Genomic DNA, 144,179 nt, shown 5'->3' on the forward strand with positions numbered 1-144,179 from the left:
ACTTGTTTTAGTTGCAAAAGGCTGCCCAGCACCAGAGATGGTTCTCAACAGTATGAAGCTCTCGTGAGGATTGTCCCTTATCTGCAAGCAAAGTTGAGTGAGGTTCATGATAAAGTCCTGATGCTGGGCTTGCAAGGGTACGTATGAGATATAATCCTGGACCAGATAATATCTCTTTGCCCCAACAAGATTTTTCTGTATATTGGGGTAGATTTCATGGACATATGGAACACCATGATTTTCATTATGATTTTCAAAATAATGCTGGCATTCTATGATGTTAGGGACATATTGGGTTATACAGTCCTAACTTTTTTTATATTAATCTATTACTTGAGTGACGCACGGTCAGAGGTAACCTCACTCATGTGGATTAATATAACAACTTGTTGACAGAATTCCAGTGGTAAACAAACAGATAATCAAAAGATATCTTGCCACATCCCATTGATGAAATATGCGAAACAGGAAGAAGAGCAAAAAGCATCAGACAAAAGGATACAACCGTCTCCGGATGTACTAGTGAGCCAAAGAAAAACCACTAGCAAGACAAGGATGGTGACAGGGACAATTTTGGTTTTTTTGCTGCTTGTTTTGTTGATTCTCTTCTTCTTGAAACAACTTTGGTTCCGAAGACATTTGCCTCCTGGTCCTTTGGCTCTTCCTCTCCTTGGAACCTTTCTGACAGCTGGGCTTTGGCTCCGTGACGATTATTTCCTTAAGGTATTTAATTCTGACCAGTAATATGCAAGATAAACTTCTATTGTTTTCAATACCAAAATTATGGACAAATGTGTCAACCTAGTAAATGATTCTCAGACAAGGAGGAATACATTTCTTCAAGTACTAGTGTTGACACTTGATTAGTTATTTTTCTCCTCATGCCAGAATATTCAGTTAAGACTTCCTTATGGCTGCTTCACAATGTGAAATAATGGGGCTGAATTTTTAGAAGGCAGATTCTAGTTCTGTCCTACCAAGAAATGTTTGATCATGGAACCAATTCTTCAGAGAGAGGGTGGGTTCCCTTTCACTCTACTCAGATGGAGGCTAGACTTTCTTCTGTTGAAGATGCTTTATTCTATATTCCTTTTTTTTTGCAAAAAAATTTATTAATTTTTTTCATACAATTCAATAGTACTTGCTCAACAACGTATTGTCTGAGTTTTCACTCACGAATACAAATTTAATTCCTAATCTTTTATTCTTTTCTCCAGCCATTGATAAAATAAATCTGATAATATTCTGTTGCTTCTTTTTCTTTCAACCTCATAGTAAGTCTGTCCATTTCTGCACATTCTAATGTTTTTTTAATTATTTCTTCCTCTGATGGTATTTCTTCATTTTTCCAGTATTGTGCAAATATGATTCTTGCTGCTGTTATCACATATAAAATCAAATATATGCTTTCTTTATCAGTCTTTTCTGGCATAATACCTAATAAAAAAAGTTCAGGTTTAAAATCTACATGTTTTCCCAACATCTTTTCTAGCCAAGTATGTATTTTTGTCCAGTACCTCTTTGCTTTAACACATGTCCACCTCCTGTTGAGGTTAGATTTCTCGGTCCTACTCCCCCACCGCAGGGAGACAGAACCTATTAGGTGGTTCCGCCCCAGGTGTTGAATGGACCCAGAGGGGTTCCAAATAGCGCTTGGGGTTTTTCCTGATTCCCTCCTCCACGAACCGGCTGAGTCCTTGGTTGCTGCTTGGAATAAGGCGGCATCAGGGGCGTTAGACCGGATCGTGCCTTTGCGACCTCTCCATGATTGTGGATCCCGGAGGGCACCTTGGTTTACCGAGGAGCTACGGGAGATGAAGTGTCAGAAGAGACGTCTAGAGTGACGCTGGAGGGCTAGTAACTCCGAATCTGACCGGACACTTCTAAGAGCCTATATTAGGACTTATTTAGTGGCGATACGAGCTGCAAAATGTTCGCATTTTTCCGTACTTATTGCGTCTGCAGAATCTCACCCCGCCACCCTGTTTAGGGTGACCCGTTCCCTACTTAATGTTCGGGAAGCTGGGGAGCCCTTACAGGGTAGAGTGGAGGAATTTGTGCAATTCCTATCAGACAAAATCGCTCGGATTTGGACAGACCTAGACTCCGATTGGGCAGGGCCTTCTGAGATGACTGGGGCAGAGCTCAGTTTTATGGGATGAATTTGAGTCTGTGACCGCTGAGGATGTTGACAGAGCGGTGGGAGCAATGAGCGCCTCCACTTGTTTATTGGACCCGTGTCCTTCCTGGTTGGTCTCACTGCCAAGGAGGTGACATGAGACTGGCTCCAGGTGTTGATCAACGCTTCATTGAGGGAGGGATCTTTCCCACAATCCCTGAAGGAGGCGGTTGTGAGGCCCCTGCTCAAGAAGCCTACCCTGGACCCGGCTGATTTAAATAACTTCCATCCAGTCTCCAATTTCCCCTTTGTGGGGAAGGTTGTAGAGAGAGTGGTGGTGCTCCAGCTCTGACGGTCTCTGGATGAAGCTGATTATCTAGACCCTTTTTAATCTGGTTTCAGGCCCAGCTTCAGCACAGAAACCGCTTTGGTCGCGCTGATGGATGATCTCTGGCGGACCCGAGACAGGGGTTATTCCTCTGTCTTGGTGCTACTCGACCTCTTAGCGGCTTTTGATACCATCGGTCATGGTATCCTTTTGCGACGACTCGAAGGGGTGGGAGTGGGAGGCACCGTTTTCTCCTCCTACCTCTCTGGCCGGTCGCAATTGGTATTAGTGGGAGGGCAGAGGTCAACCCCGAGGCCCCTTGAATGTGGCGTGCCACAGAGGTCAGTCCTCTCTCCCCTCCTATTTAGCATCTATATGAAGCCACTTGGTGAGATCATCAGACAGCACGGGGTGAGGTTTCATCAGTATGCTGATGATACCCAGTTATATATCTCCTCCCCGAGCTCTCTCAGTGAAGCAGCCGATGTGATGGGCCATTGCCTCGAAGCCATGAGGGTCTGGATGGGGGTTAACAGACTCAGGCTCAATCCTGACAAGACCGAGTGGCTTTGGATGTTGCCTCCCAAGGATCATGTCAACTGTCCAGTGTTGACTCTTGCGGGGGAAAATATACCCCCTTTGGAGCGGGTTCGCAACTTGGGTGTCCTCCTTGATCCACAGCTGAATTTGGAATATCAATTGACGGCTGTGGCTGGGAGGACCTTTGCACAAGTTCGCCTGTTGCACCAGTTGCGACCCTACCTGGACCGGGAGGCTCTCCTTACAGTCACTCATGCCCTTGTCACCTCACGTCTGGACTACTGCAATGCACTCTACATGGGGCTACCCTTGAAAAGTATTCGGAGACTACAGTTGGTCCAGAATGCAGCCGCGCGAGTGATAGTGGGTGCTCCTCGATACACCCACGTTACACCTATCATCCGTGAGCTGCACTGGTTACCTATTGGTCTCCAGGTCCAATTCAAGGTGTTGGTCATTACCTTTAAAGCCCTATATGGCTCAGGGCCAGGCTATTTGCAAGACCGCCTACTACCTCATAGTTCCCTACGTCCGGTTAGATCCCACAGGCTGGGCCTCCTTCAGACCCCGTCGGCCAAGCAGTGCCATTTGGCGGGGCCGCGGAGGAGGGCCTTCTCTGTGATGGCGCCCACTCTTTGGAACCAGCTCCCGCCGGAGATTAGGACCGCTCCCACCCTGTTGGTCTTCCGTAAGCTACTTAAGACCTGGCTTTTCCGGCAGGCCTGGGGTTTATAAAACCTGACCCCTGGATGACTGTCTTTGTACTGTTTGTTTGTTATGTTTTATGTGTTTTTTATTGTTAGCCGCCCAGAGACTTTCGGGAGTGGGGCGACTTATAAATTTTAAAAATAAAATAAATAAAAATATGCTAATAAGTACCTGACTTATGTTTACATTTCCAACATCTATCTGACATATTTTTAAACATTTTTGCTCATCTTGCTGGTGGCAAGTGCCATCTATAAAACATTTTATATAAATTTTTTTATAAGAAGTTGACATTGTCAGTTTATAATTTCTTTCCCACAAGTTTTGCCATTTTTCTAATTCTATGTTAAATCTGAAGTTTTTTGCCCATGTTATCATTGTTTCTTTAACTTGTTCATCTTCCATTTTTAAATGCAATAAAAATTTATAGATTTTCTTAATTAGTTTTTCATCAGAGGTTAATAATGTCTGCTCAAACAAGGTCTGCTCTTTATAAAATCTATGCAGTTTAACATCTTTATTATATCTAACTTGCATTAATAAGTATGCCCACCATGATAGATCTACACCCTGATTTTCCATCTCTTGCTTAGATTTTAAATTCCCTTCAGAATTTAGAATATATCTATATGTCCATATTTTCTAAAAGTTAACTAAATTTGGATATATAAATGCTTCCATTGTTGAAAGCCATCCTGGAATTTTCAAATATATTTTACATTTTATTTTTTCCCATGTTAATAATAATGTGTTTCTTATATAGTGGTTTGGAAAATACTTATGCACTTTATTTTCCCCGTATCATAAGAAAGCATGCCAACCAAGTTGTAAATCATGTCCCTTCAAATAGAACAACCTTTTGTTTCTGAGAGTTAGCTATTCTTTTACCCATGTTAATACAGATGCTTGATAATATAAAACCCACTCTGGCAAGGCAAAACCTCCATTTTCCTTAGCTTCTTGTAGCACTTTCAGTTTAATTCTAGCTTTCTTTCCTTGCCAAATAAATTTCAAAATTAATGAATTTAAATCTTCAAAAAAAATTCTCTAGTTTTATAGGTATCATTTGAAATAGAAACAGTATTTTTGGTAATATATTCATTTTCACCATGGCAATTCTTTCTAACATTGACAATTACAAGTTTTTCCATTTTTTTCAGGTCCAATCTTATTTGGTTCAATAATTTTATATAGTTATCTTGTTTTATCATTGAACATCTTGCTGTTTCCAAATAGTTTCTGTTGTAGTTATGTCCAGTGTCAGAAAATATGATTGTAGAGAGTCTTTTCTAACATAGGGTCATGTAAAGCTTTTTGTTTACATCAGGTGTTGTTTCAAGGTCATAAGCTTCTCAAGTTCTTTTGATATTTTGGTATTGTTGTAATATCTCCTTTCACCACTAGATGTCATTTACTGTATTGTCTATATCCAGATTTAGAAAGTTTTTTTTTTAAAAAAGTTTTTTTTAAAAGTTCTTTTAAAGTTATTTCTCCTAGAAATTGATTATGAAAAGATTTTCCACACTGTAAGGGTTAACTAAGTTTTCTTTAAATCAGTCCTAATTCCATTTTTGTATATTCTTTTGTATTCCTTAATTTCCTTCCCCTATTTGTAATTTCTCGCTGCTTTTAACTCCCTTCTTCACTGATCTTTCTGGGGTCTTTGCTTTGGATTTTTTTTTTCCAATCAGGGGATCTCTATTTCCAAGTCCATAAGAAAGAGGAATAAAACCATCTTACTCAGTTTTCAGCATGTTGTTGATAATCAGCTTTTCCGCAGCTTGCCCCTCGCTTTTTTCCCGGCTGAGACTGCCTGTGCCTACAGGCAGCCTTTTTTCCATCCGTTTGAAGAGGTTCCTCGGTTTGTTTAGACTCACCGCCATCTGGTCCAGACTCCCAAAGCTTCCTTTCTTCTTCATTGCCTCTCCAGGGCAACTTTCCAACCCCTTGAGATTGCCCGGCAGAATGAAATCAGGCTAAGAAGCTCCGGTTTCTCCCACCCGTCTAGTCATGGCATCATGGCATTTATTCTATATTCCTGCAGTGGAAAATAGGTGGAACTTGATCACCTAAATCAGGGGTTCTCAACCTTGGCAACTTTAAGACTGGTGGACTTCAACTCTTAGAATTCCTCAGCCAGAAAGCTGGCTGAGAAATTCTGGGAGTTGAAGTCCACAAGTCTTAAAGTTGCCAGGGTTGAGAACCCCTGACCTAAATGGTCCCTTCTAACTCTGCAATTGTATAATAATTTCAAAAATGATCTGGGGCGGAGTTCTGAAAAGTAGTTTCTGTTTTAGACAATGACTCATACGTAGCTGGTTGGAGAAGAAAGATATATAGAACAGATACTTATATCTGCTTTGTATGTGGTATGGTATGACCTAGATCAGGGGTAGGCAACCTTGGCTCTTTTATGACTTGTGGACTTCAACTCCCAGAATTCCTGAGCCAGCATGGCTGGCTCAGGAATTCTGGGAGTTGAAGTCCACAAGTCATAAAAGAGCCAAGTTTGCCTACCTCTGACCTAGATATTAATGCTTATAAAATCCAATTTAACTGCATCTCCACTTCTGCCATGGTGCATTGGTTAAAAGGAGAGAAAGGGTAAAAATCTGTGATACAAAGCAGAACAAAAATGAAACTAATGAGTTTATGAGTTGGAAATATTGTTCATGACTATCTTCCAAACAAAATGTGGAAGTCACTTAGGTGAGATTGGGATGTAGAAATTTAATAAGTAAATAAAATAGGCAAAACAAAAATTAAAAAAGAAAAGGATGTCAGAGGTTCTTGGCAAGAACCTTAGAGAGGGAAAAAAGAATTCTAAAGAGTAGAATTCAGCATTTAGGAACACCTGTAGATGGCATACAGTATTAAATGGGAATCATCTGTGTATTTGATTGTAACATTTCTCATCTTTGATTCACTTGACAGCCTGTAAAACGATATGGAAATATATACAGCTTATGGTTTGGGCAACAGCTTATGATAGTGCTGTCTGGATTCAAAGCGGTGAAAGAAGGAATGACCAGCTTCCCAAAATAATTCTCGTACCGAGCAGAGGATGCTTTCTTGAACAATTTAGGGAAAGGAAGGGGTAAGTGCAAACTGTAAGATCTTAATAACCATCAAATTTTTCCAATTTGTGGTAACATTATGCATAGCACAGAAAAAAAAGAGAGTAAGATATAGTAAACAGGCATTAAGCAGAAATATTGCTTAATCCACTTTACATCAAAATATTATATACATTCATAGCTTTCTATCTGTACTATTACATTCCTATATTGGTTTGGACATTGCCTTTTTCATTAAACTTCTACCTCTGATTTTTGAGGATCTCATCAACTTCATCCAACTACATGTTTCTCCATCTTCCCCTTCCTTTGGATCCCTTTCCTATTCCATCATATATCTGTTTTTGCAAATTGGATTTTTACCTTTTCTCTCTTTTTAATCAACGCACCTAAAAAAACCCAATTTCATATTGACTGGCCACACAAACATATATATTCAATATATCTTCATGGATCACGTATCCATTAAAGAATTTGAGAAGTGCTCCGATGCAGAATGGAAAATATTTATTTTTGTTACATAGCATACTTCAAACAAATATGATTCTAAGATATAAGCTTTCAGTACTTCCCATATATAAGAAATAGGTATACTGGGAATCTTTTCCAATCTGCTAAAAGATCTAAAATTTGAATAACGTATGCAACTTTAATCATGTTATCCAAAACCAAAGTAAAATGTTATTCAGATCATCTGTATGATATAACTATTAAATGCATAGTAAGATCATAATCGTTGATGGAATTTGTTAAAATACACAATCCCCAATATTTTAAAATCACTTATTTCTTATTCCATCACAGATTCTGAGCACTGAATGAATGAATATTTCTCTACAAATATTTTAAAACCACTTATTTCTTATTCCATCACAGATTCTGAGCAATGAATGAATGAATATTTCTCTACAAAATTTGAATTTCCAGTTTTCTATTCTTTCACAAGGAAGAAGTTCTTTCTCACAAGAAAAAAAATATTTTTGTGGCTGTTGATCATTCGTATAATTTGCTATTGGGCTGGAGTACAGCAACCTTCTCTTGATTTTAGTATAATAATATTTGATTGAAATTGATGAGGTGAGGTGTACACAAACAGCAGAGGGCAGTATCATGATCAGAGCTGTCCATGCCAGAATAACTTACCAGCAGCTGGTACTTCCCATTTTCTGGATGAATATTTCATGAGGTCTTAGAGCAGTGATGGCGAACCTTTTAGAGACCAAGTGCCCAAACTGCAACCCAAAACCCACTTATTTATCACCCCGTGCCAGGTGGGCGTGGCCCACTGGATGGGCATGGCTCTTGTCATGGCAGACTGGGTGGGTGTGGCCAAGATGGGCGTGGTCACTTCAATTTGCTCACGGGGAGGGATGCCTGTGGGGGCTGGGCAGGGTTGGGGGAGATCCAGGGGGTCTCTGGCAGGTGGGCGGTGGGCAGGAAGCTCATCCTGAGGGGTGAGGAGAGGTAAGGCGAGGCAGGGCAGGGGTGCCATTGTTGCAGGGCAAGGCGAGGCAGGGGCTGAGGCAGCTGCTGCCTGACATCATTGGTCCCTGCAAATAGAGGCCAGTGAGCGCATGGGGGCCGACAGTGTCCGTCAGCAGCCACAGTCTGCTGGCCTGTCAACTGGCGCACTCTGAGGCTCCGCAGCCCGCCCCCAGCAGTTCAGAGAAGCTGCCTCTGAGCTGGAAGGCCAGCCGATAGCTGAGGAGGCGATACAGTGGGTCATGCCCGGGAAAAGGAGAGCATGTGAGGGAGGGATGGGAGGGGGGAGGGAAACCAGCCATGCTGGGATGCATCCGGCCACGTGGGACCTCAGTGAGTTAGCAGGTGGCTGGTTGAAGAGGGACAATTGCCATCTCCAGGGCATGGTGCGCATGCCCACAGAGAGGGCTCTGAGTGCCACTTCTGGCACACGTGCCATAGGTTCGCCATCATTGTCTTAGAGATTGGATTGCTAGTAGTCTTGCTCTCAGGCTCTTGGCAGCAATAATTCCTGGCAGATATTAGGTTCACCTGGAAAAAGATGTCATCCAGACTTGATATCACAGAAGATGAATAAACTATCTGAGCACTTTTTACTGGGGAACGTAAGGGTTAATTTTTATAGTTTTCAACTACAAAAATCTGCAGATGGGTCCAACATTGCTTGGGAATTATGATCCTTATGGCAACCATGAGCTTCCCCTGGTTATCTCAGACCCAACTCATATTGGCAATTACACAATAGACTTAATGTTCACTTCAGAAGAAATGGTGCATGATCTGGAAATGGAGGACATTGTCATCAGGGTTTTTTTTTCTCAACAAACAGGCCCATAAAAACAATTTAATTTTTTTTAGTTAATCTTTGGCACATAAATGCAATAGGAACATGATGAAACTTGATGAATAAAAAAGCCATTTGCCTATTTTGCTGGTTGGTTTCAATGTTGTGGGAAGAAAGTGCAGATAGAATCTGCCAGCACTGAGAATATCCTGTCTTTTGTGTCTATAACGTAAGTTCTTGTACATGAACAATTACACCATCTTAGAAGGTTTTGATGTCCATCATATATGATAGAGGTTGACAAGCACTGCACCTGTGGTCACCACATCACGTATGTCTCCCAGTGCCCACGTGAATCCCAAAATGAATAAATATTGTGTAAAGAAAAAATAACATGCCCAGAATTTTACAAAAATGGCAACATGTCACAAGGATTTGGTATTCCCACCTGAAATTCAGAGAGATGTTTGGCAAGAACTGGACCTAAACATATTTTTTTAACAAAAATGTAATCAGGAATCATTTATCATTGTCTGCTGATGCCTTCAGGAATTATTATTTCCAATGGCCACACCTGGAAACAGCAGCGGCACATTGGCATCACTTCTCTGCGGAAACTGGGCTTGGGGAAGAAAAGCATTGAGCATCAAATAGAAGACATTGCTCAGACATTGGTGGACATCTTTAGACAAACGGTATGCAGTTTGGGGTAATGACTCAAGTCCCCCTCTGCCAAAATCTTTTCCGTTCTGAGTATTTTAAATAAAAATAGATGTATTCAATTTGTATTTTCTTTCTTTCTTTCTCTCTCTCTCTCTCTCCCTTCCTTCCTTCCTTCCTTCCTTCCTTCCTTCCTTCCTTCCTTCCTTCCTTCCCTCTCTCTCTCTCTCTCTCTCTCTCTCTCTCTCTCTCTCTCTCTCTCTCTTTCTTTCTTTTTAAAAAGACAGTTTCCACTTATCTTCCTTTACTCCCTGTCAGTCTTCCAAGTTGATTAGACAGGGGACATGACAGGGTGAGCTAATTCTACTTTATTGTAAGGTTGCATTAACAGAGTCTTTCTTGCAAGTTTGAAAGTACAAATCCCCCTGCGGTTTCTTTTAATTGTCTGATAAGTTAGGTGGCATCCTTTTGAAATTTCTTTTTCTGCTCATTATTGATTACTCAGTTTGCACTCCTCCCCCTTTTTTCTAACCATATCCTACGCTGCATCTCTTTGCCTATCAGTTTCCCAAGGTTATTCTCACATTCCATTACATCACCTTAGAAGTCCTATTCTTTATCTAGGTGTAGATTTAGTAGCTGTCCTAAATCTCATATATGAGCCAGCAGTGTGCTGCAGCTGGCAGAAAGGCCAATACAATCCTAGACTGCATCAACAGAGGGATAGCATCAAGACAATGAGAAGTGAAAAAAGGGCTTTACACCACACTTGAGACCACACTTGGAATACTGCATCCAGTATTGGTCACCGTGATACAAAAAGTATGTTGAGACCCTGGAAAGTGTGCAGAGAAGAGCAACAAAGGTGATAAAGCATCTGGAGGTTACATCATATGACCAATGTTTGAGGGACCTAGGTCTTACTATTCTGACTCAAATCTAAAGTGTCTTCTTTTAAATCCAGTCAGATTTAAACTCAAAAGAAACGATCTTATAATAAACAAAATATATTTTAATGAGAAAGATTACTTGCATTCACGCTGTGATTGGTGCTCCTGGAAATACATCTTTGTCCATCTTTTAGATCATCCCTTTAGGTAAGAAAATATTGCTCTTCATACCATCTTTATAGTGAATCAGGCTCATTGAGTGACTTTCCATGGCCCATGCTTCTTACAGACAAAGAGATTCCCATATGGCTTGTGTCCAGGAAGTCTCCCAATGACCTTTGGAACTCCTCCCACTGACCCATCAACATAAGTAGCATTTAACCCAATAACTGCCAGACACTCCAACATAGAGCTATATGGTGCATAGAGCTATATGGGCAGAATACCAGTGTTTCTCAACCTCGACAATTTTAAGGCATGTGGACTTCAACTCCCAGAATTCCACAGCCAGCATTGCTATCCCTCTGTTGATGCAGTCTAGGATTTTATTGGCCTTTCTGCCAGCTGCAGCACGCTGCTGGCTCATATGTGAGATTTAGGACAGCTACTAAATCTACACCTAGATAAAGAATAAAAAAAATTGTCAAGATTGAGAAACACTGGGCTAGCCTATAAAAGAGAAGGATCAGCAGGGACATGATAACTGTCTTCCAATAGTTGAGGGGCTGTCACAAACAAGAGGCAATTGACTTATTCTTTAGAGCGCCAGAGGGCAGGACAAAAAGTAATGGGTAGAAGCGTGTTAAAGAAAGACCCAACATAGAAGTAAGGAGAAATTTTCTCACAGGGAGAACAATTAATCAAGAGAATAGCTTGCCTCCAGGGTTGTGGGTGCTCCAACCCTGGAGATGTTCAAAAGAGACCATTTGTCTGGGATGGTATAAAACTCCTGCCTTGAGAAGGGGATTGGATTAGAAGACGTCCGAAATCTCTTTCAGCCGCATGATTCTGATTCTAGTCCAAACAAATTAACTGGAGAGGCTGGATTCATTATAAAATATCTTCCTTTTCAGGGCAGCCATTTGACCCTTCATTTTCAGTACTAAATGCAGTTTCTAATGTCATATGTGCTTTGAGTTTTGGGCATCAGTTTTCTGCAGAAGATGAAGAATTCCAGGAGCTGGTTCAAGCTCTTCAAATCATTTTGAAATTTATTGGTGACTCTTTTCATGCGGTGAGTCATGTTTTGTACTAAGGCACAGGTCGGCAACCTGCGGCTCCGGAGCCGCATGCGGCTCTTTGAGCCTTCCCCTGTGGCTCCCAGCCTCCTCTGCCTTTGCAGAGAGAGACAGAGACAGAGAGAGGCAATTGCGCTTCCCTGCTTCTCTCTCTCTCTCTCTGTGTGTGTGTGTGTCTGTGTGTGTGTGTGTGTGTGTGTGTATGTGTAAAAGAGAGTGCACTCACAGTATTCTCCGAGGAGCTGAAAAGCTTACTGGGCGGAGCTCCTCCCTTTGCTGCGTCTCTGAAGCAGGAAGCAGGAACTAGGAAGGGCAGGAGAGAGCTAGCTAGCCCAGCTAGGCTGACTCAGGAATTCTGGGAGTTGAAGTCCATGAGTCATAAAAGAGATGAGGTTGCCTACCCTGGATGTTGTTTGACAACAGCTTGAAGCTTGCCAGGTGAGCAGCAGATAGGAGGGGGGGGAGAAAGAGAGAGAGAGAGAGAGAGAGGGAGAGAGAGAGAGTGGGGGAAGAGGAGTGGCAGACCAAGGGCAGATAGAGAGGGAGGGAGAGAGAGACCCTTTTGACATCTAAAATGAAGATAACACTGCATATATCCTTTTTTTACCTCTGTGTGTATGTAATTTTATTCTCTTAAAGCATTCTCTTGGTGATCATTGTTTTAATAGTATGGATATTCCCAAGAGTCATATTTTTACTTTTATTTTTAATGTGTGTGTGTGTGTGTGTGTGTATACATATATATATATATACACACACACATACACATACACATACACACACACACACACACATACACACACACTATAATAAAGGTAAAAAAGGATATATGCAGTGTTATCTTCATTTTAGATATCACAAGGGTTTTGCGGCTCCCAGTGTTTTGTTTTTGGTGGGAAACGGGTCCAAGTGGCTCTTTGAGTGTTTTGGGTTGCCTACCCCTGTACTAAGGAAACAAAGCCCCCACAAACAAACTATGTTTCCACCAGTATTTTCATGAAATTATAGAATGGATGGCAGAGAGGAAGTTTTGGAAATCATCTATTGTTCTCTTTCCTCCAGTCTCTCTCTCTCTCCCTCTCCCTCCCTCTCTCTCTCTCTCTCTCTCTCTCTCTCTCTCCCCCTCCCTCCCTCCCCCCTCTCTCTGTGTGTCCTAGAGTGAGTCTTGACTCTTGGTGAGAGCCTGGACAAGTCTTTGCAGATTTCTTATCAAGATTTTGGCAATTATTTAGCACTGCCCACTTCCTAAGGACTGACTCAAGGTCAATCAGCTGACTTAGTGCCTGATTAAGACCAGAACCTACTGCCTCCCAATTTCTAGGCTGGTGTCTTTACCACTGTACCAAAGTGGCTATCTCCATGGTGGAATCCATCATTTCAGTATCAGCAGCCATCCACCCAATGTCTAAACACCTCTAGCAAAGGGTCAGTACATCATTGAACAATTCTTGTTATTTCTTTTCCCTGACACACAACCAACAGCTACTCTCTTATTATTTAAGCCCATTATTTCTGTCAAGTCTTCTGGAATAATTCTGAACTATCCAACCTCTCCTGTAAGTGGCACTCCTCCAAATACATAAGGGCATGTATTTGTCCCCTTACGGTCATCTTTTTCTCCCTGTTGAACATACCTACTGCTTCCAATTGTTCCTTTTAAGTTTTCCCTTCCTGGTGCCTTTGTCAGCCTGGCCCTCATCGCTTTCCTTCAACCTTGCTGCCAGCTGCCAGAGAAATGGAGGGAGGGAGGGACTAATGGGTATTTGGGAGGGGAAGCGTGCAGGTTATTGTGTAGTGGGTTTTGGGAGGCATTAACCAGACCGGGTTAATACAACAAGATTTATTGCAACTGAAACAGAACTGTCTTAACCGGCAGAATGACGGCTATTTATACTTGCCTCCTCTAGGCAGCGACCAATCAATTCAAACGGTGTTTTCCTGCTCCAACATGAACTTAACTTTCCCCTCCAAAACAGTTGGAGACACGTTTAAACTAAAACACATTAACTCTTGATATCGATACATAACACAGGTGATGTGAGACTGGAATTGCTGAGAAGTGTTGGGGAGGCCTGGACTCAGAGAGACCAGCTTGGGTTGTTTAACATCTTCAAGGCCAACCATCCTGGGAATGGCCTGCACGAAGGCGGCGTGGAGCATCTGGACCAGAGACCTTCCCAAAATACCATTTCTCTGAATCTATGCAGTCAAGGATTTTCTTTCCTAGGGATTGATCGAAGGCAGCACTGAGACCCTTATCATGTCAGCTCTTCCTTCCCAAATAAACTTCAATTTGTAAGGTTGTTTCTAAAGCACAATGTGGGGATCTAGAAAGTGTCTGAACAATGAAAAATATAGAGGAATTTCTCTGTATCCAGATACTAGATTTCTGCTGAAACTACAGATAGTATTTGACTTACAATTGAGCCTGGAATTTTGATTGTAAGTCATTGTGGTGGTAAGTTGAGCCATCATGGGACTGGACCTGATATTACAACTATTTTTACAATGGCTCTTTAGCAAATCAGCATAGTTGTTAAGCAAATCACATGTTTGTAAGTCTGAATCCAGCTTATCTGATGGATGTTTTTTGCTGAAAAAAGGCAAAGTTGTAAAGTTTGCTTGTTTATTTATTTAGCATATGGCAAGTTGTAAAGTGAAATAATGTGAGTGCAGGAGGCTTCAAGCAGTCATAAATGGAAGCCAGTTGCCAAGCACCCAAAATGTAGTAATGTGACCATGGGATGGTGCAGCAGTCATATCTTTGAGGAAAGGCCATGAATATCCTTTTTGAAGTCCATCACATTGTTGGCTTATGGTCAGCTAATGATCCAACAAGACAGCTAGATCATTTTCACATGTACCACCTCCCATTAATACATTCATATCCCTTTGATTTTTCCTATCCATATGTAAGATTTTGCATGTGCTTCTTTCAAGATTTTCCTGTTCTCTAAAATGTTTTGTTATCCTTGTGGCCACCCATGCATTTTTGTCATTTAATTAAGCCAGAATGATCTTAAATACAAAGTCTAGAATGTAGCTTTGTGTTATATATATTTCAAAATCTCATTATAACCTGAAGCAGAGCAAGTAACAAGTCCTAATTGGATACTATTGTTCAGTCACCTCTGTCCGAATGTTCAACCCATAGTTCACCATCATCTCCATTACAATCTCATTGAAAGAGAGAGAGAGAGTGAGAGAGAGAGAGAGAGAGAGAGAGGAGGGAGGGAAGGAAGGAGGAAAGGAGGGAGGGAAGGAAGGAAGGATGAGGGAGGGAGAGAGTTTTCCATTTACACAACTCTGTGTGTCTGCATTTGGATTGTCCTTGAATACAGTATCTTAGAATAGCATTAAACCAGTGGTTCTCAACCTGTGGGTCGGGACCCCGTTTGGGGTCGAACGACCATTTCACGGGGGTCGCCAAATAAGTCTGTCCGCCATTTTTTTCTCCTTTTCTTTGGCCACGTCCCTGACACCCGGTGATGTATAAGTGGTTGGGGGTCACCACAACATGGGGAACTGTATTATGGGGTCGCGGCATTAGAAAGGTTGAGAACCACTGCATTAAACAGTCCTTTTTCTCACAAATCTATAACTTGACTATTTCAGTCAATCTAATAGCTTTGATTATCCCTCTCAAGGTTCCAACAGTTGAAGCCCATAAACCATCCCTATCCTCCTGTCAAGCTCTGGAGAAACCAGGAGATTCAGGGAGTTCAAATGAGTGTAAAGATTTATTGCAAGCATTAGCTCTCTACCAGAATTTACGCTACTAAATGGTCGAGGGAAATTCACCGGAGTTAAGAAAGGCATTTAAGGTGGGTGGGACTTAGATCTCTTGTGGGCACTTCTGATGTGTTTGGGCCTTCCTTCCTTGGTGGGAAATAAATAACTTTTCCTTCTCTTTTTCTGTTAGGTGTATGATTTGTTCCCCAAATTAATGAAATACCTCCCAGGCCCTCACAAGAAAGCCCTGGCTTCAGTGGATATTATCCTTGCGTTTGCAAAGCAGGAAATAGAGAAACACAAGGAATCTCACTCTCTCCATGAGCCTCAAGATTTCATTGATTACTATCTTTTTCAGATGGAGAAGGTTTGGGTTTATTGTGGTTCAATACATGGGCAAGACATTTCTCGCTGTAAATAAACAGGCAGAGCTACTGATCACGTGGTCCTTCATCTCGGATTTTTTTTCTTTTTTATTCTGCTCCCATTGGGAATATAGCCCATGCTTTGAAATAAGAACTGTATTGTACTTCTGCTCTTGTTAGACATGGAAGGTGTGTGTGTGTGTGTGTGTGGGGGGGGGAAACAGAACTCAATGGCTTCTATTTGTCAGCCTCTCATGTTCACCTGCCACTCCTTTTTCTAAAAAAGTTCCATTAAGAAGGAAATGTTTCTTTTCAAGTCTCACCAGCTCAAGGTTGACTCAGCCTTCCGTCCTTCCAAGGTTGGTAAAATGAGGACCCAGATTGTTTGGGGTAAATATGCTGACTCTGTAAACCGCTTAGAGAGGGCTTTAAAGGACGTGAAGTGATATATAAGTCTAAGGGCTATGGCTATTGTTAAAAGAATGAACAGGGTAGGGATTTTGATTAATTCATACTTAATCCCTGAAATGATTGGAAAAGGACAGATACTTCGATAGCCTTGACCATAAGTAAAAATGTAAAATAATTGGAAACAAGGAAAAAAATGTCGTCCTTTCCAATGTTTGGGGGAAAAGACCCAGAATGACTTTTTTAGAAGTAACTTATCGATTTGAAGTGCCTTAGAGCTGAGCTCCCCATTTCATATAGTTTTAGTGTCTCTATAGTCACAAGGCACAGTAATTCAGTAGGGCATCACAAGTTGCACAGAGGCTCACTTAGCTATGGCTGCCACCGGTTCTTTGAGCAGGAGTTGTGTGCAGGAGAACGCCGAGAACCCCAGAAACAAAAACAAACACAGGAAAGCTGCCTAGAATTCATTGTAATTTTCATTTCCTATTTTAAACATCAGAGCAGGAATGACCTCAAGTCTACCTACAATGAAGAGAACCTGGCTCAGTGTATTTTTGATTTTTTTTCTGCTGGGACAGACACAACCTTTGCTACTCTGAAGTGGGCACTGCTCCTCTTGACCAATCATCCCGACATCCAAGGTGAGAGAAATCTGGGCTGTGGGAACAAGGTGCGTCTCAGGTTCTAGAACACAGAAAGTATTTGAAATACAAAGGTCTGTATGATGAACTGAATCTATTCTTCATAACAATTTTCCTATGTGGATTCCTGAATTATGAACATGAGCTTAGCAGTATTAAAGGATAGCATAGAAGGTACATGTCCTCAATGAAGTATTGAGTGAGGAACTAAAAACTGGAAATCAGTAAAAAAAAATTGAGCACATTTTAAATGCATACATCTACTCCAGAAGACAGGTTTAAGATATAGGAGGATCTGGACAGACTTGGACACTGGGTGCTATCTAACAAAATGAAATTCAATGATGAAAAAAGCAAGGCTCTACATTTAGGCAAGAAAAACCAAATGCACAGGTATAGTATAGGGGATACCTTGCTCAATAGTAGTAACTGTGAGAGGGACCTCGGAGTCCTAGTGGACAATCACCTAAATATGAGCCAGCAGTGTGCTGCAGCTGCCAAAAAGGCCAACACAGTGCTGGGCTGCATTAACAGAGGGATAGAATCAAGATCACATGAAGTATTAATATCACTCTTCAATGCCTTGGTAAGGCCACACTTGGAATACTGCATCCAATTTTGGTCACCGCGATGTAAAAAAGATGTTGAGACTCTAGAAAGAGTATAGAGAAGAGCAACAAACATGATTAGGGGACTGGAGGCTAAAGCATATAAGGAACGGCTGCTGGAATTGGGTATGTCTAGTTTAACGAAGAGAAGGACAAGGGGGGACATGATAGCAGTATTCCAATATCTCAGGGGCTGCCATAAAGAAGAGGGAATCAAGCTATTTTCCAAAGCACCTGAAGGCAGGACAAGAAGCAAGGGTGGAAACTAATCAAGGAGAGAAGCAACCTAGAACTAAGGAGAAACTTCCTGACAGTTAGAACAATTAACCAGTGGAACAACCTGCCTCCAGAAGCGGTGAATGCTCCAACACTGGAAGTTTTTAAGAAGACTGGACAGCCATTTGTCTGAAATGGTATAAGGTTTCCTGCCTGAGCAAGGGGTTGGACTAGGTGACCTCCAAGGTCCCTTCCAACTTTACCATTATTATTATTATTATTATTATTATTATTATTATTATTATTATTATTATTATTATTATTATTATAGTTTTCAGATTTGTTTTTTTTTTCAGCCTAAGTTGTGCATACCTGACCTTTGAAAAAAATTGATCCAGATTATTTTCAAAACAATGATTGCATTTTAAAAAATTAACCAAATTTCCAAACTGGTTGAAATTAAAAACCTGGAGATTGACTTGTCTGAGGAGAGTCCTTGGAATCTTTGAGTTAAATCATCAATTTACACCAATGTTCTGACTGGATCTAGTCATATCTCAGGAATTTAACATCTGCACTCCTCAAAAGGAGGATGGGGTACACTTAATGCTCTGAAGGCTAGTCTAAATCCTAAAGTTCGACTAAGAATTAAAATTGGAAAATAAATAAATAAGTGAAAAACAATACTGAAAACCAACTTTGCACCAGGATCCAATCTGGGTTGGTCACTTGGACCAGATTTTTAGTCTTACGAGCTTTCGGACTTGTGCTGGAGTCATCCTCAGGGAAGGATGCCCCCTAGCGTCAGACATGACTGGACAGGAGAAACCTTGATCTTTACACTTTATGACAGTGGTTCTCAATCTTTTTAATGCCGCGACCCCCAACCGGTCGTAAGTCGAGGACTACTCAACCAGTCGTAAGTCGAGGATTACTCAACTGGTGCAGCAATGTTTGCAGAATGGGACTTTTGGCGGACTCAGCAGGGCAGAGACAGCCTGGACAATTCCTATTGGCTTTTGAAAGCCAATAGAATTAGACTCTATTCAAGAGAGTCTATTCTATTGGCTTTCAAAAGCCAATAAAATAAAAGGGAGTAGCACAGCTAAGGAAAAGGGGGGAAAATGGCAGACTGTGTTGTTTGGCGACCCCCATGAAATGCTCGTTTGACCCCAAATGGGGTCCCGACCCACAGGTTGAGAAACACTGCTTTATGAGCTGATATTATGAAGGATCTATGACAATTCACTATGGCCAACTCACCATGGCCATCTCGCCATGGCAAACTTGCTCCAGTCAACTTGCTCTGGGACAGCTTGCCATGGCCAGCTCATGGGGGGAGGGGCAACTTTTCAACAGTTTCTCAAGGACAAGGACTGTTCCTTAGCAATGATAATTGGGGTATGACAATTAGCTACAGCCCACTCACCACAGACAACGCGCTATGGGCAACTTGCGGCGGTCAATTTCATATTAGTAAAGTTGGAAGGGACCTTGGAGGTCATCTAGTCCAACCCCCTGCTCGGGCAGGAAACCCTACACCATTTCGGACAAGTGGCTGTTCAGTCTCTTCTTAAAAACTTCCAGTGTTGGAGCATTTACTGCTTCTGGAGGCAAGCTGTTCCACTGATTAATTGTTCTCACTGTCAGGAAGTTTCTCCTTAGTTCTAGGTTGCTTCTCTCCTTGATTAGTTTCCACCCGTTGCTTCTTGTCCTGCCTTCAGGTGCTTTGGAAAATAGCTAATTCCCTCTTCTTTATGGCAGCCCCTGAGATATTGGAATACTGCTATCATGTCCCCCCTTGTCCTTCTCTTCGTTAAACTAGACATACCCAATTCTAGCAACCGTTCCTTATATGTTTTAGCCTCCAGTCCCCTAATCATCTTTGTTGCTCTTCTCTGTACTCTTTCTAGAGTCTCAACATCTTTTTTGCATCGTGGTGACCAAAACTGGATGCAGTATTCCAAATGTGGCCTTGCCATGACCCAACTCACCACAGGACAAGAGTTACATTAATATCACAGAAATGGTGGAACCGAATGATTAAAAGAATGGAGGCAAAAGGAGGGGAGGGACAAAATGAAATCTGAATGACAAAAATTAAAATATTTTTTTTTACTTATTTTGTAAACTTAAATTGAATTGTTAAATTGTCCTGCAGTGAATTGTCAAGCAAGCAAGTTGGCCATGATGAATTTTCCCACAGGGAGTTGGCCATGGTGAGTTGGCTGTGGAGCAGTGGTGGGATTCAGCTGGTTCGCACCAACAGCTAAATTTACCTGAATTTGGAGAACCAGCTGGCTTCTGGAAGTCCAGTCTAGGCCTCGGAGGCCTCCCAGGCCTAGAACTGCCTACTGGAAGTGCATGGATACCACTTCTGGAAATATGTTCTAGGCCTTGGAGACCTGGAGGAGGAGGCCTCCCAGGTTTAGAACAGCCCACCGGAAGTGCGTTGATGCCACTTCTGGAAGTCTGTTCTAGGCATCGGAGGCCCAGGCCTGCATCACATAATAGAACCAGTTTTTTCAGGTGTTTGAATCCCACCACTACTATGGAGAGTTGTCCTGTTCCGTGTGGACAAGGGCCCATTGAAACTACAGCTCATGTCTTGTTTTATTATTACCTATATAAGATTCATGCACTCATTTTATAACTCCTTACCTGGTAAAATATTCTGGGAAATTCTCATCTCTTTTATGTACAGGTGTTGGATAGTATGACATAGTTTCTTTGAATGTAGCTAAATTCCTCTTTACCATCTCTAAAATTATGGTGATGATCTCACCATAAGCTGTAATATACTATTATGTCCTTTTCTTTTAATTTTTTTAAAAAAGTTTTAATGTTTAACTCTGATCTGTGACTATAATAATGGATTGATTGATACTTGTGAGGATTAAAATTAGGAAATGAACAAAGGAATGACTAAAGGAATAAAAACACAATACTGAAAATGAAGCTTCCGTTTCCATCATTTTTTTTTTCTCTAGAGAAAATGCAGAAAGAGATTGAAAATGCCTTTGGTTCCTCGGGGTCAATTTTCTATCAGGATTGGAAGAAGCTGCCCTACACCAATGCCGTGATTCATGAAATGCAGCGTGTAAAATGTATCTTGCTATATGGGCTTCCCAGGCAAAGCACAAAGGACGTGGAGATGAGGGGTTACCACATCCCAAAGGTGAGAATTATGTTCAGGCTGCATTCCAGTAATCCATCACGGAAGGAAAAAGAGAATAGGGCACTTGGGAGGACTCTATTCAGCAACAGCCAATTAATCATGCAAAGACTAGTGGTGCTATGGTAGCAGTACAATATCTAAAGCAGTGTTTCTCAACCTTGACCATTTTAAGGCATATGGACTTCAACTCCCAGAATTCCACAGCCAGCTGTGGAATTCTGGGAGTTGAAGTCCACATGCCTTAAAATGGTCAAGGTTGAGAAATACTGATCTAAAGGGTTGCCCCAAAGAAGAGGGGATCAACCTATTCTCAAAAGCCCCTTAAGACAAGACAAGAAGCAATGGATGGAAACTAATCAAGGAGTGAATCAAGCTAGAACTAAGGAGAAATTTCCTGACAGGGAGAACAATTAACCAGTGGAATGGCTTTCCTCCAGATGTTGTGGGTGCTCCACCACTGGAGATTTTAAAGAAGAGATAGGCCAGCCATTGTCTGAAATGATATAGAGTCTCTTGATTGAACTGGGGATTAGCCTAGAAGACTTCCAAGGTCCCTTCCAACTCTGTTATTCTGTTATGAAAATCTAGCAGACTGAAAATCCAACCCATGTAGTTAATTCATTATTTAGCCTGCCATGTGTTGAAAGAAAAGTCTTCATCAGGGTCCAGTCCAAGCCGGGAATAAACAAAATGGAGACTGCTTTAGAAAGAAGGTTGTAGTTTCAATCCAAACACCTCAGATTTTAAAGCTAGAACCTTAAACATTTTATATTTATTCGAGGAAGACGATAAGAGTTTAAGGGCCGAACTTAAGATCAGAATTGTAATCATGTTTCTTGCCAATCAAATCACCAAGAATAGCAAGCTTTTTTGAGGGGTGGATTATGGGTTTACATCCAAACCCCACTCAGCGTTTAAAACTAGAACCTTACACATTTTATATTTATCCTAGGAAGACAATAAGAGTTTAAGGGCTGAATTTAAGAACAGAATTGTAGTCCTGTATAGCCATGTTTCTTTGTCCCTTTCTTTAAGAGACAAAGTGACTTCAGTTAAGAGAAAGGAAGTTAAGCTGTTGAGCAGCCAAACATGGATCCATAAAGACAAGCTATGAGCAAGGATTTCATCAATATTGTGTGAACATTTTTGCTTATTTCCTTTACGAAACTGCTCTCTTTTGTCATCTCTCTCTCTCTCTCTCTCTCTCTCTCTCTCTTTCTCTCTTTTAACAGGGGACCTTTATCATCCCAGACCTGCGCTCTGTTCTTCTTGACCCTGAACAATGGGAGACACCTGAAAAATTCAATCCAAATCACTTTTTAGACAAGGATGGGAAGTTCATGGAACGGGAAGAGTTTCTACTGTTTGGAATAGGTAAGCACAAAGTGGCTTACTTAATTAACACAAAGCAGCTTACTTAATTAACTAGCTAACTAACTAATTAACTGTATATTCCACCCATCTCATTAGCAAGTGATTCTGGCCATCTTACAGATTTCCACCACCGCCCCTGAGTTGTTCTGAGGTCATCATGCTCTAAATAGCAAATCAAGGATTCCTAATTTCTTCTAGTACAGTGGTTCTCAACCTTTTTAATGCCGCGACCCCCAACCGGTCGTAAGTCAAGGACTACTCAACGGGTCGTAAGTCGAGGACTACTCAACTGGTGCAACACCGTTTGCAGAATGGGAGTTTTGGCGGGCTCAGCAGGGCAGAGACAGCCTGGACAATTCCTATTGGCTTTTGAAAGCCAATAGAATTAGACTCTATTCAAGAGAATCTATTCTATTGGCTTTCAAAAGCCAATAGAATAAAAGGGAGTAGCACAGCTAAGGAAAAGGGGGAAAAAATGGTGGACTGCGTTGTTTGGCGACCCCCGTGAAGTGGTCGTTCGACCCCAAATGGGGTCCCAACCCACAGGTTGAGAACCACTGTTCTAGTAGCTGGGGCAGATCCACAGCAAACGTGACATCCTGAACCCTTCCTGAACTGACAATATGAGCATGAATATTTAAATCCTTGGCCAAAAAATAAGTCAAAAGTGGCCCAATGCTAGAGTAGCAATTACTCTGAGGAGGACAGGAAGAAGGGCCTGTTTTGCAGACTGTTAATCCCACATTTGTCCAGGCAGCTGGATGCAGCAAGCAAAGACTAACAAGAATAGGTGTGTGGTCAGTGAAAGGGAATTCCTATGGATTAAGTCCATTCCATCTCCCTCTAATCCAGCTGTAGCCAGATGCACCGTAAAATAAGTTGGTGGACAGAGCAGTGAGAAAGTTACTTCCCTCTTGTAGGCAAATCTCTGGAAAAATATGCCAGATCAGGTTTTTTCATGGGTCCATAGCTTTCCCTTTGAAATGATGCACCGTCTAGTACAACCCAAGTTAAGTCATCCCCTTGATGGGTGTCAACAAACAGAGTTAAATGGGAGAAAGCATCTCTGAGAATCAAGTCTGTGGGAAGATACTAGGATTCAGCATAGAAATCTATTTTGACTGTTTCAAATTTACTTGCCGATAGGTTATACTCTGGAGAATACAATTATTATGACTCCCTTTATGCATGCTTTGTCTCATCTACAGGTCTGCGTGCATGTGTGGGAGAGCAGCTGGCAAGAATTGAGATCTTCATCTTTCTGTCCACCCTGTTGAGGGCCTTTAGCTTCCGGTTGCCTGCAGGAGTAAAAGAACTCAATGAAGCATCTATTGCAAAGATGATAATGCATCCACACCCTTACAAATTGTGTGCTATTCCCACGCAGGCTTAAACTTTTAAAAACACCATAAAAAGCGTAAATTTCCTGTATGCCCGTTTACTTTATTTGATCTTTTTGATTTCTTGTACATTAAAACATTTTCAGCCTCTTGCTGGCTTCACAAACATACCTAACCAAGTCAATCCGGAGGTCGTGTGTGAACAATATGCTAAGTAAGTTTGTTACGTGTTATCTTAGTTTCCTTTTGGGTGCCAATAAGCATATCACTTTCCATTTAGCCCTAGAATCTTTTTTTTTTTTTCATTTTTAATAAAATGAAATCGGCTTCATGGTCTCCAGCCAGAGCAAACCTCAGAGACTTCTTCAGTGCATGCCTTCAGGTAGACTTCTGTGTTCTCTTTCCCAGGACGAGAAGGCTCACCTTAAAGAAGGTTGCTGGCTGATTATCTGCTGGTGCAATTAGTGAGAATTAGTATTTGCACTTCAGTGCTTGAATTGCCACAAATTAGCTTTAATAGCAGCTCTTACCCATGTTTGATCGAGTTTGTTCTTTGTCTTCCGCCAACCATGCTCTAGACATTTCTTCATTCATTTCACCCCTGGAGGTTTTTCTGTGTCGTCAGGGTCACCTGAGTGTGCAAATGAGTGTGGAGCCTTCTTGGAACTGTTGAAAGGACTGTATTGTAGACTGGAGATAGATGATATTATATCTCTCCCCCTCTGTTGAGAGACGGCCGTTCAGTTTGGACATAGATGGCTAACACAGTCCTTTCAACAGTTCCAAGAAGGCTCCACAGCCATTTGCACTCCTCAGGGGACCTTGATGACACAAATAAACTTCCAGGTGGCCTCAATGACTCTCTAGAAGAATGCAAATGACCAGCTATCCTTCCATTCCCCAATATCCAGTCAGAGCTGGAGAAGCTTCTTGGATGAGAAGTGAAATGTCTTCAAAGAAAAACAAAGCCCAGTTGCCTTGTGAAAAATCATCTTTGGGACAACTATGACCTGGATGATTGAGAATCTCCATAGACATGAGACCAGTACTAAATACTGAGGTCACATTCCCCATGAGTGGCCCCACTCTTTACCTCTTGCCATATTTACAATGATCAGACACTACAGAAATATACTGTCCTGTCCTGGCTTCCATGCCAGACATTTCAGCCCTACTATTATTGATCTAAAAGAGCCAGTTTAATCTAGCGGTTAAGGCACCAGACTAGAAAGCAAGTGTCATGTAGGTCACATATGCAGATTCTGGCAGCAATAAAGTCTGTTATTGTACTACTATACCACAACCGATGACCCTACAATGGCTGGTAAAGCTCCACCCCAAAATTCCCAAAGGCAGCCACCCACAGTCAGTGCAACCTGGTCCTACAAACTAGACCCAACAGTCACTAGAGCTGATTCACAAAGCAAGGAGGAAGTCCGTAGTCCACCAACAATGTAATAATAATAATAATAGTAGTAGTAGTAGTAATAGTAGTAGTAGTAGTAGTAGTAGTAGTAGCAGCAGCAGTAGTATTAAAGTTGGAAGGGACCTTGGAGGTCATCTAGTCCAACCCCCTGCTCAGGCAGGAAACCCTGTACCATTTTGGACAAATGGCTGTCCAGTCTCTTCTTTAAAACTTCCAGTGTTGGAACATTCACAGCTTCTGGAGGCAGGTTGTTCCACTGATTATTTGTTCTAACTGTCAGGAAATTTCTCCTTAGTTCTAGGTTGCTTCTCTCCTTGATTAGTTTCCACCCATTGCTTCTTGTTCTGCCTTCAGGCGCTTTGGAAAATAGCTTGACTCCCTCTTCTTTGTGGCAGCCCCTGAGATATTGGAACACTGCTATCATGTCCCTCCTCATCCTTCTCTTCATTAGACTAGACATACCAATTCCAGCAGCCGTTCCTTATATGCTTTAGCCTCCAGTCCCCTAATCATCTTTGTTGTTCTTCTCTGTACTCTTTCTAGAGTCTCAACATCTTTTTTACATCGCTGTGACCAAAACTGAATGCAATATTCCAAGTGAGGCCTTACCAAGGCCTTTTAAAGTGGTATTAACACTTCACATGATCTTGATTCTATCCCTCTGTTAATGCAGCCCAGCACTGTGTTGGCTTTTTTGGCAGCTGCAGCACACTGCTGGCTCATATTTAGGTGATTGTCCACCGGGACTCCAAGGTCCCTCTCACAGTTATTACTATTGAGCAAGGTACCCCCTATTCTATACCTGTACATTTGGTTTTTCTTGCCTAAATGTAGAACCTTACTTTTTTCACCATTGAATTTCATTTTTTTAGATAGTGCCCAGTGTTCAAGTCTGTCCAGATCCTTCTGTATCTTAAGACTGTCTTCTGGAGTGTTGGCTATTCCTGCCAGCTTGGTGTCTTCTGCAAATTTGATGAGTTCCTCATCTATCCCCTCATCCAAATCGTTGATGAAGATGTTGAAGAGTACTGGGCCCAGAACAGAGCCCTGGGGCACCCCACTACACACTTCCCTCCATGTAGATGCAGTTCCATTGAGGACCACAGTATAGAAACCACAGGGTTTCTACATTGTGGTCCTCAACCCTGAACCCTATGGTCCTCAACTCTGAACCCTGTGGTTCAGAGACCACAGGGAGGAACATGATCCAAAGTCAAAGAAGCAGAGTTCACGAAGGCCAGGGAAGTGTGTGCCGAAACAAACAATTATTCCTAATGAAGGCATCCTCCTCTGGCCTCTGGTTAAATCAGCCCGAGCCAGGTGTTCCTTATGAGGAGGAACAAGTCAGCCTCCTCAACAGCAGCCTCACAAACCTCCTCTGAGCTTCCCTCTGCTCCACTGTCCATGCCCTGGGATCAGATGGTGGAAGCAGCTATTCCTCATCAGAGGGGATCTGTTGCATCTCATCACTACTGGCTATCTGCAGCAGATCCTTGTCTGTGTCTGTGAAGGCAGGCAGCTCCCTGTCCAGTCAACCAGTTCCCCCAATGTCAGAGGGGCCTTGGATAGCATTGTCCTCAGCCTCTGGACTCTCCAGACATTCCAGGGGAAATGGGTCATCCCTGTCAGATGGTTCCAGTTCCAACTCTTCTTCTTTCTCCAAACCAGAATCCAATGGGGACATGACACCCAGGGATGGTGAGTTCAAGTCCTGCCTTAGCCATGAAAGCAGCTGGATGACCTTGGGTCAGTCACTGTCTCTCAGCCCAACACTTCACTGAGTTGTTGTGGAGAAAATAGGAGAAGGAAGCTGTGTTAGATACATTCACCACTTTGAGTTATTTATGGAAATAATAAAGACAGGATATAAATAAATAAATAAATGAACAAATAAACGATCTTATTCCAACTAATAAAAAGTCAGTGATAAGGTGAGTCCAACGTGCACTATAGCACTTGCTCTCAGCACCTTCAAGCAACAACCCTTTTCCTCACTGCTACAAAGAAGTCACATCCAACTCTGCCCTTATCCCGCAATACACTCACTCTGAATGTGACAACTCACTATGGCCAACTTGCCATGTTGAATTGTGGGTTTCTTGGTGCTCCCTCAGCTTGGTGGTTTCCATGTACACATTTCATTACCAAACTAAGTAGCAACATCAGTGCTGGAAAGGAGTGGTGTTTGCTGTTATTTTTTTTATTAGATTGTAGGTCCCATGTTAATGTCTGCTCATATGCATGTTGATTGCTGGTGAGAAGGAGCTTTGATCTTTTTGTTTCCTTTCAGGTTATTTGAGAGGTATGTAGATGTTGGTCATCTGTATGTACCGTATTTTCTGGTGTATAAGACGACTTTCTAAACTCTGAAAATCTTCTCAGAAGTCAGGGGTTGTCTTATACGCAGGAATATATGGGTAGCTGTTCTCTGAATTTAAAACCAATCTGCCCCCTAGTGGCCAGCCCTATTTTTTTTACAGAAATAAGCACTAACAGGACAAAGCTTTCTAGCAGAAAAGGAGCTCCTATAGTGCTCATCTATAAACAGAAATTCAATATTGTACTGTATTTTCTGGCGTATAAGATGACTTTCTAAACCCTGAAAATCTTCTCAAAAGTTGGGGGTCATCTTATATGCCCAGTCGCCTTATACGCTGGAATATACGGTACCTATTAATAGACAATTTGTTTGAGTGTCGAGCAATACATCAAATACATCTCAGAAACCACCAATAGACTTTTACCACCACATGGATTGCTGTAGCTCTGCTCTTAAAATTGTGTATTCCTCATCATGCGAGAATATTTTACTAGAAAATAACAAAAGCGTTATCGATTTAGTCATCTAACCCTATCAAAAAATAAAATATTTTCTAGTTGAATGCTTTAATTACTAAATGGCTTTATATAAGGGATATACCAATTAGATCCTTATTGCTGGAAGTGGGGTAGAGTTATCCACTCCCAGGATACATTTCAGAAAATAGATTGCATCATTTCCATTAAAAAGGCATTTGTATATTCCCACAGTTCTGTTTCATTTGTGATCATTGGGACTATTTTGCTGTTATAGATCTTTATGATAGGAAGTAAAGAAACCAAGTAACTATAGTAGTTGATGAACTGCCCTATGGCATTGGCAGAGGCTGTAGCCCTTCTCTTAAATGTGGGAGTCAGAAACCTTGTTTTCTGTGAAACCCAGTCCTGCGTATAGGTAGGACGTAACTTGAGGTGTACATTCCCTATCCAAGTTCCAACTATACATACTCCACCTCTTTCTGAAAATAATTACTTTAGGTTTGAATTTATTGATCTTCAGGTCATTGAGCGCACAATATGAATGATCCCTACCTGGATACATGACATCAATACTACCTCATCTGCATAGAGCACAATGTTTACGTGTTTAATTCTGGGGATATGCATATTAGTTAAATGGAGGGACCTTGGGATTTCATTCATTCAGCTAGTTCATTGCTAAGCACAATAGTTTTTAAGTAAATTTTGCCCCAGTTTATGATCTTTCTTGCCATTGTTGTTAAATGAATCAGTGCAGTTATTAAATTAGTTACACAATTGTTAAGTAAATCTGGCTTCCCTATTGATTTTGCTTGTCAGAAGGTTGCAAAAGATGATCACATGATCTATAAATAGATGTCAGTTGGCAAGCACCCAAATTTTGATCACATGAGCATAAGGTTGCTGCAATGGTTGTAAATGTGGAAACAGTCGTTAAGTCTCTTTTTCAGTGCCATTGTAACTTTCAATAGTTACTAAATGAATGGTTGTAAATCAAAGATTACCTGTATCCAGATTAGAGAAAATGGGAGCCGGTATACATCCTTGACTGAGTCCCTTATTGGTACTAAGTACTACGCATTCCTGTCTGTGTGTACCTTAGGCATAAATTTGTGTATAATGCCTTGAATAAAGAGAGGAGTGTAGGATCCATGCTTGGCTCCATAGGTTTCTTCCACAGGTGGTCCCTGTTTATTAAATCAAATGTTGCACTGAGGTCTATAAAATTGTAAACATCTGTCTTCCCTTAATGGTATACATTTCTATTAGATGACATAAAACGAAACCATTATCAATGGTGAGGTGATCAGACCTAAAACCAGTTTACTCTTTGGGTAGAAATCCCTTTTCAATTACCCAGTCCTCATTTGGCCTATGATTTGGCTATGATGTCAATGAGATTAATTAGTCTGTAACTGAAGGATCATCCTTATTACACTTTTGCTAAATGGGGACTACAATAGAAATTTTGACAGGAATTATTTATATGGGTAAATAAACGTGCAGATAAAGGAGCTCACCAATCAAAGTGACATTTCAATAATTTAGAACAGCTTTCAATGGCTACATAGTTTTTGTACAAACAAGGGTGAAACCCAGACTGAAAGTCCCCCACCCCCAAGGTTACAAAGTAAAAAATTGAACTCTCCACCTCTTCAGTATGTCATAAATCATAATCCCCAATTAACTACTTTCGCGGGCCTTTTAACGGAAACTTCATCCTACCAAAACTTAGGTAACTTGACCTTGGTTCCTATTCTGACACAAACTTAAAGTGATCTCTTTTAAATCCTGTCAGATAGTTAACTCAAAAGAAACAATCTTATAATAAACAAAATATATTTTAATGAGAAAGATTACTTGCGTTCACGTTGAGATTGGTGCTGCTGGAAATACATGTTTGTTCATCTTTTAGATCCTTCCTTTAGGTAAGAAGATATTGCTCTTCACACCATCTTTATGTTTATAGGGAGACCTTCCATGGCCCATGCTTCTTACAGACAAAGAGATTCCCATGTGGCTTGTGTCCAGGAAGTCTCCCAAAGACCTTTGGAACTCCTCCCACTGACCCATCCACATACCTAGCATTTAACCCAATAACTGCCAGACCTTCCAACATAGAGCTGGGCCATAGAGCTATATGGGCCATAGAGCTATATGGGCTAGAACACTCCCCACTTGGAAATTTATATTTCCACTACTAAAATAGTAAAAACGTAGCATCAAGGCATGCAATACTCATTGTGGTTAACTTGTGACTAAATAGGTAAAAACTTGGTATCAAACATGCATAACTATAAGGTAAACATAAAACATGCACAATTATGAAAAAAGGCAAGTGTTACATCAAACAATGCATAAGACAATACATAATTTGAGGTTTAATCTTCTGGTTCAGTCTTCATCAGCGATGGACCAAATCAGTGATCAGCCTGGTACAAGTGTCTTTGAGTCACGACCTGACTCACGTGGCTTCATGATCTGGATCTCAGCTGGGTAAATTAGTTCATCAAGTGCGTGGGCCCGGTGCGCAGGAACTGTGGGCCAATAGTTCTGGTATGCAGTCTTGTCTCCCAATGAGACAAGGCCTTCTTCCTGTGAAGGAGACTGGAACCAAATCTGGAACAGAAAAAACTGGAACCCAAGCTTCTTGGGAATGAGGGGAACTGGATTCACAGGATACTCAGGAACTGAAAAACCTGGAAAGACATAAACAGCTGGATCTGGAAACTCAGGAACAGCTGGGGCTGAAGAATCAAGGTCAGGAACATCAGGAAACTCAGGAACAGCTGGAGCTGGAAACTCAGGATCAGGAACATCTGGAAACTCAGGAACAGCCGGAGCTGAAGAATCAGGAACAACAGCTGGGACTGAAGGGTCAGGAACAGCAGCTGGAAGTGAAGAATCAGGAACGACAGCTTGAGCAGAAGACTCAGGATACTCAAGAACCGAAGGGTCTGGAGCCACCGGTGGAGTACTGAAGAGGACTGCTACTGTTGTCGTCAGGGTGAGGACTTCATGTGTGGGTGTCAGTGTATTTAATGACATGGAGTCCATGAAAGGCAGTAAGTCCTTGCAGGCTTCTACAAGGCTAATTCTTGGGGTGCTGAGACAAGTGATCAAGACAATCAAAACTATGCCTAACTTCAGTTGTCTCCGCTTAGACAGGGTTTTGAAGCGGATTGGTTGACGTTTACCGGGTGTCTGAGGTTGAAGGTTGGCACTTTGATCTGAAGCTGGAAGTGCATAACGTTTTGGTCTGTGTGGCATCTGTCTATTTGGACAGGCCAAGAGCTGAAGACTTTCTAGCCAGATCAGTTCTGTTATCTATGTGGCAAGGTTGGGCCACTTTACTTGGTTGACAAAGTTCTTATTTGTTGGCACATGTTGCCATTGTTCAGGGCTTAAGGATGTTTCAATCCTTTTCTCTCTGTTGCTTACATGGACGTAGAAGTGTCCACTTTGTTTGCAGATGTAGCTTGACATCACCTTGCTGTCAGCGTAGAAGGTGGTGGACTGTAGTTCAAGGCACCACGTCTTTGCTGTCAAGTTGGTCAGCTTTACAGCTAAAGTGGTGCCATATAGCTGTAACCTTGGTACGGTGTGGCCTTGTTGCATTGTTAGTTTTGCTTTTCCAAAGAAGACACCAAGACTGCAGCACTCCCCGCTGTAGACTCTGATGCATCTTATGGTCACAAACAAGATAACGTAAGTGTGGCTCTCCCCGCTGTAGAGTGAGACGTATCTTAAGGCTGCAGACACCTTCGTAGGCACATCTAAGGAAGCGTACAACTCTTTCTTCTGCATTGGGGCAGGTGAGCTGGAGACATACATGCGCTGCACTTGCATGCTTTGGAGACATTTTGGGAGTATGCTCCATGACTCCCAGTCTTGGGGGCATTGTTTGTCTTGTTTGTCCTTTATGGACAAAGCTAAATTGTAGTAAGTCTTGCTTGTCTGGAACACGGTTGCTTCCAAAACAGGTTTGGTTGTTACAAACGTGCGATGCTCTAGGTGCGGTTGGAGCACTGTTGCTACCAAAACAGGTTTGGTTGTCACAAGCATGCAGTGTTGTTCTAGGCGCGGTTGGAACACTGTTGCTACCAAAACAGGTTTGGTTGTCACAAGCATGCAGTATTGTAGGTGTGGTTTTATGGGGTTCAATGGGGTAATAACGGTGGCAAGATCTTGTGGCACTCCCCACTGTGCAGTTGTTGCCGTTGCTGGGGTAATAATGGTGGCAAGATCTTGTGGCACTCCCCGCTGTGCAGTTGTTGCCATCAGGTTCAATGTGGCAGCAACGGCAGGAGGATCTCGTGACCTAGGTGTCGTGTCATCAACTCTGTGGTTGACCAGCGAATCAGGTTGTTGAGATTTCTCTGTTTGTCTACTCGGTCTTGGGGGGCTTGTGGCTGGCTGAGGTGCTCTCATCTGTGCATTCTGGAGTGCGCTTTGGTTGTCCACATAGGCCTGTACACGGCTGTGAGAACTTTCCCTTCCTAGACTTTCCAAATTGGGCGTTGATATGGCATCTTCTAACTCTCTCTGCAGGATCACTTCTATTGCGGCTGCCTCTTTTGCTCTCTGTTGTCGCTGGAAAATCTCAAAGTTGGCCTGAGCTTTGGCCAAGTCTTCTCTATGTAGCTTGTCGTCTACTGCTGCTTCTGCAGCAACGTTGGCCATTGCGGTATTGATCCGTGCTTCCCTGAGACGGGCGGCAATACTCTCTGCTCCTGAGGCTCGAGATGCATGGCTCTGGCGAGAAGATACCTTTGAATGGTGGGAGGGTCCTGTGATATGCGATTGTTGGGACATGCTGGAATGTGTCTTGGATATGTGGCGGAAAGATGAGGCTGTTCCAGACACGTGGGATGGATCTGCGTGCGACCGTTGGGATGGTGCATATGAATAGCAGGAGACTTCGGACTTGGCCCTGTCGACCAGTCTGCTTTTCTGACGAGGCTTGGGCTGTGGGGAACCCTGTGAGCTCTCTAGAAACGTCTTGCGTTCCTTGTTTAGTACCTTGAGGTTGTGCATCTTGCTATCGATTCTTGAGTCTCTTAATTGTTCTTGAATGTCCTTGAGTTGCCGTTCAGAGTCCATCCATTGCACGTAGGCGTCTTCCTTATCTCCTTCCACTGCATGTGCCCGTTCTGGGGAGAGTTCCTCCTTCTGTTCATGGTAGAGTTTGTATAATCTCTCCCAACTTCGTTCATGGCGTCTGTGGATGATGTGCCATTTCTCCATCAGATGTGAATGCATGGCGTCTGTGGGATGGTTGATGTATCTCAACTAGGCTGATAGGTTGAACCCCTTCTGCTAGACCAGTAGGATGCTTAGCTATGGCTAGGATAGGTTCAGTGTCCTTCTCAGCTATTTTGAAGAGAATTTGAAGAACTTCTCTCTTTGACCACTACGGGTCGCTACTTGTAGATCAGCTTCTGAGGTGCTGTCTGTGGGTGGAGATGCCACTGGGTGCGTTCTCCTGTGTTTGTGGGTACTTCAGTGCAGTTCATCCCTTCACCACTAGGGGTCACTTGCTGTGGGTCAGCTACCAGGGTGCTCTGGCTTCGAGGTTCACCCTTTGTCCACTAGAGGGGCTTCTCTGGGTGCAGTTAAAGGCTTGCATGTAGAGCTTCCTTTAACCACTAGGGGGCGTCTGGAGAAAGGCTAGCCAAATTCTTCCTATTGCCACGTTACTGCTAGTGAGCCACTGAGAGAATGTAGAGGTACAAACTCCCACCTGGTCAGTTGCAGGCTGGAACTCCGGGTCATTAGCTGTGATAATAGGCGAAGGCAATTGGCTCTTGCTTCCTGTCTCTCAAGCTGGAACAGCTTAACTTTCAGCTTGAGTGAGTGAGTGAGTACTTTTGGTAAGTTCACTCTGTGCCCTCTAGGGGGTGTTAAAAAGGCTAGCCAAATTCTTCCTATTACCACGTTACTGCTAGTGAGCCACTGAAAGAATGTAGAGGTACAAACTCCCACCTGGTCAGTTGCAGGCTGGAACTCCGGGTCATCAGCTGTGATAATAAGCAAAGAGACTTGGCTTTGATTTCGTGCTCAGCTTGGGTGAGTGAGTGAATGCTTCAGGTAAGATCACTCTGTGCCCTCTGGGGGGTGTTGGTAGCTGGGGATAACTTTAAGTAGCTTGCACTTTAACTAACAGATTTGCTCTGTTGTGTGCTGAATTAATTGTGGCTGTTGTTACTCAGCTAGAAAAAAAATTGCATGACCACCAGGGGGTGCTTCTGCGATGATTCCTCCTTATAACATTGGCTGAAATTCCGAGCATATCTAGGGCTGTCACTATGGCAACAGATGAGTTTATTGAAAGGCAATAAACCTTGCTTTTTTCTGAACTTTAGAGGCAGTCATTAAACAGTTCTTTGTTTCAGGCTGCATGATTCACTGGCAAAGAGGGGAGGGGGAAAGGCCCAAGCTCCTTTTGGTGTTAAAATTCAAACTTTTCATGCAAGGAACAAAAGTGTAGATTTTTGTTTTCCTTTCTCCCCGCTATAAACATTAATTTGAGAACAGGTCCAAGGTACTTTTTACTTTGAAGGTTAGCTAGTAAGCGAATTAGCATAACAAAACCTCTGAATCACTCCTTGAAAGCTGTTTTTTACACAGACACGCTGGCTTTGCTTTGCAGGCTTTTAAAGGCATCAAGAGAATCTTTACTTCCTTGAAGGTTTATTATAAAAATAAAGTTTATTATGCAGAGAAAGGGCTAACCAATTTGATTCTCTTTCTTCAAACTGTTGCAGCTTTGAGGGGAGAATTAATCTTTGCCAATTTACTATTTGCTTTCAAAGGATGGCACAAATTATGAGTATATCTTCTTACTATTCTGACACAAACTTAAAATGATCTCTTTTAAATCCTGTCAGATAGTTAACTCAAAAGAAACGATCTTATAATAAACAAAATATATTTTAATGAGAAAGATTACTTGCGTTCACGTTGAGATTGGTGCTGCTGGAAATACATGTTTGTTCATCTTTTAGATCCTTCCTTTAGGTAAGAAGATATTGCTCTTCACACCATCTTTATGTTTATAGGGAGACCTTCCATGGCCCATGCTTCTTACAGACAAAGAGATTCCCATGTGGCTTGTGTCCAGGAAGTCTCCCAAAGACCTTTGGAACTCCTCCCACTGACCCATCCACATACCTAGCATTTAACCCAATAACTGCCAGACCTTCCAACATAGAGCTGGGCCATAGAGCTATATGGGCCATAGAGCTATATGGGCCAGAACAGTTCCTACAGAATAGTTATTGTTGTGTCTAAACTAAGAGAATACATCTCCCTCCTCCCATCACCGTGGCAACTGAAAATGAAGTGAAGATGGCTGCAGCCAAATTCGTTTCAAGGTTGACATCATGTTTTTCACTGCTGTTGAAACTTTGAACGATCACCAAACGAACAGTTGTAAATTGAGGACTACCTGTACTCTGAAAAATGCATGAATTGTCATGGTGTGTCAGAGTAGCCACAAAAGCTGGTAGTAAGATCGGTCATGTACATCACCTTTGGGCATAACTTTAAATTAGAATGCATGCAGATACTCCTGCTTGTGATGTTTTGTGATTCACTCTAGTAGCATATTAATCACCATTTCACATGCAAGTATTTACTGAGGCAACCAACCATAAAATAAAAGGAGATGAATTCAAGTTCTTCCAAAGCCAAATCTCCCTTTGATCTTGGCTACTTCAATATAGTGTCTTACTCAGTGTGAACATAACACTTTAATTCTTACTCTCATGCATTGATTTTCCAATATACCGTAACTACCAGGATTATATTTATTCTCATGATTTGCAACACAGAGACAAAAATAACTATAAAAAACTTGCATAGAGTTCATTGTAATTTTTATTTTCCATTTTAAACATCAGAGCAGGAATGATCCCAACTCTACCTACAATGAAGAGAACCTGGTTCAGTGTATTGTTGATTTTTTTGGTGCTGGGACAGAGACAACCATGGCTACTCTGATGTGGGCACTGCTCCTCTTGACCAATCATCCCGACATCCAAGGTGAGAGAAATCTGGGCTGTGGGAGCAAGGGCCAGTCTCAGGTTCTATAATATACAGAAATTATTTGAAATTCTAAGCTATTGAATGAGCAACTGAATCTATTCTTCATAATAATTTTCCTATGTAGACTCTTGACCCTATAAGCAGGGGCATGAACTTAGCAGGATTAAAGGAAAGCCAGGAATGTACAGAGAGCCTTCTTTGAATTTTCAATAAAATGATGAGAGAGGAACTAAAAACTGGAATCAGTATAAATCTAAAACATTTAACACGTTCAAAGTAGAAATATACCCTGGTTTTCAGATTTGCTACTTGTTTCTGGCCTAAATTGCAGAAATCCCCTTTTTAGTGAAGGGGAAAGTAGTGGAAAAAATGGTTGCACTATGGGTCCTGGATGAAATGGATTATCTGGACCCCCTTCAGCCAGGTTTCAGGCCTGGTTATGGGACAGAGACAGCATTAACCATACTTGTGGACAGGGCTTTTTTTCTCATAGAATGCCCAGAACGGAGTTCTGGCACCTTTTTTGGATGGAACCTTGTAGGGTAGGCAAGGCGGGTTGTATCATGTATGTGAGTTCCAGCACTTTTTTTTTTTTAAGAAAAAAAGCACTGCTTGTGGATGATGTCTGGAGGGAGTGGAATGGGGATAGCACGTCTATCATTGCTCTTCTTTTCCCCTCTGTGGCTTTTGATACCATCAACCGTGGTATCCTTTTCAGCTGGCTGTGGGAATCGGGACTGGATGGTGCAGTGTTGCGCCAGTTCATCTCTTTTCTTCAAGGCCAGTCCCAATTGGTGGTGATAGGGAGTGAGAGGTCCAGTCCAAAGCTTCTCATTTGTGGCATGGTGCAGAGCTCCGTCCTGTCTCTGTTCCTTTAAAAGTCTTTATGAATCTGCATGGTGAGATCATCCAATACCATGGGGTGAGGTATCAACAATTTTTCCAGAATAGTCAACTTTGCACCTCCAGCCCAGTGACCTAAATGATGCTGTAGTTACCCTCTTGTAATGCCTGGACACAGTGGGTATCTGCATGGGGGACAACAGGCTTTAGCTTAACCCCTTATTCTGGAATGTAGGCGGTTGCTCTAGCCACTATCCAGATAGAATAACTCCATGGAATGGTAACATGCAGAATATTTATTGATCAGGAATTCGTAAGCATTAACTCACAGTTATGTAGATATATCTGTCACATGATTCATATTCTGTCCATTCATGCAGGTAAAAAGAGAATAATTTTCCTCCATCTTCATAAAGATCACATGCTGCTCTGGAGCTCCCAGCCGCATTGCTAGGATTCATGGAGAAAGATAATAAACCTGCCACGAAACAGGATGTCCCATAATAAAGACACAAGACCCTCCCAGTGGCTAATTAGAACACAGATATAACCATGTAACAACTAAACTACATTTCCCAGAAGGCCACCCTTCAGAGGGCAGCAATTTAACCCTTAAAATGCTACTTGGTCTACACACAATTTCCTAAGCTAGCTGTATTCTGGACCAGATGGCTACATACTGGGCCAGGACAACCCTGGTAGAACATAGTATAATAGAATTGGAAGAAACCTTCCTCAAGCCAGATGACCAATACTATTCCAGGAAAGTGGCTGTCCACTCTCTTCTCAAAAGCCTCCAGTGATGGAGCACCCACAACTTCAAAAGACAAGTTGTTCCATTGGCTGATTACTCTTATCGTTAGGAAATTTCTTCTTAGTTCTAGGTTGCTTCTCTCCTTGGTTAATTTCCAATCATCATTTCTTGTCTTGCCTTTTGGTCCTTTGAAAAATAGTTTGCCCCCCCATCTTTAAAGACACCCCTGAAATATTAGAACACTGCTATCATGTCACCCCGACACCTTATTTTGGTAAGATGGAGTCACTGAGGGATCAAAGGGACTCCAGGATCTTGGGGTTTATCATCTTTAGTTCTGAGTGGACTGCATTTTGCCAGACAGATCCTGTGTGCAATTTGTGGGTTCTTCCAGACTCATGACTCCAACTGAAAGAACAGGTGGCAGTCGAGGCTAGGAGACCCTTTGTGTAATTTCATGTTATTTGCTAATTGTACCCTTTCATGGATTGTGAGGATATGTGCAGCATCTCTCATGCCCTTGTAATCTCTCAGTTGGATTACTGCAATGTGCTCTACTTGGGCTACCCTTGAAGAGTATTTGTAAGTTACAGCTGGTAGCAAATCCAGTGGTGCAGCTACTTCTAGAGATCCCTTGGGTGGCATATATAACACCACTATTATATGTGCTGCACTGGTTGCTAGTTTGTTTCTGGGTCCAATTCAAGGTAAATTTAAAGCTATTTATGGAGTGGGTGTAGGGCAGGAGTCTCCCAAATTTCTGGGTTGGTGGCCCAGTGGGAAAGGGAGGGGGAGGCACCTTTGTGCATGCATGCATACACGTTCTATGTCCTAAAGTTCTGTTAAGGATTAAAATTTGGAAACAAGTAAATGAAACATAATAATGAAAATGAGGCTTCTATTTCTATTATTTTTTTCTAGAGAAAGTCCAGAAGGAGATTGAAGATGCCTTTAATTCCTCGATCTCAATTTCCTATCAGGATCGGAAGAAGCTGCCCTACACCAATGCCGTGATTCATGAAATGCAGCGTTTAAAAAATGTCTTGCTAGTTGGGCTTCCCAGGCAAAGTACAAAAGATGTGATGATGAAGAGTTACCACATTCCAAAGGTGAGAAATGCTAAGAATAGCCACTGCTCCCAGAAACTGCTTTGGAAATGAACAAATATGGGTCTATCAAGACAAGCTAAAACCAAACATGTCATTAATATTGTTTGAATATTTTTTGCAGAGGACCATAATTTTGTCAGACCTGCGTTCTGTTCTTCTTGACCCTGAATAATGGGAGACACCTGAAGAATTCAACCCAAATCACTTTTTAGATAAGGATGGGAAGTTCACTGAACGAGGAGAGTTTCTGCCCTTCGGAATAGGTACATCCATGAGCCCAAACCAGATTATCACTTATAGATTTCTGTCACCCCCATCACTGTGTTATTCTAAATTCATCATGAACTGAATAGAAAATCCATGAATCTCTATTTCTTCTACTTTCAAAACCATGAGAGTCTGAAATTCCTCTTAGGCTGCAAAGTTTAAACTATAAAGAAATACTAATTACATTTAGGTTGTAATCGGTAGAGCTTTGCACAATTATCTCTGTTTGGGGGAGAATTATTAACTAAATCCAAAGAAAACAAACCTACTTTCAGCTTCTTAATGAGGGATCTGCATCACAGAGTTTTGGTCCTAGATGCATTAAGCTCAGTCTTTTTAATGGCTGCAGAGCCCCCCCTACAACAGAGTTTTCATCCTGTCTGGCACTGCTTGTACACCAATGAATCTTTCTCTATTGCTGGTGCTGATAACAAAGGGCATAAAAGGCACAGCTTCGGTTATGATAGATATGGAAAAACTATTGTTGTCCTCCAAAACTCATGTCCTCCTACCTAAACATACAGGCCCAATGAACTACACCAGTCAGGTGGAAAGGAAAAAAAACACCCTTTTATGTCTAAATAAAAGGTCTACCCAGAAACAAGTTCTGAATGGGCACATCTATGCTTGGAGTGGACCTCCTTTGATGCAATTTTGAAAAGTACACATTGTCATAATGCCAAGCATAGAAATACATATCATTACAAAATAATTATTAAAAGCAGCATACATCTTGCTTACATCTTCAGGTCATAGCAAGACAATTTTAATTAATATGTCATCCACCTTATAGTAAAATGAGTTTGGGTTGCTTAGTTCAGCTAAAGCTTGAACTGCCCACAGCCAGCTGTTCGATCCTGACCGGCTCAAATTTGACTCAGCCTTCCATCCTTCTGAGGTCAGTAAAATGAGAACCCTGATGGTTGGGGCCAATATGCTGACATTGTAAATCACTCCCAGAGTGTGTTAAAGCCCAGTGGAGTGGTATACATCTTTGATCGCTATTGCTCTTGCTATTACTAAAGGTTACAAGTTAAAGGTTACAAGGGAGGGTAAGATGTTATCAATATTACTAATATTAGTCTTCCTTACTATAAACCTTCCTATGCAATTTGGTATCCTGGTCCTGCCCATCACCTATTTGGTCAGGGATTCCTTAGCAAGAAACAGATGGTCTGCTCAAATTGGCATTATTTCTGTTTAGCAATAGCAAGCATTTAGCACTTAGACTTATATACCACTTATATACCAGCCAAAGAAAAAATAAGGCATTGCATTTCTAGCCAGCATAGCCACAAGATGATGGGAACTGTGGTTCATGACACCCAAAATATATTAGTTTGGGTAAGGCTGGATTAAATTATAAAAGAGCCGATGAAGGGAAGTATTTTTGTGTCCGACAAAATAATTTGGGAGGGGGGGGATTTGACTTGGCCTTTTAATTTCAACTCACACCAATTCCTAACTTCCCATTCAATCCAGAGAGTTTTATTATTGCCTGGATTTTAGGGAGGGGAGGAGGCAAGAACAGACCACAAAGCTAATCTGCAAGTTTGCTCTCTAGCCGCCTGCACACCACCTTCCCGTGTGTGTGTGTGTGTGTGTGTGTGTGTGTGTGTGTGTATGTGTGTATGAGAGACAGAGAGAGAGATCCCCTTTTTGTAAGTTTGCTTACTCTGCAACTCCCTGCTCTCTCTCTCTCTCTCTCTCTCTCTCTCACACACACACACACACAAACACAGGTTAATAAAAAAGAGGAGGGGGGAGAAAGGTGGAAGCTCTCCTTTTTTGTAACACCTCGGCTTCCTCCTCCCCTCCTGGCTCTCTCTGTGTCTCTGTCTCTCTTACACACACACACACACACACACACACACACACACCCTCTTCCTGTTTTCTCATCCTTTCCCCCCAACGGAGTGGGAGGAAGTTAAAAAGAAAAGAGAGAAGGGGTGGAAGAATGGGGAAAGCTCTCCTTTTTTGTAACACCTCAGATTCCTCCGCCTCCTCCTCTTCCACTCCTGACTGGGCCTGATGGTTAAGCAGGGAGGGGAAGGGCGGGCTAAAGCAAATGAGCTGCTGCTGCTGCAGGCCACCAGCCCTGAGTGCTCTTGCTGTTTCGGCTCGCTGTTTCCTGCATGTGCTCCAAGGCACCATGCTGGGTTGCAATGGGCCAGGGCTGGGGCAGCAGGGGCTGGTCCCTTGCCATTTCTGGGACAGCCCCGGGGGGGGGGGACCAAATCTGGGCCCTCCCTAGGCCGCATCCGGCCCGTCGGCCTTGTGTTTGACATGTCTGATCTATTACAACAGCTCTTTTTATTAGTATGATGATTACACTTAATTTAGTTGCAAAAGGCTGCACCAGAGATGGTCCTCAACTGTATGAAGCCTTTATGAAGACAGTCTCTTGTTTGTAAGTAAAATTGAGTGAGTTTTATTTTCATGATAATGTCCTAAATTGGAATTGCAAGGATATGTATGAGATATAATGCTGGATTAGATATTATCTGTTTGGCGCAACAAGATTCTCCTTTATATTCAGATAGATTCTTTAGGCATGAGGAATAAGCATTATTTGTGTGGCATGTGGTTAAAGGCAACCTCATTAACCTGAATTAATGTAATAGTATCTTCCAGCACAAATGAGGCAGAGCATCAGCATCATGTGATTATTTGTTTCCCATCAACGGAGTATATAAAACAGGAAGAAAAAACAAAGCATCAGACAAAAGGCTACAACCATCTTCAGATCCACTAGTGAGAACCAAAGAAAAAATAACCCACGATCATGATGGTGATGGGAACATTTTTGTTTGTTTTGCTGCTTGCTCTGCTGATTCTCCTCTTCCTGAGGCAACTCTGGTCCCGAAGACATTTGCCTCCTGGTCCTTTGGCTCTACCTCTCGTTGGGACCTTGTGGGCTTACGGGATTTCATTTCGTGAAGATTATTTTCGTAAGGTATTTCATTCTAAATAATTTAACAAATAATATAAAATCATTCTCAATTATTTTCTCTGTAACATAACTGTAGAAAAATATATTAACCTAGTAAAATATTCTTGCATGATGAGGAATTTAATTAATCAAATGATAGTGATGACCTTAATAATGATAGTTCATTATTAAGTGCAATTATAGCTCTGGGATAAAAACTATTCAGAAAATGTGTAGTCCGAGTTTTAAATGTTCTATATCTTCTGCCAGAAGGCAACAGTTCAAAGAGATTGTAAGCAGGATGGGAAGAGTCTCTGAGAATGTTATGCAACTTCCTCAAACAGCGAGATTCGAAGATGTTGTCCAGGGCTGGTAGCTGGAGTCCGATAATATTCTGGGCAGTTTTAACAATACTCTGTAGAGCTTTTTTGTCCACTACAGAGCTGCTCCCATACCATGCAAGAATGCCATATCTCCCTGTAACGATGCTAAGAAAAAGACTCAGGCATGTCTTGAGCACAGGTTTGAAGCTGCATGACACAGCTTCACACAGCTTGACAAAACTCTGAGTTTATTGTTTCTTATATACTTTTTACATACATAGGCTTTACCATTAACTGCTGACATTTTACATTTAGAAGTTTAACCTTTAGTTGTTGACATAAAGTAATTGAAAAATTCCTTCATATAAGCAATTATTTTCTAGTAACACATTAACTGTTGAGAGCAGGTAAAACAAATACAGGTAAATTAGAAAAGGAGAAAGAACTGATAAAGACAAGAAGAGATAAAGACAGGAAGAGATAAGGGGGAACTTAAAGCATATTATTTATTTAGGTAGGTAAGCTATTAAATCAAAAGGGGGTGATCTTTTGGCTGCTTCCTTGGGACAAAGGGTATCAAAAGGTTATGAGGTTTGTGGGGGGCAATGCATGGCAGTTTGCTGCATGTGCAAATTCCTCCATATCTCACTTTTTTCTATTTTATTAATGAAGACATTCCAAGCAGGAGTAGTTAGTGGGTCTTAGCTTAGTATGGAAGAGTGCAAGACATCTTATTAAGTAAAGAAAAAAGACATTGAAATAAACAACAACAGCTGATAAGGATAGCAACTATTATAATGAGATATTGAACAATCTTTCCAAGAAGGCCAATGGAAAGCCATGACCATAGAGCACTCTATCAATTTCCTAAGGTATCAATTTTTAAATCCAAAGCCAAATTATGTAAAACATTAATTTGCTTTTGAATAACGCCAGATTGATCAGAAACATTGAAATAACACATAAAACTGAAGCTGGGACATACACAGGTATAAGACAGGTAGAGAGTAGATTTTCCATGTCATATGATTCAGAAATACAAAAGTCTGTCACTTGTGTTACATTTAGCTAATTGCACCCAGATATTATATTTCATACGTGATTCTAAAGGATGAGGTGGAAGAGCTTGAGCCCTCACACAGCAATTAAGAGGGAAAGAGAGGCAAAGAACGACTAAGGAATTTGCAGTCAAAACCACAAATATGGCAGCGCATAAATTCTCTGGTGTAGGTTTCCTGTTGCCTCAGAACCTCCTGCGCTTTGGATGTTAGGTTCTTCACATCGTCCCAGGTTGTTGGTCAACTGCGATGGCAAGAGCGAAAGGGATGTTGTGCTGTCTGAAGAGTCACCTGCTTCATTTTCAGTATTGGGTTCTGGACTTGATGCCGTGACATCTTTGGCTGGTTGCACATACTGGGCTGGAATCCAGAGAGGGCCTGTAGGAGCAAGCACAGAGCATAGCCTCGCCCCCAAGTTAGTACTGGAATTGGATCTAACCAGGTTTTATCAGGCAATTGCTGATAATATACCAGTGGATTAGGAAGCACAGCTTTCTGCTGAAAGTGACGCTGGTAGGCAGTAGTGTTTTGAAAAGAAATATTTAGCTGGTTTAAAGTTATTAAGACTTTATTGACTTGATGCAAATTAGGTACCCTGGATCCCTCCTTTTTTAATTGTTTATGAAGGTAGTCCTTAAAGGACCGATACATATGTGAGAAACAAAGGATAGCTGCTGTAAAGTTAAAAACAAAGCCATAAGATTGGAGTTGATCCTGGGCATGATGTAAGCATCTGTAAGATTAAAAATAAGTTGGCACACATAATGAGAATCAGAGATTAAGTTAAAAGTCTGTTGAGAAAAGGTGTGGAAAGCTAAAATAGCAGCAGATAATTCTGAGCGTTGTGATGGGGATTGCACTGCAGTGTAGACAGATGATATGAAATACAGCCTATATATTCAGCATTGAAGAGATAAGTTATTCTGAAAATAAAATTGAAAATCAAATTTTGGGATAAGAAGAACAATATTAATTAAATCAGTCCCATTTCAAGGACAAGCTTGATTGTGTCCTGAGGTTATTTCAGCCACAGTCTGGATAAAAGATAAAACATTTTGGGATGGGATAAGTAAAGCCATTCAATACAATATACTTTTTTGCGCTTCTGACACAGTAAATACTCCTGTAAGTATTTTACTAGTAAGAAATATCAAAAGTGTTAAGTGACAATTCCTATGTTGTTTTCCTTTGGTCAATAAGTTAAATTCCAAGTTAATCAAAGATGGAAACAAATTTCTATTAAGTAGGTTAAATATTTACAAAACTTAAGTTTTGCTAGCTGAAACTGCAAGAGCAGGGATTAATTTCATCTCCATTCGCAAAATGGAATTCTAAGCAGAGAGGGAAAAAAAAGTTTAAAACGAACAGTCCCCCCCGTTCCTTCTTTCTTTTGGTCTCTCTTGCTCTTAAAGCAACACAGCCAGTTGAAAAACAAAAGAGACAGGAAAAATTTTTGTTACAAACTTCTCACTACTTCTTTGTGATAACAAAAACTGGAGTGTTCCATGGACTAGTGCAGTGGTTCTCAACCTTTTTATACCGTCGACCCCGGTCATAAGGACGTGCCGCGCATGCGCGGTGAGACGCGCATGCACGGCGGCGTCCCCATGCATGACGCACATGTGTGACGCCGTCCCCATGCGTGGCGTGCATGCACGGCAGCATCCCCATGCGCAGCGCGCATGTGCGGCGGCGTCCCCATCCGTAAAATTTGCTGCACATGCAAATTCTTCCACATCTCCCAATCAACAACAAAAACATTTTTATAAGTTGATTCATCAGAAATTAACTTCTTTGGATTATAAGTCAGTTATTATGATGGGAGATTGGAATGATGTTTTAGACTCAAGTACAGGTAAGAAGGGTCCCTTTAAATTTTCTAACCATGCAAGACTTCCTAAAGTTTTTTTTTGACTTAAAGGATGATTTGGAACTTAGAGATATTTGGAGAGAATGGAATACTGAGGAAAAAGACTTTACTTTTTTTTCGGATAGACACCAATCTTATTCTAGAATTGATTTTTTCTTGGTTACTAGTGATTTCCTTTCTAGGGTGAAGAATATCAAGATATTTCCTAGAATAATTTCAGACCACAGTCTGGTATGGTTGGAAATTTCATCAGAAGAAAGAACTAGAAGGTCTTGGAGGTTGAATGAGAATTTATTTAGATATGAAGAGAATATACAGCGATGTAAAGGTTATTTAAAGGAATTTTTTGCTTGGAATATGAATAAGGGTACTTCGATGCCAATGGTATGGGATTCTTGTAAAGCATATATGAGAGGGGTTTTGATTTCTATGAACAATGCTCACAGATGTAAACAGACCCAGAAACATAAAGATCTTGAAGGTGAGATTAAATGTAAGGAAAAGATTTTAATATCAAATCCAATGGACAATAAGTTAAAACTTTCTATTACTTTGCTGAAGGAGCAATTTAATATGTTATTAGCAGATCAAATGGCAACTAATTTGAGGTATGTGAGACATAATACATTTTGTAATGCAAATAAACCTGGTAGATGGTTGGCTTATCAATTACGTAAGAAACAGAAATCGAGGATTATAGATAAAATAATTTATAAAGGTAAAGAAGTCTACCAACAAAATTTGATTAAAAAGTCTTTTTTAGATTTTTATTCTAAATTATATGCTAGTGAAAGTATACAAATTTCAGATATAGAAAAATATTTACAGGGAGCACATTTTCCTAGATTTACGAGTGATCAATGTGATGGGATTAATGGTTTAATTACTTCTGAAGAGATTATTTTTGCAATTAAACAATTGAAGGTTGGTAAGACTCCAGGTACTGATGGGTTAACAGCGATTTATTACAAGATATTATCTGAAGAAATGATAGAACCATTAAAGGTACTTTTTAATGATATTTTATCTGGAGCAGAATTACCTCCATCTTGGAGAACGGCCTTCATATCATTAATTCCAAAGGATGACTAGGATCTGTCCCAACCTAGAAATTATAGGCCTATATCTCTTTTAAATACAGATTATAAGATTTTTGCAAAGATACTGGCAAATAGATTAATGCAGGTTTTGAAACAATTGATTCATACTGACCAATCTGGATTTATAATGGGGAGATATATGAAAAACACTGTAAGACAAATTGTTAATTTAATAGAGTATTTGGATAAGAACAACCAAATCCCTGCTGCTTTAATATTTATAGACGCTGAGAAAGCTTTTGATCAATTAGATTGGAATTTTTTATTGAAAGTTGTAGAGGAAATGAATTTTGGAGATAAATTCTTGTCTGCTCTCAAGGCCATTTATCAACAACAATCGGCACAAATTATAGTTAATGGGGGATTAACAGACGTATTTAAAATAGGAAAAGGTACAAGACAGGGTTGTCCTTTATCCCCCTTGCTATTTGTATTAACAATGGAGATTTTACTTATTAAAATTCGAGACTCATCTAGATTAAAAGGAATAAAAATAAGTAAGATTGATTATAGGCTGAGAGCTTTTGCTGATGATTTGGTTGTGACATTATCCCATCCAACAGATTCGGTCAAAGATCTGGTTGAAATTTTAGCACAGTATGGACAGGTCTCTGGTTTTAAGGTAAATAAGAATAAAACTAAAATATTATTGAAAAATATGTCTAGGAAGGGAAAAGATTTTATAGCTGAAACAACCGGTTATGAAATAGTTAATAAGGTTAAGTATTTAGGAGTTTATATTAGAACATCTAATGGAAAATTGTATAAGAATAATTATGAACGTTCAAAAAGATTTAAATGATTGGCAAAAGCTACAACTATCGTTATTGGGGAGAATTTCAGTAGTGAAGATGAATGTTCTACCAAAGTTTCTTTTTTTGTTTCAGATGATACCCATTTTAAAGAAGGATGCTAATTTGGATGTGTGGCAGAAGGGTATTAATAAATTTATTTGGGGCGGAAGAAATCAAGGGTAAAGTTTAAGATTTTACAAGATGCTCGAGAAAGAGGTGGACTTAAAGCACCAAATTTGAAATTATATTATGATGCAGCCACTTTAACTTTAGTAAGTGACTGGCTTAATTTAACAAATAGAGATATTCTTGAAGGGTGGGATTTATTATATGTTTGGCATGCATATTTAATTTTTGATAAGAAAGTAGATTCGGTCTTTAAGTCACATATTTTAAGATATGCTTTACTTTGAGTTTGAAAAAAATATTTTTATAAGTTAAATTATAAAAAAACCTATTTGGGGGATCCCTGGACAAGCAATCCAGGGGGTTTCCAAGGGGGTGAATTTTGACAACATTTCGTATAAAGAGTTACTTATTTGGTCGGGCACTGATTGGCAATTAAAGTCTTCTGATGTGTTAAGGCAAGAAAACATTTTACAATCGTGGTTTCAATATTTGCAAATCGTGCAGAGATGGACTTTGGATAAGAAAATGGGAATTACTTTAGTAGATGAAAATTTGGTAACTCAGATCAAGGATCAGAAATGTGCCCATATTAAAAGAATTTATAATGAGTTAATAAAATTGGATTCAGAAACAGAGTTAGTTAAAGATTGTACGATTAAATGGGCCCAGAATATTCAAGAACCGATCTCGTTGGACCTATGGGAGGTAATTTGGACTAGAAATGTTAAATTTACGCAGGCCCAGAATTCGAGGAAAAATTTTTATAAAATGTTTTATAGATGGCATCTGGATCCTAAAAAGCTGTCCTGTATGTACCCGAACCTGCAACCTAAATGTTGGAGATGTGGTTGCTTAGATGCAACCTATTTTCATGTTTGGTGGACTTGTAAAGTTATTAAAGCCTTCTGGATTATGATTTGGTGGAACATTCAAAAGGTTTTTAAAAGGAAGATTAAGTTTACTCCCCAATTGTTTCTTTTGGGAATTTTTGTGGATTTTAATATTAAAGAAACTATTTTAATGTTGAATTTAATAACAGCAGCAAGATTATTGGTGGGTCAATATTGGAAGAAGGATACTCTGCCTTCTTTAGAAGAATGGGTATTTAAGGTTTCTAATTTAGCAGAAATGGCTAAAATTTCTGCTTATTTAAAGGACCATTCACAAGAGAGATATTTTAACGTATGGAGAAGATGGATAGAATATGTTCAAAAGAAATATGGAACTACAAAGTTTTACTTATTCTATGAGTAATGATTTTGTTTATAAGCTTATGATGTTAAAGTTTGAAGAGAGTTAAGGGTTTTTATGATTTTGTTCATTGTATAATTAGTAAATTTAAATAGATTATGTTTAATATGTTTGCAGAATCCTGTATTTTGCGCTGGGAAGTTGGGGGGTGGGGGTGGATGGGTTGAAGTTTAAGTAGTTCAGATAAAGTAGAAATAGTCTTATTGTATATAATATTAATGTTTTAATTTTGAGAGAGAAACTGCTCGGGCATTTCCCCTGGACCGCATCAAGAGGGAGAAGAAGAAGGGGAGAAGTAAGTAGGAAGGTGGAGGTGAAGGAGGAGAGAGGGTGAGTGAAGAAAAAGAGGGAAAGAAGTAAGTTGGTTTGAGGTGGGATGCGGTTTGGGGGGAAATGGGCGGGCAAGACCGAATGTGGTGTGTATCAATTTGTTTTATTTTTTATCTGAAGTATTTGTAAGATTGTTATGTATTGTAAAATTGAAAATAAAAATTTTTACAAAAAAAAAGAATGCCGTATGTCAGGACACTCTCAATAGTGCTGTGATAGTAGGACAGAAGTAGATGCTGAGATAGATTGATCTTCCTGAGCATTCTCAGGAAGTACAGCCTCTTCTGTGCCTTTTTCACAAGCATGTTAACATTCATAGTCCATGAGAGGTCCTCCGAGATATAAGTGCCCAGAAACTTAAAACTACCCACCCTCTCCACCTCCTCACCATTTAAGTACAATGGTAGATGTTTATCTCTCTTCCTCCTGAAGTCAATTATAAGTTCTTTAGTTTTTGTGGTGTTAAGTGTGAGATTATTTTCATTACACCACAATGTCAGCCCTTGTACCTCCTTCCTGTAAGCAGACTCATTGTTCTTATTAATGAGCCCAACCACTGTTGTGTCATCCGCAAATTTAATAATTGCGTTGGTGTTATATAGTAGGGTGCAGTCATGCGTATACAAGGAATAAAGGAAAGGGCTTAGCACACAACCCTGGGGGGCTCCTGTGCTTAATATCAGAGTAGAGGAATGGTGAGATCCCATCCTTACTGACTGTGGCCTACCTGTCAGAAAGTCCCTTATCCACAAGCAAATCCTCTGATTTATACCCAAATTGGACATTTTAAAAAACAACCTGTTGGGTAAAATGGTGTTAAAGGCAGAGCTATAATCCACAAATAACAGCCTTGCATATGCCCCTGTTGTTCCAAATGATTCAATATAGTATGGACAACAAGAGAATAGCATCATCAGTTGATCTATTACCCCTATATGCAAATTGGTATGGGTCCAAAGTAGATGGAAGACTAGCCTTAATACCAGCCTCTCAAAACATTTCATGACAACAGATGTTAAAGTTACTGGTCTATAATCATTAAGAGATACCACTACTGTCTGCTTAGGAACTGGCACTATAATAGATGTCTTCAGGCAGGTAAGGATACAGCACTGCGACAGAGATAGATTGAAAATATCCGTGAACACTTCAGCTAGCTCTGCAGTGCAGTCCCTGACAACTCGTTCCAGAATTCCATCTGGCCCAGCTGCCTTCCAGATATTAACATTCTGGAAAGTGCATCTCACATCAGAGATCTGCAGTAGAAGTGGTTGTCTATCGATGGTAGATGTTAATGATGCACCATCAGTGGTAAATGCTGAATGATGGTCGTTCTTGTGTCCACCTCAAAACGGCTGAAGAATTGATTTAACTGCTCAGCTAAAGAGTCACTAGTCCCAGGCAGACTATTTTTATTGCTTTGTCCTGTGATTTGTCGCAGACCTTGCCATACACGACCAGAGTCTGAGTTCTCAAAAAGATGTTCAATCCTTCATCTGTATGTAGCCTTAGTGTCCTTGATGCCCCTTTTCAATTTAGCTCTTGCCTCGCTATACTGTAGCGCATCACCAGAATGGAAAGCAGCATTTCTTGCTCTTAATAAAAGACACACTTTTCTATTTATCCAGGGCTTGTTGTTAGAGAACACCCGTACTTGTCTGGTGGTAGTGACAACATCAATGCAGCTTTTAATGTAAAACAGTACTGTTGAAGTGTAAGTGTCAATATTGTTCTCCTCAAACAGTGCCCAATCAGTACTCCCAAAACAATCTTGAAGTCGCTCTGATGCACCCTCTGGCCACACTTGTATTTCTCTAATTGATGGTCTAATTCTGTTGACAAGAGGTCTATATGATGGGATCAAGAACACAGATATATGATCTGACTGTCCCAGGTGGGGTAAAGGCATAGTCCTGTATCCATGCATGATGTTACTATATACCTGATCCAAGGTATTTTTCCCTCTAGGGGGACAGTCTACATACTGATAGAACTTAGGGAGGACAGCCTTTAAGTTGGCTTGATTGAAATCACCTGCAACCACCAGCACTCCATCCGGGTAGGCCTGTTGCTGTTTGCTAATAGCAGTTAACAGGTAACTCATGGCTGTGGTCGTGTTACCATCAGGAGGTATATATACTACAGTTGTTATCACAATGTTAAATTCACGAGGCAGATAAAAGGGCATTTCACTGCCAAGTATTCCAAATCAGAAGGATTTCCACTCAAAGTGTAAGTTCCTGTGTCTGGAGGAATTTTAGGCAGTAAACATTGAACAAACCTTCTCACACATTTGGCAGTGTATTGCTACATTTGTGTTACAGTGTTACATCTGTACTAAAGAGACAGTTTCATATATTGGCATTACATTTCTACAATTATTTTTCTACAATTTTATAAAAGAATAACTTTTATAAAATTGTAGAAAAATAATTGTAGAAATGTAATGCCAATACATGAAACTGTCTCTTTAGTACAGATGTAACACTTGAAATGGTGGCGCATGTATATGCAGCAGCTCGACACTCCAGAGACCGGTATTTTTTAATTAATTTATTGTTTGTGTATTTTTTAGTGAGTGCTCTGCACGTTCAGGCACAAGTAGTTTACAGTTGACAAGAGTTATTAATCATTGTAAAGATGTTACAGTGTTACATCTTTACAATGATTAATAACTCTTGTCAACTGTAAACTACTTGTGCCTGAACGTGCAGAGCACTCACTAAAAAATACACAAACAATAAATTAATTAAAAAATACTGGTCTCTGGAGTGTCGAGCTGCTGCATATACATGCGCCGCCATTTCCAGTGCCAAAATATTCAAGTGAAGACCTGCTCACCACTGTTTCACAGAGGAGGATGTGAAATAAATGGGGTTGAGTTTTTAGGGGGCAGATTCTAGTTCAGTTTTACCAAAAAATGTTTCATAATGGAACCAATTCTTCAGAGAGAAGGGTGACTTCTCCTTCATTCTGCTCAAATGAAGCTAGACATTCTTCTGTTGAAGATGCTTTATTCTATATTCCTGCGGTGGGCAATAGGTGGAACTGGATAGCCCTAATGGCCCCTTCTAATTATGCAATTCTATAATGCTTTCAAAAGCTTTATAGATCTGTGTTCTAACAGATCTATGGATCTATGGATCTCCTCAAGTTGGCTACTCAATGGTAGGAGTTTTTCATCTGCTGATTTTGCTGCCAAAGCTGGTTCTCTGGCAGTGCTGCTCCCTGAATATGAATGAGAACACTTATGAGAGCTTTTGGATAGCCTGAGAAGGGGAGTTGTGAAGATTCCAGGTCCCTGTGGAAGCGGTCAGAATGTCACCAGTCATCCATTTTCCTTTCAGCAATTTGTTTTCTTAAGCATGCCTGGGTTTTAACTTTTTGAATCTTTTGTTTTATTTTGCCTTTTATTTTTAAAAGTATACTGACTGACTGAATGCTGATTTATTTTAACCCCTTGCTGGACTTTAGAAGTTCTTTTGTTTCCTTTTTCCTTTTGATTTATGTGGTTGTTTTGAAAAAGGTTTACTTTTCTGAAAGGAAATATAGTGTGTTCTTGGGTAGTGGAAATACTTTCATTTGATCTATATTGGACTCTCACCACAAGATTATTTCATTTTATTAATTTTGTAAAATATTTGAAGTTTATTTTTTTTATTTTTATTTTAACTTTGGATCAAAATATCCAGAAAATATTTTCCCTGCTTCATTATCTAGTTCTTCACTTTGCTTCAGGATTTTGTCTTTCCTGTTTTTTTCATGTATCATTGCTAAATTACACAAAGCAACAATGTATCAGATTGTTGTTGTTTTTAATTGCGAAGTCGTGTCCGACCCATCGTGACCCCATGGACAACGTTCCTCCAGGTCTTCCTGTCCTCTACCATCTTCTGGAGTCCATTTAAGTTCACACCTACTGCTTCAGTGACTCCATCCAGCAATCTCATTCTCTGTCGTCCCCTTCTTCTATTGCCCTCAATCTTTCCCAGCATTAGGCCCTTCTCCAGTGAGTCCTTCCTTCTCATTAGGTGGCCAAAGTATTTGAGTTTCAACTTCAGGATCTGGCCTTCTAAAGAGCAGTCGGGGTTGATCTCTTCTAGGACTGACCGGTTTGAACGCCTTGCAGTCCAAGGGACCCGCAGGAGTCTTCTCCAGCACCATAGTTCAAAGGCCTCAATTCTTTGGCACTCAGCCTTTCTTATGGTCCAGCTTTCACAGCCATACATTGCAACTGGGAAAACCATGGCCTGGACTATACGCACTTTGTTGGCAGGGTGATGTCTCTGCTTTTTAGTATGCTGTCTAGATTTGCCATAGCTTTCCTCCCCAGGAGCAAGCGTCTTTTAATTTCTTGGCTGCAGTCCCCATCTGAGGTGATCTTTGAGCCCAGAAAAATAAAATCTGTCACTACCTCCATTTCTTCCCCATCTATTTGCAGGAATTGAGAGGGCCGGATGCCATGATTTTGGTTTTCTTAATGTTGAGTTTCAAGCCAACTTTTGCACTCTCCTTCTTCACCCGCATCAAGAGGCTCTTTAGTTCCTCTTCACTTTCTGCCATTAGAGTGGTATCATCTGCATATATTAGGTTGTTGATATTTCTCCCGGCAATCTTAATTCCAACTTTTGTTTCATCATTTTGTTTCATTTCTCATGATGTGCTCTGCATATAGGTTAAATAGGCAGGGCGACAGTATACAGCCTTGCCAGACTCCTTTTCCAATTTTGAACCAATCAGTGGTTCCGTGTCCAGTTCTCACTGTTGCTTCTTGACCAGCATATAGGTTTCTCAAGAGACAAATAAGATGGTCTGGTATTCCCATCTCTTTAAGAACTTGCCACAATTTGTTGTGATCCACACAATCAAAGGCTTTAGCATAGTCAATGAAGCAGAAGTAGATGTTTTTCCGGAACTCCCTAGCTTTCTCCATGATCCAGCGTATGTTGGCAATTTGATCTCTAGTTCCTCTGCCTCTTCAAAATCCTGCCTGTACTTCTGGTAGTTCTCGATCCACATACTGCTGGAGTCTAGCTTGTAGGATTTTAAGCATAACTTTACTAGCATGTGACATGAGTGCAATGGTGCGATAGTTTGAACATTCTTTGGCATTGCCTTTCTTTGGAATTGGAATGTAAACTGACCTTTTCCAATCCTGTGGCCACTGTTGAGTTTTCCAAATTTGCTGGCCAATTGAGTGTAGCACTTTTACTGCATCGTCTTTTAAGATTTTGAATAGCTCAGCTGGAATACTGTCACCTCCACTAGCTTTGTTGTTGCTGAGATTTTCTAAGGCCCATTTCACTTCACATTCTAGGATGTCTGGTTCGAGGTCAATGACCATCTCATTGTGGTTATCTGGGATGTTAAGCTCATTCTTGTATAGTTCTTCTGTGTAGTTTTGCCATCTCTTCTTAATCTCTTCAGCCTCTGTTAGGTCTCTGCCATTTTGGTCCTTTATCATGCCCATCTTTGCATGAAATGTTCCCTTCATATCTCCAATTTTCTTGAAGAGATCTCTGGTCCTCCCTATTTTGTTGTTTTCTTCTATTTCTTTGCACTGTTCATTTAAGAAGGCATTCTGATCTCTTCTAGCTATTCTCTGGAATTCTGCATTCAATTGGGTGTATCTTTCTCTTTCTCCTTTGCCTTTCGCTTCCCTTCTTTCCTCAGCTATTTGCAAAGCTTCCTCAGACAGCCATTTTGCTTTCTTGCATTTCTTTTTCTTTGGGATGGTTTTAGTTGATACCTCTTGTACAATGTTGCGAACTTCCATCCATAGTTATTCAGGCACTCTGTCTATCAGATCTAATTCCTTAAATCTATTTGTCACCTCTACTGTATATTCATTAGGAATATGATTTAGTTCATACCTGAGTGGCCTAGTGCTTTTCCCTACTTTTTTAAATTTAAGCCTAAATTTTGCAATGAGAAGCTCATGATCTGAGCCACAGTCAGCTCATGGTCTTGTTTTTACTGACTGTATAGAGCTTCTCCATCTTTGGCTGCAGAGCACATAGTCAATCTGATTTCTGTGTTGACCGTCTGGTGATGTCCATGTGTAGAGCCGTCTCTTGGGTTGTTGGAAAAGAGTGTTTGTTATGACCATAGTATTCTCTTGACAAAATTCTATCAGCCTGTGCCCTGCTTCATTTTGTACTCCAAGGCCAAACTTGCCTGTTATTCCGGTTATCTTTTGGCTTCCTACCTTAGCATTCCAATCCCCCATGATGATAAGGAAATCATTTTTTGGTGTTAATTCTATAAGGTGCTGTAGGGCTTCATAGAACCACTCAATTTCATCCTCTTCAGCACCAGTGGTTGGGGCATAGATTTGGATTATTGTAATATTGAATGGTTTGCCTTGGATTCGAATTGAGATCATTCTATCATTTTGGGGATTGTATCCCAGTATTGCTTTTCCTATTCTTTTATTGACTATGAAGGCTACTCCATTTCTTCTGAGGGATTCTTGCCCACAGTAGTATACCTGATGGTCATCTGAGTTAAATTCACCCATTCCTATCCATTTTAGTTCGCTGATTCCTAAGATGTCGATGTTCAGTCTTGTCATCTCTTTTTGACTACGTCTAGCTTGCCTTGATTCATGGATCTTACATTCCAGGTTCCTATGGAGAAAAAATCTTTACAGCATCGGACTTTCCTTTCACCACCAGATATATCCACAGCTGAGCGTCCTTTCGGCTTTGGCCCAGTCGCTTCATTCTTTCTGGCGATACTAGTACTAGCCCTCTGCTCTTCCCCAGTAGCATACTGGACACCTTCCAACCTGAGGGGCTCACCTTCCAGCGTCATATCTTTTTTCCTTTTAGTACTGTCCATGGGGTTTTCATGGCAAAGATACTGGAGTGGTTTGCCATTTCCTTCTCCAGTGGATCACATTTTGTCAGAACTCTCTGCTATGACCTGTCCGTCTTGGGTGGCCCTGCATGGCATAGCTTATAGCTTCATTGAGTTACACAAGCCCCTTCGCCACGACAAGGCAGTAATGCATAAAGGGGTTGTATCAGATTACAGACCAGCAAATTTGTCTGATATCTGATAAAAAAAATTGATAACTTACAATCCTTAGTTGAAATCCTTTTTAAAAAGTCTGATGAAACGATAACGGCTGTGGAAAATATTCAGATGCATGTAGTTGTGGATAAATTAGATTCAGAAAAGGAATGTGATTTGAAAGCAACAGATTCACTGGAAAGAAATATGGACTGTACAGACTGAGCAGTAACTTGAGTTGATTGCACACAACTCCATGAAGTTCAAGTCTGAATTCTTTTACAATGGCAGAAACCTAACTGAGTGGAGAAGTGATAAATTGATTTTCCCTAGGCAGATTGAAAACAATTTGGGGAATGAATTTATCACACTTAACCGGAAATCAATTTCATCTGGACTTTTTTAGTTAGATAACAAACTTTGGAATTTGAATTTATTATATTTAACCAGACAAATATCGAAAAGATGTATTAAGAAACAAATGTGGATATTTAATCTAGGATGAATTACTGTTAACTCGTGGAATGATTTGGGATATTTAAGAGCATGGTAGATTTTCTACGAGTTGATTAAAATAACAGTTTCTTAACAGAGGGTTTTGAAACTTTAATCTTGCCATTGTTATTATTATTAACTACTTTTTCATTAATATAATATATAGATGACACATTAATAATTTGCAAATAGATTTAGTAGTTTAAAAATTTGGGAGCCAGTTTCTCTCTCTCTCTTTTTTTTTTAAATAGATATTTTATTGGTTTTTAACTATAACAATCTCCAGTGCCTGGTGCACAGCGTGTTGTCTTGGTATTATATTTTAACAAGAAAAAAAGTACAGTAATAATTAATTCACAATCAATAATGATTAAATTTGATAATTCCATAATTAATATATTAATAATACATTTCTTTGATCTTCCCTTCTCCCATTTGTATTTTCCTTCTTCAACCTTAGCCAAAAAATAATTCTTAATATTTTCAATATATAAATGATTAGGCACAGGCATTTTTTATATTTATACAAATAATAATAATCTCTCTATATAACATTTTTTTCAGCTTACATTATTCTCATAACCATCATCTCATTAGTTCAGCATACATCCTATTTTTATAATTTTTGTTCGCTTAGATTCCCTTATATTCAATCCAATTCTTAGCAGTCATAATTTCTTCATATTAGTCATCTCACTGTCTAAATTTTCCCATTTAGGTACATCATCCCAATACTTTATGTCATGCATTATAAAAATACTATACTTTTTATCTGTCTTATAGTACCTAGATATAACATCCTTTTTAATCAAGTTTATATTTTACTTATATATTAATAAAAGTTACATCAATCTATTATTTCAACATTTAATATATTATAAAACAAACTATATTACTTAAATCTCATTATCCTTCTTGTTATATGGCCCCTTTATGTTCGAAATTCTCTGTTCTTTTAGCCATATTCAAACAAATATTTATTCACGTAATAGTCCATCTGGTAGGTGAGTCAAACCTCTTGTATCTGTCTCTGATCTTCTTTTGCCAAGTAATTTTCCAAGTTGATGTAATCCGCTTGCCCAGCAGTTCCTGTATTTTTACAAATATTGTTGGGTAAATACAAAAGAGGAAGTAAGTAAGATAAATTCTTTCTGTCCCCCAAACTTTAATAGTTCTCCTAATAATTCCATTTTTCTGGTTGTATCAGAACCTTGCAGATTTTTTCCTGTTTGTGTCAAATTGTAATTCTTTTCCTTTGTTATTTCATCAATTTAATCATATGCTTCTAGTTTGTAATCTGCTGTCTGATTTGGTTGTTCCTTTGTTGTTATTTCCTGGGTATTTTTTTAATTGTGGAGTATGCTTATTTAAATTCTCGAAGTTGTTTCAAATTTTGTCGTGGTTTGAATCTATTGTCATTTGTATTTGTCCTAACATTACATATATTTCCTCTGGGAAAGTATTTATCTTGCCTTGAAGTATTGTTTCCGGAGGCCCTTGATTTTCCAGGTGAAGTCTTTCAGAAGAAAATATTGAATTGGCATTTTGTGATACGTATGTGATATCCATGTTGTCTCCCCCCTTCAAATAATCTTCCATCAATGTTTTAATTCGAAAGTCAATTTATCAGTCAGTCAAAATTACAGATTCAGTATAGTAAGCCACTTTAAATCCTTCCTGCAAATTCTCCTCTAAAAGATTAACCAATAAGCCAAGGTTGTTTTTCCCTCCATAAACAGTTCTTAGGCTTAAGCAATAGTCCAGGTGTTTTTTTTCTTTTTTCTTTCAAACACTTTTTAATCATATAGCTGGCTCTTCCTTTGTTCCCAGCTGTCTTCAAGGTTATTTGCAATTTAAAGGAACAACTTTTTCTTTTTTTCTGGGCATTCTGCCAATTTCTGAGTCCTTATTGTCAGTGTTCTATGATTCTCCACTAGATGTCAGCAATTATTTCCTTTTTCAGTTTTTTTTTCAATCAAAAAGTTATTTTTGTTATATATTTTTATAATTCCATCAGAATTTTTTTAGGGTATAATCTTGACAGTTTTTTAGTTCCTAGATTTGTCCAGACTGAAATATTTTAAATCAAATTTTAGTATATCTCTTGGGGTCACGATGGGTCGGACACGACTTCGCAATTAACAGCAACAAAGTATATCTCTTTCCAACCTTTTATGTGAATTCACCAATTCCGTCTGTAAGGGAATGGGGATATAGTCCCCTCCCTTCACTTCTGGAGGTTTTCTTGCTTTGGGGATCTTTTCAAGGATTTAAATAGTAGATAGAAGAAAGAAGATCAGTACTCTCACCAATTCCAAGCACACTGTTCACCGATGTTTAGGTTTGTGCTCTGGGACTTCTGCGAGCAGCTTGGGCTAGATGCTGATCTCACACTAGCCTTTCTTCTGTCAGGTTCGGAGGCCTTTCCCAGGATCAAACAAAGTGATTGCCATCACTTCGTGATTGATGGGGCACCCCTCCTTCACATTCATCTCTCCGGAGCAACTTCAGACCCATCTAGGAAGGGAGGAAACTAGCCGTGGGGAGCAGAGGTCCGCTCTCGCACGGCCATACACTGCAGATGCAAAACCAGGAAGCCCCTGGGAGCCAGTTTCTCAAGGGGTGGAAAACTAATATTGTGTATGTGTGTTAGTCTTTTCTTTTTTTTAATGCACCACTTTTAAAAATGTTTGTTTTCTATTTTTTCTTTCTTTAAAATATTTTTTGAGTTTCGTGTTTTAACTTTTCTTTTGAATTAAATAAAAATAGAACCAAAAATAGGAAAGTTGATCAATTATTTTAACAACTTACTGAATAATTCATAAGGATAATACTGCTCTTGTGGCCAATTTTAATTCAGCTTTAATTCAGCAGCCCAAGTCTCTAGAATGTTCTGTCAATGTAACTGCAGTTGGAAAGTTGAGGAATGGATGACTGAAAAAAGCAGAAGGCAGAGAGGTTGATAAAGCCTCTGAAGAGCATCCAAACGGTAGTGTTCAAAAGATGTGACTCATAGACAAGCTGTGGCTCACATATCTGTCAATCACAGGAGGACTGGGCAGTGAGAAAGCCATCTCTCATTAAGGCAGGCATGTCAAACTGTCACCCCGCGGGCTGGATGTGTCACTCCAAAACCATGCCCACCCCAGTGCCGGCAATGGGGAAAAAGTCCTGATATGTCACGCGACATCACGTGACGTGTGAGTTTGACATGCCTGATCTAAGGCAAGGGTGAATGGAGCAAACAGATTGGAGATGGTGGTTTTCAAGCAGAAATAAAGAGAAAGGCACATGACAGGAAAATAAACGAAATACAAGTGCAAAAGTTTTTGGCAGGAATCTGGGGTTGGGGGGAATAAATTTCTAAAGAACAGATAATCGCATATGGTAAAAAACCTTAGAACTGAGGATTTAGGAAGGACTGTAAGTGACATATTAACTATAAATAATAAATGCTCAATAGACACATAGAGACATAATCAATAGACCATATAGACATTAACAACATCTATAGACTATGCAAAGGAGACAATCAATCAGCCCAGAAGAGAAAGACACTGGAGCACCTCTCCACCAGTAATTAGCACTCAGATCAACATAGATCAGTGGTTCTCAACCTTTTTAATGCTGCAACCCCCAACCTGTCATAAATCGAGGACTACCCAACCAATCGTAAGTCAAGGACTTTCCCTGCCCGGGAGCGCCACACATGCGTGGTGCCACCCCCTGTGCCGGCTGAGGCATAGGTGGCAAGTGGCAGAGACGGCGCAGGCCGACCACTGGCTGGACCACCAGCTGTCCCAGCCCAAGGGAGGTAAGGCACCCGCCAGCAGCCACGTGCACCAGCAGCTCTCCCTGCACCCGCCGGCCTCCCACCTCCCACCCCTGGCCCTCTTTTACTTACATTTTAGTAGTTGCTCAGCAGGGAGGGGTGGAAGCTTCCAGACAGCTCACCTTCGCAGCAGACAACTTGCAGCACCATTTGCAGAATGGGACTTTTGGCAGACTCAGCAGGGCAGAGACAGCCTGGACAATTCCTATTGGCTTTTGAAAGCCAATAGAATTAGACTCTATTCAAGAGAGTCTATTCTATTGGCTTTCAAGTGCCAATAGAATAAAAGGGACTAGCACAGCTAAGGAAAAGGGGAAAGAATGGCGGACTGCGTTGTTTGACGACCCCTGTGAAATGGTCGTTCGACCCCAAATGGGGCCCTGACCCACAGGTTGAGAACCACTGGCATAGATTAACTCCAAGGTCAACTTCAGATCAACAATCAAGTAAGCAAAACCCCAATCAAGGAACTGCTATAGAGCCATTAGTAAACAGCCGCACCGAAGAATCCTAAGACCGCCGTTCCCACCCAGATCTGAAAGACATCAGAACATATTGTAAACTGACAGCAAACCGCACTCCTTACTAGCACTGATGGTGTTAACCAGCTGGGGTAATTAAACGAAAGAAATGAAAACAAGCAAGCTCAGAAAGCACCAAGGACCACTTATAAATCTGTTTTATTTGATTATAACATTTCTTAACTTTGATTCACTTGGCAGCCTGTAAAACAATATGGAAATATATACACCATGTGGGCTGGACCTCACTTTATAGTAGTGCTGTCTGGATTCAAAACTGTGAAAGAAGTAATGACCAGCTTCCCAGAGGAATTCTCTGGTAGAATAGAAGATGCTTTCGTGATCGCTTTGGGGAAAAAAAAGGGTAAGTGCAAATAGTAAGGAATTGTATCTAAATTACCATCATACTGTTACAATTTGTGTGAATAATATGCATAACATGGGATGGGGGAAAAGTAAGGGATAGTTAACAATATGATTTAAAGTCCTGAGCTAAGCAAAGGAAATATTGCTATAATCCAGTTTACACCAAATTATTAATAATAATAAACTTTATTGTCATTGTATGTGTATACACAGTATACACATACAACAAAATTTACGTCACACCCAAAGACCAAGTCCCACACACATAATCCCCAAACACACATTATCTGTCTCAATTGCATTTTATCTTGTCCATTACATTCATACGTTGACTTAGACATTACTTCTTTTTCACTGAATATCTATCTGCTTTTTTTCAGACTCTCATCTTCCCCATAAAGTTTTGACAAAATCTTTCCCAATCTTCCTTTACCTCTTCAGTCCTTTCCTTTGTTTCATATTTTGCTTCTTTTTTCAAATTTTGCCTCTTTCTTCAGATTTGATTTTCACCAATTCTCTCTATGGCCAACCCACCAAAAGGCACCCATTTCATACTGACTACCCACATACATAACCATGACCTTTCACTACTTTCTATGTATAAGAGTTAGGTTTAGTTGAGGATCTATTGCAAGATAATAAAATTTCCAAAATTGGAATAAAATCAGCAGCCCTAATTATCTTATTTATTTATTTCTAAAATTTATATGCCGCCCAATCCCAAGGGACTCAGGGCGGCATATAAAATTAAAACAATAACATGACAATAAAACAATAAAATAAATACATTCATACAGCGTGTCCGATCATATCCCAAATTTAACAATTTAAACACTTACATACCTTGGATCGGAGCTCCTAAACCTCAGATAGAATGAGAAAGTAACAACACTGCCCACCACCCATGATCACTCAGACCCATCAACTATTTTTGTTTTCTGATAAATGCAAGGTGGAAACCTGGCCTGGGAAAAGTGTTCTAAACTCTAAGCATGCACTCCAAGTTCACAGAAACATTCCCAAGTGGGAGGGAAAGTGGTTGGAAAGAGAGAGTTTTAGGAGGAGAGGACTACAGGTACTTCTTGATTTACAACCATTTGTTTAACAACCATTTGAAGTTTCAATAGACTAAAAACAATGACATAGCTTAACAACCATCTCAAAAGAGGTCATAAAATTGGTCATGAGTAGCTTTAACAAGGCACCAGGGGCTAAGGCAGAAGGTCTAACTGGCAAAGTAGAGTCAGGTTAGACTTTTCGTGAATTTTTGACACAATGACCACAAAAGGTTCATCATCTCTGCCATGTCGTGAACATTATTTCACTTGCTAGAATTTTTTTTAAAAAAAGTTTTATTAATTTTCCAATTTTACAAAAGTCCAAGTATTAAGGAAGCAACGTGGTGATTGGGTAATCCATAATCCAATAACAAGCTCTTTCATACACATGTCAGGTTACATCATCAAAAATTTCCTCTCTATTTCCCTTCGTTATTATATCACATTCAAATTAATACATTGCTAGTTATAACTCAATTGGTTAAGACATTTATCAATATATTTTAACTTATACGCCTCCATGTCCTGTTTTTAAATTTTACCTAATTTCAATTACAGTATTCCAGTTAGCTTAAAATCCATAATATTTAGATTTCGGGTAGCCCAAAGTTCCCTTAGTTCATTACAAAATAGTTGTCATATCTAAAATACACTTATTATTTACTTGAGTAAATTCTTACTTTATTTCACGAACATATTTTATTTCTCATCCTAGTACCACATCACTTACTAATAAAATAACCTTTATCATCTCAATCCAACTTCTATATTATAATTCAAAACTATTATTCTAGTGCCTATTTTTTATTTCCCTTATAAGTCTAAATCCTAAATATTAAATCAGTTAGTATCCTTTAAAATCTCAGCTCATTAAATGAGATTTTAAGCTCTTCCATCATAGGTCACATAAAAAAATCCCACTTTTTAAGTCTAACTCTAGCTTTCTTTTTGTGCCAAACAGGCTTCCATAGCAGTGCCTTTAAATCCTCAGGTGGATCTCCCTTCATTCCTACACCTATCATTTGAATCAAGGGAGACCATCCAATTATCAATTTTTCAAGGGAGCTGGCCCCTTCATAATCATTGAATTGTTGGCCTAAGAATTCAAATCACCATATTTGGCTTAGTATATTTGTCGTCAGTTTTGTTTGGTCTTCTTCTTCTTCCAGTTTACTTTGAAGTAAAAAGTCATGTTCAGTGTTATAATTGTTGTTTGGTTGTCTAGGTTGTCTAGGTTCCCAATGTGCTGTACATGTTGGTCTTCAGCAACTTCCATCTTAGTATTGCTTTCTTCAGTTTCTGTTGCTGTTTAAATTGCAGATTTTTTAGTTAAGATCAAGATTTGGTTATCAGGGTTCTCAGTAGGTTGTAGCTGGTATTCTTTAAAGTCTACTTTGATGTTAATTTCTTCCTCTTCTGTTGCATTTTGGATTGTAAGTTCATCAGTTGAAATCTGGGCTGCATTTTGTAGCTTTAAGGTGGTGCCTTTATCTTTCAGTCTGGAATTCATTAGCTCAGTGGCCTCAAGGATTTTTTCAAGTATAAGTTTGTAGCTAAATTGTGGGTAGTATCCCTCCATTTCTATGGTGTTTAGAGATAGTCCTTTAGTGGAGGCTATTTTTGATAAAAGTCAGTAAACACCCACCTTCACTATAAAGAATTGTTTTCACCACCCAGCTGTTTCAAATTCTTATCTTTTTTGATAGTGCCAAAGACAAATCTTAGTCTCACAGGACGCTCAGTCAAAAGGAAATTCACTTGCTGTACCAAATTTTACTATAAGATATCCCCAGTAGCATGTAAAGTCTTTTTCCAAACTCAAGTTAGCCTTTTATCCAGTTTAAGAAAAAATATTCTTTTTTTTCAACTTAGCAGATAGGTAAGGTAATAGATCCCCATAGAAATAGGAACCTTTTGGGACCCCAAATATCCAAAAAGTGCAAGTCCAATTATTTAGTTGTTTAGTTTAGTTGTTCATTTTCCCCCAAAAACTTTGTATTCCCAGGGTAGACAGAAGCCACCAAGTTAAGAGGGGGGAAGAAATTTCCAAAGGCTTTTACAGGAAGATAGTTGGGATGCAAGAAAGGTAAGATAAGGTCTCACCCAATTCCTCTGCAGTGCTTTCGTTGTGCTTGGTAGTGCTTTTGGCTTTTGGCTGGTACAGCTTAGTGATCGGCCATGTTAACGGCCGATCTTTTCTTTGTCAGTCCAAAGGAGCTGCCTTGGATCAAACAGAAGGGCTGCCACCCTTCCACGATCTGTCGAGGGTCCTCCTCATGGTGGTTGCCCCTCCAGGGTGACTTTCGACCCTTTTCAGAGTCTTCCGACAAAGGAAAACTGAATGGAGAGAGCGCTCTCCCATGCATCCGCTGGCGCTGCAATTACAAACCGGAAGTCACTTGCTAGAATTTTTATTCAACTATCCTTTGATCTTATTAAAGAAAATGGAAGTATGTATTTTAAACTCTATTTATTTTGCCCCATTTTACAGCCTTTCTTGCCACAGTTGTTAAGGGAATCATAGCAGTTGTCAAATTAGTAACATGTTTGTTAAGTGAAACTGGCTTCCCCATTGACTTTGCTTGTCAGAAAGTCTCAAAAGGGTTCACATGATCTCACAACACTGCAACTGATATAAATATGAACCAGTTGCAAAGCATCACATGAACATGGGATAGCTGCATGGTTGTAAGTGTGAAAGTGATCATAAGTCCCTTTTTTTAGTGCCATTGTAACTTCAAACTGTCACTAAATAAACTGGTGTTAGTCAAGGACTACCTGTAATGGATGGAAACTTGACAAAGAGAGAACTGATGATGTTACCTAGTTCGTGGAATGAAATATCTGCAAATGTCTATGGAGATTCTCAGTAATTCAGTGATTCAGTTTGAGATGCAGACAACACGGACTCATCCCCAACAGCCCACGCCTGTCTTCAATAGTGATGGGACACAGGGCAGAAAACATCCTGCAGCCAAGAAGGCTCCACACACATTTGTACTACAAAAGTGACCCCGAGGACACAGGTAAACCTCCTAATGACCTCAATGACTCTCTGAAAGAATGCAAATGACTAGCAGTCTGCAAGGAGTATAAATCCTTCCATTCCTCACCAGTCAGAGCTGAAGTAGCTTCTAGGATGAGGTGAAACGTCTTCAAAAGAAAAACAAGACAGTCCAGTTGCCTTCTGAAAAAGGACCTTTGGGATAATTATGATCTGGATGACTGAGAAACTCCATATATCTTGTAGGAGGAAGTTACAAATGGATTCTATTACCATTGAGAACATCCTGTCACTTGTGCCTATAACATGTTCTCGTACGTGAACCTTTACATCATCTTAGAAGCTTTTGATGTCCATCATAGAAGCTGGCAAGCACTGCAACTGTACCGCACATGTCTCTCAGTGTCCACCTGACTCCCAACATGAATAAATATTATAATAAAAATGGCAACATTGCACAAAGGCTTGGTACTCATACCTGAAATTCATAGAGATGTTTCCAAGAACTAGACCTGTTTTATTTTTTAACATGAATGTCTCAGGAATCGCCTATCATTCTCTGCTGATGCCCTCAGGTATTATTTTCTCCAATGGCCATGTCTGGAAACAGCAGCGACACATCGGCATCACTACTCTGAGGAAGCTGGGCCTGGGGAAGAAGAGCACTGAGCATCAGATAGAAGACGCAGCTCAGACATTGGTGGAAACATTTAAAAAAACAAAAGGTATGCAATTTGGGCTAATCGTTCAAGTGTCTGCAGAATTCTTTTCCATTCTGTGTATTTCAAACAAGAACAGACATATTTGATAAGATTTTTGAATTTTTTTGAAACAATTGAAGTTCCCAATTATGTTGTTCATTGCATAGATGTTCTGTTCTTTAATAATTGATTATGAAATATCTTCATTTGCAGGACAGCCATTTGACCCTTCAATTCCAGTAATAAATGCAGTTTCTAATGTCATATGTGCTTTGAGTTTTGGTCATCAGTTTGAACCTGAAGATGAAAACTTCCAGAAGCTAATTAAAGCATCAGAAATTATTGTGAAATTCAGTGGTAGCTTTTTTTATGTGGTGAGTCATGTTTTCTGTTAAAGAGACAAAACTGTTTCCATTAATATTTTCATGTAATCATGAATGGAATCCATGGAGGAAGCCTTGGAAATCATCTATTGTACTATTATCCCCAGTGGCCAAGACAAGTCTTTGCAGTTTCCTTGTCAAGATTTCGGAAGTGGTTTGCCATTGCCCACTTCCTAGGGCTGAGAAAGAGGGACTGGTCAGTGTCACCCAATCAACCAGGGTCTGCCACAAAGAAGAGGGAGTCAAGCTATTCTCCAAAGTGCCTGAAGGCAGGACAAGAAGCAACAGATGGAAACTAATCAATGAGAGAAGCAAACTAGAATTAAGGAGAAACTTCCTGACAGTTAGAACAATTAACCAGTGGAACAACCTGCCTCCAGAAGCAGTGAATGCTCCAACCCTAAAAGTTTTTAAGAAGAGACTGGATAGCCATTTGTTTGAAATAGTATAGGATTTCCTGTCTGAGCAGGGCGTTGGCCTAGATGACCTCCAAGGTCCCTTCCACCACCACCACCACCACCACCACCACCACCACCACCACCACCACCACCACTACCATCACCACCACCACCACCACCACCATCATCATCATCATCATCATCATCATCATCATCATCATCATCATCATCTTAGTGCTTGAGTTGGGACTAATACTCAGAATATCTGAGTTTCTAGGCTGATGGATTAACAACTATACCAAAGTGTTACTGCCCAGGAAGGAATCCATTATTTCAGTATCACTAGGAGAGGGCTGTCCATCCTTTGTTTAAACGCTTCTAGAAAAAATGGTCCATCACTTCCTGGATCAGTCTGTCATGGAACACATCTTTCAAATTTTTCTTAATAGCAAACCAACATCTGCTTCATTATGATTTAAGCCCATTGCTTCCATGCAGAAATTCTTCTTCTGCAGCCACCAAAAAAGCCAATACAGTCCTAGGCCACGTTAACAGAGGGATAGAATAAAGATCACATGAAGGGTTAGAACTGATTTATAAGGCCTTGATAAGACCACAATTGGAATATTGCATCCAGTTTTGGTTGCCAAAATATAAAAAATATCTTGAGACTCTGGGAAAGAGTGCAGAGAAGAGCAACAAAGATGATTGGGGGGCAGGAGACTAAAACATATGAAGAACAGCTGCAGGAAGTGGTTATATCTAATCCAGTGAAAAGAAAGAGTAATGGTGCCATGTTAGCAGTACAATATCTAAGAGGTTGCCCCAGAGAAGAGGGGGGGGGGTCAACCTATTCTCCAAAGCTCCTGAAGACAAGACAAGAAGCAATGGATGGGAATTAATCAAGGAGAGAACCAACCTAGAACTAAGGAGAAATTTCCTGACAGGGAGAACAATTAACCAGTGGAATAGCTGGCCTCCAGATGTTGTGGATGCTCCACCACTGGAGATTTTAAAGAAGAGATTGGCCAGTCATTGTCTGAAATGGTATAGAGTCTCTTACTTGAATAGTGGATTGGATAAAAAGACCTCCAAGGTCCCTTCCAACTCTGTTATTCTGTTATGAAAATCTAGCAGACCGAAAATCCAACCCATGTAGTTAATTTATTATTTAGCCTGGCATGTGAATCCAGTTGGTCTAATTTATTAAATTAGTTAGCCATAGGTTAACATATTTACAAAGACTCCTGGAGAGAATGAGAGAATAAGAGAATTTTATATTAGCTTTAAAATAATCTATCTGCCCCTAACCTGATTCTTTTCTGGAAGAATTTGGAAACAGCTTTTCTGGAGGACTTTTGAGGCCTGACATCATGTAATGTTTGCCATGTTTCAATGTGCTTGCAATGTTTTTCTTTGGTTATTAAGTGCTGTCTATTACTGTAAACTGCTGAAAGTCTTCTTTTGTTGTATTTTCCTTTTCCATTTCTATTAGATGTTTATTATGTTCCCACGATTAATGAACTATCTCCCGGGCCCTCACCAGGATGCCTTGGCTTCGATAGAGGTGATTAATTCCTTTGCAAAGCAGGAAATAGAGAAACACAAGGAATCCAGCTGTCTGCATGAGCCACAAGATTTCATTGATCACTATCTTCTTCAGATGGAGAAGGTATGGGATTATTGTAGTTCAATACGGGCAAGGGATTATTATATTTCTGTCTACAAGTAAGAAGAGGAGATACTGGTATTGTTTTCTTTGGAGTTATTTCTTTTTCATTCAACTCCCATTCTGAATTTTGCCTGTTCTAAATTCCGGTTGCTTCTAAATAAGGACTATATTGTACTTCTGCAATATTATACTCTTGTTATACATCTGTTTTGGAGCTCCATGGAGTCAGTAAATATGCTTGAGAAACATTCTTGCTAGTTTCTTTGTGGAGGGAAGACTGGACCAGGCAATGAAGTGAGCTTGCTTTGGAAAAAGATCAATCACAATCCATATTACCATATTTCCTCTACTTTCTGGTAATTCCATAATAAAGTCCATGGCAATCTTCTCCCAGGGTTGGGAAGGATCTGCGATTTGTTGCAATAAGTTTAACTGGACATTTCTTCATTGTTGCGCAAGTTGCACAGCTTTTCACATAATTCTCAACACCCTTCTTTAATCCTGGCCACCAAAATTGCCGTTGAATTAAATGTAATTTTTTCAGATATCCAAAATGACCTGCTTGTTTGCTATCATGACTGTGTTGGAGGGACTGAACTCTAAGGGTCTCTGGTAGATACAGTTTAGACCCCTTCCAAGCCAATACATCCTGATAAGTCAGTATGGTTTTGTTTTCCAGGAAGCAGGAATCGATTTTCAAATCCTCCTTCAGCCTTTTCATCAATGGGCTATCAGATTCAGGTGGTTTTGCCCATGGTTACCTCGCTATCATTACTTGAGAGATTGACTGTAGTTGCAGAATGATGGCATTCACAATCTCCTCTCAATGGTTTTTCTATTGGGGCAGCCTGGATAGGGCATCAGCTAGGAATTTCTTTCCTCCCGAGATGTGTTTTAGTATGAAATTGAAATGGTTAAAATACTGCATCCATTGGACTTGTTTAGGAAATAACTTTGCGGGGTTTTTTTTAGTGCCTCTAGATTTTTGTGATCATTTACACTTCAAAAGGCAAATCAAGTAAATGATGCCAGGTGAGCAGAGCCCACTAGAGTGTGAAAGCCTCTTTCTCCCAGACCACCCACCTTCTTTCAGTTACTGTTAACTTTTTGGAGGTTTAGGTGCAGGGCTGCAAATCCCCCTTCTCATTCCTTTTCAAAAGAATGGCCCCCACATTCACATCACTGGTATCGGCTTGGATGATAAATTGTTTCTCAGGATCAGGATGTTTGAGAATGGGTTTTGCTGCAAACAGTCTCTTTAAATTCTCAAAAGCAGTTTGGCATTTTATGGACCAAGGCAGTGATTGGCAGGTTCATGGTTTCCCCTCATTGTTCCCCTTTTTAACAGTTCAGTAATTGGCAAAGCAATTTCAGCAAAGGAGGGGATGAATTGTCTGTAGAAGTTTCCAAATCCCAAAAAACTCTGGAGTTGCTTACGCGTCTGTGGGGGTTGCCATTCCTGTACAGCTTTCACTTTAGCTGGATCCATCTCAATGCCTTTACTGGAAATCCTATATCCTAGGTAATCCAGACGTGTTTGATGAAACTTACATTTTGAGAGCTTTGTGTAAAATTTAGTGTTTAGCAGTTTTTGAGCACTTCACGTACTAATTTGACATGCTACGCCATGGTCTCTGTGTAGATGAGGATTTCATCAAGGTTGACTAAAACCCCCTTATACAGGTGATTATGCAGTACGTGATTTATTAGTTGCATGAACACAGCAGGGGTCCCCTGCAGGCCAAAAGGCATAACATTGAATTGGAAAGTCCCCAAAGGGCTGTTAAAAACCATTTTCCTTTTCATCTCTTTTCTTCAGCCTTACTCGATAATATGCCTCTCTTAGGTCTAATTTGGTAAAAACTTCTCCTTTTGCCAAATGGGCTAACACATCTTTCATCACTTGAAGGGGGTACATATTCTCCACACTATCATTGTTTAACCCCTTATAGTCCATGCACAGCCTCATTGATCCATCTTTTTTCCCTTGAAAAGCACAGGGGTGGCTACTCGGGATTTTGCTGGCTGCATGAATCTTCTGGCTAGGTTCTTATCAATGTATACATTTGAATACATTTTTGGCTTGGGTAATTTGGCTCCCAGTAAAATTTCAATAGTGGTTCGGGGGGGGGGAAGGAGATTGCATTCTGCCTCGCTGGAGCTTCTGCTAGGTGTGTATATTCACTTGGGATGAGTGGTTCTCCAGGCAGGGGACTCACATTTGACTTTAAGGTCTCCAGGTACTACCCTTGGCTGGCTACTGATTGGGGGAGGAGGTGAAGGTCCAGTTGCTAGTCTTAGGGCGCCATTTGTCAAGCCAAGCTAGTCCCAGGAATCCTAATAAATCCAGTTGCTGGAGTGGGGGGGGGCGTTATAATGTTTGGCATCTCACTGGCTCTTGCCTTGGTTGGGGTCCTGAAGTTGCAGGCTTGTGGTACCAGGTCAGTTCAACATCCAAATTCATATCCAAACAGTACCAATCATGGAGTTGATCAAGATTCCCCCTGCAGATACACGTTTGGAACAGATCGTGGTCCAACCCCGCTTTGAAGTAGTGGATCAATGACTGTTCAGGCCACTGCCTGATCCATCCAGCCAATCTTCAAAATTCTTTTACATATTCTCTTGCAGGCCAACCTGCTTCACATCATGGATGTCTTTTTTGGCTTGCACAGCCTGGGATTCATCTTCAAACCTGGTTCTCAGCCAACATGTGAATAGATTGAAATCCCATAGCTCGGGTGCCTGCTCCTCACATAGGACAGCCATCCACTCCACAGCTTCCCCTTCCAAATTTGCAGCCACAGTATCAACCATTTCGGCATCATCTAAGTAAGCATGGCCATTATGATTTACATAAGACCATATCTGGTTCAGGAAAACAGTCATCTTCTTGAGATCACCGTCAAAAGTGGGCTTGAGGGGAGTGGTGGATCTGCAGGTTGTCGCTCCCAAAGAGCCTGCAGAAAATCAGGCAATAGGGGTTGGGGTTGCTGAAATCCCCCTTGATGGAAGATCAATGGTGGGGGTCCCAGGCTGGCAGGGTGCTGATGACAGTCAGGGCTGGCATGATGGTAGAGGTCAGGGCCATTGGGGCATTGATAGCATGCTGGGCTGGCCAGGCACCAATGGTGCTTGGGGCTGGCATAGTGCTGATAATGGTGAGGGTTTACCGGGCATTGGTAGCAGTCAGGGCTAAACATTGATGATCCTCCAGGCTACGGTGACACCAACATTGATTAGGACTGGCAGAACACCAGTAATACTCGGGACTGACCTGTCGCTGGGGTCGATCCAGACGCATGGTGTCGGTAGTGGTCAGGGCTCTGCCAGTGCACTGGACTCGACTTTAAGTCTGGTTTTGGCAGCAGATTGGTGGCTCGTATCATCGCTATGGGACTGGGACTTTGTTGGAGTGGTGGAGAGGCTCATGGGAATGCCTGTCTTCTTGCTCACCTGAGATCACCTGGCATGTGACCTGTCCTCCTTTGCCCATCTCCAGCCTGTCAAACTTCTCCCTCAGACTTTCGACCGAGTGTCTGTGGATAGTGCTAAGGTATTTCCATTCCCCTGACTCATTCCATGTCAACATCACAGGTGAACAGAAACCCTGGGACGAAATCAATAGGAACTCAACCTCTGCAGCTTTCACCATGCTGCTGAGCAGCAGGGCAGTGTTTGACCACCAGGTCCCTCCAAGGATGAACACTTCTTCTCTCTGTGTCAGCTTCTCCAATGGGACCTCTCACCTTGGTTTAGAGATTTTTTTGAGTCTTATTTAGTGTCATGGTTCTGATAGATAAGACCAATAAAAATAAGAACTCCGAGGCAATTGCTTTCCTCAAAGAACTACTTTTAATGGCTACATAGTTTCGGCATGAACAAAGGTGAAACCAAGACTGAAAGTTCCCCCCCAAGGTTACAAAGTAAAAATTTGAACTTTCCACCCCTGCAGTATGTCATAAATCATAATCCCCAATTAACTACTTTCGCAGGCCTTCTAACGGAAACTTCATCCCGCCAAAACTTAGGTAACTTGACCTTGGTTCCTATAGAATAGTTATTGTTGTGTCTAAACTAAGAGAATACATCTCCCTCCTCCCATCACTGTGGCAACTGAAAATGAAGTGAAGATGGCTGCAGCCCAATTCATTTGAAGGTAGACGTCATGTTTTTCACTGCTATTGAAACTTTGAATGATCACCAAACGAACAGTTGTAAATTGAGGACTACCTGTACTCTGAAAAATGCATGAATTGTCATGGTGTGTCAGAGTAGCCACAAAAGCTGGTAGTGAGATCGGTCATGTGCATCACTTTTGGGCATAACTTTAAATTACTCCTGCTTGTGATGTTTTGTGATTCACTATAGTAGGTACATATTAATCACCATTCCACATGCAAGCATTTACTAAGGCAAAGAAGCACAAAATAAAAGGAGGTGAATTCAAGTTCTTCCAAAGACAAATATCTCTTTGATCTTGGCTACTTCAATATAGCGTTTTACTCAGTGTGAACATAACACTTTAATTCTTACTCTCATGCATTGATTTTCCAATATAACTACCAGGAATATATTTATTCTCTTGACTTGCAGCACAGAGTCAAAATAACTATAAAAAACGTGCATAGAATTCATTGTAATTTTCATTTTCCATTTTAAACATCAGAGTAGGAATGACATCAACTCTACCTACAATGAAGATAACCTGGCTCGGTGTATTTCTGATTTTTTTGGTGCTGGATCAGAGACAACCTTCACTGTTCTGAAGTGGGCACTGCTCCTCTTGACCAATCATCCTGACATTCAAGGTGAGAGACATCTGGGTTGTGGGAACAAGGGCCAGTCTCAGGTTCTATAATATACAGAAATTATTTGAAATGCTAAGCTATTGAATGAGGAACTGAATGTATTCGTCATAATAATTTTCCTATTTACATTCTTGACCCTATAAGCAGGGGCACGAACTTAACAGGATTACAGAAAAACCAGGAATGTACAGAGAGCCTTCTTTGACTTCTCAATAAAATGTTGAGTGAGGAACTGAAAACTGGAATCAGTATAAATCTAAAACATTTAACACGTTCAAAGTAGAAATATACCCTGGTTTTCAGATTTGCTACTTGTTTCTGGCCTAAACTGCATATAGAGGACCAAATTTCAGCATGATAATATAGAGAAAAAAATCAAGATGGCAGGAACAAGTGGATGAATGACACAAGGCTCCCTGTGATAAAGGGAAGGGATGGGGAAATTGTGGAGGATTATCACTTGGAGCAGCAAACGAAACTGAAGAGACCAAGCGGGAATGGCGTGGCAAAGACAGAGGATTGGTCTGGATTCATGAGCCAGCTGAAGCTCATATTTTCATCCTGCCAACCAGGGCAGACCCCTGGCCATAGATTTGGGGTGGAGTGTGGGAGCCAATCAAGGGCCATTGTCTGCAGCACTGAGGGACACAACTGGGACAACAGACTGTTCATCGTCATAAAATGTTGGAAGTACCAAGATGTTAAAAGTACTAACTGGTATCATCATGTTGCCTAGAGAATGCTCATTTGGGGACTCCTTTCATGTCCCTAAATGAGCTCACCAAAGTGATACCTATTCATCTTCTCATGTTTGCAAGCATTCAAACTTCTATGTCACCAGGAGCTGGAGCAAATGTCAGTAGCATACCCAACAAAAAAAAAAAGCCCTCCGGTCTCGAACGAGGACTTGCAGATTGTTAGCTCAGCATTCTAGCCATGTGAGCCACCATACTCCTATGAGATTGGTGGGAAGTAGAGAAGTGGCCCTGAGTCTGACCCAATGCCAGTATGAAAGGGTTGAAGGGCTGGAAGCCATGCCAAAGAGTTTGTGCTGAGGGTAGAAGGCTGGTGGAGGTATAGGGAAGAGCCAGCTTGGAACTGGAGCTGGAGACAGCCCAGAAGGATGTCACACTGGCAGGGAAAGGAAGCAAGAAGTGGCCCAGAAAATCAACAGGGCCCTTCGCAGTGAACTATGTGACCCAGATCAGAGATGGAAAGGAGGAGTACAAAAGCCAGAGATCAGAGATGGATTTGGAGCCTTCTGGTGTTGAACACCAGGTTATGGCCGCAAACGTTGGAATTCCAACATACCTAGAGTCCAGAAGCTGGCAGTAGCTTGAAGGATAAGGAGAGATGCTCTGAAGAACATTGATGGCAACAAGCCTTTGGGACTGACAGGGAGAATCTAATGGAGGGTACAGAGTCCAAGACCCTGAGGTGATAGTGAGTTGAGCCCTAGGTTGAGAGCATAGGGGTCACCTCATTGTGTGGCTATTGTACGTTTGCCTGGGTGTGTGAAGAAAAGAGCCTATATGTGTGAATGTGGTCTCCTCTCTGTTTGGCCAGTGGGAGAGAACAGCTCAAGGTGGGAATACATTGAGTGTGTTTGTGGAGATTGTGGACCATGAGGATTCCCATTGGCACTAAGAGCTACAGTGAAGATGCCACACACTGGGTGAGTCTGTATGACTGGAAGAATGGCAGGTCTGCCAGCACAGTGGGAGGTCAGGTTTAGAAGATCATCTCACAGGGTTTAGGGCATGAAAACCAATTCAAGTGGTGATGGGCAGGAATATAAACAGGTGCCGGTGGCAGGCCCCAGAAGCAGCTTAAGTGTTAATGGCCACCAAGGTAGCCTTCTCAGGTTATCCATGGCCCAACCCAGGCCAATGTACATACTCAAGACATGATCTTCTTGTCAAAACAGTGGCAATGCGATTTGCTCTGGGAGTTATCATTATTCCCTCTGTCATGGTCAGACTACACAGTGGTGTCCTTGAAATTTTCCAGCACTGCCCCCTCTGCAGGGAGGCTGGCCCTATTCACACAGTCCCTTCTTGATGACTGATGGACCATTCAGATTCCAGAAGGAGCTGTGGGATTGTCCTGGGGGATCTGCTGTGTGGTCCTTTGGAGGCTCTGGCCACAGCCTGGAATCAGAAAACAGCTGCAGCCATGGACAGGATTGTGCCCATGTGCCCTCTCTTGGCCCATCACTTCTGATACTCCAGTGGTTTATGGAGGAGTTGAGGATGTTGAAGAGACAAATACCACTGGAGGAATACAAAAAATGCATATGACTGGACATGATCAGAATTGCCATTAAATCCTTACCTCATGGTGCTAAGAGTGACAAAATCTCTCATCACTGCAGAGGGGATGTTCACAGCACCATTTAAGGACACCTTGATCTGACTCTTCCTTAAGTCACCTTCAATGAACCACACCTATCTTGACAATTTCTGTCCAGTTTGCCATCTCCCCTTTTTAGTGAAGTGGAAAGTAGTGGAAAAAATGGTTGCACCATAGGTCCAGCATTAACTATACTTGTGGATGATCTCTGGAGGGAGTGGGATGGGGATAGCACGTCCATCATTTCTCTTCTTTTCCCCTCTGTGGCTTTTGATACCATCAGCTGTGGTATCCTTTTCAGCTGGCTGTGGGAATCATGTTGCACTGGTTCATCTCTTTTCTCTTTTCTTCAAGGCCAGTCCCAATTGGTGGTGATAGGGAGTGAGATGTCCAGTCCAAAGCTTCTCATTTGTGGCATAGTGCAGAGCTCTGTCCTCTCTCTGTTCTTTTTAAAATCTTCATGAATCTGCTTGGTGAGATCATCCAACACCATGGGGCAAGGTATCATCACTTTTTCCAGAATAGTCAACTTTGCACCTCCAGCCCAGTGACCTATGTGATGCTGTGGTTACCCTCTTGCAATGCCTGGACACAGTGGGTGTCTGCATGGGGGACAACAGGCTTCAGCTTAACCCTGGTAGAACATAGTATAATAGAATTGGAAGGAACCTTCTTCAAGCAGAAGACCTATACAATTCCAGGCAAGTGGCTCTCCACTCTCTTCTCAAAAGCCTCCAGTGATGGAGCACCCACAACTTCAAAAGACACGTTGTTCCATTGGCTGATTACTCTTATCGTTAGGAAATTTCTTCTTAGTTCTAGATTGCTTCTCTCCTTGATTAATTTCCAATCATTGTTTCTTGTCTTGCCTTTTGGTCCTATGAAAAATAGTTTGCCCCCCTCATCTTTAAAGACATCCCTGAAATATTGGAACACTGCTATCATGTCACCCCTACACCTTCTTTTGGTAAGATGGAGTCACTGTGGGATCTTGGGGTTTATCATCTTTAGTTCTGAGTGGACTGCATTTTGCCAGACAGATCCTGTGTGCAATTTGTGGGTTCTTCCAGACTCATGACTCCAACTGAAAGAACAGGTGGCAGTCGAGGCTAGGAGACCCTTTGTGTAATTTCATGTTATTTGCTAATTGTACCCTTTCATGGATTGTGAGGATATGTGCAGCATCTCTCATGCCTTTGTAATCTTTCAGATGGATTACTGCAATGTGCTCTACTTGGGCTACCCTTGAAGAATGTTCGTAATCTACAGCTGGTAGCAAATCCAGTGGTGCAGCTACTTCTAGAGATCCCTTGGGTGGCACATATAACACCACTGTTACATGAGCTGCGCTGGTTGCTAGTTTGGTTCTGGGTCCAATTTAAGATGAATTTAAAGCCTTTTATGGAGTGGGTGTAGAGGAGGAATCCCCAAAATTTCTGGGTTGGTGGCCCGGTGGGAAAAGGAGGGGTAGGCACCTTTATACATGCATGCACACACATGCAAATGTGGCTGTGCGTGTGTACAAATAGGGCCACAAGCATGCACATTCTGCAAATGGGTCTGGTGGTGCCAGCGCAAGGCTCATGGCGAGGCTACAGCTGGCAAGAGGCTCACAGTGATGCTAGTGCCGATAAAAGGGGGGGTGAGCACGTGCACACGTGCACTCACATTGGCCAGCCACTCATGTGGACCAGTGGCTAAGAGGCCATGGACCAGTAGTGGGCCACAGCCCATTGGTTGGGGACCTCTGTGGTCTAGGGCAGGGCTTTTCAACCTTGTCACAAATTGTACCACTTTTAGGACACGACAATATTTGAGTACCACCAATGCTTAGCAAGGTGTAAAAAACTTGATGACTAAAAAAAAGGGATTTTGGGTTTTACTGATTAGATTCATTTGTTGTTATAGAAATGGCTAGTTTATAATATTGTGGAAAAGTAAAAAGTTGAGGTTCAATGTTAATGCTTCCTTCTACTGCAACAGGGGAAGTATGTTCTTTTTCCCTTCTCCCCCCTCAATTTCCCCCCTTTTTCCTCCCAACTGTGTCCTACTATTTGATTTTATATTTTTGTATTTTATTCTATAATCTAATAAAATATTACAAACTGTAGAAAAAAAGTAAAAAAGTACCAGTTTTAATTTCTTTGGTAGCTGTTCCTTTGCTGAATCACTTTCCCTTTGCACTGACAAATGTATGATGAATTTATCCATGTTTATTAATATGCACTACTACCACCTACTTCAGGGGTCTTCAAACTTGGCACTTTTAAGACTTGTGGACTTCAGCTCCTGGAATTCCTCAGCCCTCATGGCTGGTTGAGGAATTCTGGGAGTTGAAGTCCATAGGTTTTAAAGTTGCTATGTTTGTAGACTCCTGAGCTAGCTGGTCGGTCCTTCTTCCTCTCTCTCTTCTGAGCTCTTTCACAGTGTAGTAAGCATGCACCCCCCCAATCCTTAAAGACACAGGAATCAAGTGCAAAGCAAGAAAGGCTCACAAAATAAGCCTTCATTTTTTTTCCTCTTTAAGCTGCCTCAGGCCTGTCACATGTCACAATGTTGCAATCCCAGACTGAAAATCTCCGGCAATTGCAAAAGGTTTAGCTTTAAATTAAGCCTCTTTACCTTCAAAGAAAACTTTCTAAAAGCCATAGACAGACTGAATTAAAGGAGGTAAAACTAATTTCATTGCTTGAAGGGATTAAACCTTTCCTGATGTCTTTTTTTCCCTTCCCCCATTCAAACCACCTCCTTTTATAGCCTCTCCTCTCCTACCCCCTTTTTCTTCAGTTCACCTCCAGCTCCGAGCTGCTTCCTGAAGCGCCAATCACCTGCTGGCTCCTGGGGCTTCTGCCAGCCGAGACAGTCATGCAGCTGCAGTTGCCTTTCTCTCAAGCTTGGGTCATTTTGGTTCTTTCCCCTCCCCTGCTACACTTGGCTAGCAGTTGCGTACCACCTGTCACGTGGCAAAGTACCACAGGTGGTTCACGTACCACCGGTTGAAAAGCCCTGGTCTAGGGTATCTGAGGAGTTGTCTCATTCCAATGTGACAAGCCCATCCCAGTTTCTCTAGCAGAAGACGCCTCCTTCAGATACTGACTGCTAAAGAATTTCAGCTGGCAGTGTTCAGGGGAAGAGGTTATTCTGCTGTGGCCCCCACTGTCTAGAATAATCTCCTAGAGGTGAGGTCCACCCTTATTCTGTGGGTATTCAGGAAGAGTTTTAAAACCTGGCTCTGCCAATTGCTCTGGAGCCCTGACAGAGGTGCGCTACTGTGGGAGTGACTGGTAGGGTAAAGAGAAGATCCCTACTCCTTGTTACCCATCCTCTTGGTTTTTAGTTTATTTAATCCTGTGTATTTTAATTGTTCTTTACTATCAAAATACTCACTTGCGTAATAATTGTGCACACAGTGTAGATTGAAAAAGATTCCATGGAATATTTAAACTGAATCAACAGTTTACATCAATATTCTGCACCTGTTTGGACTGGATATGATCAGAGCACAGGAAATGCATTTTCAATCTGCTCTCCTTCATAATATTTTTTAAAAAAGGATGGGTTTACATTTAATGCCCTAAAGGCTATTCTATGTCTTAAACTTCTGTTAAGGATTAAAATTTGGAAACGAGTAAATGAAACATAATAATGAAAAAGAGGCTTCTATTTCTATTGTTTTTTTCTAGAGAAAGTCCAGAAAGAGATTGAAGAAGCCTTTAGTTCCTCTGTCTCAATTTCCTATCAGGATCGGAAGAAGCTGCCCTACACCAATGCCGTGATTCATGAAATTCAGCGTTTAAAATATGTTTTTCTAGTTGGGATTCCCAGGCAAAGTACAAAAGATGTGACGATGAAGGGTTACCACATTCCAAAGGTGAGAAATGCTAAGAACAGCCACTGCTCTCAGAAACTGCTTTGGAAATGAACAAATATGGGTCTATCAAGACAAGCTAAACCCAAACATTTCATCAATATTGTCTGAATATTTTTTGCAGAGCACGCTGATTTTGCCAGACCTGCGCTCTGTTCTTCTTGACCCTGAACAATGGGAGACACCTACAGAATTCAACCCAAATCACTTTTTAGATAAGGATGGGAAGTTCATGGAACGAGAAGAGTTTCTGCCCTTCGGAATAGGTATGTCCATGAGCCCAAAGCAGTTTATCACATATAGATTCCGACCACCCCCATCACTGTGTTATTCTGAAGTCATCATGGACTGAATAGAAAATCCATGAATCTCTATTCCTTCTACTTTAAAAACCATGAGAATCTGAAGTTCCTCTTAGGCTATAAAGTTTAAACTACAAAGAAATACTAATTATATTTATATGGTAATCAGTAGAGCTTTGCACAATTATCTCTGTTGTTTGGGGGGAGAATTATTAGCTAAATCTAAAGAAAACAAGCCTACTTTCAGCTTCTTAATGATGGATCTGCATCACAGAGTTTTGGTCCTAGATGCATTAAGCTTAGTCTTTTTAATAGCTGCAGAGCTCCCCCTACAACAGCGTTTTCATCCTGTCTGGCACTGCTTGTACACCAATGAATCTTTCTCTATTTCTGGTGCTGATAACAAAGGACATAAAAGGCACACCTTCAGTTATGATAGATATGAAAAACTATTATTGTCCCCCAAAACTCATGTCCTCTTACCTAAACATACAGGCCCAATGACCCACACCGGTCAGGTGGAAAGGAAAAAAAAATCTTTTATATGTAAATAAGAGATCTACCCGGAAGCAAGTTCTGAATGGGCACACCTCTGCTTGGAGTGGATCCCCTTTGATGCAATTTTGAAAAGCATACATTACCATGATGCCAATCATGGAAATACATATCATTATAAAATAATCATTAAAAGCAGTATACATCTTGCTTACATCTTCAGGGTCATAGTAAGACAGTTTTAATTAATCCACATGTCATCCACATAATAAAATGAGTTTGGGTTCCTTAGTTCAGCTAAAGCTTGAACTGCCCACAGCCAGCTGTTTGATCCTGACCGGCTCATGTTTGACTCAGCCTTCCATCCTTCTGAGATCAGTAAAATGAGAACCCTGATGGTTGGGGGCAATATGCTGACAGTGTAAATGATTCCCAGAGTGTGTTAAAGCACAATGGAGTGGTATATAATTCTAACTGCTATTGTTATTGCTATTGCTAAAGGTTACATGTTAAAGGTTACAAGGTAGTCTAAGACTTTATCAGTATCATCAATAGCGTTTCTCCTTACTAAAAACCTTCATATGCAATTTGGTATCCTGGTCCTGCCCATCACCTTTATGGTCAGGGATTCCTGAGCAAGAAACAGATGGTCTGCTCAAATTGACATTATTTCTGTTTAGCCATAGCAAGCACTTAGCACTTAGACTTATATCTCACTTTATAGTGCTTTTATAGCCCTCTCCAAGTGGTTTACAGAATCAGCATATTGCCCCCAACAATCTGGGTCCTCGTTTTACTGACCTTGAAAGGATGGAAGGATGAGTCAAGCTAGAGTCTGTCATAATCAAATTCCTGGTAGTGACCTGAGTTAGCTTGCAATACTGCATTCTAACCACTGCCCCACCAGGGCTCATAAACTGCTTTAATAAAGCAGTTTGAGCTAATGGCTAACCACATCAATAGATTCAAAGCATTATCCCCAAAAGCTGTTGCTGTGTACTAAATAATAATGTGCTAAATAATAAGCAATACTAGAAGATAGGAAGATTCAACCGGGAAATGTGCTTCATCTGTTACAAATCTTCTTTCGTGTTTCCTTGCTGATGGGATATATTCTGGAGAATTGATTATGATCCCCTTTATGCATGCTTTTATATCTACAGGTAAACGCATATGTGTGGGAGAGCAGCTGGCAAGAATTGAGATCTTCATCTTTCTGACCAATCTGTTGAGGGCCTTCAGCTTCCGGTTGCCTGAAGGAGTGAAAGAACTCAATGAAGCCCCTATTGTAAATGTGACAATGCATACACACCCTTACAAACTGTGTGCTATTCCCACAAAGGCTTAAAATTAAACCCCATAAAAAGCATTAAATTATTACAGAATAGTTATACAGTATGACGAATGTTTCCTATGTACCTGCCTATTCACTTAATATTGTGCTTTGCTTCTATTTACTCAATACTGAAACTTCTTCAACCTATTGCTGGTTCACACCGCACGCCTAACAAAGTCAACCAAAGACTTAGAGGATGTGTGTGAAAAATGTTCTAACTAAGCTTATCATGCTTTATCTTTGTTTCCTTTTGAATGCCAATAAAACATATTACTTTCCATTTATTTTTAGTATCTTTTTCATTTTTACTAAATTTCTCCTATGGACCATGTTCTCCACTCAGGGCAAAATTCACAGATAGACCAAAAGGATGCCATGCTTGAAGGGTTGAAACGATGCTGAGAGAACTAACAGGAGAAGAAAGAGTGTGGCTCCCATCCACACCCCAAGGCAGAACATCCACTGAAGCAACCAATCCATTTTTCATCCCACACTTAGAGCTGAACTTAGACTGGATCTAATTCTATGCTTGATCTGAAGCCCTCTACAGCCTAATCACTTTCTCTACAACCTTCCCCTAATATTTTTGACAGTACAGGTAGTCCTTGACTTACAACAGTTCATTTAGTGACCTTTCAAAGTTACAACAGCCCTGAAAAATGACCTATGACCACTTCTTACAGTGACGACTTTACAGCATCCCCATGTTCATGTGATCTAAATTCAGATGCTTGGCAAATGGATCATATTTATGACCATTGCTGTGTCCCAAAATCATGTGATCATCGTTTGCGACCTTTGATAAGTAAAATCAATGGGGAAGCCAAATTTGCTTACATCCTGGTCACTAAGTTATCAACTACAGTGATTCACTTAACAACCGAGGCAAGAAAAGACATAAAATGGGGCAAAACCAACTTAACCAATGTCTCATTTAACAAGAGAAACTTTGGGATCAATTGTGGTCGTAAATTGAGGACTACCTGTATTGCTCCAGTTCTGCCAGTTTCTGGCAATTTCTCTCCCAGAATTCCTATTCAAAATCTGAATCAATGCAAAGAAAGAGGCCCCTTGGGGTTAATCCTGCCTGGTCCCTTTGTTATCCACGTATTCTGGAGACTGAGTAGATTGCAAGTAGAAGGACCTGCCAGGCTTGTGGGACATTTCCTCAAGTGCCTGTTGGAAACCAATTGGATGTCAATGATGCAATCGAAACAGGGAGCTGGATCCTAGCAGTGAGCTTCCTGGAATATGGAAAGTAATCTCACCACAAGTGACGTGAATGTCCTAGATCTTCAGATCGCATGTTAGCTAAGAAACAAACCAGACCAACGGTGTATTGCTCACAGTGTGAGTGAGTATCATGATAACCTCTTCGTTTTGTCTTGGTGGCCATGAATTTCTGAGCCACTCAGACCCTGCACTGATGGCCTAGAGATTGTCATTTTGGAGTATAATAAGCCTGGATGAATTTACCAACATCAGGGCAATGAGGTCATGAATCACAGCATTGGTGTAGGGGAACTTTCTCTGATCCTGATAGGAAATTGTCCCTGAGAAGCCAAACACGTCTTCAATCTCTTTCTGGACTTTCTTTAGAAAAAAATGATTCAAAATTCAACCAATGTTCTTCAGAGGATCTGGCCTTCTTCAAGTTATTGCCAGCTTCTGGGCTCCAATTGCAGATTTGTAGCCCCAGTCGGACTTCCAATGCCAGTTGCCAGCTCATTGAACTTCATGCCACTACTTGCACCAAACCCACCTTACAGAGGGCCCCAAATCCATCTCTGATCTCTGAGCACTGCACTGCTCCCTCTGGCCTCTGATCTCTGATCTGGGCCATATATTCACTGTCAAGGCCCCTGTTGACTCTCTGGGCCAGTTCCTGCTTTCAGTCCCACCCAGCTGGTCATCCTTCTATGCTGCAGCTCTGGCACCAAGTTGGCTCTTCATTATGGCTCAACCAGTCTTTTATCCTCAGCACACACTCTTCGCTGTGTCCTCCCACGCCTGCAACCCTTTCAGACTGGCACTGGATTAGAATCAGGCTCAGCTCTCCACCTCCTACCAGGTCTTCATTGTGCTGCCCCACTCATGCACACATGCTCACAATGGAAAGTTCAAAGTTTTTTTTATTCAAAACCCTCAACAGTTTCAGTAGTAAACCAAATGACGAGCTGGCCAGGTTACAAACCCCACATGAGAAGAACTCTTGACAAGATTCAATCCAAGAAATGCCAAACAAAGTCCAAAGCCAGCCCTAAATCAATACACAGAGCCAGAGGTCAAGATGCAAACAGGAACACAAGAAACTGGACATATTGTTCCAACAATACCCATTACTTTGATTCAGTCCAAGAAACGCCAAACAAAGTCCAAAGCCAGTCCTCAATCAATACACAGCTGCATTAAGCTCCAGGTCAAAGGCCTGGGGAGTGAGAAGGCATTACAACAACTGTACTCACAGCTTATCCTCCTGGGCAGCCACATCAATGACTTGTTGACAGCTTCTTTGGCCTTTAGATCAGATTGAACTGGGATTTGGATGGAGAATCCATATTGTGAAGACATTTGAAAATTGGTTAGCCCAATTGCAAGGTAGCATGCTCAGGTAATCTATCTGGGTCCATTCAGCCACAGTATGTTTTCCATGTTTTCTAGTTGAATATTTTAATTACTAGATGCATTTATATAAGCGGTAGAGCCAACTAGATCCGTATTGCTGGAAGTGGTGTAGAGGAATCCACCCCGAGGATACATTTGAGAAAAGTAGACTGCATCATTTTCACTAAAGGGACCATTATATAGTCCTACAAATCTGCACCATTTGTGATCATTGGGATGATTTTGCTGTTATGTACAATATCTTTATGAAATAAAGGTGTACATTCCCTATCCAAGTTCCAACTATACATACTACGCCTCTCCTCAAAACAATTACTTTAGGTTTGAATTTATTGACCTTCAGGTCACTGAGTGCACAATATGAATTATCCCTACCTGGATACATGACATTAATACTAACTCATCTGCATAGAGCTCAATGTTTACGTGTTTAATTCTGGGGATATGCATATTGGTTAAATGGAGGGACCTTGGGATTTCATTCATTCAGCTAGTCCATTGCTGAGCACAATAGTTTTTAAGTAAATTTTGCCCCAGTTTATGATCTTTCTTGCCATTGTTGTTAAATGAATCAGTGCAGTTGTTAAATTAGTTACACAATTGTTAGGTAAATCTGGCTTCCCTATTGATTTTGCTTGTCAGAAGATTGCAAAAGATGATCACATGATCCACAAATAAGATGTCAGTTGGCAAGTGTGCAAATTTTGATCATACAAGAATGAGGTTGCTGTAATGGTTGTAAGTGTGGAAACAGCCATTAAGTCTCTTTTTCATTGCCATTGTAACTTTCAATAGTTACTAAATGAATGGCTGTCAGTCAAGGACTACCTGTTGTGGGGAAAACTGCACGCGCAGCAAACTGCCATGCTTCCCCCCCCACAAACCTCATAACCTTTTGATACCATTTGTCCCAATGAAGCAGCCAGAAGGTCATCCCCTTTTGACTTAATATCTTACCTACCTAAATAAATAATATGTTTAAGTTCCCTCTTATCTCTTCCTGTCTTTCATCTCCCGGTATTTGTTTTTACCTGGTCTCTGAACAGGTAATATGTTACTAGAAAATAGTTGCTTATAAGAAGGAATTTTCCAATAAAGAAACTTTATGTCAGCATCTAATGAATGTAAAAGGTCAGCATTTAATGGTAAAGCCTATGTATGTAAAAAGTATATAAAAACCAGTAAACACACAGAGACTCTCAAGCTGTCTTAAGCTGTGACAAGCAGCTCTGCAGCAGCTTCAAATCTCTGCTCAAGACATGCCTGAGTCTTTTTCTTAGCATCATTACAACCTGTATCCAGATTAGAGAAAATGGGAGCCGGTATACATCCATGACTGACTCCCTTATTGGTACTAAGTACTACACATTCCTGTCTGTGTGTACCTTAGACATAAATTTGTGTATAATGCCTTGAATAAAGAGAGGAGTGTAGGATCCATGCTTGGCTCCATAGGTTTCTTCCACAGGCAGTCCCTGTTTATGAAATCAAATGTTGCATTGAGGTCTATAAAAGATGCAAACATCTGTCTCCCCTTAATGGTATATATTTCTATTAGATGACATAAAATGAAACAATTATCAATGGTGAGTGACCAGACTTAAAACCAGTTTACTCTTTGGATAGAAAGCCCTTTTCAATTACACAGTCCTCATTCTTGTATCAAAGACATTTGGCCTATGATTTAGCTACGATATCTATGAGACTAATTAGTATATAACTGGAATACTGCATCCAGTTTTGGTCACCGCAATGTAAAAAAGAGGTTGAGACTCTAGAAAGAGTACAGAGAAGAGCAACAAGGATGATTAGGGGACTGGAGACTAAAGCATATAAGGAACGTTTGCTGGAATTGGTTATGTCTAGTTTAATGAAGAGAAGGACGAGGGGGGACATGATAGCAGTGTTCCAGTATCTCAGGGGCTGCCACAAAGAAGAGGGAGTCAAGCTATTTTCCATGGTGCCTGAAGGCAACAGGCACCATGGAAGCAACAGGTGGAAACTAAACAAGGAGAGAAGCAACCTAGAACTAAGGAGAAACTTCCTGACAGTTAGAACAATTAACCAGTGGAACAACCTGACTCTAGAAGCAGTGAATGTTCCAATGCTGGAGGTTTTTAAGAAGAGACAGGACAGCCATTTGTCCAAAATGGTATAGGGTTTCCTGCCTGAGCAGGGGGTTGGACTAGTTGACCTCCAAGGTCCCTTCCAAGTTTACTATTATCATTATTATTATGGATCATCGCACAGTCAGCCAGATGTTGAGACTGGATTTGGCATTTTGTCTATCTATCAAGTCCTTACCCAGGACCTGGGATAGGCAGATGTGGATGTTTGATGGTATTACAGATATCGTCGCAGGATGGAAGCAGTTCCTAGTAAGGCCGCCTTTTGCAATTGACTAATTTATTTATTTATTAAAATTTATAAATAGCGAATTTGTCAATGCCAATGGTGTTCAAGTGGTGCTCCAGTTGTTTTGGGATTGCACCCAAGGAGCCTATTGCTATTGGTACTACCCTTGCTTGCTTTTGCCACAGTCTTTCTATTTCTATTTGTAGGTCTTTGTATTTTGTTATCTTCTCCAGTTCTTTTTTGTCTATTCTGCTGTCTCCAGGCACTGCCACGTCCACTATCCAGACTTTTTTTTCTTTCTTAGCGACAACTGTTAAGTCTGGGGTGTTATGTTGCAGGTGCTTGTCTGTTTGAATTCTGAAGTCCCAGAGCAGTTTAATTTTATCATTTTCTATGACTTTCTCTATTTTATGATCCCACCAGTTTTTGCTTACAGGCAAATGATATTTTTTGCAGATCTTCCAATGCACCATTGTTGCTACTTTGTCATGCCGCTGCTTGTAGTCAGTCTGTGCAATCTTCTTGCAACAGCTTACCAGGTGGTCCACTGTTTCTTCAGCTTCTTTGCATAGGCGACACTTACTGACTGCACATTAATAGCAGCCCATCTTTTTTTTATAACAAATTTTATTGGTTTTTTAACTTTTACAACAGAATGCTCAAGACACACTGTGGTGGTTAGGTGATCAATCATCCAAAACCAAAATCATATAATAGCCCAAGTAAATACATTAAATGTTCCCTCTCTATTTCCCTCAAATAATATAATCTATTTAACATAATCCATTTCTACATTACATATCTATAAATCCTAATCCTGTTTTGAACTTTATTAATTTACAGTTACCACAGTCCAATTTAATCTTAGATAAATGTATTATCACTTCGGTTATCCCTTCTAAAATACTAATCCAGATATATTCTAATTCCTAATCTCATGAATCATTGATTTTATCACAAATCTCTCTTATTTCTTCAGATAGCATTTAAATCTCATTCAAATAATTATCATGTCTAAAAAAAAAGAACACACCTATTATTACACAAAACATCGTCTTACTAACTTAACACACTCAATTGGTTGTTAAAGCAATCTGAATTTCTAAAAACCTCTTTCATATTCTTATTCTCATTCAATTACAAAATAATTTTCATACAAATAAACATATTATTCCAAAAAATACATTCTTACTCTGTTTAGCATATATATTCTAATAATAAAAGATGTTGAGACTCTAGAAAGAGTACAGAGAAGAGCAACAAAGATGATTAGAGGACTGGAGGCTAAAACATATAAGGAACGGTTGCTAGAATTGTGTATGTCTAGTTTAACGAAGAGAAGGACAAGGGGGGACATGATAGCAGTATTCCAATACCTCAGGGGCTGCCATAAAGAAGAGGGAATTAAGCTATTTTCCAAAGCACCTGAAGGCAGGACAAGAAGCAATGGGTGGAAACTAATCAAGGAGAGAAGCAACCTAGAACTAAGGAGAAACTTTCTGACAGTGAGAACAATTAATCAGTGGAACAGCTTGCCTCCAGAAGCAGTAAATGTTCCAACACTGGAAGTTTTTAAGAAGAGACTGGACAGCCATTTGTCCGAAATGGTGTAGGGTTTCCTGCCCGAGCAGGGGGTTGGACTAGATGACCTCCAAGGTCCCTTCCAACTTTACTACTATTATTATTAATCACAAATTTTCAACTCTAAATCTTGATCCTTAAATCAATCCATATTTCTCAAAATCTTTTTAATCCATTACATATAATTTTAAATTTCTCTTTTTAGTCTTATTCTGGCTTGCTTTTTATGCCAAGAAGGTTTCCATAACAAACCCTCTATTTCAGCAAATAGATCTCCCATTATTGCTTGTAATGTCATTTGGGTCAGTAAAAGACCTCCCATTCTCTGTTTTTGATGCCTGGCTCCTGTCTGCTGGAAAAAACATGCGTTCATGTCCAATTTTATAATTAGTAGTTGATTATCAAAGTTGTCATAATTCTCCAACAGTTGTAATTTCAAGTCCATTTCTGTTAGTTTTGCAATTGTAGATAGTTTAGTTACAATCGTTTTTTGATCATCCAAAGTCTCCATAGTTGTTTTTGGTCTGCAGAATGATCAAATAGAGTCTGAAGGTCAGTTTGTAAGTTCACAGTAGAATTGCTGTTTATTATTTCTGCAGTTCTCTCTCTTATTTGGGAACATATTTCCTCACTAGCTTCATAATTTTTTTCCAATATGAGTTTACAGTTGAGCTGTAAATATGGTTTCCCCATTTAAGTAGTAACTAAATCCAATCCTGTTATCTTTTAGTGGAGGCTATATTCCAAAACATTTAGTCAGTATCCACCCCCACCAATAACAGCTGTTGGACTAATACAAACAAGAAGCAGTTGCAGTTTTACATTTCTCCACAAGATGTCCTCAGTAAACTATGCAAGTCTCTTCCAGACACCAAGAATGAGATTAGCAAAGTCAAAGAGCTATGAAATCTCTTTTCCGGCTTTTTTTTTTTCAAACAATAAAGATTTATCCCTTTAAAAAAATAAGTCCAAGACATAGGAAAACAATATTCTCCAGCTTAGAAGATATAATAATAAAGTTTTATAATAAGGATTTTTCCAGGGCCCCCAAGTAACCAAAAATAAAAATAGTCAATAAGAAGTTTTTTCCTTTGTTATGGAAAGCTCTTTTCCCCAGATAAACAAAGGCAGCTCTTTCAAAGAAGGGAAGTAATTCCAAAAGAGTTACTTTTAACAGGAGAGTAGTTAGGCAAAGAGAGAGGGGGAAAAGTCTCACCGGGATCATCCATGATGATTTCTTAATGCTTAGATGTTCTTTTGACTTTTGGCTGGAGCAGCTAAATGATCGGCCATGTTACTGGCTGATCTTTCCTCCGTCGGCCCTGAGGAGCTGCCTCGGAGGGTGGAAGGAGCTGCCTCCTCCCCCCGCAATCAACAAGACTACTCTTCATTGGTAGTCACCCTTTCAGGGTGACTTTTCAACCTGATTAAGGGTCTACCAGCAGAGGAAAAGCAGGTAACGAAGAGAGTCTCTTTGTGTGCCTGCACCCACTGCAACCCAAAACCAGAAGTCAATAGCAGCCCATTTTTTGATGCTCTGTCAAATCAGTGCTGGTATTTTCTTAGCAAAACATTAGCCCATTGATTCACTTACCTCTGATCATGTTTCACTTACTGTAAATAGGAGGGGAATTTTTTTAAATGAATGGCAAGGACTGGGGTAGGGGCAAGGACAGTTAGGGGAAAAAAGTCATGTATTGCATATCATACAGAGTTACTTTGGTGAATTAGCAATAGCAATATCACTTAGACCTATATACGCTTCACAGTGCTTTTCAGCCCTTTCTAAGCAGTTCACAGAGTCAGCATATTGACCCCAATAATCTGGGTTTTCATTTGATCAACCTCGAAATAATGGAAGGCTGAGTCAACCTTGAGCCACTCAGGATTGAACTACTGGCAATGGGCAAAGTCAGCCTGCAATACAGCAGTACTAAGTTTACTGTACCACCACCACTGTACCACTACGGCTCTCAATGAGACAATTTATACACTGAGTAAATAATTAACAAAAAGCAAGAAAGTGATTCAAGGATAGAACTGGGGGATCCCTATCTTTGAGGCATGGGCCTGACACCCAATTACCATAAAGGTGGTCCTATGAAGGGATAATTATAGAATGATTGAAGGAACGAAGTGAAACATGAGTCATTCTGAGTTCTGCTGTGTTCCCAAGGAGAAAAAGAAAACACCTGGAGCTCAGGAACAAGAGCAAATGTGAGCTTCAAAAAAACTTCAAAAGTTTCAGACTGTGCTCAGAATGAGATACATCAAAGCAATCAGTAATATAGTTGTAAGAAATAAAAAGAACAATAAAAATATTGGCCCATAAGGCAAAACAAAATATCACAAAGGATGGCTAGGTCCTACTCAAGCCATGTGGTCTCTATTGGGTTTAATGTTACTTCAAAGTTAGATAAATTGTCCCAGGTAAACCTTTAGCATGGATCATATTCAGATGTGCTAATGGGTTAGGCAGTTGGAGTTGTGACATTGTTTTCAGATAGCTATTTCTAAACACTTATAGCTCTCTACCTATAATTAGATGCTTGGATTAAGGGCATCTTTCAATCAATAATAGTTGTTGCAGAATCTATTACAACAGCCCTCCTTATTAGCCCTATGATTATGCTTATTTTAATTGCAAATCCTTTATGAAGATCCTTAAAAAGATAATAAAAAAACAGATCTGCGAACAACTAGAAGCAAACAAAGTCATAACTAGCATCCAGCACGGGTTTGTTAAAAACAGATCATGCCAGACCAATCTGTTCTCATTCTTCAATAAAGTGTTGTTTGCACAGTGTATACATGAGAGGGACTGCAAGCAGCAAGAAGGACTTAACCATGAGTTATTTGACTGGCTGGTTGCTGGAGGAGGAACAGAAATGTTTGGAAAAGCAGCAGAGAGGGGATAACAACACACCGCCCAAGCCTAGAACTGCTACATCCCAGGGCGCGGCAGAGTAGCTGAGAAAGTTTGCATGGTGTAACACTGTTTCAAGTGTGGTTCTACAGAGCATCTCCAGAGACACTGCCCTGATAGGAGAAACAGAGCAGTAGCGAGACAAGCAACATTTTCCCTGGTAGCGATGTTAACTGAGAAAAATGTGTGGTTGTTGGACACTGGGGTCAATTAGTATATTGCAATGACCGACAAATGTTTTCCAATTTGAGACCAGCTAAGCAAGCATTTGTTAGCTTGGCTAATGGACAACAGTCTGCTCTTAAAGGGAAAAGTAAAGTTTATGTATGTATGGTATATTGTAGAATATTGTAGAATTATAGAATGACTGAAGGAATGAAGTTCTGCTGTGTTCCCAAGCAGAAAAAGAAAGCACCTGAAGCTCAGGAACAAGAGCAAATGTGAACTTCAAAAAAACTTCAAAAGTTTCAGACTGTGCTCAGAATGAGATACATCATAGCAATCAGTAATATAGTTGTAAGAAATAAAAAGAACAATAAAAATATTGGCCCATAAGGCAAAACAAAATATCACAAAGGATGGCTAGGTCCTACTCAAGCCATGTGGTCTCTATTGGGTTTAATGTTACTTCAAAGTTAGATAAATTGTCCCAGGTAAACCTTTAGCATGGATCATATTCAGATGTGCTAATGGGTTAGGCAGTTGGAGTTGTGACATTGTTTTCAGATAGCTATTTCTAAACACTTATAGCTCTCTACCTATAGTTAGATGCTTGGATTAAGGGCATCTTTCAATCAATAATAGTTGTTACAGAATCTATTACAACAGCCCTCCTTATTAGCACTATGATTATGCTTAATCATAGTGCTAATAAGGAATGGCTTTCACTGAGGAAAGAGGAATGAGTTTTACTGAATCACAAAAGGTGTATGTTACACCATGCAAACTTTCTCAGCTACTCTGCCGCGCCCTGGGATGTAGCAGTTCTAGGCTTGGGCGGTGTGTTGTTATCCCCTCTCTGCTGCTTTTCCAAACATTTCTGTTCCTCCTCCAGCAACCAGCCAGTCAAATAACTCATGGTTAAGTCCTTCTCCTGCATGGACTCTAAATTGGTCATTAGGACATCCCATGAATTGTCCCAATGAACTGAGCACCACATACACTGTATGTGACTCAGTGAAAGTCATTCCTCTTTCCCCTAATTCTATAATTCCTTCAGTCATTCTATAATTCTACAATATTCTACAATATACCATACATACATAAACTTTACCATACATACATAAACTTTACAGCTAAGCAAGCATTTGTTAGCTTCGCTAATGGATAACAGTCTGCTCTTAAAGGGGAAAGTAAAGTTTATGTATGTATGGTATAGGAGAAATAGCAAATAGATCAAAGCACAATTCCCTCCTACAACTAACAGTCATAAATCACATTCTCCAATTAGTTTCAAATGCTGGCTTTCTGCCCAGTTCTTTATTCTGCCATGCCTTATCGGCTCTTATTACAATTTTGTAAGTCTAACTAACTCCCATCATATTCCTCCCCCTCCCCCAGTATCATCTAAATATAAGAGTAAAGTATAAGAAAGAAAAAGGCTGCATCTCCATATGTTGTCAAAGCAAGAACATCCAATGTTAGCAGTGTTGACACATAATTTACTCAGTATTTCTAGCTTGGATAATATGGGGTATGAAGTAATGTTTGCAAAGGGTCAATACACCATTAGGAAAGATGGGAGGATTTGTGCAGAAGATGTTAAACAGGATAATTTGTATGTACTAAGGAAGCAGCAGGAAGGTTGTGCACAAACACTCACAAACACTCACAGGCATGATAACTGTGTACATTTATTACACCGAAGGTTAGGACATACGAGTTTTAGAGTGCTGCGGAGGATGCCAAATCTAGCTGAGGACTAAAAATTAAGCAATGCAACACATATTTGGTTTGTAAGGAGTCGAAGTCTAGTGTGTATCCTGTAAGAAAAGCACAAGGCAAACTAACAGGGTTTTCCAGTTAGTGCATGCTGATGTAATTGCTCCTATGGTGGTGATGTAATTGTTCCTCTCTTGGAGGAGCTAGTCTTAGTAGATGATTACACCAGGTTTGGGTTCTGCTACTTAATAAAGAACAAAACTGAAGTTCTACAATAGTTTAAGCAATGGGTGAAGCAATGAGTAGAGAGAAGGTATGGCCATAAAGTATGCCAGCTGCAAACAGACAGGGGAACAGAGTTCATGTCTGATGATATCCAAAGGTGGCTGAGAAATGTAGGCATAAAGTATAGACATACAAACCCATGCACACCAGCAGAAAATGGAGTGGCTGAATGGAGAAATGGTATATTGCAGATGATGAAAGATTCATTGCTGGCAGATGCAGGAATGAGTAATACATACTGGGGAGAAGCCATAAAAACAGCCAACTATTTAGTGAATAGAGTATGGAGTGTGGCTATCAATGAAACTCCATATGACATGTTGTATGGAACAAAACCTTCATTAGCTCACTTAAGGACATTTGGCAGTTATGCCTGGGTGCATATTCCCTAAAGCACCAGAAGGAAAGGACAGAAAAAGACCAGGAAACTTAAGTTTGTGAGATATGAGCCAGGTTCCAAGGGTTATAGGTTTTCAGATGGAACCACAAAGATTGTGATATCAAGGTCTACCAGTTTTGCAGAACAGAATAATTGGAACAGGGTGCATGCTAACACTGAAGTGTTCATGCCAACAAGTAGCATTAGTTCTCAGGAAGGAGAGGCTACACAAAACCCAATGAAGGAAGAACAGGATAGTAGGTCAGAGATAGTAGGGATAGATGAGGACAGACCTGAAATAAAAAGAGAAACAAACATAGAAACATGTGATCCCTAGGAGGTCTGAATGTGAACGTCTGAAGGTGTACTTCCTGATCGATTCACAGCAAGTGGGGTTAGAGCATATAGTATAAGGAATGAACTCCGTGATTATCAAGAAATGTTATCAGTGCCTAAAGTAGAAAAGGATAAATGGAAGGACACAATAATGAACTGCAGTATAAGGCAGGAATGTATACAGCAAAAAATTGTTCAATTGTACAATTGTTCAAGCTGATATGTTGACTAAAATTTAAATGCAGGCAGGCAGCAAAGTAAAAGCATTTGATTTAACAGCTGTTTAGCTTTAAATGGGAGGAGTGTCAGGGATGGGGATGGTGAGAATCTATAAGTTATAAGCTGTTTTGGGCTCATAGATGTACCTATTCCGAATGGCAGAAACTCTTCCCATCTTTTTCTAAAAAGTGATTTGGGTTGAATTCTTCAGGTGTCTCCCATTGTTCAGGATCAAGAAGAATTGACCGTAAATCTGGCAAAATCATGGTTCTCTGTAAACAAAGACATGATTAAACAGAGCACTTTCATAATTGAAACAGGTTTAAAAAAGTGTAAACCATATTGATGAAGCATTTGCTTTTAAGCTTGCTCTTATGGACCCATATTTGTTCATTTCCAGAGTCGTTTCAGAGATCAATAGTTGCTCAACTGTTTAGCTTCCTTTCTTCCATCCATTCCATTAAAACAGAGAGCTGGGTGCATATTTATCACATCAGATTGCTCCAAGAAATGGACAAAGAAACATATCTAGCTATAACTACAATTCTGAATTTAAGTTCATTTCTAACCACTTATCACCTTCCTAGTATAAATAGAAAATATTAATGGTTCTAGCTTTAAAATCTGAGAGGTGTTTGGATTTAAACTCATAATCCATCCCCCACAAAAATTTTCTACTCTTCGTTATTTGATTTTGCATGACTACATTGGCAGTTTCTGAACAGAGAGCTTCTGTCATATTCTGCTTTTCCCTCCATGCTGGACTACTACAATACAGCCTGAACATGTTTCTCAACTTTGGAATGTGGTAACCCTTCATCTTCACATCCTTTGTACTTTTCCTGGGAGCCCCAGCTAGAAAGACATATTTTACACACTGAATTTCATGAATCACAGCATTGGTGTAGGGCAGCTTCTTCTGATCCTGATAGGAAATTGGCCATGTTTGTCTCACCTTGGATGTCGAGATGATTGGTCAAGAGTAGAAGTGTCCACATCAGAGTAGACAATAAACCCATACCTTCTCCATCCAAAGAAAGCAGTGATCAAGGAAATCTGGTGGCTGAGGCAGAGAGCTGAATTCCTTGTGTTTCTCTATTTCCTGCTTTGCAAAGGAGACAATCAAATCCACAGAAATAGGTAGCTCATGAATAGTGGGAATACAATAACATCTAATAGAAATGGAAAGGCTGTTTATTTATTTCCCACTACAACTAAAGAAGACTCTCAGCAGTTCACAGTAATAGACAGTACTTAATAACCAAAGAAAAATATTGCAAGCACATTGAAACATGGCAAATTATACATGGTGTCAAGCCTCAAATGTCCTCCAGAAAAACTGTTTCCAAATTCTTGTAGAAAAGAATAATGTTAGAGGCAGATTGATGATTATAAAGCTATTATAACATTCTCTTATTCTATTATTGTCTCCAAGACCCTTTGTAAATATGGATAGGCATGGCTAAATAAGCAGTGGTTCAAAAAATTAGACCAGCTGGATTCACAGCCATGCTAAATAATGAATTAACTACATGGGTTGGATTTTCAGTTTTCTAGTTTTTCATAACAGAATAACAGAGATGGAAGGGATCTTGGAGGTCTTCTAATCCAACCAACTCCCAGTTCAAGCAGGAGACTCAACAATGGCTGTCCAATCTCTTCTTAAAAATCTCCAGTGATGGAACACCCACAACATTTGAAGGTAAGTTCTTCCAAGGGTTATTAGTTCTCACTGACAGGAAATTTCTTCTTATTTCTAGATTGGTTCTCTCCTTGATTAGTTTCCATCCATTTCTTCTTTTCCTGCCTTCAGATGTTTTGAAGAATATGTTGAGCCCCTCTTCTATGTTGCTGCCCATCAAATATTGGAACACTGCTATCATGTCAACCCTAGCCCTTCTTCTCAATAGATTAGACATACCCAATTCCTGCATCTGTTCTTCATATGTTCCAGCCTCTACACCACCCACAATCATCTTAGTTAGTCTTCTCTCCATTCTTTCCAGGGTCTCAAGATATTTGTTTTTTTTATCCTGGTGAGTAAATCTGGATAATATATTCCAAGTGTGGTCTTACCATACATTATTAAGTGGTTCTAATCCTTCACATGACCTTGATTCTCTCCCTCTGTTAATACAGCCTAGGACTCTGATGGCTATTTTGGTGGCTATAATAAAAGAAGTTCTAGTAATCTGGATGAAAGCAATGGGTTTAAATTATAAAGAAGCAGATGCTGGTTTGGTATTAGGAAAAAAATTGAAAGAACTGTTCAATGACGGACTGACCCAGGAAGTAGTGGACCATCTTTTCTAGAACTGTTTAAACATGGGATGGACAGCCATCTGCTGGCGATACTGAAATAATGGATTACTTCATGGGCAGAACCACTTCGCTACAATGGTTAATGCACCAGCCTATAAACTGAGATATTCTGAATATTAGTCCCAACTCAAACTCTAAATCAATTGGGTGACACTGGAGCAGTCTCTCTCTCATAGCCCTAGGATGTGGGCAATGGCAAACCACTTCCGAAAACTCAACAAGGAATCTGCAAAGACTTGTCCAGGCTCTCACCTGGAGTCATGATAGACTAAAGGATAGATACACCTGCTAGAGATAATAGTACAATAGATGGTTTCCAAGGCTTTCCCCATGGATTCCATTCATGATTCCATTAAATTGCTGATGGAAACACAGATTTGGGCGAGCTTTAATCTAAATTATGATTCACCACATGAAAAAAGCCACTAGAGAATTTCACAAGAAAGCCAAGACCTTGAATTAGCTTCTGGAAGTTTTCATCTTCAAGATCAAACTCAAAGCACATATGACATTAGAAACTGCATTTATTACTGGAAATGAAGGGTCAAATAGTTGTCCTGCCAATGAAGATATTTCATAATCAGTTATTAAAGAACAGGATTTCTAAGGGGATGAGGAGAGATTTGGGAATCAATTGGTGCAAAATTTTAAGAAAATAAAATCATCTGCTTTTGTTCAAAATACACAAAATGGAACATTTTACAGCAGACGTGGACTTGAGCCATTACCCTAAATTACATACTTTTTGTTTGTCCAAAAATCTCCACCAACATCTGATCTCCATCTTCTATTGGATGCCCAATGTTTTGTTTCCCCAGTTCCAGCTTCCGCAGAGAAGTGATGGTAATGTGTCACTGCTGTTTCCAGATGTGAGCATTGGAGAAAACAATTCCTGAGGGCATCCAAATTTTCCCCAAATGCTCCCATATTTCTGGCAAGCTGCAGAACAAAATAAGACACACACACCTTCAGCAGCCTTTGGCTGCAAGTAGTTTCATATGTTTTTAACTCTTTAGGCAGGGAAAGTGGGTGTATGGAACAAGCCATCCTCCTTCAGGTTTCGACTCACACACAGTTAGATTAGAAGAGTAATTTATTCAAGGCCACGTAGATAACAAGGAAAGAAACATATATCCAAAATCTAAGGAGGCTGTGGAAAGCTTGCCTGAGCAGTTTCAGGAAAGAGGCCAAAAACCAATCTGAGGTCTTTGAACACCAAATCAAGTTTGTCAGCCAGTCCAATGGTCAGAGTTTCAGGTTTTCCAAGCAAAATTCACAACACAGAACAAGAGATCAGAGAATTGTTTCCAAGGTCAGCAATGGCACACAAAACTCCAAGCACTCAGCATTTGTTCCCGACAAATGCCCCTCCCCACAGTGTCTCCTTAAGTCTTAGTCTCCAGGTGTGCCTTGTGGAGAGGGGTGGGGTGCTCTCCTCCCGAATAGTTGAGCCTGCCTGTGTTGTTCCCTGCTTTCTACATTCTCTGTGCTCTAGGATCAGAGGGGGTGGCCCTTGCTCATCACCTGAGCTCTGTCTCTCCTGTTCATCCTGTCCCGATCCTGAAAGGCCCTGGCCTGCCTCAGCCTGTTCTTCCCCACATTCCTCTCCAGTTCCAGCTCATTTTCCTCAGCAGAGTCAAGCTCCGATGGGGGCATGCAATTACCTGTATCCAGATTAGAGATAATGGGAGCTAGTATACATCCTTGATTGACTCCTCTATTGGTATTAATTTTCCCTATTAGGGTACTATGCATTCCTGTGTGTACCTTAGGCATGAATTTGTATATAATGCCTTGAATAAAGAGAGGAGTCTAGGATCCATGCTCAGGTCCATAGGTGTTTTTCCACAGAAGGTCTTTATTTATTGAATCAAATATTGCACTGAGGTTTATAAAAGTTATAAATATCTGTCTACCCTTAATGGTATCTTTTTCTATTAAATAAAATAAAATGAAAAAGTTAAAACCAGTTTGCTTTTTGGGTAGCAAGCCCTTTTCTATTACCCAGTCCTCATTCTTGTATCAGAAACATTTGGCCTATAATTTTGCTATGATGTCAGTGAGACTAACCAGTCTATAATTCGAAGGATCATCCTGATCAAGCTTTTGCTAAATGGGGACCACAATAGAGACCTGCCAACCAGATGGAATTGGCAGGAATTATTTATTTGGGTAAATAAACTTGCAGATAAGGGAGCTCACCAATCAAAGTGACATTTCATTAGGGGTAGAAAACGTTTCTTAGGAGACCTTCAGAATGTGAATGACTCCTCTAGTCTCTCATTCAGTTCCTGGAGTCTAGGGTGGAGTAGTACAGGAGTACAGGCCATCTGTAGAACATTTTTTTGGATCCTCCAGTCTAATACAACTTGGGGCAGTAAATAATTGGAGGTAATATTCCTCTCACGTGGAGGCAAGTATAGAGATATCCAAGAGGAATCTACATTCCTTCAATGTTCAACCGAATGCAAAATCAAAAGGTGAGACTCCATGAACTTGCTAGTTTAGCTGTACTCTTGTCTAAAAGGAGCTTTTTTGTAATATTTTATTGATTTTCTAATTTTACATTTAAGTATTTAAAAAGCAACGTGGTGGCTGGGTTAATCGAAAATTCAATAACATACAAAATCTCAAGCTACCATATCAAATATTTCCTGTCTTTTTCCCTTAATATCTACGGTCTCAAATTTGAACTAATACAGTTCTTATTATATCAATTAAGTAAAAATAACATTGTTACATTTATCAATAAATTTTTAGCGTATACATATCCTAGTTGCTTTAACATTCAATCTTTATAAACAATCAATGTCCTGTTGTTAGTTTTTCCCAATTTTTAGTTTTCCATCACTATTTAAATTTAACATTTGATATTTATAATTTCCAAGTTTTAGGTAACCAAAGGTTCCTTTGTCACAATTCCTAATAAAGTCTAATATTCAGGATACACATCTTATCTATTTGAGTATATTCTGTTTCCTACCATCTTACCTCATCTAGTTAATAATACAGTATAACATCCTTATTTCCAACTAATTTCTAAATGTTTTAAATTTAATGACCATAATTTCTCCTATTTCAACATCAAATATTTCCTCTCTTTTCCCTTAATATTTCTTTTATTTGTTTTCCCCAATTTTTTAATTTCCCATCACTATTCAAATTTAACTTTTAAGATTTATACTTCCAAGTTTTAAGTGACCAAAATTTTCTTTATCTCAATTCATAACAAAATCTAGTATTCAAAATACATATCTTGTCTATTTGAGTATACTCTATTTTAATTAGTAATATAAAATCCTCTCTAATAAATCAACACCCCAATTTTCTTCAGCCTTGTTCTGGCTTTCTTCCTTTGCCAGCTCGCCTTCCATGTCACTGCTTTTAAGTCATCAAATAGATCTCTCTGTGTTGATATATATATTATTTGAAATAAAAGAAACCATCCAGTCACCATTTTTTTGGGAAGGGCTAGCGAATTGTCTCTCTATTATTCCAGATCCCCATAGTTGTCCTGATATGTTTGTCTTCACTTCAGTCTGTTCTTCTTCTTGGTCCTTATGTTTCTTCTGGTTTATATAGAAAGTCTTTTTCATTTTCAGTGTTGTCAGTCCCTTTTCTGGATTTTCCAATGACTGTATTTGTTGGTCAGTTGAATCCTCTTTAATGCTGCGACCCCCAACTGGTCATAAGTCTACTCAACTGGTGCAGCACCGTTTGCAGAATGGGACTTTTGGCGGGCTCAGCAGGGCAGAGACAGCCTGGAGAATTCCTATTGGCTTTTGAAAGCCAATAGAATTAGACTCTATTCAAGAGAGTCTATTCTATTGCCTTTCAAAAGCCAATAGAATAAAAGGTAGTAGCACAGCTAAGGAAAAGGGGAAAAAAATGGCAGACTGCGTTCTTTGGTGACCCTAGTGAAATGGTTGTTCGACCCCAAATGGGGTCCCGACCTACAGTTTGAGAACCACTACTCTATCATAATATTTAATTGTTCTACTTCTTCTATTTTCTTCTGCATAGTTGATTTTTTAATGTAGTCAAAATTTGGATTTGTTTATCTAGGCTGACATCTTGTTTTTTTCTGTAGCATCTTATTTCATCACAAGCTGAAAGAATGGTTTCATGTACTGCTTTCAACATAAAAAGAATCTGTTCCTCGTCTTCATCCATATTCTCTTAATGGTGTGTTAAATTGAGGGCTTTAAAGTCAGAGAATGAAAATAATTTTATAACTGAGTGTAGAACATAGCTGAGCTTCTCACAGCTGATATTTGTCAAGGTTGAAAAAGTCGTATCTGTAATCTGGGCTTCAAGCCAAGTTTCCTTTAGAAAATAACAACTTGTAATATCAAACTTGGCCACAAGATGTCACCAATGCCATTAAAAGTTTTTTAAGTCCAAATTTTTTATAATCCTCTTTCCAATTTTATTTCTTTTTTGTAAATTAAAATCAAAGTCTTCAGTAAAGATAATAAATTTTTGGTCCCCAAATTTTAGAAGTGTATAAATCCAGTTAGATTAAGGTTATTCTTTCAGTGTTTTAACTCCCCTGGATTGTCAGTCGCCACTATTCTTAGAGGATGGGATATTTAAGGAATTCATCTCTCTTAGAATGACATATGTATTCAGAATCTTTTCTATTTCTTTAACCATATTCAAACAAATGTTTCTTTTTAAAATATTCTCTCTGGTAGATCCCATCATCTATTTCTTAATGTTCACTTTGATCTTTTTCCTTTGACCAGTATCTTTCTTGATCAATGTGTTTTGCTGAATCAAAAGTTTTTCCATATATTCATGATTGTTGCTGTAGATATAAGAAGTAAATCGAATAAAGTGTCTTTATGTGAGGCTTTCGCCTTTCTGTGTTTCTTTAAAATGTTTCTCTCTTTATCTTTCTTTCCTTCTCTTATCACTTCCTTTCTCTTTCATGTTTTCAACATCTCTACATTCCATTTTATCCAATCTGTTTTTTTGTCCTCAGATTTATTTTGTAGTCTTAAGGGATGAGTTGTTTTTTCCATTTCTTGTAAAAAATTTCCACTAGGATTAAATCATGTTTTCTTGCTTTATTAAGTTCTGTCTTTGAGTCTCTAGTTTCAATTTTATGTCCACTTATTTGTTTTATCTGCTCCTTCTCTGTTGTTGTTTCTTGGAAGTTGTTTGGTTGTAAAGCTAACTTAGAGATAGTTTGATTTGTATTTTCAAAGTTATTTTGGATTTCTTTGTGATTTGAACTCAGTGTTATTTGAATTAATTGCACTATACTATATATCTCCTCATGAGAGGTATTTATTTTTCCTTGGTGTGTTCTCTCTATGTTTTTGATCCATGATAGCCAAAAGTTGGAGTTTTCCTTCTTATCTACGAATAGCTTTAGAGACCTGGTTAAATAGATATTTGTAATCCAAAGAGTTCAAAACAGATTTTTTTTCTAACGTTTATAATTCTCTCTTTGTCTGCTTTCTTTTTTTTGTCACAGCTGTTCTTTATTATTAAAAGCTTTTAAGGTCACAAACACAGATTAGCTTTTTCCAGGTTTTGGCAAGTTCTCTATGGAAATCAGCTGCCATAATCTTCATCCACCACTAGGTGTCAGTTTTCAATATGAACAATCGTCTTTAAAATGAGAGCCTTAACCATTCAACCATCTTACACTTGTGCAAAGTTAAATTTTATCTTTCAAGTTTATAAATTTATTTCACTACCATATATTTTGATCCCCCATAGAAATTTTAATTTGCTGCTTCTGTTAGTATAAGGATGGGGTAGAAGTCCTCCTCCTTCACTTTCAGAGTTATTTTGCTTCTTGAGGATCTTTTCCAGGAAATTTAGAATAGAGAAGAGAAAATCAGATTCCTCAGCCAGTTTCAAGGACGCTGTTTATTGTAGTGCTGGTTAGTTCTTTTGTACATCGGTTGCAAGTAGCTTGGGCTGATTAATGAAATACAGCGTTTCTCCTGCCACAGGGGTTGGGCAGTCGGCAAGCCTGAGACCAGTCGTTACCGCACAGGACTGGAAGTCCAGAAACCTGATATATTTAAGTATACACACAGATTGGTGATTTTGCTTTTCCATGAAGACTCTACTTGCCAAAGCAGCATCCCTGGTCAATACAATTCTATACCATATTGTCTTCCCTTTGTTGCAATATTTCCTCTAATTTCCTTGTGAGTCTTCCCCTTGAGCCGCTCACGACTTGAACTGCTGGCAGCGGGCATAGTCAGCCTACAATACTATAGTCCTCAAAACACTGCAACACCATGGCTCTGAATGAGATAATTTATACATTGAGTAAATAAGTAAATTAAAAACAAGCAAGGACGTGATTCAAGGAGAGAACTGGGGGATCCCTTTCCTTGAGGCATGGCCTGGCACCCAATTACCATAAAGGAGGTCCTATGAAAGAATAATTATGGAATGACTCTAGAAATCAAGTGAAACACGAGTCATTCTGAGTTCTGCTGTGTTCCCACGGAGAAAAAGTAAACACCTGGAGCTCAGGAACAAGGGCAGATGTGAGCTTCAAAAAAACTTCCAAAGATTCAGTCTGTTCTCAGAATGAGATACATCATGACAATCAGTAATATAGTAGTAAGGAATAAAAAGGATAACAAAAATATTGGACCATAAAGCAAAACAAAATATCACAAAGGATAGCTAGGGCCTACTCAAGCCATGTGGTCTCTATTGAGTCTCATATTACTTCAGTTAAGTAAATTGTTGCTGCTAAAACTTTAGCATGTATCATATTCAGATGTGCTAATGGATTAGGCAGCTGATTGGTGTCATTGTTTTTAGATAAGTATTTCTAAACACTTATAGCTCTTGATCTATAATTAGATGCTTGGATTAAGGGCACCTTTCAATCAATAACAGATGTTGCAGAATCTATTACAACAGCCCTCCGTATTAGCACAAGGATTACACTTAGTTTAGTTGCAAAAGGCTTCCTCTGTTCCAATATCTCAGGGGCTGTCACAAAGAAGAGGGAATCAAGCTATTCTCCAAAACCCCTGAAGGCAGGACAATAAGCAACGGATGGAAACTAATCAAGGAGAGAAGCAACCTAGAACTAAGGAGAAACTTCCTGACAGTGAGAACAATTAACCAGTGGAACCACCTGCCTCCAGAACCGGTGAATGCTCCAACACTGGAGGTTTCTAAGAAGAGACTGGACAGCCATTTGTCCGAAATGGTGTAGGGTTTCCTGCCTGAGCAGGAGGTTGAACTCGATGACCTCCAAGGTGCCTTCCAACTTTATTATTATTATTATTATTATTATTATTATTATTATTATTATTATTATTATTGTTGTTGTTGTTGTTGTTGTTGTTGTTGTTGTTGTTATTAAACTTCCCATGAGTTGACCTGAAAAAACAAGTTGTTTAAAGAACTGGCCACTGAATCTCATGAGTTATTTTTGTGGCATGTGATCAGAGGCAACCTCATTAACCTGAATTAATGTGATGGTACCTTCTTGACAAAGTTCCAGCACAAATGAGGCAGAACATCAGCATCATGTTGCTATTTGTATCCCATCAATGGAGTATATAAAACAGGAAGAAAAAAAAGCATCAGACAAAAGGATACAACCATCTTCAGATCCACAAGTGAAGATCAAAGAAGCAAAAAGCCAGAAAAATAATGGCTGTAGGGACAATTTTGTTTGTTTTGCTGCTTGCTCTGCTGATTCTCTTCTTCATGAGACAATTTTGGATCCAAAGACATTTGCCTCCTGGTCCTTTGGCTCTACCTCTCATTGGGACCTTGTGGGCTTACGGGTTTTGGTTTCGTGAAGATTATTTTCGTAAGGTATTTCATTCTCAATAATTAACCAATGATATATAAAATCATTCTCAATTATTTTCTCTGTAACATAACTGTAGAAAAATGTATTAACCTAGTAAATATTCTTGCATTAATTAAATGATAGCAATGACATTTGATTATTTTCCTCTTCATGTCAGAATATCGAAGCCAAGACCTGCTCATCACCGTTTCACAGAGTAGAATGTGAAATAAATGGGGCTGAGTTTTTAGGCAGCAGATTCTAGTTCAGTCTTACCAAGAAATGTTTGAAAATGGAACCAGTTCTTCAGAGAGGAGAGGTTTCTCCTTCATTCTGCCTAAATGAAGCTAGACATTTTATAATGATTTCAAAAGCTCTATGGATCTTTGTTCTAGACATCTATTTCCACTATCTGCATAAATCATAATATTACAAGGAAGTATTTCCTCTTTAAGTTGGCTATCGAAGGGTAGGAATTTTTCCTTTTTCTGCCGATGATCTGCTGATTTTGCTTCCAAAGCTTGTTCTCTGGCAGTGACGCTCCCTGGATTTGAATGAGAGCACTTAGAAATGAGCCAAGACAGCTCATTAAGGGGAGTTGTGAAGATTCCAGGTTCCCGTGGAAGTAGTCAGAAGGTTTCCAATCATCTATCTTCCTCTCAGCAGTTTGTTTTCTTAAGCATGCCTGGGTTTTACCTTCACTTTTTGAATCTTTTGTTTTACTTTGTTTTTTATCTTTAAAAGTAGACTGGCTGGCAGAATGGGAATACTTTCATCTGCTTTACATCTATATTGGACTTTCACCATGGGTTTTTTGCATCTTATTAATTTTACAAAAATATTTGGAGCTTATTTTTTATTTTTATTTTAACTTTTGATCAAAATATCCAGAAAATATTTTCCCTGCTTTATTATCTACTTCTTCACTTTGCTTTAGGATTTTGTGTTTCCTGTTTTCTTTTATGTATCATTGCTAAATTACACAGAGCAACAATGTATCAGATTACAGACCAGCAAATCTGTCTGATAACTGATAAAAAGTTTGATAACATGCAATCCTTAGTTTTGAAAGCCATTTTAAAAAGTTTGATGAAATGATAATGGCTTTGGAAAATATTCAGATGCTTGTAGCTGTGGATAAATTAGATCCAGAAAAGGAATGTGGTTTGAAAGCAGCAGATTCATTTCTAAGAAATGTGGACTGTACAGACTGAGCATAATTTGATTTCACACAACTCAATGAAGTTCAAGTCTGAATTCTTTTTCAACAGCAGAAACCTAACTGAATGGAGAAGTGATAAACTGATTTTCCCTAGGAGGGTTGAAGGCAATTTGGGGAATGGATTTATCACACTTAACTGGTAACAATTTCATCTTGACCTTTTTGGGTAGATAGACCAACTCTGAAGATTAAATTTATTATATTTAACCAGATAAATATGGAAAACATGTGGTATTGAGAAATAAACGTTGATATTTAATTTAGGATGAATTACTGTTAACTCTTGGGAGGATTTGGGATAGATAAGATGCCAAGGTAGATTTTCTATGAGTTGATTAAAATAACAATTTCTTAATAGGATTTTGAAACGTTAACCTTGCCTTTATTATAGATCATTGCACAGTCAGCCAGATGTTCAGACTGTATTTGGCATTTTGTCTACCTATCGAGTCCTTACCCAGGACCTGGGATAGGCAGATGTGGATGTTTGATGGTATTACAGATATCATCGCAGGATGGAAGCAGTTCCTAGTAAGGCCACCTTTTGCAATTGACTAATAGCAAATTTGTCAATGTGAATGGTGTTCAAGTGGTGCTCCAGTTGTTTTGGGATTGGACCCAAGGAGCCTATTACTATTGGTACTACCCTTGCTTGCTTTTGCCACAGTCTTTCTATTTCTATTTGTAGGTTTTTGTATTTTGTTATCTTCTCCAGTTCTTTCTCGTCTATTCTGCTGTCTCCACGCACTGCCACGTCCACTATTCAGACATTTTGTCTTTCTTATTGCCAATTGTTAAGTCTGGGGTGTTATGTTGCAGGTGCTTGTCTGTTTGAATTCTGAAGTTCCAGAGCAGTTTAATTTTTTCATTTTCTATGACTTTCTCTATTTTATGATCCCACCAGTTTTTGCTCACAGGCAAATGATATTTTTTGCAGATCTTCCAATGCACCATTGTTGCTACTTTGTCATGCTGCTGCTTGTAGTCAGTCTGTGCAATCTTCTTGCAACAGCTTACCAAGTGGTCCACTGTTTCTTCAGCTTCTTTGCATAGGCGGCACTTACTGTCTGTTGCTGTCTTCTCAATTTTGACTTTATATGTATTTGTCCTTAAGGCTTGGTCTTGTGCAGCCAGAATTAGTCCCTCGGTCTCTTTCTTCAATTTTCCTGCTCTTAGCCATTTCCAGGTCTTGTTCTTATTTCTTTCCTAGCTATTTTTTTAACATATTGGCCATGTAGTGCTTTGTCTTCCCATGCCTCTATTCTGTTCTTCATTTGGTCTTTCTTGTAGGCCAGTTTGGTCTCTCCAGTAGTCAGTAAGCCTTCCTGATATACTAATTTCAGTGCATCTTCATCACTGTCCTTCAGATATTCTTTCAAAGCCATTTTTTCTTCTTCAACCATCTGATGTACTTGCAGCATTCCACGCCCACCTATTTGCCTTGGTAGATAAAGTCTGTCAACGTGACTGCGTGGATGAAGGGCATGATTCATTGTCATTATTTTTCTGGTCTTCCTATCCATTGCGTTTAGTTCTGCTTGAGTCCAGTCCACTATTCCAGCTGTGTACCTAATGACTGGAATTGCCCAAGTGTTGATTGCCTTTATGGTATTTCCTCCACTGAGTTTGGACTTTAAGATCTTCTTCACTCTCTTAATGCATTTGCCTCTAATCTTTTTCTTGACTTCAGTGTGCTTGATGTTGTCAGCTTGAAGGATACCCAAGTATTTGTAGTAATCTTCCTCATTCAGACTCTTAATGTTATTTTTGTAGGGCATCTTGATTCCTTCAGTTTTCACTATTTTTCCTTGTTTGATAGTAAGTGTGGCACATTTGTCCAAGCCAAACTCCATAACAATAACTTGGCTATATATACGGACAGTGTTGAGCAGCGATTCTATTTCAGATGATGTTTTTCCATACAGCTTCAGATCATCCATGTAAAGGAGATGGGATAGTCTGGCAGATGTTTTTGATGTTTGATAGCCATGTCTTGAGTTATTCAGTATTGTTGACAGAGGAAACAGTGCAATAACAAATAGTAATGGTGATAATGAATCTCCTTGAAATATTCCTCTCTTGATATTAACCTCTCCCAGTCTTTCACCATTGATCTGCAACTGTGTCTTCCATTGTGCCATCGATCTTTGCACAAATTTTCTGATGTTTCTACTGACTCCTGTTATTTCTACGCACTTGATTATGCAGTCATATGGCAGAGAGTCAAATGCCTTTTTGTAGTCAATCCATGCCACATTCAGGTTGGTCTTCCTTTTCTTGCAGTTTTCCAAGATCATTTTGTCTATTAGGAGTTGATCTTTTGTTCCTCTGCTATTGGGGCGGTTTCCTTTCTGCTCAGGTGGAAAGAGATTGTTTTCAACTAGATGCTGTTGTATTGCATCAGCTACCACACCAGTTAGTAATTTGAAAGTTGTTGGTAAGCAGGTAATTGGTCTGTAGTTGCCTGGTGGTGCCCCTTTTGCTGGATTTTTCATTATTAGGTAGGTTTTCCCAGTTATTAGCCACTTTTCAATTTCTCCTCCTTGTAGTATATTGTTGAACTGCTTGGCAATGAGTGGGTGTATAACAGTTAGATGTTTCAACCAAAACCCATGCAGTTCATCTTCACCTGGTGCTGACCAATTTTTGATTTTTCTTGCTCTTTTTTCTACCATTTTTGTTGTTATTACTAGTTCTTTCATTTCAACTTCTGTTTTATCTGCATCCACCTCTTTTAACTAAGCCGCATCCTTGTTGTATTTCTTTGGGTTATCCCATATCTGCTTCCAGAACTGCACTGTTTCTTCCTTGTCAGGTACTGACTGATTCCTTGCAGTTTCTCCATTGATGGATTGGTAGAAACGTTTCTGATCGGATTGAAATTGGAGGTTCTGCCTGTAGTTTGCAATTCGAGCTTCATATCTACTGATTTTCCTGGCTATAGCTGTTATTTGTTGCTTTATTATTTCCAGTGCTTCCTTGATCTTCCTTGTTTCTAAGTGGTATTTCTTGATTAGGTATTCTTTGGTCCTCTTGTTCTTCAGCTTCTTTTCTTTCATCTGTTCTAGCTTGCTTGCATGTGAAATTAACTTGCTGATCTTATTTTCTAGTCTAACCTTCCATTTTTTCTGGTGCACTGTTTGTTTGTTTTTCTTCTTTGTTGATTTTGCATCCCAGGTATTCATTTATAACTGCAGCTGTGCTGTACATTAGTTGGTTTGTTTCTTGCAGTGAATTGGTGCTTATACTTGATATTGCAGTATTTGCATCTTTTAATGCTTGTGCTAGCTGTTTCTTTGGAACAAGCTTCAATGCAGGCAGCCTTATTCTGTGGTTTTTGTGCTGTTCTAGATGCTCAGTTATTCTTTGTTTCAATTCTTTTATTTCTTTAGTTAGAGGGTTTTGTTCTTCCTGAGGAAGAGGTACAAATGAGAACAGTTGTATATCTCTGCTGGATTCCTTCACTGCCAACTCCCCCTGGTTTGCCTCTACATTCTGAATTACTTCTGGTAAGGCTTTGATTTCTTTGCCCTGGGTAACTCTTTGCAGTTCGTCCAATTCTGTTTCTGTGAATACTTTATTTCGTATTATAAATCAGTGTTGGTCTACTAGTCTCTGTTCTGTTATTTCTGATTCTGGAAGTTGTTCTTTCCAGAACTGGTGCATTAGTTTTAGATACCCTCTTCTTGTTGGACTTGATCTGTAGTAACAGATCATTATTTCTTTGTTTTCCATCACTTTGTATCCGCGACGTGTAAACACCTTTTCTTCCAGTAGTTCTGCAGCTGCTGGCCCTGGTTGCTCAGCCAAGAGTCCTGAGTCCTGTAACCCATTTTTCATCAGATATCCAGGAACTCCAATATCTAGTGCGGACCTTGTTAACCCGGGCGACATCCGAGCCGGTATGGCGTTCTGTAATTTACGTCTCACCATATTTTTTATGGGCGAGATACTCTTTGTCTGACTCCTCTGATAAGACATGTCCAGTATGGTTGAACCTCTGGTATAGCTCTCATCTTCCTCAGAGTACACAAGCCCCACAACCATGTCAAGGTAGTGCCTCACTGGGGGATTATTATTATTATTATTATCTACTTTCTCAATATAATATATAGATGACAGATTAATAATTTGCAAATAGATGTAGAATTTTTAAAATTTGGGGCCAGTTTCTCAAGGGGTACATTTTAAACACACTTTTAAAAATGTTTGTTTTTTTATTTTATTTTTTTGTTTTTTAAATATTTTTGAGTTTGTAGTTTAACTTTTTTTTAATAAAATAAAAATAGAACCAAAAGAAAGAAAGAAAGAAAGCTGATCAATTATTTTAACACCTTACCCAATAATTCATATGGATAGTACTACTCTTGTGGCCAATTTTAATTCAGGTTTAATTCAGCAGCCCAAGTCTCTAGAACATTCTGTCAATATAACTGCAGTTGGAAAGTTGAGGAATGGATGACTGAAAAAAGCAGAAGGCAGAGAGGTTGAGAAAGCCTCGGAAGACCATCCAAACGGTAGTGTTCAAAGGTTGTGACTCATAGACAAGCTGTGGCTCACATATCTGTCAATCACAGGAGGACTGGGCAGTGAGAAGGCCCTCTCTCATCCAAGGCAAGGGTGAATGGAGGAAACAGATGTTTGAAGCAGAAACAAAGAGAAAGGAAAATAAAGGAAATACAAATGCAAAAGTTTTTGGCAGGAATCTGGGGTTGGGGGGAATAAATTTCTAAAGAACAGATAATTGCTTATGGTGAAAAATCTTAGAACTGAAGATTTAGGAAAGACTATAAGTGGCATATTAACTATAAATAATCAATGCTCAATAGACATGTAGATACATAATCAATAGATCACATAGACATAAACAACATCTATTGACTATGCCAGTGGTGGCGAACCTATGGCACGCGTGCCAGAGGCAGCACTCAGAGCCCTCTCTGTGGGCACGTGCGCCATGCCCCAGAGATGGCAACCATCCCTCTTCAACCAGCCACCTGCTAACTCACCGAGGTTTCATGTGGCCGGATGCATCCCAGCACCCCTGTACTCACTGGCCTCTGTGTGCAGGGGCTGATGGTGTCAGGCAGCAGCCACCCCAGCCCTGACTCACCTTGCCTTTTGAGAATGGCATCCCCGCCCTGTCTCACCTTGTCTCACCTCTCCCCAGAGGATGAGCCTTCTTCCCACCGCTCCACCTGCCAGAGAACCCCTGGATCTCCTTCAACCCTGCCCGGCCCCCACAGATGTCCCTCCCCACAAGCAACATTGAAATGATCACCTTGGTCATACCCACCCAATCTGCCATGACCACCACAGCCATGCCCATCCAGTGGGCCATGCCCACCTGGCACCCGGCAATAAATAAGTGAGTTTTGGGTTGCAGTTTGGGCACTTGGTCTCTAAAAGTTTCGCTATCACTGGACTATGCAAAAGAGACTATCAAACAGCCCAAAAGAGAAAAAGACTCCAGCACCCCTCCACCAGGAATCAGCACTCAGATCAGCATGGATTAACTCCAAGGTCAACTTCAGATTAAGAATGAAGTAAGCAAAATCCTAATCAAGAAACTGCCACAGAGCCATTAGTAAACAATCTCACCAAAGAATCCTAAGACTGCCGTTCCCATCCAGATATGAAAGACATCAGAACATAAACTGACAGCAACCAGCACTCCTTCCTAGCACTGATGATGTCACCGAGTTAGGGTAATGAAACGAAAGAAAAGAAAACAAGCGACTCAGAGAGCACCAAGGACCTCTTATAAATAATCTGTTTTATTTGATTATAACATTTCTCAACTTTGATTCTCTTGGCAGCCTGTAAAACGATATGGAAATATATACACCATGAGTGTTGGACCTCAGCTTCTAGTAGTGCTGTCTGGATTCAAAACTGTGAAAGAAGTAATGACCAGCTTCCCAGAGGAATTCTCTGATAGATCAGAGGATGCTTTCATGACCGCTTTGGGGGAAAAAAAGGGTAAGTGCAAATAGTAAGGAATTGTATCTAAATAAACACTGTTACCATTTGTGTGAATAATGGTATGTTGTGGGAATGGCTGATGGTCGGATTCCGAAAGATGAGTCAACGATTTGCTGAAGCTGACAAAAAAAGCAATGTAGTTCTAGGCTGCATCAACCAAAGTGTACCATCAAGATATTGAGAACTGATAGCACTGCTTTAGATCACTTTGGTGAGACCACATTTAAAATACTGCATCCAGTTTTGGTCACCACAAAACAAAAAAGATATTGAAACCCTGGAACATGTGCAGAGAAGAGAACAAAATTGATAAAGGATCTGGAGGTTAACAGGTATGTTTAGCCCAGGTGTAGGCAACCTTGGCTCTTTTATGACTCGTGGACTTCAAGTCCCAGAATTACTGAGCCAGCCATGCATGGTTGACGTCCACAAGTCATAAAAGAGCCAAGGTTTCCTACCCCTGGGCTAGCCTATCGAAGAGAAGGATTAGGGAGAAAGTTGTCTTCTAGCACTTGAGGGCTGTCACAAAGAAGAAGGACAAGAAGTACAGGTAGTCCTTGACATGCAACCACAGTTGAGCCCAAAATCTATGTTGCTAAGAGAGACATTTGTTAAGTGAATTTTGCCCTATTTTACAGCCTTTCTTGCTACAGTTGTTAAGGGAATAATTAGTAACACGTTTCTTAAGTGAAACTGGCTTCCCCATTGACTTTGCTTGTCAGAAATTTTCAAAAATGGATCACGTGATCTCATGACAGTGCAACTGACATAAATATGAACCAGTTGCAAAGCATCTAAATTTATTTAATGAACATGAGCATGGGAATGCTGCATGGTTGTAAGTGTGAAAATGGTTATAAGTCACTTTTTAAAATGGCACTATAACTTCAAACGGTCAGTAAACAAACTGGTGTTAGTCAAGGACTACCTGTAATGGATGGAAACTTGTCAAATAGAGAGAACTGATGATGTTACCTAGTTCGTGGAATGAAACGTCTGCAAATGTCTATGGAGATTCTCAGTAATCCAGGGATTCAGTTTGAGATGAAGACATCACAGACTCATCCCCAACAGCCCACGCCTGTCTTCAACAGTGAAGGGACACAGGGCAGAAAACATCCTACAGCCAAGAAGGCTCCACACACATTTGCATTACTCAGGTGACCCTGAGGACACAGGTAAACCTCCAAATGGCCTCAGTGACTCTCTAAAAGAATGCAAATGACTAGCAGTCTGCAAGGAGTATAAATCCTTCCATTCCCCACCACCCAGTCAGTGCTGAAGAAGCTTCTTGGATGAGAAGCGAAACGTCTTCAAAGAAAAACAAGAAAGTCCATTTGCGACTTCCGGTGGATCAAGCTGCAACGATGGCGGCTTTTTTAGAAGCCGCCCATTTCCGGATTGCGTAAAAGCCGGCAGGACTCTGACAATCAGCTGTCCCGTGGCTTGAATCTCTTCCCTGGGAGAAAGGGAAGAGAAGAGCTGCTCAGGTAGAGGAAGAACTCCCCTGGATCCCTATAACTTTGGGGATCGGAGGGTAGAGCTCCCTCGGAGCCTGAACCTACTCCGTGCTCCAGGATGTCTTTGTCCCGAAGTTCTGGGATGAAGCAAGACGCCGCTTCCACATCTGCTTTTTTCTGTGGCTTTGTGAGTACATATATGCAGATGGAGCAGACCAGGAGAAAGTGGATTTAGGATTAATTGGAACTTTAACTCTTGCAATTATCTTCTCCTTTTTTATTGTTTACTTTCCCTTTTGAAGAAGAAAGTGAAAATGAAAGGCAAAATGGCGATGGTCTTTCTTGTTTGATTTTGCAACAAAGTTAAAAGTTGGATACAGTTTATGTTTCAAATATAGAGGCAAGAATCTTGCTCCTTTTTTCTTTTTTTCTTTTTTACTATTTAAAAAAACCTTGATGAGGCAAGAATCTTGCTCCTTTGAATTTAAAAGAATGGCTTCAAAATGTTTGGTTTCAGTTCCTAAAGCTTCTATTTCCTCTCTAATGACTCAATCTGTTTCTCAGTCTAAACCAAAGTCACCCCCTCCCTCCCCTCCTCCTCTTTTTTCTCTTAAAGACTTACAAGAAGCTTTAAAAACGACTGCTTTGGATATTAAAGAGGAGGTAAAAGATTTTATGATTGCAGAGAGGGCTATTACAGAAGAATTATTGGAGAAAAGAAATAAAGAGGTTAGGGAGGATATATTATTTGCGTTTCAAGGACTTGCTTTGTATATTGAAAGGATTGATGATAAAATGGAGGAGGTCACTGAAAATGCAGCAAGACTGGAATCTAGAATGGAGGAAGTGGAGAACAAGATAGAATCCACACAGGATGAACTAACTATCTCACAATACAGAGAAATGGAGTTTGCTCTGCGCATCAGGGGATTGAAAGAAAACTTACAGGAAGATTTAAAGATGCTTATTGTTAAAGATATTGCCTTTAATCTTGGATGGAAACTAGAGGAAGTTGGGAATGAGATAGAAAAATTTTTAGAGTCAATTCACGGGTTGCTAGACAGAGAAACTTACCAAGAGATGTGGTCATTTACTTTTACAGAAGATCTATTCGTAATGAAATTATACAAGCTTTTTATAAACAGAGGTTTCAAATTGCAGCCCAAGATATGATAATTTTAAAAGAAATACCTCCAAAAATTTTAAGAAGCAGAAAAGATTTCACCTTTTTGTCTGATGAGTTAAAATGTCACCAAATCCAGTTCAGATGGGAGATCCCAAATGGAATAGCAGTGAATTATGATGGAACACGTTATAGATTAACTACAGTTTCAAAGGCAAGAGATTTTTATTATTCTATTTTAAAGGCAGGACCGTCTTCATCCTCACAAATAAGTAAAATTGAAGAAGAGCCTGCAATGGCAGGAGCCTCTTCACGGATGGTTATGGAACAAGCGGCTTTGGCTGCACAGAATTTTGAGATAAAAGAACAAAGGATGACACGAGCTGCCCATAAACGTAAAGAAAAAGAGCAGCAGCAGAAGAGTGGTGATAAAATAGAAGGAACTGTTATTACAGAGCCTGTGGGAGGGGCAAGACCTAAAAGATCTTTGACAATTGATCTTCAAGCCATGCTTCAGAGGCTTCAGGCTGGTGGAGATGGCAAAGTTCCTGACGTGGAATGTTAATGGTTTAAACTCACCACAGAAAAGGAGAAAGTTTTCCACTATTTGAAACAACATAATAAAGACTCATATAACTTTAAAGGATTCAAAATATTTGATAAATTTTCGTTTGGGATCACATTTCATGGCTCCAGCTCCAGGGGAAAAAGGGGGTGTTGTAATTTATGTGAAGAAAAACTTATTGGCTAAATTAATAGAGGCTGATTCGGAAGGAAGATATGTTTTTGTGGAGTTATTATTACAAGGCAAGAAAGTTCTTATTGTTGGACTATATGCCCCTAATCAACAACAGAAGCAATTTTACATGCTTTTGCAAGGGAAAATATCTCAGTTGGATTATAAATCTGTAATTTTGATGGGAGATTGGAATGGAGTTTTGGATTCAATGAGAGATAAAAAGAGTTCTTGTAAAATTTTTACTCAAACTAAATTACCTAAAACTTTTTTTGATTTGAAAGAAGAGTTGGAACTTATTGACATTTGGCGAGAAAGGAATATAAGTGATAGAGACTTTACTTTTTACTCGGACAGGCCGCTACTTTCCTGGTGGATTCTCCCAAAACGTACAGATTAATCAGCAGCTGATGCAATATAGCATGTTCCAGCAGCCCGGCAGGAGTTGAAATGGGGTTTAAATAGAGTATAATACACTATAAATATAATGGAGATCCAATCAGGGCCTCGCTACTTTCCTGGTGGATTCTCCCAAAACGTACAGATTAAGCGGCAGCTGATGCAATATAACACGTTCCAGCAGCCCGGCAGGAGTTGAAATGGGGTTTAAATAGAGTATAATACACTATAAATATTATGGAGATCCAATCAGGGCCTCGCTACTTTCCTGGTGGATTCTCCCAAAACTTACAGATTATATAATGGCGCACGAATTATATAACTAAAAATCACAAACAGCAGCAGTACATTCAGGGCAAGTGTGTCTGAGATCCCCTGTATCTAAGATGTCTGGCTTAGTTCAGTGCAACACTTGCTTTGCAGCTGTCTTTCGCAGTACCCTTTTCAAACTTGGAAACTGTCCTATCTGTAAACAAATCACTAGCCTACAAGGACAGATCATTTACCTAGGGTCTGTAATCTGTGCTCTTCGGGCAGAAATTAGGTGTCCAGTTCAGCCCCTCTATTCTAGTAAGCCTCCGTGCTATCAGTCCCCTTTACCACAAAGATCCTGCAGGAGAAGGGCAGTGTGGACAACCGTGGGTTCTGGCAGGGTGAGAGCTATGAACCATAAACACAAAGCTTTCGCTATGTCCCTGCACAACAGTTACAGTGCCCTTGCTGACCTTAATAGGGACATTAAGGAGACAGGTAAAGGTATTTGTGAAGATAACTCAAATAAGCAGGGGATTGTGGTCCGAGATGAAGAACTAGATTTCGACAGGGAGAAGTGTGAATCAGGTATTGCACATCAGTCATGCAAGAATAGAAAGTCACCCAAAAAGAGAAGCTATCTTCTGGTAGGTGATTCAATTATAAGGGATGTAAATTTAGGAAAGAATACAGAGGCTTCGAAAGAGGTCAGGTGTCTTCCAGGTGCTACTGCCAGTAGGGACAAGAAGCGTATTTCTAAAATAATCAAGAATGGCAGCAAGGACTGTGATGTGGAGGCTATTGTACATCTTGGCACTAACGATCTGTCCCAAAAAGATGTACTCTCTGTGCAGAATGATTTCCAGAGCTTGGGGAAGGAACTTAGCAGAATAGGCTGTAGGCTTTCTTTCTCAGAGGTTTTACCAGTGTATAAGGAGCAAAACGGAAAAGGCCAGCGCATAGCACAATTCAATATGTGGCTAAAGGAGTGGTGTAAAGGGGAAGACTTTGGATATATTAGTCACGATGTCAGTAGCTGGTCCAATCAAAAGATGTACAAAAGAGATGGTTTGCATCCATCAAAAAAAGGGACTGAGTTACTCGGCTATAAATTCACAGATTTTCTGAAGGGAAATTTAAACTAAACAGTGGGGACAGGGAGTTAATTGATACGGAACAACCCTGTCCCCAGCAATTTAAAAATTATAGGGCTATCAGTGCATGTAGCATAGATGTGTGTGTGGACAAGAATACCAACCTTGCTATCAAGCAAAATGAAGCCTCTAATAGCGAGTGCCACATAAAGTGCACTAACCAAATAGGTGGTAAGACAATAGGGGAACTCAGGCACCACACAATCTGGTACGCAGTGCTGAGCCCCTGTGACGTTCCCAGCAATGCTGTGAAGCCTTTCCAGAACTTTGCCGTAAATTGGACCCCTCGATCAGATATTATTCGCTGAGGGGCTCCATGGATTCGGTATATATGTATCAGAAACATATGGGCCAATTTTTGAGCAGTTGGCAACCTTCTACATGGAACAAAATGCGCCTGTTTTGAGAACAGGTCGATTACTGTCCAAATAACTGTATGTCCCTTACTACTTGGCAATTCTATGATAAAATCCATGGCGATATCTTGCCATGGATGTTCAGGGTCAGCCACCGGCTGTAAATACCCAGCCGGCCTTCCTGGCTGAGATTTACATGTAGCACATACGGGACATGCTTTTACATAGTGTTCAACATCATTTCTTAATGTAGGCCACCAGAACTGGCGCCTAGTCAGGTGTAATGTCTTGACAAACCCGAAATGTCCCACCAGCTATGCATCATGACATCTCTGAAGGACCCCAGGTCGTAATACAATTGGAACATATAGTTTTCCTCTGAACCATACCAATCCGTCTCTCTGGGTGAACAGGGTACGGTGTTTTTGAAACCACGAGTCCTGTGGTATTGCCGCCCTCAACTCTGACTCAAAATCTCCGAGAGTGGGACGGGACCTTACCTTACCCACTCCCTGGGTATATGGTGGTAATATAGCCTGTATTATTTCTTCCCTTTGACTCTCATATTGAGGCAACCTCGATAATGCGTCCGCCAGGAAATTACAGCCCCCAGGGACATATTTAAGCTGGAAAGTGAACTGTTGAAAGTATTGCGCCCATCTCACGTGTTTGGGGGCTAAACGTCGGGGCGATTGCAATACAGCCAGATTTTTATGGTCCATCCATATTTCGATTTCATGTCTAGCCCCTTCCAGAAGATGCCGCCATGTTACCAAGGCCCATTTAATAGCAAAGGCCTCCTTCTCCCATATAGCCCATCTCCTCTCAGTTTCTGATAACTTGCGTGAAGTATAAGCGCAGGGCTGTAACTCGCCTTTGGTGTTTCGTTGCAACAACACAGCCCCCACCGCCACATCACTCGCATCTGCCTGGACAATGTACTGTTTATCGGGATCTGGATGTAGTAGAATGGGCTCCTTGGCAAACAATGTCTTTAGATGTTCGAACGCAGCCTGACATTCCCTGGACCACGCTAATGGCTGACTAGGCCGTGTCTTTACAGGAGAGTTCTGCGTTTTCAATAATTCCGTAAGTGGCAAAGCCACCCGTGCAAAATCAGGAACGAACTGCCTGTAAAAATTCGCGAACCCCAAGAAGCTCTGCAACTGGCGTCTCGTCCTAGGTGCCTGCCACCCAAGTACTGCTTTCACTTTTCCCGGATCCATTTCTATTCCCGAGGCTGATATCTTGTATCCCAAATATTCGATACAGGTTTTGTGGAACTCACATTTTGAGAGCTTCACGAACAACTGGGCCTGGAGGAGTTTGTGTAATACCTCTCTAACCAATTGTATATGTTCTGCCATGGTCTTAGAATATATCAAAATATCGTCCAGGTAGACTAACACCCCGCGATATAAATGTTCATGCAACACCGCATTAATGGTCTGCATGAATACTGCAGGCGCTCCCTTTAGCCCAAACGGCATAACAGTGAACTGGAAGCTCCCTAAAGGGCAATTAAACGCGGTCTTCCACTCGTCTCCTGGTTTTATTTGGATGCGGTAGTATGCTTCCCTCAAATCAAGCTTAGTAAAAACCCTCCCTTGGGATAAATGAGATAGCATGTCTTTCAACAAGGGTAATGGATACATATTTTCAGTGCTTACCGCATTCAACCCCCTAAAGTCTACGCAAAGACGTAATCCACCATCCTTTTTCCCCTGAAATATCACAGGAGCCGCAATCCGAGATCGGGCTGGCTGTATAAACCCACACCCCAAGTTCTTATCAATATACCTTCGTAGTTCCTCCAACTCCTTAGGAGACATGGGGTACATCCGGGGTTTTGGCAGCTTAGCCCCCGGTATGATATCTATCGCACAGTCGGTAGAGCGGTGTGGCGGCAACGCATCACACTCCTGCTCACTAAACACGTCCTTTAAATCTTCGTACTCCACAGGGAATAACCGTTTGCTTTCACTAGCTTCTACCGCCACTTTGATCCTTTCCTTAACCCGCAGTTTAGCAGGTGGTAATTGTACCTGTGGATTCTCCCTCTCAGTGCCCGGCGGCCAGGGACCTACAACTAATCTCATACGGCGATATCCACCTGCCCACCAGATAACCGGTTGCCATTTGTCAAGCCATGCCAACCCCAAGATCACGTCTTCAGTCATTGAGGGAATTACAATAAAATGTAGCAACTCCCAATGATCGCTCATCTCCAGTCGTACCGGTTCAGTTACATGAGATACCGGTGCCCCACCTAGCAAGGACCCATCCACCTGTTCGAAATTGATCGGTCGAGACAATGTGACCAATCGAAGCCCCAACGCATCCGCCACCTTCCTACTGATCAAACACCGGGTACAACCCGAATCTATCAATGCTTTACACTCTATGCGTTGTCCAGATTTACAATGCACCAGGCAGATTGGTATGGTGAATGGTACCACCGGACTACTTACCATGGGATCCCGTTCCCACGCCTCCATGTCCCCCTTGCTCCAGCTGTGCTGTTGACCCCCTCAACTGTGGACTAGCCAGATGGAATCCAGGTGAATCAACAGGACGTTGGGAGGCCACCCCCTATCTGGGAAGGAACCCTGGTTCCCCAAACCTAGCCCTTAATACATCAAGGGTGTACTGTCCAGGGGTGGTGGAGCAACTCCAATCACCCTCCTTGTCACTGACCACTCTCCTTTCCCTCCAGTCCACAGCAGGGTCTCTGTCACCTGGCATAAGCCGACGCCCGATGCCCATACATTGGAAAGTGGAGCTCAGCCCCCAACCAGCCGCCTCGGTTACTGCTGGCCTGTGCGTAATCCCAGGATCCACATCCAGCACCGGTGGAATACTCTTCTCCTTCGGGCGAACCACCGGTCCCTCCATCACCGCCCCTGGATCCACAGACGAGCCCAGGTCCTCTGTCTGTTCAAGGATATCCTCCACCAAATCGGCGTCTTGCACCCCTTCGGCCATGCTGCCTACCGTCTGCTCCATGGTTAAGCTAATAAAGGAGCTTGGGGGAGTGCTGACTTACTGTTACCCCCGTCTTTGACACGCACGCAACAGAGTCAAAAAACCACCACGTCAGGAACGGAGAACATCCGGTTTAATTCAGAACAAGAAACGGAATAAAGTCAGCACTGGCAACCATTGAACTCACTGTCCCTTTATACAGTTTACTAAGACCCCGCCTAGCCCACACCCCAGCCACCGCCCATGCGCCACCACCCACTCCCGGACCACCCAACACCCCTAAATGGTGATGCATCCGATTAGTATGGCCTAACGCTTCCCGACGCTTCGGCCACTTCTCGACGCTTCGGCCACTTCCCGATGCTTCGGCAGCCTACCAGCAGCTCCAGAGTAGTCTCTGCGCAAAGTCCATTGAGTCTACCAACTGCACATGCGTTAGGCTGTTTGGAATGTCCTTTGCGCATGTGCGACTCCGGCTGTATCATCTGGTCATCGGAGCGGTGTCCGCGCATGCGCACTGGCCAGCTGGTTGTCGGCCGATCTGGGTGTTAGGGCGACTCCAGCGCATGCGCGCCAATCAGCTGGATGTCGGGCCGGACGGACGCCGTTCCAGGGAATGGAAGCTTTGCTGCTGCGGGTAAATCGGATGGCCTCTACTACGGCCTGACAGTGACAAGCAACAGGGAGAAAGCAGAACTATTTAACTCGTTTTTTGCATCTGTCTTTACACAAAGGGAAAAAACAGACCAACCTATCAAAAATAGTGCCATAAAAAACAAAACAGAAACCCAAGTTAAGATAGGCAAGAAAATGGTTAGGGAGCACCTGTCCAGCCTAGATGAGTTCAAATCGCCAGGACCAGATGGATTACACCCCAGAGTTCTCAAGGAACTGGCAGATGTGATATCGGAGCCACTGAACTATATTTTTCAAAGATCCTGGAACACAGGGGAACTACCAGAGGACTGGAAAAGAGCTGATGTAGTTCCCATCCTCAAAAAAGGAAAAAAAATGGATCAGGAAATTACAGACCTATCAGCCTGACCTCAATACCTGGGAAGATCCTGGAAAAGATAATCAAACAACGAATCAACGAATACCTAGAGGCAAACAAAGTCATTACTAAAAGCCAACATGGGTTTGTCAAAAATAGATCATGCCAGACAAATCTTATTGCATTCTTTGACCAAGTGACAAAATTAGTGGATCAGAGGAATGCTATGGACATAATGTACTTGGACTTCAGTAAGGCATTTGATAAAGTAGATCACAACCTACTACTTGACAAGATAGATAAATGTGGGGTAGACAGAACCACCACCAGATGGATCCGTAGCTGGCTGACCGGTCGTACTCAGCGAGTGGTCCTCAATGGAACTGCATCTATATGGAGGGAAGTGTGTAGTGTGGTGCCCCAGGGCTCTGTTCTGGGCCCAGTACTCTTCAACATCTTCATCAACGATTTGGATGAAGGGATAGATGGGGAACTCATCAAATTTGCAGACGACACCAAGCTGGCAGGAATAGCCAACACTCTAGAAGACAGGCTTAAGATACAGAAGGATCTGGACAGACTTGAACACTGGGCACTAACTAACAAAATGAAATTCAATGGTGAAAAAATCAAGGTTCTACATTTAGGCAAGAAAAAACAAATGCACAAGTACAGCATAGGTGGCACCATGCTCAATAGTAGTAACTGTGAGAGGGACCTCGGAGTCCTAGTAGACAATCACTTAAATATGAGCCAGCAGTGTGCTGCAGCTGCCAAAAAGGCCAACACAGTGCTAGGCTGCATTAACAGAGGGATAGAATCAAGATCACGTGAAGTATTAATACCACTCTCCAATGCCTTGGTAAGGCCACACTTGGAATACTGCATCCAGTTTTGGTCACCACGATGTAAAAAAGATGTTGAGACTCTAGAAAGAGTACAGAGAAGAGCAACAAAGCTGATTAGGGGACTGGAGGCTAAAACATATAAGGAACGGTTGCGAGAATTGGATATGTCTAGTTTAACGAAGAGAAGGAAAAGGGGGGACATGATAGCAGTATTCCAATATCTCAGGGGCTGCCATAAAGAAGAGGGAATTAAGCTATTTTCCAAAGTACCTGAAGGCAGGACAAGAAGCAACGGGTGGAAACTAATCAAGGAGAGAAGCAACCTAGAACTAAGGAGAAACTTCCTGACAGAACAATTGGTCACCACGATGTAACAATTAATCAGTGGAACAGCCTGCCTCCAGAAGCAGTAAATGCTCCAACACTGGAAGTTTTTAAGAAGAGACTGGACAACCATTTGTCCGAAATGGTATAGGGTTTCCTGCCTGAGCAGGGGGTTGGACTAGATGACCTCCAAGGTCCCTTCCAACTTTACTACTATTACTATTACTACCAGTCATTTTCAAGGATTGATTTTTTTTTATTATTAATGATTTTCTTTTTAGAGTTAAGAAGGTAAAAAATTTTCCTAGGACGTTGTCTGACCATAGTCCGGTGTGGATGGAGTTACATTTGGAAGATGGGAACATAAGATCCTGGAGACTGAATGAGCATTTGTTTACTCGGGAAGAGTCTGTACAAAAATGTAAAGAGTATTTGAAGGAGTTTTTTTGCTTTAAATATGAATAAGGGTACCTCGATGCCCATGGTCTGGGACGCCAGTAAGGCGTACATGAGGAAAATTTTGATTCATTTAAATAAAGTTTCTAGGGGTAAAATGTTACAAAGACGTAGAGAAATAGAAGAAGAGATTAAATCAAAAGAAGAAGCTCTTGTTCTTAATCCAACTGATAATAAATTAAAGGTTTCTATAAAAATGCTTAGGAAACAATTTAATATGTTGATGGCAGATCAGGTGGCTACTAATCTGCGTTATATGAGACATAATACTTTTTGTAATGCGAACAAGCATGGGAGGTGGTTGGCTTATCAATTATGAAAGAAACAGAAGGCTAGGATTATAGAGAAACTAAAATATAAAGGTACTAAGGTTTTTCAGCATAATTTGATTAAAAAGAGTTTTTTAGACTTTTATACAAAATTATATTCAAGTGATAATATAAAGGGAATGGATATAGATAAATATTTACAATCAGTACACTTTCCTAAACTTTCTGAGGAACAACAAAATGTGATGAATTGTTTAATTACTGTGGAGGAAATTGGTTTAGCTATTAAGCAGTTAAAGGTGGGAAAGTGTCCAGGAACAGATGGATTGATGTCAATGTATTGTAAAATTTTATCTGAAGAAATGATGGAGCCATTAAAAGAGCTGTTTAATAGTATTTTGTTGGGAGCTCAAGTCCCCCCTTCCTAGAAAAGAGCGTTTATATCATTGATCCTGAAGGAGGATCAAGATCTTACAGAGCCTAAGAATTACAGGCCAATATCTTTGTTAAATGTAGATTATAAAATTTTCTCTAAAATTTTGGCAAACAGACTAATGCAGGTTATGAAGGATTTGATTCATAGTGATCAATCAGAATTTATAACAGGGCGATATATGAAATACAATGTAAGACAAATTATTAATTTAATTGAGTATTTGGATAAGAACAATCAGATTCCTGTGGCTTTTATATTTTTGGATGCTGAGAAAGCTTTTGATCAACTGGATTAGCAATTTTTATTCTCATTGGTAGAGAAAGTGAATTTTGGGGATAAGTTTTTATATGTGCTTAAAGCTATATATCAGCAACAACCTGCTCAAATTGTTGTTAATGGGGGACTGACTGAGACTTTTAATATTGAGAAGGGAACAAGACAAGGATGTCCATTATCTCCATTGTTATTTGTTTTAACAATGGAGATTTTGTTGATTCAGATTCGAGAATCATCGGTACTCAAGGGTATAAAGATAAAAAAGAATGAGTATAAATTGCGGGTTTTTGCGGATGATTTGGTTTTAATTTTGGAACAACCGACTCAAGCGGTTGATTGTCTATTAGAACTTATAACACAGTATGGGAAAGTTTCTGGTTTTAAAGTTAATAATCACAAGACTAAAATATTATCTAAGAATATGTCAATTAAGGATAAGGAAATTTTAGTTAAATCTACAGGTTTTCAGATGGTGAAAAAGGTTAAATATTTGGGAGTATATTTAACGGCTTCAAATGGAAAATTGTATAAGAATAATTATGAATTATTATGGGCAAAAGTACAAAAGGATTTAAATGACTGGAAAAAAATGCAATTGTCATTGTTGGGGAGAATTTCAGCTGTAAAAATTAATGTTCTACCAAAGTTTCTTTTTTTGTTTCAGATGATACCTATTTTTAAAAAAGAGGCAAATTTGGATAAATGGCAAAGGGGTATCAACAATTTTATATGGGCCGGGAAGAAACCAAGGGTTAAGTTTAAGATTTTGAAAGATGCCCGAGAAAGAGGAGGACTTAAAGCACCTAATTTGAAATTATATTATGATGCAGCCAACTTAACTTGGATAAGTGATTGGCTTAATTTAACAAATAAGGATATTATTTCTCTTGAAGGGTGGGATTTAATGTATGGTTGGCATGCATACTTAATTTTTAACAAGAAAGTTGATCGGGCTTTTAAATCACATATTTTGAGGAATACTTTACTTCGAGTTTGGAAAAAGTATTATTATAGGTTAAATTATAAAACACCTATCTGGGGGATTCCTGGAGACGCAATTGAGGGAATTTCTAAGGGGATGAATTCTGACAAAATCTCGTACAAAGAATTATTAATTTGGTTAGGTTCGGACTGGCATTTAAAATCCTTAGATGTATTAAGGCAAGAAAATATTTTACAATCATGGTTTCAATACTTACAAATAGTGGATAGGTGGACTGTAGATAAGAAAGAGGGAATAACATTAGAAGATGAAAATTTGGTAATTCAGATTAAAGATCAGAATCAGGCTCATATAAAAAGAATTGATAATGTTTTAATAGAATTAGATTCAGAAACAGAATTGGTTAAAGATTGTATGATTAAATGGGCTCAGAATATCCAGGAACCAATCCCATTGGATTTATGGGAGATAATTTGGATTAGAAATGTTAAATTTACACAAGCTCAAAATTTGAGGGAAATTTTTTATAAAATGTTTTATAGGTGGCATTTAGATTCTAAAAAATTATCTTGTATGTATTCTAATTTACAACCCAAATGTTGGAGATGTGGTAATACAGATGCAACTTATTTTCATGTTTGGTGGAATTGTAAAAAGGTAAAGGCTTTTTGGATTATGATTTGGTGGAACATTCAAAAGATTTTTAAAAGGAAGATAAAGTTTACTCCTCAATTATTTTTATTGGGTATTTTTTGTGGATTTAGATGATAAAGAAACTATTTTAATGTTGAATTTATTAACTGCAGCAAGGTTACTAGTAGATTCATATTGGAAGAAAGATTCGTTGCCTACTTTAGAAGAATGGATATTTAAAGTTTCTAATTTAGCGGAAATGGCAAAAATTTCTGCTTATTTAAAGGATCTTACACAAGAAAGATATATTACTATATGGAGAAGATGGATAGATTATATTCAGAAGAAGTATGGGACTATAAAGTTTCATTTATTTTATGAGTAAATTTTATAGCAAATGTTGTATAAGAGATTTGTTTATGATGATGTAATTTAAGGGGAGTTAAGGGCTAAGTATGATTTATTTTCTCTTTTTCTTTTTTCTTTTTTATTGTATATTGTTAATTTTGTTATTAATAACCCTGTACTCTGCTCTGGGAAGTGAGGGGGGGTTGAGGGTGGGTGGGTGGGTGAGTGGGTGGGTAAATAGGTAGAATAGGATAATATAGATATGGTAATTTATGAGAGAGGTGCTGCTTGGGTGTTTCCCCTATGCTGTATTCCTGTGTTTGAGAGGGATGAGAGGGGAGGAAGGTGTAGGGAGGAAGTAGGATGGTAAGTGGAGAAGGGGAGGGGAAGAGAGTAGTGAGGGGAGGAGAGAAAGAGGAGGGAAGTAAGGAAGGTATTAGGGAGGGTGGATACAGCTTGGGGGGAACGAGCAAGCGGCACCTATGGTTATGGTTATGATTATGAATTTATTTTATTTTGTAAAGTGAATTTTGTTGTATAATTATGTTGGATAAATGGAAAATAAAATTTTTTTTATTAAAAAAAAAAAGTCCAGTTGCCTCCTGAAAAAGGACCTTTGGGACAACCATGTCCTGGATGACTGAGAATCTCCATAGATCTTGTAGGAGGAAGTTACAAATGGATTCTATTACCACTGAGAACATCCTGTCCCTTGTGCTTATAACATGTTCTCGCACGTGAACTTTTACATCATCTTAGAAGCTTTGATGTCCATCATAGAAGCTGGCAAGCACTGCAACTGTGTTCACCATATCACACATTTGTCTCCCTACATGAATAAATGACTCCCTACATGAATAAATGTTTTATAATAAAACTTAACATGGCCGAAATTTTACAAAATGGCAAAATTGCACAAAGGTTTTCTACCTGAAATTCAGAGCAATGTTTGGGAAGAACTAGATCTGTTTTATTTTTTAACATGGAATGTCCTCAGGAATCACTTATCATTCTCTGCTGATGCCCTCAGGTATTATTTTCTCCAATGGCCACGTCTGGAAAGAGCAGCGACACATCGGCATCACATCTCTGAGGAAGCTGGGCCTGGGGAAGAAGAGCATTGAGCATCAGATAGAAGACACAGCTCAGACGTTGGTGGAAACATTTAAAAAAACAAAAGGTATGCAATTTGGACTAATCGCTCAAGTCTCTGTCTGCAGAATGTTTTTCCATTCTCTCTATTTCTAACAAGAACAGGTGTATTTGCTATGCTGTTTTAAAATTTTTGAAACAATTGACAGAGTTCCCAATAATGTTGTTCATTGCCTAGAAGTCCTGTTCTTTAATAATTCATTATGAAATATCTTCATTTGCAGGACAGCCATTTGACCCTTCAATTCCAGTAATAAATGCAGTTTCTAATATCATAAGTGCTTTGAGTTTTGGTCATCAGTTTGCTCCTGAAGATGAAAGCTTCCAGAAGCTAATTCAAGCCATTGAAATTATTGTGAAATTCACTGGCAGCTTTTTTCATGCGGTGAGTCATGTTTTCTGTTAAAGAGACAAAACTATTTCCATGAATATTTCCATGTAATCATGAATGGAATTCATGGAGGAAGCCTTGGAAATAATCTATTGTACAATTATCCCCAGTGGCCAAGACAAGTCTTTGCAGTTTCCTTGTCAAGATTTCGGAAGTGGCTTGCCATTGCCCACTTTCTACACCTGAGAGAGAGGGACTTGTCTAGTGTCACCCAGTTGACTTAGTGCTTTAGTTGGGACAAATATTCAGAATATCTCAATAAAAGATGGTCCACCACTTTCTGGGTCAATCTGATATTGAACAGTTCTTTCAATTTTTTCTTAATAGCAAACCAATGTCTGCTTCATTATGATTTAAGTCTATTGCTTCCATGCAGAAATTCTTTTGCTGCAGCTACCAGAAAAGCCAATGCAATCCTAGGCTGCATTAACAGAGGGATAGAATAAAGATCACATGAAGGCTTAGTACTGATTTATAAGGCCTTGATAAGCACACTTGGAATATTGCATTCAGTTTTGGTTGCCACAATATAAAAAAGATCTTGAGACTCTGGAACAAGTGCAGAGAAGAGCAACAAAGATGATTAGGGGGCATGAGACTAAAACATATAAAGAACAACTGCAGGAATTGGGTATATCTAATCTAGTGAAAAGAAGGACTAGTGGTGCCATGGTGGCAGTACAAAGAAGAGGGGGTCAACCTATTCTCAAAAGCCCCTTAAGACAAGACAAGAAGCAATGGAGTGGCTTTCCTCCAGATGTTGTGGGTGCTCCACCACTGGAGATTTTAAAGAAGAGATAGGCCAGCCATTGTCTGCAATGATATAGAGTCTCTTGATTGAATTGGGGGTTAGCTTAGAAGACTTCCAAGTTCCCTTCCAACCTGCTATTCTGTTATGAAAAGCTAGCAGACCGAAAATCCAACCCATGTAGTTAATTCATTATTAGCCTGCCATGTGTTGAAAGAAAAGTCTTCATCAGGGTCCAGTCCAAGCCGGGAATAAACAAAATGGAGACTGCTTTAGAAAGAAGGTTGTAGTTTATTGAAGAGGAGAACCAGGCAGAAAGATGGCTCTGGGAAATCTGACCACATGTAGCTGGGAGTGGTGGGTTTTTATACCTTCCGGGCTTTTGAGGTGTATCCTTTTGATATTCTGATGGTGGGTTAATCCTATTATGTCACCAAAGGTCATATCTTTTAGTGTTCGCGTTGGGTATGTAGATTTTAGGGGTCTTTGTCTTCTTAATCTCATGAGCTTCTAGATTCCTGGCTCCAACCTTCCTGAATGGATTATTATATCTGCATTTTTAAAAGTTGGTTTCTGCTGAGTTTCTGCTTGGGGCTATTAAGAAAAACTGGGCTTGCTTTTCTGCTTTTAAGATCCTTTGGGGAAATATATTCTGCCTATTTAATATTCCCCAAAATATTTCTTTCTCTGGATTCTTCCCACATATGTGGATCCAGTTGGTCTAATTTATTAAATCAGTTAACCATAGATTACCATAATTACAAAGGCTCCTGGAGAGAATGAGAGAATAAGAGAATTTTATATTAGCTTTAAAATAACCTATCTGCCTCTAACACGATTCTTTTCTGGAAGAATTTGGAAACAGCTTTTCTGGAGGAGCTTTGGGACCTGACACCATGTAAAGTTTGCCATGTTTCAATGTGCTTGCAATGTTTTTCTTTGGTTATTAAGTGCTGTCTATTACTGTGAGCTGCTGAGTGTCTTCTTTAGTTGTAGTAGGAAATAAATAAACAACCTTTCCTTTTCCATTTCTATTAGATGTTTGTTGTCTTCCCACGATTAATCAGCTACTTCCCAGGGCCTCACAAGAAGGCCCTGGCTGCTATGGAATTGATTGTGTCGTTTGCAAAGCAGGAAATAGAGAAACACAAGGAATCCAGCTCTCTGCATGAGCCACAAGATTTCATTGATCACTATCTTCTTCAGATGGAGAAGGTATGGGTTTATTGTAGTTCAATACATGGGCAAGGAATTATTATATTCCAGGCTATAAGTAAGAAGAGGCAATACTGGTATTGTTTTCTTTTTCATTCAACTCCCATTCTGAATTTCACCCGTTCTAAATTCCGGTTGCTTCTAAATAAGGACTATATTGTACATCTGTAATATTAGACTCTTGTTATACATGGGAGGTTCCTTGGGTAAGTTAGAAATGTTTGTTTGTCATCCTGTGATGTTTGCCTACCACTCCTTTCCCCCTTTTTTAAAGAAGTTCCATTAAGAAGGAAAAGAATTAACAAGGTAGAGACATTTGATTGATTCATACTTAAACAAATATTATCCTGAAATGGTTGGAAAGGGACAGATATGTTCACAGCTTTGGCCATAAGTAAAAATGTACAACAATTTGAAACAAGCAATAAAGGCCCTCCTCTCCATTGTTTTCAGAATAAGATTGATTTTTTTCAGAACAACTTTTATCAGTTTGAAGTTACGTTGCCCTTGGTCACTTTATTTACAATTTGATACCATCAGTCTTGAGTGTACAAATGGTTCAAGGGTGGTGCAGTGCTTCAGTTCATTTTTCACTCTCTATCATGCTATTATCAGTACATAATAGCATCCATGGGTGTTATAATTGTAGGTTTCTGGTTACAGCGTCCACATTAATTATAAAGAGCGATGGTGAGTGGTTGGACCATTTGTGGTACTTGCTCAAACGCCTCTCTATTTCAGTGATTGTCATATCTGTTTCACAAGATGCTTCTCCATCAATAGGCAGGTAGACTGGATTGTCTCGTTTGTCCCATAATTCTTCAGGACATTACGCTAGTTTGGTGAAAGGTTATTGAGGTCTCACAAGAATCCAGTACAGGTATTATTAGATGTACAACTGGGCCCAAAATTCCTATTGCTAAACAAGACAGTGAATTCTACCCCCTTTTATAACCTTTCTTGCTACAGTTGTTAAGTGAACCATTGGATCGTTAAGTGAATCTGGCTTCTCCATTGACTTTGCTTGTCAGAAGCCAGCTAGGAAGGTTACAAATGGTGATCACATGACCCCAGGACAGTACAACTGTCATTAATACATGCCTGTTGCCAAGCACCTGACTTTTGATCATGTGACCATGGGGATGCTGCAATGGTATGAAATTAGGTCATAAGTCATGTTTTTCACTGCTGTTGAAACTTTGAACGATCACCAAATGAATGGTTGTAAGTTGAGGTCTTCCTGCACTCTAAAAAATGCATGAATTGTCATAGTGTGGCATAGTAGCCACAAAAGCTGGTAGTGAGATCGGTCATGTACATCACCTTTGGCCATAACGTTAAATTAGAATCCATGCAGATACTCCTGCTTTTGATGTTTTGTGATTCACTCTAGTAGGTGCACATTAATCACTGTTCCACATGCAAGCATTCACTGAGGTAACCAATCATAAAATAAAAGGAAATGAATTCAAGTTCTTCCAAAGCCAAATCTCTCTTTGATCTTAGCTACTTCAATATAGTATCTTACTCAATGTGAACCTACCACTTTAATTCTTACTCTCATGCATTGATTTTCCAATATAACTACTAAGATTATATTTATTCTCATGGCTTGCTACACAGAGATATAAATAAGTATAAAAAACTTGTATAGAATTCATTGTAATTTTTATTTTCCATTTTAAACATCAGAGGAGGAATGATCCCAACTCTACCTACAATGAAGAGAACCTGGCTCAGTGTATTGTTGATTTTTTTGGTGCTGGGACAGAGACAACCTTGGCTACTCTGATGTGGGCACTGCTCCTCTTGACCAATCATCCCGACATCCAAGGTGAGAGAAATCTGGGCTGTGGGAACAAGGGCCAGTCTCAGATTCTATAATACACAGAAATTATTTGAAATTCCAAGCTATTGAATGAGCAACTGAATCTATTCTTCATAATAATTTTCCTATGTAGACTCTTGACCCTATAAGCAGGGGCATGAACTTAGCAGGATTAAAGGAAAGCCAGGAATGTACAGAGAGCCTTCTTTGAAATTTCAATAAAATGTTGAGTGAGCAACTGAAAACTGGAATCAGTACATTTAATACATTCAGTTTAGAAATCTACTATGTTTTTCAGATTTGCTACTTGTTTGGCCTAAATTGGATATAGAGGACCAAATTTCAGCATAATAAATATAGAAAAAAGTCAAGATGGAGGCAGCAAGCAAATGCATAACACAAGGCTTCCTGACATGAAGGGAAGGAATGGGGAAATTGTGGGGGAGGAGGCGGTTACAACTTGGAGCAGCAAATGAAGCCCTCAGTCTTCTCCTTAATCCTACTTTCTTCCTGCCCTGCTACTGCTGGGTCTGCTCCTTGACTGGAGACCAGAAGCTGAAGAGACCAAGCTAGAATGGTCTGGCAAAAAGAGGGGATTGGTCTGGAGCTGGGAGCCCACTGAGGCTTGTATTTTCATCCTGCCAACCAGGGAAGACCCCTGGCCGCGGATTTGGGGTGGAGGGGTGGGGAGTCAATCTAGGGCCATTGTCTGCAGCACTGAGGGACACAACTAGGAGAACAGACTGTTCATCATTGTAAAATGTTGGAAGTACCAAGATGTTAAAAGTACTATCATGATGCCTGGGGAATGTTCATTTGGGGATTCCTTTCATGTCCCCTAAATGAGCCCACCAAAGTGGTACCTATTTATCTACTCACATTTACATGCTTTCAAACTGCTAGGTCAGCAGGAGCTGGAGCAAATGTCAGGAACTCACCCAACAACAAAGCAGCCCTCAGGTCTTGAACAAGGGCTTGCAGATTCTCAGCCCAGCATTCTAGCCATGAGAGCCACCATGCTCCTATGAGACTGGTGGAAAGTAGAGAGGTGGCCTTGAGTCTGACCCAGTGCCAGTCTGAAATGGTTGAAGGGCTGAAAGCCATGCCAGTGTATTAAGGGTGGAAGGCTGATGGAGGTATAGGAACGAGCCAGCTTGAAGCTGGAGCTGGAGACAGCTCAGAAAGATGTCATGCTGGCAGGGACTGGAAGCAAGAACTGACCCAGAGAATTAACAGTGGCCTTCACAGTGAAGCATCTGATTCAGATCAGAGATTGAAATGAAAAGTACAAATCCCACAGATCAGAGATGGATTTGGAGCCACCTGGTGTTGAACATCTGGTTATGGCAGCAAACGTTGGAATTCCAACACACATAGAGCCCAGAAGCTGGATTCCCATTGGCACTAAGAGCTACCGTGAAAATGCCACATTGGGTGAGTCTGTATGACTGGCAGAATGACTTGTCTGCCAGCACACTGGGAGGTCAGGTTTAGGGGTAGAAGAGCAGCTCGTAGGGTTTAGGAAAAGCAATTCAAATAGTGATGGGTAGGAATATAAATAGGTGCCAGGGGCAAGCCCCAGAAGCAGCTTAAGTGTTCATGGCCATCACGGCAGCTTTTTCAGGTTATCCATGGCCGAACCCAGGACAGTGGACACCCTTGAAGACATGATCTGCTTGTCAAAACAGTGGCAATGTGATCTGCTCTGGGAGTTATCATTATTCCCTCTGTCATGGTCAGACTACACGGTGGTGTCCTTGGGATTTTCCAGCCCTGCCCCCTCTGCAGGGAGGCTGTACCTATTCACAAGTCCCTTCTTGATGACTGATGGACTATTCAGATTCCATAAGGAGCTATGGGATTGTCCTGGGGGATCTGCTGTGTCCCCTTTGGAGGCTCTGGCCACAGCCTGGAATCAGAAAACAGCTGCAGCCATAGACAGGATTGTGCCCATGTGCCCTCTCTTGGCCCATCACTTCTGACACTCCAGTGGTTTATGGAGGAGTTGTTGAAGAAACAAATGCCACTGGAGGAATACAAAAAACAGAATTGCCATTAAGTCCTTACCTCGTGGTGCTAAGAGCGACAAAATGCCACATCACTGCAGAGGGGATGTTCGCAGCACCATTTAAGGAGACCTTGATCTGACTCTTCCTTAAGTCACCTTCACTGAACCACACCTATCTTGACAATTTCTGTCCAGTTTGCCATCTCCCCTTTTTAGTGAAGGGGAAAGTAGTGGAAAAAATGGTTGCACTATGGGTCCTGGATGAAATGGATATCTGCACCCCTTTCAGCCAGGTTTCAGGCCTGGTCATGGGACAGAGACATTAACCATACTTGTGGATGATCTCTGGAGGGAGTGGGATGGGGAAAGCACATCCATCATTGCTCTTCTTTCCTGTCTGCGGCTTTTGATACCATCAACCGTTGTATCCTTTTCAACTGGCTATGGGAATCAGAACTGGATGGTGTCAGACAGGTCCCGTGTGCAATTTGTGGGTTCTTCCAGACTCATGACTCCAACTGAAAGAGCAGGTGGAATCAAGGCTAGGAGACCCTTTGTGTAATTTCATGTTATTTACCAATTGTACCCTTAAATGGATTGTGAGGACCTGTGCAGGGTCACTCATGCCTTTGTAATCTCTCATTTGGATTACTGCAATGTGCTCTACTTGGGCTACCCTTGAAGAATGTTCGTAATCTACAGCTGGTAGCAAATCCAGTGGTGCAGCTATTTCTAGAGATCCCTTGGGTGGCACATTTTACCACTTTTACATGAGCTGAGCTGGTTGCTAGTTTGGTTCTGGGTCCAGTTCAAGGTGAATTTAAAGCCTTGTATGGAGTGGGTGTATGGGCGCCCACATTTCTGGGTTGGTTGCCCAGTGGGAAAGGGAGGGGCAGGAACCTTTATGTGTGCATGCACACAAATGGAAATGTGGCTGTGCATGCGTGTGCACAAATGGGTCCGCAAGCATGAGCACTCTGCAAATGGGGCTGGTGGCATGGGTGCAAAGCTCGTGGTGAGGCTCATATTGGCAAGAGGCTCACAGGAATGCTAGTGCTGGAGCAAGGGGGGATGAGCGCGCACACATGTGCACTCACACTGGCCAACCACTCACATTACCGAGTGGCTAAGAAGCCACGGTCTGGTAGTGGGCTGTGGCCCATATGTTGGGGACCACTGGTCTAGTGGAGCTGTCTCAATCCAATGTGACAAGCCTGTCCTAGTTTCTCTAGCAGAAGAGACCTACTTTGGATACTGACTGCTATAGAATTTCAGCTGGCAGTATTCAGGAGAAGAGGTTATTCTGCTGTGGCCCCCACTGTCTAGAATATTATCCTCCTGAAGGTGAGGTCCACCCTTACCCTGCGGATCTTCAGGAAGAGTCTTAAAACTTTACTCTGCCAATTGCTCTGGAGCCCTGATAGAGGTGCACTACTATGGGAGTGACTGATAGGGTAGAGAGACGATCCCTACTCCTTGTTACCCATCCTCTAGGTTTTTAGTTTATTTAATCCTCTTTATTTTAATTGTTCTGTAATATCTTTTCTCTCTTTTTATTATATTGTAAGCCTCCCCTTCCGAGTTACTGTAACAGTGAGATGGGTAACATATACATATAATGATTTTAAAAAATAATAAAAATAAATAAACAAACGAGTGCTTTACAAAAATTTGATCCACATTACTTTCAAGATAATTATAGAACTTTCCTTTAAATTGAATCAGATTTCTAAACTGGTTTGGGATTGAATTCTGGGGATTGACTACACTTTGGGCACAATTATTAGGCAAGTTGTATTTTGGAAGATTAATTTTCTTATTCAATAACTACAGTGCTGTCGGTCAATCTAAAATGGTAATAAACCTCAAACCTGAATATTTAAGAAAGTAAAAGTGTAGTTTTGTCGTTTTTAGGAGAATATCTATGTGTGCACAATTATTGGGCAACTATTAGTGAGCAGAATTTTCATGTAACTAAATGAAAAAATGAAAATTTGCCCATCTCACTCGTTTATTTGCATCTGTTAAAGTGAAAATAATAAACAACTCAAAATGTACAAATAAGCATTTCTGATATTTCAAAAAACAAAAGAAAATTGGAGTTAGTCATTTTCTTGATCTGTTGACGATCAACATTTTGTGCAGCAACAACCACATTGTTCAGAGAGGTGTACTGTTTTCCTTCACCGTAAATCTGCCATTTAAGAAGGGCCCACAAGTTCTCAATAGGATTTAGGTCAGATGACAAAGGGGGCCATGTCATTGTTATTTCATCTTTCAGGCGTTCACTGGCTAGCCATGCAATGGAGTGCTTTGATGCATATGATGGAGCATTGTCCTGCATAAAAATCATGGTCTTCTTGAACGATGCAGACGTTTTCTTGTACCACTGCATGAGAAATTGTCTTCTAAAAACTGGCAGTAGTTTTGGGAGTTGATTTTGAGTCCATCTTCAACCTGAAAAAGTCCAACTAGCTCATCTTTAATAATAATAGCTCATACCAATACTCCACCTCCACCTTTCTGGTGTGTGAATCAAAGTGGAGCTCTGTGTGCATAACTGATCCAGCCATGGGGCCATCCATCTGCTCCATCAAAAGTCATTCACATCTCATCAGTCCATAAAACCTTTGAAAAATCTGTCTTCAGAGATTTCTTGGCCTAGACTTACCATTTCATCTTCCATGTCTTGTTCAGTGGGGGTCGGGTTTCAGCCTTCCTTACCTTGGCCATGTCTCTGAGCACGGAGCACCTTGTACTTCAAGGTACTCCAGGTAGGTTGTAAATCTGGACTATGTCAGCACTGGAGGATAATGGGTTCCTGGGTAGCTTCACATTTGATTCTTCTCATATCTTTGGCAGTTAATGTGTGTCTTTTTTTCTCAACACATTTCTTGCGATCCTGTTGAGAATTTCCAACAAAACCTTTGATGGTTGTGTGGAAAATTCAAGAGTGCTGCATCCCTCTGAAAGACTTTTTACAATATTTGACTTTTCAGAGTCAGTTGAATGTCTTTTTTGTCTGAGGAAAAGAAGCAGCGTAATAATTATGTATCCCTTGATAAAGGGTGTTGATCTCCTTAGGCCAAACCCTCCCTCATTACACAACTACACATCACCTGATATTCTTATATCCACTAAGCATTCATATTTATACAGCTTGGAGGTGGAAAATATACATAAAAATGATGATGGTGGGATGAAACTCACACATGGAACACACAGCTAGAGGGATTTAAATTATTTAAAAGAAACAGACCAAATAAAAGAGGAGGTGAAGTTGCTCTCTATATAAGAAATAACTACATCTCCACAGAAATAGAATACAACAATGATAAAAACTGTCTTGAATGCATTTGGGTCAATATAAAAGGGGGGGGGAAATGACATTGCCATAGGTCAGTGGTTCTCAACCTTTCTAATGCCGCGACCCCATAATACAGTTTCCCATGTTGTGGTGACCCCCAACCACTTATACATCACCGGGTGCCAGGGGCGTGGCCAAAGAAAAGGGGGAAAAAATGGTGGACAGCCTTGTTTGGCGACCCCCGTGAAATGGTCATTCGACCCCAAATGGGGTCCCGACCCACAGGTTGAGAACCACTGCCATAGGTGTATACTACAGACCACCCAACGAAACAGAGGAAATAGATGAACTTTTTGCCAGTCAGCTAACTAAGGTACGTAGGAAGCACATCACAATAGTAATGGGGGACTTTAACTACCCTGACATCAACTGGGAGACAAACTCCGCACCAAGTGGAAGATCAAACAGGTTCCTGGCAAACCTAGCAGACAACTTTGTCTCCCAAAAAGTAGAGAAGGGAACTAGGGGATTAGCCATCTTGGATCTAATTCTCACTAACAGAGATGAAATGATAGACGGTGTTGAAGCCATAGGAACCCTGGGAGGAAGTGATCATGCAATATTAGAATTCAACATTATAGAAGCACAAGCAATAGAACACAGTCAAACTAGAGTCTTGGACTTCAAGAGAGCTAATTTCAATAAACTTAGAGAGGGCTTGGGAAGGATTCCATGGATGAGAATCCTCAAGGGGAAAACAACTCAAGAAGCTTGGGAAATTTTGAAAAATGAGATAATAAAAGCACAGTCTAGCACAATACCAACAAAGAGGAAAAATAACAGCTCTCAAAAGAAACCAGCATGGCTGCATAAAGAACTCTCTGACAAATTGAAAGATAAAAAGGACAAGTATAGAAAGTGGAAAGAGGGGAACATAACTAAGTCAGAATATCAGCAAATAGCCCGAGCCTGCAAAGATGAAGTGAGGAAAGCCAAGGCTCAAAATGAACTAAGGCTTGCGACCAAAGTCAAAAATAACAAAAAAAGCTTCTTTCAACATGTAAAAAACAAGAAAAAAGTGAAGGAAACGATTGGTCCATTAGTGGGTGGAAGTGGCAAGAAGGTGACAAACAACAGGGAGAAAGCAGAACTATTTAACTCGTGTTTTGCATCTGTCTTTACACAAAGGGAAAAAACAGACCAACCTATCAAAAATAGTGCCATAAAAAACAAAATAGAAACCCAAGTTAAGATAGGCAAGAAAATGGTAAATGAGCACCTGTCCAGCCTAGATGAGTTCAAATCGCCAGGACCAGATGGATTACACCCCAGAGTTCTCAAGGAACTGGCAGATGTAATATCGGAGCCACTGAACTATATTTTTCAAAGATCCTGGAACACAGGGGAACTACCAGAGGACTGGAAAAGAGCTGATGTAGTTCCCATCCTCAAAAAAGGAAAAAAAATGGATCCAGGAAATTACAGACCTATCAGCCTGACCTCAATACCTGGGAAGATCCTGGAAAAGATAATCAAACAACGAATCAACGAACACCTAGAGGCAAACAAAGTCATTACTAAAAGCCAACATGGGTTTGTCAAAAATAGATCATGCCAGACAAATCTTATTGCATTCTTTGACCAAGTGACAAAATTAGTGGATCAGAGGAATGCTGTGGACATAATTTACTTGGACTTCAGTAAGGCATTTGATAAAGTAGATCACAACCTACTACTTGACAAGATAGAAAAATGTGGGGTAGACAGAATCACCACCAGATGGATCCGTAGCTGGCTGACCGGCCGTACTCAGCGAGTGGTCCTCAATGGAACTGCATCTATATGGAGGGAAGTGTGTAGTGGGGTGCCCCAGGGCTCTGTTCTGGGCCCAGTACTCTTCAACATCTTCATCAACGATTTGGATGAAGGGATAGATGGGGAACTCATCAAATTTGCAGACGACACCAAGCTGGCAGGAATAGCCAACACTCCAGAAGACAGGCTTCAGATACAGAAGGATCTGGACAGACTTGAACACTGGGCACTAACTAACAAAATGAAATTCAATGGTGAAAAAAGCAAGGTTCTACATTTAGGCAAGAAAAACCAAATGCACAAGTACAGCATAGGTGGCACCATGCTCAATAGTAGTAACTGTGAGAGGGACCTCGGAGTCCTAGTAGACAATCACTTAAATATGAGCCAGCAGTGTGCTGCAGCTGCCAAAAAGGCCAACACAGTGCTAGGCTGCATTAACAGAGGGATAGAATCAAGATCACGTGAAGTATTAATACCACTCTTTAATGCCTTGGTAAGGCCACACTTGGAATACTGCATCCAGTTTGGTCACCACGATGTAAAAAAGATGTTGAGACTCTAGAAACAGAGAAGAGCAACAAAGATGATTAGGGGACTGGAGGCTAAAACATATAAGGAACGGTTGCTAAAATTGGGTATGTCTAGTTTAACGAAGAGAAGGACAAGGGGGGACATGATAGCAGTGTTCCAATATCTCAGGGGCTGCCATAAAGAAGAGGGAATTAAGCTATTTCCAAAGCACCTGAAGGCAGGACAAGAAGCAACGGGTGGAAACTAATCAAGGAGAGAAGCAACCTAGAACTAAGGAGAAACTTCCTGACAGTGAGAACAATTAATCAGTGGAACAGCTTGCCTCCAGAAGCAGTAAATGCTCCAACACTGGAAGTTTTTAAGAAGAGACTGGACAGCCATTTGTCCGAAATGGTGTAGGGTTTCCTGCCCGAGCAGGGGGTTGGACTAGATGACCTCCAAGGTCCCTTCCAACTTTACTATTATTATTATTATTATACGGTCCAAATATTCACTTGCCTAATAATTGTGCACACAGTGTAGATTGAAAAAGATTCCATGGAATATTTAAACTGAATCAACAGTTTGCATCAATATTCTGAACCTATTTGGACTGGATATGATCAGAGCACAGGGAATGCATTTTCAATCTGCTCTCCTTCATAATATTTTTTAAAAATAATACTAAAATATTATTGAAAAATATGTCTATGAAGGAAAAGGATATTATAGTTAAATTAACAGGTTTTGAAATAGTGAGAAAGGTCAAATATTTAGGAATTTATTTAATGTCCTCTAATGTTAAATTGTATAAAAATAATTATGAGACATTATGGGTAAAAGTTCAAAAGGATTTAAATGATTTGAAAAAATTACAATTATCTTTGTTGGGGAGAATATTGGCAGTTAAAATGAATATACTTCCAAAGTTTCTTTTTTTATTTCAGATGATACCTATTTTGAAAAAAGATGCCAATTTGGAAGAATGGCAGAAGGGGATTAATAAATTTATTTGGGCAGGGAAAAAGCCAAGAGTTAAATTTAAAATTATGCAGGATACACGGGAAAGAGAAGGATTAAAGGCACCAAATTTAAAATTGTATTATGATGCAGTGGCTTTAACCTTGATTAGTGATTGGCTCAACTTAACAAATAAGAATATCCTATCTCTTGAGGGATGGGATTTATTATATGGATGGCACGCCTATTTAATTTATGATAAAAAAAAGTTGATCAGGTTTTTAAAACCCATATTTTGAGAAGTGCCTTGCTGCGTGTCTGGAAAAAGTATTACTATAGGTTAAATTATAAAATCCCAGTTTGGGGGGTTCCAGGACACGTGATAGAGGGAGTATCTAGGGGAGTAAATTTGGATAAGATTTCTTATAAGGAATTACTTAGTTTGGTTGGGCAGCATTGGCAATTAAAGCCTTTAACTGAGTTGAAGCAAGAAAATATTGTATATTCTTGGTTTCATTATAATCAATTGTTATTGAGGTGGAATATAGATAAAAAGGTTGGTATTATTTTAGAGGATGTGAATTTGGTAAAACAGATTGAAGATCAAAGTCGATTTCATATAAAAAGAATTTATAATGCTTTAATAGAATTGGACTCTGAAACGGAGTTAGTTAAAAATTGTATGATTAAATGGGCGCAAAATATCCAAGAGCCAATTTTATTGGATACATGGGAGACAATTTGGGTTAGAAATGTAAAATTTACTCAAGCACAAAGTTTAAGAGAAAATTTTTATAAAATGTTTTATAGATGGCATTTGGATCCCCAAAAGTTGTCCCGCATGTATCCGAAATTACAGCCCAAATGTTGGAGATGTGGAAATTTAGATGCAACTTATTTTCATATTTGGTGGACTTGTAAAGATATTAAAGCTTTTTGGATTAAGATTTGGTGGAATATTCAAAAGATTTTTAGGAAAAAGATAAAGTTTACTCCGCAATTATTTTTGTTGGGTATTATTGTAGATTTGGATGTTAAAGAAACTAATTTGATGTTGAACTTCATAACTGCTGCAAGATTATTGGTGGGGCAATATTGGAAGAAAAACTTATTGCCTACTTTGGAAGAATGGATACTTAAAGTGTCTAATTTAGCAGAAATGGCGAAAATCTCCGCCTATTTGAAGGATCATTCACAAGAAAGATATCTTATGGTTTGGAGAAGATGGATTGATTATATTCAGAAGAAGTATGAAACTGAAAAGTATTATCTTGCTTTTGAATAGATTTTAGATAATTATTAATAGTATTAATGGTATTATTATTTTTGTCTTAATTTGTTAATATTTGTTTTGGGAAGGAGTTAAAGTGTATTATGGTTTTGATTGATAGTTTAGTTGGTTTATGTTAGCTAGAGTATGTTTGTTTATTTGTTATCCTGTAATCAGCTCTGGGAAGTGGGGGAGGGAGGGAGGGAGGTGATGGGTGGGTTTATATTGTAATTTGTAAAACTTTTAATAATAATAATAAAAGGATGGGATTACATTTAATGCCCTAAAGCAGGGCTTTTCAACTAGTGGTACGGGTACCACCTTTGGTACATTGGCACCTGACAGGTGGTACGTGACCATCCTAGAAAAGTGGTAGCGGGGGAGGGGAATGAGCTGAACCGGAGGCAACACCGTACAAGCCTGAGCGAGAGATGGTTGGAGCTGCAGGGCTGTCAGGGCTCAGCGGAAGCACCGGGATCAGCGCCAGACTCCAGCTGTAGCTTGGTGCTGATCCTGACACTTCTGCTGAGCGCAGAAGAAACACCGATCAACTGGAAAGCAGCACTGATCCTGGTGCTTCTGCTGAGCCCAGAAGAAGCGCCGATCAGCTGGAATGTTGCAGCATCTCCAGGGTCTTGTGATTTACATTCAGGTGCTTGGCAACTGATTCATATTTATGACAGTCACAGTGTCCCAGGGTCATGTGAAGTGACCAAAACCTGCTGCAAGTACCCAGAAGATGGGGGGAATAAAAGCCAAATCCCCCACCCCACCTCACTGCCAATCCTCAACAGAAATGCTCACAACAATGAAAATCTCGGACAGGAGATAGAGCGTGGCCAGGCGGGCAGGCATCTTGCATGGCTGTGGCTTGGGGCACAGTTTTTTCACTGCCATTGTAATTTCAAACAATCACTAAGCGAACTGTTGTAAGTCGAGGACTCTCTGTACTTTATCACTTTTTCTTTTTTCTTTTTTTTTTGTTTTGGTCGTCAAGTTTTTGACACATTGATAGGTGACTGGTGGTACTCGGATGTTGCCATATCCTAAAAGAGGTACAATGGGTGAAAAGGTTGAAAAGCCCTGCCCTAAAGGCTATTCTATGTCCTAAACTTCTGTTAAAGATTAAAATTTGAAAACCAGTAAATGAAACATAATAATGAAAAAGAGGCTTTTATTTCTATTGTTTTTTCTAGAGAAAGTCCAGAAAGAGATTGAAGAAGCCTTTAGTTCCTCGGCCTCAATTTCCTATCAGGATCGGAAGAAGCTGCCCTACACCAATGCCGTGATTCATGAAATGCAGCGTTTAAAAAATGTCTTGCTAGTTGGGCTTCCCAGGCAAAGTACAAAAGATGTGACGATGAAGGGTTACCACATTCCAAAGGTGAGAAATGCTAAGAACAGCCACTGCTCTCAGAAACTGCTTTGGAAATGAACAAATATGGGTCTATCAAGACAAGCTAAAACCAAACATTTTAGTAATATTGTTTGAATATTTTTTGCAGAGGACCATTATTTTGCCAGACCTGCGCTCTGTTCTTCTTGACCCTGAACAATGGGAGACACCTGAAGAATTCAACCCAAATCACTTTTTAGATAAGGATGGGAAGTTCGTGGAACGGGAAGAGTTTCTGCCCTTCGGAATAGGTACGTCCATGAGCCCAAAGCAGTTTATCACATATAGATTCCGACCACCCCCATCACTGTGTTATTCTGAAGTCATCATGGACTGAATAGAAAATCCATGAATCTCTATTCCTTCTACTTTCAAAACCATGAGAATCTGAAGTTCCTCTTAGGCTATAAAGTTTAAACTACGAAGAAATACTAATTATATTTATGTTGTAATCAGTAGAGCTTTGCACAATTATCTCTGTTGTTTGGGAGGAGAATTATTAGCTAAATTCAAAGAAAACAAGCCTACTTTTACCTTCTTTTTTTAAAAAAAAATTTATTAGTTTTTTAATTCTTAAGACATAAGTGCTCAAGGAACACCGTGATGCTAGGGTAATCAAACATCCAAAAACAAAACATATATACATAATTCCATCAATACACCAAGTATTCCCTCTCTTTTTCCCTTAAATAGCATCATTTATTTAAAATAATACAATTCTAGCTTAAATTTATTCAGCCTGGACCTGTTTTTAAAGCTTTATAAATTTACAATACCGAAATCAAATTAACTTTAAATAAAAACATTATCAATTCAGGTATCCCTTCCAAATATGTTCTAGTTCCTTAATTTTATCATAAATCTTATTTATTTCTTCTTCCACTAATATACCTTATTTAAAATAAAATATTAATCCATCCTATACATATCTAATCCATCCATCCATCAATCTCTTTAAGCTGACAGAGTAAAATCAAACCTTAAATCATTTCAATCCATTAGACAGAATTCAAATTTCATCCAATTAATTATCATAACTAATAACATCCATATTATCAAACAAATAAATCATCTTATTAGATTAACTCAACATTACATAATAATTTTCATACAAATAAACCTATCCTTCTAAAAGACACATTCTTAATCAATTTAAAATGTATATTCCATTAATCACCCATTTTTCTCTTACTTCTAACTCACAATCTTAGTCCTTAAATCAGTCCATAATTCTAGATTACCTTTAATCCATTACATAAAAATATCTCTTTTTTAAGCTAAAATATTGATCTATCCTAAACATATCTAATCCATCAATCAAACAATCTCTTTAAGCTGACAAAATAATATCAAACCTTAGATCATTTCAATCCATTGGGCATCAAACAAACAAATCATCTTATTAGATTAACATTCCATTAGTTATTAAATCAATCCAGATCTAAAACATCTCTTCAATTTTCTTCCTTCCATTACATAATAATTTTCATATAGATAAACCTATCAGTCCAAAAAATACATTCTTAGTCAATTTAATATATATCTTCCATTAGTCACCCATTTTTCTCTTATTCTAGCTCATAATCTTAGTCCTTAAATAAATCCATAATTCTAGATTGCCTTTAGTCCATTACATAAAATTTTAAATTTCATTTCTTTTCACTCTTATTCTGGCCTTCTTCTTATGCCAAGCAGGTTTCCATAGCAGAGCTTCCCTTTCAGCTAATCAGTCTCTCTTTGTTGCTTGCAATATCATTTCAATCAGTGAAAACCATCTTGGCCTCTGCATTGGCCCTCTGTTTCTCTTAACCATAAAGCCTCATTGCTTTAACAGTTCAAATATCAGTCTTTGCTTTTTCTGGTCCTCAAAGTCATAAGTGAACTGCTTATAAGGCAAAATAAATTTCTCTTTATTCTCAGTTAAATCCTCTTCTTGTGTAATCTGTTTTATAGAATAGTCAGGTATAGTCTGAGAATCAGTTTTGAAGTTTAAGGGAAAGATTCTGGCTCTTAATTCTGTAGTAAACTCTTTCATTGTAGCACATATTTCTTCTTTAGCCTCATAGATCTTTTCCAGTATAAGTTTACAATTTAAATATGAGTGAGGCTCCATTTTAAAAATAGTTGAAGAGAAATCCTTTTTTTCCTCTCTTTTGGTGGAGGCTGTTCCTAATAGCAGTAGAAAAATATCCACCCCCAGAAATCCCACAGCTGCATCAAGTTATCTTTCTCTTAAAAAAGAATTTGAAGGCCAAAACCATCTCATCTCCAAATAGTCAACAATTACAATATTAACTTTTGACCAGTAGATGTCCTCAGTCAGCTAAAAATATTTTT

General features: G+C 40.1%; 2 protein-coding genes and 1 pseudogene across 19 annotated transcripts in view; all 3 read left to right on the plus strand.

The window, feature by feature from the left end:
- Nucleotides 1–555: 555 nt before the first annotated feature.
- On the plus strand, nt 556–23,752 carry LOC120306737 (annotated as a pseudogene).
- A 17,284-nt stretch (nt 23,753–41,036) lies between these two features.
- Nucleotides 41,037–81,620, plus strand: LOC120306744 (cytochrome P450 2J2-like). Of its 14 annotated transcripts, XM_039340505.1 has the most exons (11): nt 48,710–48,725; nt 50,354–50,439; nt 58,650–58,877; nt 60,792–60,954; nt 65,594–65,743; nt 65,933–66,093; nt 67,996–68,172; nt 72,842–72,983; nt 79,019–79,206; nt 79,328–79,469; nt 81,164–81,620. In XM_039340505.1, exons 4-11 carry the CDS (start codon nt 60,822–60,824, stop codon nt 81,346–81,348), a joined length of 1,278 nt encoding a protein of 425 aa, XP_039196439.1. In that variant the 5' UTR covers nt 48,710–48,725; nt 50,354–50,439; nt 58,650–58,877; nt 60,792–60,821; the 3' UTR covers nt 81,349–81,620. The 14 variants fall into 14 exon arrangements, with proteins under 14 accessions (XP_039196433.1, XP_039196432.1, XP_039196434.1 ...); XM_039340499.1 differs by lacking the exons at nt 48,710–48,725; nt 50,354–50,439; nt 58,650–58,877 and adding exons at nt 41,037–41,362; nt 41,563–41,894; XM_039340498.1 differs by lacking the exons at nt 48,710–48,725; nt 50,354–50,439; nt 58,650–58,877 and adding exons at nt 41,037–41,348; nt 41,563–41,894.
- Nucleotides 81,621–98,243: 16,623 nt separating this feature from the next.
- The window catches only part of LOC120306745 (cytochrome P450 2J2-like), a 48,367-nt gene continuing 2,431 nt past the window's right edge, over nt 98,244–144,179 (plus strand). The window contains exons 1-8 of one of the 5 annotated variants that reach the window (XM_039340515.1): nt 98,244–98,725; nt 111,082–111,244; nt 126,270–126,419; nt 126,616–126,776; nt 128,569–128,745; nt 130,438–130,579; nt 141,643–141,830; nt 141,952–142,093. In XM_039340515.1, coding sequence (XP_039196449.1) covers nt 98,699–98,725; nt 111,082–111,244; nt 126,270–126,419; nt 126,616–126,776; nt 128,569–128,745; nt 130,438–130,579; nt 141,643–141,830; nt 141,952–142,093 — 1,150 coding nt within the window. In that variant the 5' untranslated portion in view covers nt 98,244–98,698. Of the gene's footprint in view, nt 98,726–103,439; nt 103,496–103,699; nt 104,064–105,254; nt 105,402–111,081; nt 111,245–126,269; nt 126,420–126,615; nt 126,777–128,568; nt 128,746–130,437; nt 130,580–141,642; nt 141,831–141,951; nt 142,094–144,179 lie in introns of those variants that run through there. The other 4 variants (XM_039340516.1, XM_039340514.1, XM_039340517.1 and 1 more) reach the window with 4 other exon arrangements.

The sequence above is a fragment of the Crotalus tigris genome, unplaced genomic scaffold, assembly GCF_016545835.1.
Source record: "Crotalus tigris isolate CLP2741 ecotype Arizona unplaced genomic scaffold, ASM1654583v1 scf7180000017752.986373038:1224578, whole genome shotgun sequence".
In the NCBI taxonomy this organism is placed as follows: Eukaryota; Metazoa; Chordata; class Lepidosauria; order Squamata; family Viperidae; genus Crotalus; species Crotalus tigris.

Bases quoted from the DNA above. Each gene is read 5' to 3' on its own strand.
- LOC120306744 (XM_039340499.1), top strand. From the start codon at position 41,724: ATGATGGTGATGGGAACATTTTTGTTTGTTTTGCTGCTTGCTCTGCTG. The intron at 65,744-65,932 runs GTATGCAATTTG...CTTCATTTGCAG, and splicing joins AACATTTAAAAAAACAAAAG to GACAGCCATTTGACCCTTCA. The intron at 79,207-79,327 runs GTGAGAAATGCT...TATTTTTTGCAG, and splicing joins AGGGTTACCACATTCCAAAG to AGCACGCTGATTTTGCCAGA.